At 39.3% G+C, this 123,411-nt stretch overlaps 1 protein-coding gene and 1 long non-coding RNA gene across 5 annotated transcripts; both read left to right on the top strand.

The window, feature by feature from the left end:
- Positions 1 to 3,140: 3,140 nt before the first annotated feature.
- LOC148224285 (uncharacterized) lies at positions 3,141 to 64,856 on the top strand. The gene is made up of 3 exons (XR_015802281.1): positions 3,141 to 3,234; positions 30,533 to 30,580; positions 64,720 to 64,856. It is a non-coding gene; the product is annotated as an uncharacterized LOC148224285 (long non-coding RNA).
- Positions 64,857 to 64,949: 93 nt separating this feature from the next.
- On the top strand, positions 64,950 to 114,557 carry RMDN2 (regulator of microtubule dynamics 2). Of its 4 annotated transcripts, XM_088161373.1 has the most exons (13): positions 64,950 to 64,967; positions 65,551 to 65,626; positions 69,119 to 69,233; positions 69,949 to 70,415; positions 76,691 to 76,886; positions 77,835 to 77,937; positions 80,672 to 80,732; positions 91,670 to 91,745; positions 93,414 to 93,491; positions 101,994 to 102,092; positions 103,833 to 103,886; positions 103,975 to 104,055; positions 113,831 to 114,557. In XM_088161373.1, exons 4-13 carry the CDS (start codon positions 69,961 to 69,963, stop codon positions 113,882 to 113,884), a joined length of 1,257 nt encoding a protein of 418 aa, XP_088017499.1. In that variant the 5' UTR covers positions 64,950 to 64,967; positions 65,551 to 65,626; positions 69,119 to 69,233; positions 69,949 to 69,960; the 3' UTR covers positions 113,885 to 114,557. The 4 variants fall into 4 exon arrangements, with proteins under 4 accessions (XP_088017499.1, XP_014732048.2, XP_014732040.2 ...); XM_014876562.2 differs by lacking the exons at positions 64,950 to 64,967; positions 65,551 to 65,626 and having other exon boundaries at positions 69,099 to 69,233; XM_014876554.2 differs by lacking the exons at positions 64,950 to 64,967; positions 65,551 to 65,626; positions 69,119 to 69,233 and adding an exon at positions 69,408 to 69,477.
- The last annotated feature ends 8,854 nt before the right edge of the window (positions 114,558 to 123,411 follow it).

Here is a 123,411-nt window from a genome sequence, read left to right as displayed (position 1 = left end):
AACATTGTAAAATACTGTAAGCAATGCTTATCTGCATGAGTGTCAACCAGAAATCTTTCTTATTTTGACACAGCATTAGAAGTGTGTCTCTTCTTCAGCATGAGCTTTACTTGAGCTCATGAGAAGTCACACCTTACTGCGCCATCCTGCTTCACACAGGATGTACTGAACTCTGCAGAAGAGCCAGGACTCTGCTCTCACTGCTCCACCCAGACACATCCCTTAGCACCCCCGAGCCGCGAGCTGCTTTCATTGCCTCCTAACCTATCTGCTTCTTAGTGAGAGGAAATAATTTCAAAGCAGTTCTTTACCCAACACGCGAACACAATTCTTCCCACACCCTCGTTTAAGTTCAGACTTCAGGTTATTAGGGAAATTCACCTTGCTATCACACAAACAAACAAACAACACCTTCAGCCAATTGCCTTCCCTGTAAGCACTGCATTCATGGAGATACATGGCTTTTAGGTACAGACCACCCAATTAGTTCAGTTTTACCACTGGGGGAAGGAGAGTTCTCCATGAGATGGCTCAGATCTTGAGAAAATATATTTACTCTGATGTGATCATGACAGGGAAAAAAAAAAGATTATTTTATTTGTTTGTTTCCAAAAGTAAAATTTGCATGCAGGAGGGTGAAAGCCTGTGGTGGTTTACATCATTATGAAAAGCCAAACAGACATCAGGTGACCTGATCCACAGCAATTCTGTTAACTAGTGTTAACTAGGGTGAGGAAGAGGAGGAAGAACTGGTCAGAGAGGATTGCTGAGCCCCTGGGACACACACAGTCTTACTAGCAAGAAGTAGAGCCTGACAGCAAATTCTGCATGGCAGAAAGAAATTTTTTAAAATTCAAGTTCCCTTTTCTTCCCTAAACTATTTCTCAAAGCTTGGGCAAAGGACCAGAATTTCTTCTAGAAGAAACCATCTAGGTCAGAAGACTATAAACCAAAGCAGCCTACCTAATTATGAAAAGCTGAGAGCAAAACATGTTCTGCCATGAACTGTGGCTTTTGTTGGTTACAGTAAAGCTGATACAGGTGGTTTGGAACAGTTTTAGATGCCTCTTTCAAGTCAATATGACATTTAGCCACAGCAGTCAAACAGGGATGGTGCAGACCCACGCTGCCACTGCCTCAGGGAAAGAGTGGCTCTGGGCTGCCTCTTAGGTGATATCCATCTCTTTCCTTTCTAAAACTCACCCAGGCCACCTCCTGGTGATTCAGGCTGGCTTTACCAATCACAAAAGAGAGGCAGAACCAGAGATAGTTTCTGCAGCCTGATTTTTACTTCTGTGGACATACACGGTGCTGCCCAGACAACAGTAACTGTGATTATCTTTAATCTAAGAAGATAGGCCCCATTGTTTCCTTCCCAGATACCGTTGGCTTATGCTGAGGCCAGGAAAAATCATTCCCTTCAGTACTATCCTACCGACCAAAGAACCTGCTCAGTTCCTCTCCTTCACATGCAGTAATGCAAAACAAATGTTCAAAGCAAGGAGTGCCTCTAACATAGGAGTTTTCTCTTGCTTTTCTGAATGTTTCTGCTGAAAGACTATTTTTAACATACCATAGAGTGCAAGTAAATCTTAATGCTAATGCTAAAAAAGGCTGAAGCCTTTCAGTACAAGACACTTTAAAAATAAATCCTTGCAACAGTAATCACCTGCTGATACATGCTTTTATGTTTAGCCAGCTGCCGAGATGCCACATCTGTCACTTCTTGCTTCCAGAAATGTGCTTTCCTTTTCTGTAGGGAAGGAGAAAATTCTGCTTCTAGAATTGCGCTATGATGATGCCTTTTTTGGTATCTCTGTCATTCCTCTAAACATCTGAGCCATGGCACATGGATTATAAGATTTCTGGTAGTGTGTATCTAAAGAATTATTCAGCTTTAGATTTTCATACCTTAAACCTTCTGATCTTTTTCATCTACATTTTCCTGAATCGTGTTACATCCTTACAACCTATGTAACTGGAATTAATGGTCTATGCACGAAGTCCTTGCCTCCCTCCCCCAGATATTTTTCAAAGGAAAGTAAGAGATCATGATCATATTCGTTACCTTAAACATTTCATAATAAGCCTCCTTCCTATTTGTAAAACTAGCAACAATCTACAATGACGCAAGTCTTCTAAACTAATTGCTTCCTTTATTTTGGTCTCTTTTAAATTTCAACTGCAAATAAATCAAGTCCTTCTTATTAGTCTACAGCCCGCATTTCTTCATGAGCAACCCAACCCAAATTCTCAAATTTGACTTCCGGACTTGAACTCTTAGCCCGATAGCCAGGATCACACCGGGCACCCAGCGCCGTGCCTGCCCTCGGTGCAGCCCCAGCCGGGCAGGGAGCAGCGCACTCCAGCGCACGGTTATTCTTAGCCCCGCGCAGGAAGGCGCGGCTAAAGGGGACACACCGCACAAAAAGGAGCGCAGCCTGTTTCGGGGGAGTGTAGGCTGGGTATGTCTTCTACCCCCAAGGCAAGGGCATAAAATCAGATATGCCAAAATACACTGGGATGGAAATTTAAACCGATACAGGGGAGAATTTCAGCTCGGAATTTCAGTGATGTAGAAACACCCCGAGTCGTTCTAAGCGATAGCTCCGGCATGAACCTCCCGAGCAGCCGGACAAGGTCATTAATGGGTACTCTCTCTGGCTACCCCGAAATGCGTACCCTCCCTCCTAGCCCCCCGAGCGGGAGGCTCGGCAGGTCAGGAGAAGCAGTGCCGGACGCGCAGCCCGGTGCTGGCGGCCCTCCCGCTCCGCGCCCCGCTCCCCGACTTACGGCGCTGCCGCTGCTCCCGCGCCGTTCCTCCCTCCCGAGCTACCTCCCTGCCGCCGGTGCGGAGCCAGGAGGGCAGCGGGGCCGCCCCTCCGCGGCTCGGGGCGAGCACGGCACCTGCGAGCGTCTGTCAGTGCGCGGGCGGCGGCGCGCCGTGTGCCGGGGGCGCGGCGCGGGGCCGCGGGCGGCGAGCGGCTGCCGCGGGGAGGCGGTGCTGCCGGCGGCGCTGCGGGCGGGGAGGGCGGGCGGGCTGCAGGGAAATCCTGGCACCGCGGAGCGCCGCCGGGGAGGCGGGCAGGGAGGCCAGGAGCAACCACAATGAAAATAAAGAGTTTCCCCCCCACCTTCCTTTTCGAGATATTTTGCGGGGGTACTGGGAGTCAGTGCGCGTTGCGGTTAATGCCGGGAGGCCCTCCCTGGGTAGTGTCCCTGCGAAGCCCTTAGGTGGGTAACCCCCTTCCCCTTGTCCCCCGAGCACGGTCAGCTCCGAGGTATGCTTCAAAGGCGATGATTTTTCACCCAAAGCTTCTTGCCCCTCACCTCCTGGGCGCCCCGATCCGTCGGGGTGAGGCTCAGGCCGCTCTCCGCCCGCCGCACTCATTCATCCTCCTGTCCTCCATTATTTACGCGTTGTTAAGGAGCGCTCGGGCTTTCAGGACTCGGCGGTCTGCGATTTGCAGGTAACCGGCGAATACTGCGAGAGCCGCCGAGGCGCAGGGGCGTCTCCTCCCGCCCAGCGGCGGGGCCGGAGCGGGGCAGCGGCGCGGAGCTGCTGCGCGGGGCGCGGATCAGGCAGCGTCGGCCAAGAGCCCTTTAATGATAGATTTAAGGGCACCTGCCCGTCTGTTTTATGCAAGTGAAACTGCCTTGCCCAGAACGGGAAAGGGCTCAAAATAGCTGTTGGCAGTCCAGCAGATTACTGACTAGGAAGCCCATAAATACTGTGCTAATGTTGAATGTTTTACAAGTTCTCTGGTAAATCCAGATAGAGACCCCGGCATTGTTCCACCTCTCGCAGTGACATCCTCCCAAAGGTTTCTGTTGGCAGGTACCTGGACTCAACACTCCGTGCCTGACAGTTTTACCGAAGGGTCATTTTTCAAAATGTTACTTTTGGCACTGCCATAAAAGCACTGCATGTGCCCTTATTGAAATATTAAGTGTGGTATATACCTTACCCAGGTTAAGGTATTTTTCTAAATATTTGCATAATTTTCGTTACATATGGCGTTTTAAAAACAGCATAAACAGCGAATGCATTGTATGTAAACGTGTATACTTAGTTTAAAATATGTTTACATACCCACATCTGGGTGAGAGAATTTTCCCCTTTGCTCTCTTTACATTGGAGCACTCTGACCCTAAAGCACTTCACCACAGGGTAATCGTATTTTCTTTAATTGTAAATACAGTATCCAAATTCAGAGAACATATTCCTTTCAAAGTGTTGAGACTGTAATATTCAGCATTCCCGCAGACCGCTGTGCCCTTATGCATACAGGGTGATGTCTCTGGGCAGGAAGCATCATGCCATGCATGGCCCAATCCTGCTATCTGAAATAAGACTTATGGAGAAAATAGTGCCCTTTCACATTTTTCACAGTTCCTCATTGCTGAAATCTTTTCAATTCTGTGAAAATCTTTTTAACCATTTGATTTACATATCACAGTGCTAAAAAAACCCCACAAGCCCTCTCTATGTCATTTAACAGCCAAGGATGAAGTTGCTTGCTTCATGGGAGCAAGGGCTTTGTGCAAACATTCCCGCCCGGAGCGCGGCCTCCCAGGTGGGAGCAGGCAGTGACAGAGCAGGTGGTTGGAGGCAGCAGCCCCGCTGCAGCCCAGGGGATTGGGATGGCTCTGTGCCCCAGCCTCCAACAGCACTGGAGGCATGGCCAGAGACTGCACAGTTCCAGTAATTCTTAAGTGCTATTGCAGAAGCCAAAGTAAATTTGAGAGCAGCCCAGAGGCTGCTCCCAGTTTATACAAAAGGACAGTCAGAGAAAACAGCTATTATAAAGTTTGTGTAAGCAAAAGAAAAAAGAATTCTATAATAATTCCTGGCTTCTTTGGATACATTTCCAACTTAGCAATTATTCAATTATTTATCCTGTGTGAATGCACTCCATGCTACCTTTCATCTACCAACGCTTTGCTTGAGACTACTTTCTCGTTTAGGAACCTAATTTAAAGTTTAAAACTTTTTAAAAGGGGCACTAAGGGATGACATTGCTCATACATCCTTTTAGTTCAGAAAGGACATGTGTGTGGGCATGCATGTGTGTGGCGCCATGTGCTGAAGCTGAAGAAAATCCACACAACTCTGAGGACAAAAGAAACAGACACATGGATTCATTTGCTATAATAACAGGCTGGCAACACTTGACAGTAGTTCACTCAAAAGCTGTTTCCAGTCATGTTACACATCCCTGCCTCTTCTGAATATTTCCTTGGTTCTTCTCTCCAGAGTTGAGTTTCAAACCTGTGGGCCACTGTAGTGTGCCACAGTTGTTTTTACTCAAGTTTCTCTCTTGTGCCCTTTCATGTTGTGACCTCTTGCACCTCTGATCTGTGGCACCTGTTCCAGCTTTTCATTTTTCCTTCCTTCTTTTCCCCTTGTCTTTATCCCATCTGAGATTCATGCATGTTCTCACTGCTTTACTCCAGCCCTAAAAGCTGCTTTGGCATGAAGACACAGCCATACCATTTCTGGTGTTTTGTATCATTGCTCTTACCTTTTCCAGTTCCATGTTCGCCATGCCAAGGTCACCAAAGCCAGGCTGCAGCCTTCTGCACTGTGCCCAAGTGTGCCATCATGGGCCATAACGATACTGGTTTGCTCTCTTCGGTAGGAGAAAAGGACATATTAATAGGAAAGTAATTTGTGTACACATCAATTCCTTTTGTGTTTTGGGGCAGTAACGGTTTAGAGCAAAGTTCTAGTTTCTCTGCAGAAAAACCACCAGTCCCTTCCTAAGCATGTTATGGGAAACCCTGAAGACAGACATGTAGAGGGCAGAGGCAGAACCAGGGTTCCTAAGAGAACTTTAATTATTAATTTCTTCAGCTTCTTAACAGCTAAAGTATCAGAATTATTAAAAACATGCAGATTTTTAATTGATCACTGGGAAGGAGTGATGGGACCCTCTGTTGTTAAGTCTCTTTTGACCACAGATTTATGCCCTCTCTCCTTTTAATTTCAAACCTGTCATTAGGAATTAAAACTGGAGTTTAAAGCATGGTCTTAAAATTCCTAAATGGCAGGCCTACTTGAATACTTCATGTTCCTATGATATCTAGGGAATGTGAGTATCTGTTTAAGTGCTTTGCTGAATCAGGAGAACTTCTATTTGTCATATTTGGCTTATTTATATACGGCAACTTAAGTGTGTAGTGCTTTTGCTCTTCTTTCAGCTAGAGCTGGACCATGAGTTTAGTGAGGATTGTTAAGCAGTCTGCTCTGCTTTGAAATTGTCTGTTTGGAAGGTTTTGTGATCCCTAAAATACACATGATTAACAAGCTCTGGAAGCTAATAAGTTAAATTATTTAATGTAAAAACTTCATACTACCAACACAAACAAGAAAATGTGACTAAAACCTTTTCAAAAACTCAATGTTTCAGGGTTCCTGAGGATAAATAGCATTTAGAAATACTATCTAGGAATGGTCTAAATATTTGGCTCTGTTTTAGTAACTTGTGTGGATTTCCAGTGCACACATATACAAGTATATGACATTTCTAGTAAGTTACTTCAGAGAGTGAAGTCTATACTAGAGAGTATATTCAGAGAGTGTAGTCTATAGTATAGACTACAATAGAATTGTAGGGTCAGAACTGAAGGGGATTTGGTGTTATCTACTCCACATTGTGCCCTAATGGAGGATCAAGCTCTTATTGCCATGCTCTTTTCCAGGGCAGATGCAGTGCATTCAGGGCTCCCTAAAATGGGCTGCTGCATTAGTGTATACAAATCTCACCTTTCACAGTCTCTCCCAGATCCCTGTGGCACTGTGGGCAAATTGGTCAACACATACTCAGGATATTCCTACACATCTTCATTTATCCTCTGTTCCTGAAATCATCCACAACCTCCTGAAGTAGCCCCATAGTGTCATTTTTTCACTATCTGTATTTTTTCCATTTTCCTGTCAGATACACCACTTACATCTTTCTTGGCTGCAAATTAGTCTAATTTCTTCTCTCAATGGCCCCAGAGAACAGTGAGACCATTTTCTTTATAACAATCCTATTAGGAGGCTATTGTTTTCCCCAGCTTTATAGTTTATGCTCACTATTTGCTCTTACCAAGTGAAAACAATGATCAGAGCAATATAATAAAGCTTCTTTTCATGGAGATTATTACACAGCATTGGAAAGCAAGGATATGATCTGACTGAGGGAAAAAGTCTTCTGCAACTTGTTTGCCACAGATTATTTCTGTAACTGTCACTTTGGGAATTTCTATAAATAAAATCACTATCACTCTTCTGAGAAGTGAGCATTTACTACCATGTTTTAAACAATGAAAAAATACAGATCTGTTTTTCATCTAAATTCTTTATATATTTGAAATCACTCAGAGAAGAGAGTCCAAAGAAATGTGGTTTAGTTTGACGAAAAGAAGCCTCCCAGTGGGATATTTAACAGAATACCTAGAAAACAGTGTTGAAAGACTTATAATATTTGGAACCCCTTTTTTCAGCTCTTGTTCCATGACCTCTGATTTCCAGAGGACCATACTTGGCTTTAACTCATTGTCCTCTGTGGTGATAACACTTTGGGCCCAGGGGAGAAAAGAAGGACTAATTGACCCACAGTTTGAGCAAGGGTTTTGCCTGACCTTGTACACATTAGTGATGGATGTTTGACTTTCAACTGTTTTTGATATTCCAACACTGCATAAGATTTGGCTTTCCTAGTCTGCGTTTTCCTACTGCATTATAAAGTGCCAAGTGGAAGGATGGGTGTGTGCAGGTACCAATCTTCTCCCCCTCCCCAGTCTTCCCAGGCTGCCCAGTAATGCCTGGAAGAGTGCATGGAGTGATGTGGCGATTCAGCTAGTGAAAGAAGGTGGTAGTTTACTGATTTCCTCAACGGGCTTCTCCTTTCTCTTTTCATCTGCTTTCTTGGTCCTCTAAGCTCAAAGCACTTTTCCTTGCAGAACACCTCAGGGAGATGAGGACAAAAATTCCACTGTGTTTGGTGGGAGGTCATGCAAACAAGTATCTAAACAAGTATCTAGTGCCAGAGCTGTGCCACTGTCTATGATCAAGAGCAGCTTCAAATACATCACTAATTAATTTTCAATAAAAGGACATTAATGCTTGTTTTAAACTTAGAAGAGGAAAAGTAAGCCACAAGTCATTTGAAAGGATATGGAATAGCTCACATAAATGTAATAAATGGATAGAATAAATAGAATAAATAATGCTTTTAGCAATGAATACTCACAAAGAAGAGTAGAACAACAGCTTGACAAATTAGCTTGCTTAATATGAAAATTTGAGCATCACTATCAGCATTTAGGGACTGATTCTGGAACTGCTGAGTAGTCTTCCATTAACTGCTGTGGGAGTTGAGAGCACCTGGCATCTTGAGAAATTGGGCTCTTTGGCGGTTTTAATTTAGTCTGACAATAACGCTGAATAAAATATTCTTGGGGGTAGCCCACAATTATATAGTATGAGCTCACTTCTTCATTATAAAATGTGAGCTGAAACCATTCATAACTGCCAGCCAATATTACAACAGGCAATTCCAGTTTTTCATTGCATGGGAAAAGCACTAGCAAGCTTTAATGAGTTTCAAAAATAGCTGCCACATCAGAAAATTGTAATGGTGCTTGTTTTTCTAATGTGAATACCTGTTCAGCAGACATCACTTAAACAATGGCATCCGAATAGACCAGGGTATGTAAAATAGCTACTTCTATTTGTCAGCTGCACACCCATTGTTTTCAGTCAGAGCCTGCAGAGCAGCTTCAGCTGTACATTCCTGGGAAGTGAATAATATCAGTTGAGATTACACTACAGTGCTACATCTATTACAAGCACATTATAAAGAATGAATATAACCTAATTAGGAAATGCTGAAGTCGGCTGGGTGTGGATATGGGCTGGGAAAGAGTCATTTTACATGACCTTCACTTACTGAAAATGAGAGTTCACAGAGGATAAAGCAAAGGTAACAGTGTAGATTTCAGTCTCAAATCCAGATATCACGTGTGCATCCCATATTCCTCATACCCTTCCTACTAAGCTAAACAATTGCTCCTCAAGTCTCACTTCCATGAAACTCTTTTGTAAACACTTTGGGAATCCAGCAGGACAACCCAAATTGGGTTATATTCCTTATTTTCATGCAGATTAGTAGTAGAGCTCTACTCTGGTTTATAACGCTGGAAGGAAGAGATTGCAGAGGGAAACCCCAAAGCAGAGCGAGGTAGAGAGTTTAATCTTAACTAGATAAGTGAAGTGGCAAGCTCTTCCAACAGCTTCATGGAACCTTCCTCTTCATATAAATCTGACTCTTCTGACTCCCTTCCTAGTCTGCAGCACAGAGTGGTTTCGTTGCCTCCTGCTCACTGCCTTACACAGCATCACTGATCAGCAGTATGGGATTTCACAGCTATGAAAATCTGTATCAGCTGCCCCCATGTCTGCATGTTGTTAGCCAGGCATGCTGCTGGCTAGCAGCAAGTCACTGAGAGAAAGCCTTCAAACATCTCATGTCTTCCATTTACCTCTTGGTTCCAAAATGAAGGTTGCATTAATGCCAACAGCTGGAACAGATCAGTGCTCCAAGTTGGATTCCTGCCTTACCACTGATTGGAACAGAGGTTGCAGAGAGAAAACTGCAGCATGCCAAGCTGAAAGTAGTTTACTGTGTTTATGGGACAAGGTCTCATCTGTACAGGTACTCACAAAGGCCAGACCAGTTTTCCCACAGCACACCACAGAATGGTGCAATTGAGCACACAGTTAAAACCAGTAAATAAAACCTCAGACATCACGGTCTGCCCATAACCGAGTACAGTACCAGAGTAGATACACTTGAGCAGACCTCTGCTATTCATGTGCTTAGAACTGACTAAAAATCAACAATTACCCATTTTCTTTGCCATATTTATTTTCATATTCTTGAGATCCTGTTCCTACCAGAAAAAAGGGGAAAGATTCATGATTTCTTGTGTTGTTTAAGGACTATGAAGTTGATTGTCAGTTGATTTTACCATAAATTGAGAATAACTATTAATATCAATGACATGATGCTGGTCTGAAATTATATGCAGGCATGACTTAAAGAAATGCACTTAATGTGGTTGCCTTTACTAGGTCTTTACTACAGTGTGCATTTCTGCATCTCTTGATGTTACTGTAGGTGTACAGCTCCTGTCACCTGCCTTGTAGATTGGAACCAAGTCTGCCTCCACTTACTTCTTCTCACAAATGGGATTAGCTATATCAAAATCTTCGTTTAAAATGCAAAATAAAATTATCTATTCCATAGTCCCACATATATTCTTTAATTCACAATTTACACAAGTCACAAACCAAGCCTGAAACTGCCAAGACTTCCAAGATTGTAAGGATCTGACTTTTTTTCTGTTCCCCAGTGTCCCCAAAGTTGTTAAGAGAAGTGAGTTGCTACCTTACTTTTGAAGCACTTGTTTTGAACCTGTTGTTTGTGGTCCCCTGGTGCCCAGTTCTGAGGGTCTTATGATGATAATTAAGAATGCTTATTGTCAGTAGGTATGGATCTGAGCAGAAAAATTTTTAAGAGTCTGCAATTTGAGAAAGATGGAAGTAGCTAATCCAGAACACAGCTTTTTCTTACATACAGTAATGATTTTGTATTTATTTTAGACTGAAGAGTATTAGTAAAAACAAAATACAAGAAACAGCTTTAAAATGGTTAGCACAGCAAAATCTGAAATATCTTTTTTAAAGATATATCCATTTCATAAGATACCTAGTGCATTTGCAGAAAAATGTCTGGAAACCTAATAACAAATATAACTGCTATGTGTGTTTTAATTTACATAATCTTCCCATCAATTGTGGTAATGTTTTTAGCAATGCTTCTGTTATATAATTAGGTGACCTGACGTCTGGCTAAACGAACAACATACCATATGTGATTAAAACACTGATCAAATTGAATCAGATAAAAATATGACAGTGCTGGAAAAATTCATTTGCTAGTGGTAAATAGTGGTAGGTTTTGATCCACAGGCAAAAATACTTTCATCTGAAGAATATAACCGTCATGAACTCCTCCTTTCCTTTCCTTGCCATCCCACACATCCCACACATATAAATATGTTGTCATCCTGGAATATCATTTGGGAAGCAAATGGACTAATCTTTTAAAATGTATAAACAGCCTACAAACTGGTTATTAACTACGTGCCAAGGGTGCCTTGTTAGTGTAATAAGAAAACAATTAATTCAGATAGGAATTTTGTCTGCACTAGCTTAATCCAGAATCAGATGTTTATGTTTCAATGGAATTTTGTCACTTAGGTAATATTTTATATCCCATTCTATTTTAGCTAAATTATTTGGTTCTTAAGAATAACCTCTTAAGAAAACTGATATGACTGGAATACATATTTTAATGACGAAGATGTGTACTAAGCCTTAATCAACAGTCTTTCTGCTGAATGACGTAGTTTGTTTTTCTTAAGTAACCACAACACTTAGAGGTTTTTATTTGGGACCTGGTTTGTTAAATGCTGGCCCCTTTTTTTTTCCATATGGCATTTACTATAGGTGTCTTAAACTTACACTTATGTCTGTCAGAAGTTCTGGACTGGAACGAATAGAGTCAGTTAGAAACATCTGCCAGTTTACTAGAAACACACAGAGTGTTTTTGTTACAAAATTTTCATTACTTGCAGTGGTCAGTGCTCTGAAAACTCCAAAAACAGCTCCTTCTATTCGGTCTAAATTTTCAGATTGCTACACCGAGGTATGTGTTAACCCAAACCAGAGTATAGGTTTGAATTGATACCGTCTGATAAATTTTTTTAAAAGTGCAGAAGTTTGTTACAAGCCCTCCTGTAAATGCAGCCAATATGTAATATAATGAACCTTCCCAGATCTGAGCTAGCACTGCATAGAAAACAGAAAACCACACTACTCTGCAATCATTTGTTTTTTCAGTCTTTCTGAATACTTATAAAATCCATTGCAGGAGTTATTATATTTGACTTCTATATGTCTGTTCAAGTCTATAAATCAGAAAAAAAAATAAATTGCTTACAGTATCTAATTTTCCTCCCGTTTGATCTGATTTTTAAGAAGTGAGAGTGTCTTTATTTCCCATCAGCTTTGAGTTCCTTACAAATATTTCAGGTAGATTCAATAATCTTCAGTTTAATGACTGAGCTATATCAACTTAAAGCTAGGGTATTAGTTCTCAGCTTTGGATTTCCAGCCATGCATGGCTGTCTTGTATTTCTGTCCTTGAAGAGATGACTTTTCTACTCAGTCTATTCATTTTTTATCTGGACTCCTAACTGATGTGCAAATCTCAGTTGTATATTTTATGCAGTTTTGGAAAACAAAACCTTGGCACCATGGAAAAATGTCATGTGATGACTCTCTCATGACATGTCCAACTTTAAAAATGCATCATTGAAGAAAAATGCCAGAGCAGATTACAACAAATTCCTTAGTGAATTCCATCAAGAAAGGAAGTAGTCTTACTCAGTGTTTGCTCACAGCCAACCAGTTCCTGAAATCCTGAACAAAGATTTACTCGGGCTCTGATTTGGTTGGATGTGCACATGGAGATACAGAGATGTTCCTTCCTGCAGAAATGTGGAGCTCTCAGCACTTCAATGTCTGGGAAAAGGGAGAAAGGTATCAGCTGGGAGGAGACATGATGGGATCCTATTTCTGCATTTCAGTGTTTTCATATTTACCTTTGTTTGGTCTTGCTTGCTATTGTCTTGTGTTTATTTTAAAAATGAGTCAGAATTTATGGTGCCTTTCAGGAGGATGTCCTGCAACCTGTGATTCATGACATCCTGCAGAAGTTGCATGCTAATTAATAATGCCCTCTCTGCATGGAACTGCACTTCCAAGCTGTAAAACAGAAGTGCTGACAAATCCTCCTAACTGAATTCTATCAAAGACCTCTGTTGTGATGTGCAGCCTGTCAGAGTATGGGTCTACCCCCCTACAAGGATTCCAGCGTGTTTGAGGGTGGTCTCAGGCCTCACAGAGCCCATCCCTCCACACACACTGACCAACAAGAAATAAGGGGTCATTTGTAAAGTTATCTGGAAAACTGTTGGATATTTAAAATGCAAACTTTGAAATTAAAGTTTTTGTCTGTAAAGTCAGTCACCATGTCTAGCATTCCCTTCTGTGGAACAGTCTCAGGGATTTTTCCTGGGAGAGGCAATCTAACATCCCACTTGAGCTCAAAGGAAAACTGATGATTTCAGGTAGCCCTCTGCCTGGCAATATATCTAATAAGATTTACAAGTTTGGAGCACATTGACTAGCAAGCTATTCATAACTAATTTTAAATTACACTGTTATTTACAATAAATAAACCCCCATGATATCGAGAAATTGACAATATTAACAGGGAAATAATTTTTTAAATACGCAGTCTCTTCAAAGCGAACTAGAAATAAAAATGTAGAAAGGAAAATGCCATTAAAACCAAGCTGCTAAAATGATGCAGCATGCAAGCAGGTGGCTTTATAGTTCATTATTAACTCCTGTACTTCACTGCTGAGATTTGGCAAAATGGGCCCTTACAGAAAATCCTGGCATAAAATTCTCTTACCAAAACATAGTGCCAATGACATTATTATACATGCCTTGCTGTTGTGGGAATTCCTTTTCTGCAAGGTATAAGAGCTTTACTCTCCTCAACAGGAATTACCTGAAAGGAAATTATTGACCAGAGAGATAAATACTGATCCGAACTGAATCACCTTACAGCTAAAGAGTAATTTCTATGGGTGCGGACATGGCAATCAACATGAAAGAAGAATCCAGAAACACTGAACTTCTACATTCCAGCCCTTCTTATGTTGTAGTAATTCCATGTGCTGTAAACAGCTGCGGATTCAGCAGCATAGAACAGGATGTTGTAAACTGAAACACTTCCTAAAAAACACAATGCCTGCACAGGTGCACTGAGCCAGCAGGATGACATAAAGAGTTTTTCTGTGACGCTCATCCTCACAAATATATATGTGTCTCCTGATCCCTGTGGCCACAAGAAACCCTTTGGCCACCTTTTCTCTCAGCATTGAAAATTCCAACATGCGAAGAATGTTTTCAAACAGGATGACAAGGCTACATCCTGCACGGATTTGAAAGGAATTGGTTGCAAAAAGCAGGCAACAGCCCATAATATCCTTCCTGCTCAGTTGGCCCTCCTATCACTGCTGATATCAATATGGGAAGTCCCAAATAAATAGAAGCTTTAAATTTCCCCTGTTGTGCCGCATTCCTATTTGGCATCTAAACCCCTATTATTTGCTATCCAATGGGGAGACAAATGGATCATCGATTAGCTCATGGTGTGTTTGAATTGAGGAATGTGAGTATGTGAAATTGCAGCACCATTAGGTCACCCTGGGCTCTAAGCTGCTACAAACCAACCTCACCCCACTGTTTTTGAAGGATCTTTCCCATTCCCTGTGGAACACAAGTATCCATGGTAAATGGATCTGACACATCTAGGCTGTGTCCAGGTTGAGGGCAGATGCCTGTTTTGGTATCCAGTGAGGATCCTGCTCTCCCCACAGCACTGTCATCCTGCCCTGAGCACATGGCAGCTCTCTGCTCAGTTTCCATGTTGCTTCCTGAAGAAACCAGGGCAGGGAGGAGAGAGCATGTGTCTGAGTTTATCTCCTGTACACAGCTGGGAAGTGACTGGGCTGCCCTGACCCAGGGGATTGGAAGTGCTTCTGGATCCACCAGTTCAGACAGGCCTCAGGCTGGTTCTACGGCAACTATTTGGTTTGACAGTGAGAATCACCCCTCTGTAGGTTCAAAACACGAGTCACACCTCACCCTTGTTTGCATCTCTCTCAAGACATCCAAGCTCTTTCCAGCATCCAAATGGTGCTTCTTGACCCTCAGCAGAAATGACCCTCTAGTACCAGCCTTTCTCTCTCTCTCTGCAGCTGGTGCCTGTAACTGGGGATAGACTGGGGACAGTGGGTGGGTAGGAACAGGGCACTGCCTGATTGCTGCACAAGGACTCCTTACACTGATGGTGTGCACCCCTGGGGTGTTTGGAGCAGAACAGGAGTCCCCCTCACGTGCTGGCATCCCTCTGGCCATGTGCTGAGGGTCTGCCAAGAGTGAAGTGAGGGATCTGCTGCAGAGATTGGAATAGGTTTGGCATTGGCTCTGCTGTGGGCATCTCAGAGGGGAAGCAGGAGCTGGCTTAAATCGGTGCCTGACTGCAGAGATTTATGTGTTTTCTCTTAAATGTCTCTGCAGTTACACAATAATTGTGTAACTTTTATCTGGTCTTATGTTTTCATCTATGTCTTATGTTTTCTCTGTTTTTCCAAGTTTCAAAGAGTGAAAAGAGAATTCCTATGATTTCCTGGGACAAGACTCTGGCAGTAACTGTGTCTTTCACTAATTTGCTTTTTGTGAGCCAAAAAAACAAATGTGACGATTAGTGTTCATTTCCATAACACAGGTCTCATAAAGAAAATGACATAAATAATGCAGCATTTTGTATTGTTTAGTTGATGGAAGGGAAAGGCTGAGGTAACTTACCATTTAATCATCCTTCAAATTTAAAATCTCATGCTTTAGGCCTCTACCCAGAGCTCTTCTTTGTAACTATTAGGTTAAGGAGAAAAGGAGAAGTATGGGGACAGGCCAAATTCTGATATAATTATGAACTTTTAAAGGGATGACTCTGCTTTCATTAAGCATAGTGCAAATTAGAAGGCTCAGGCTTCAGGGGAGCTGAAATGTAAAAACATCAGTGATAATATTGAGATCATAGATATCTGTAAGAAACAGTGTTTGTGTATGTCCTACATCAGTTTACTTTGAAGAAGAAGGTGCAGACCAAAAATCTCAGACTGATGGTGATCACTTAATTCCTGTTTTCTTTTATATATCTTTTTTCTTTCTTATATTCATCTACCTTATATTTGGATAATTGCACAAACTAATGAATGAAAAAGGAAATAAAAGAGTCTGCACTAAGTAGATAACATTGTACTTTAAAAGCAAGTCTTAAGTGTAGCAGACTAAGCTAAGTCTGATTTTCACGGACATGAAAATCAACTTTAAGTGAAGATTAATATACTTTTAAAGTGTTCTCTGTAAAATGTACTGAATCTCCATGTATATCAGAGGAAGTAACTAATTTTTTAGCAATGGCCAAGTGGTTCTGGATAAAAGGCTTAAAACTGGACTTTGAAGCTATTATTTTTTTCATTAATTGGAGGGGTGAACAGGATCAGAACTGATGAGTCATTGCAGGAGCCTGCTGGAATGTTGCTCCAGCTGCATATTGGGATCCACAGGTGCACATTTCTTGGCCCAGATATTCAAAAATGATAGGGAGGCATTCAACATTAAGCAAATTCTTATTAGATGGAGAATGTTTTCTCCAATGGAGAAGGGCATGGTGGCTAAACTACTCATGGCAGCATATAGTGCATATTACAGTATGGAAATACAGTGATTTCTGATCTGCTTTGACTTTGTGCCCTGGTTTCTTTTTTTAGCAGTCCAACACAGTAATACACTAGTGAGAAGGACCTGGTACCAAGAGGTTCCTTGGATATTTTCCTACACTTTTTTTTCCCCCCATTTTTGCCTCAAGCCTAAACAGAAAGGGAAAGCGAACATCCTAGGGCTGGAAACCAGCCAAAAGCTCAGGGACTTCTCACCTACAAGAGTTTGTTCTGGAGCACAGCAGAAAGCATGTGCAAAAGATGTGAGCTATTCTTATTCAGTTTGTAACCTGAAATAGTGGAGTCAGATCTGCTGTGCTCTGTAAAGGATTCTGCCTACAAAATTCAGTTTGCCCTACTGGTACCACCACTACTCCAAAAAGATTGAAAATTATATCTACTTTTAAACGCCATGAATTTTTACTATGATTTGTACTTTTTATCACATGTCTTGTAAGAGTTCGATTTTCATTATGAACAACTACTGAGAGAATTCCTCAGCATGTTTTATGCCATTCTTCCTAAGGTTTCCTTTAATTCCAAACAAGAGGAATTACAGTTGCATGCCTTTAATACAGTTTAATGTCTTTAAGACCTTTCTGCCTTCATCAACAGAAGAAGGTGACTGTAATCATGTAAAAATATGCAATGAATCTGAATTGAGTTTGATCCAACTCTGTCCATTAATATACAATACAGACTTTTGTTTGCATGATTTGTTAACATGATTCCTTATGCAACCTGAAAACAGTCATTTGTGACAAGTAGCCACTAGAAGGACATGCTTCTGCAGGAGGACTTTTGAAAATTTTATTAATTTCCAACAGCAATAGCATGCATTAACAGTTGTGAATGATCCAGCAAAACTGCCATTCCTAGCACATTCCCTTTTTTGTTGTTTGCTTTCTGTTTCCCAACACGTCCCCTCTTTCTTTCTACCTGGAAATCTTGCCTGGGCAAATTTTTATCGCTCTTTATATTTGTCTGGGATTTTCAGCCTTCCTAGAGATTCATAGTGAAAGGTCAGATGGTGTTTTGTATGTGCCCTGAACTGACATGTGAGCTGACACTTTTGGACCTGGCTTCTGTGCAGAGGTCAAAGAGTTCTGTACAGTGTGTGGACACACAGCGTGGATCTACACCTCACTCACACAATGCCTGTGAGTTCGGCAAGCACGGAATATCCCCCGCCTGCAGTAGACAGCCACCTTGGGCCTGTGCAATCAGTTTGACACTTACAGGAAGAATAAACTTTAATTACTGGGCTTTGTGGGGAGGCAGTAGGTCTAGGAAACCCCAAAGATATGTATGTTGGTGCCACACAGAGATAAAACATCTGTGGCAGAGTTCACCTGGTCCTATCCTCAATTGCACATTAAATCAACTTTGATACTGTACTTCCAGCTAATTAGAATTGGCTTTATTGAGTGCTTTCTCAAAGACAATCTCTCACTGGAGATAATCTCATTTCTCACTTGACCCAGCTCTAAGGTTTCTTCAGGACTACCAGAGATTTAGACACTGCTACTTTTTGTGGCATTTTGTGAATCTACATTAGACATTTAATTATATTTAAGATCTCACAGAAATCCCAATGATCTCCTGTGACAAGATCGTTCATTCTATGGCCTGCTGAGCACATGAATATATGACCCTCTGAAATGTAGCTGAAACACTGAGGTATAGTTCCTTTTCCAATTGACTTATTTTAACTGGAATTTAGAATAATCAGCCGTTCTATTTTTTTTTAGATTTATGTAATTATATAAGCACCACTAAGACAACAAATAAAGCCTTAGATGATTGTGAAACAGCAACAAGAATCCAAGAAAAACTCCAAGTTACCAGAAGAATGTTCACTCATGGATGGAAAGATAAATATTTCTAAGACTCACATCATAATTTTAGCAGTATCTGAAAGAATGTTTGCTTTTTTCAGTTTATCTTTTACCTTTGGTAATTAGAAGTTATGATTCTTGCCTGGAGGAACTCCGGTTTCTATTTGGCTTTAATTTCAGTGCATGAATGGAATGCAGCCTTCTATGCAAAATGCACATGCTGCCCCATGGCTTTCTCATGACTGAGGATGTGATTGTCTGGTTCTTGGTGAGGTAGGGCTGGAAAAAGCCCCAAAAAACCCTTTGCATTTTGGATTGTGCAATGTCCTTTGCTTATGGAGGTATGAGATAGATTTTTACATAATAGGGCTGTTGGTATCATTTCCATATATGTGATATATTTACCTTTTAATCATGGTTTGCATTTATGCTCATAACATGGTTTTGCTTCATTAACCCTTTCATTCTGAATTTTCAGTCAAAAAGAGATTCCCTACCCATTCTTTTCCAGAAACACTATTTTAGAGGAACAAAGATAAACATTAAAAAAGGAGAATAATGTTTTACCAAGATCATACATCCTAAGGAATTTAGTCAGTTTGTTTGGCTAAAATGTTATATTTCAAGTAATAACTGCTTTTATAGCACACCAGCTCCCTTCCCAACTAAGCTACTTTGAGATCTGTAAAAGCAGTTAGAAAAACAGATGATACCAATTAAAATTTTATCAGGAGCTGGTTTACTGTGCAGTTTATTTAATGTAATTGCCGAACTCAGGCATCCAAAAATAATAACATAGTTTCTCCCCAAATCATAAGAATCTAAGTAATAAAAACGTTGAGGCTATTTTTATTCCTTGATGTTAGATACACTCTGCGTGACCTTCTACCTAGTCTGTGTCATACCTTGCTCTAAAAACAGCACATGATATTGTATTTCGTTCTTCTTAAAAGTTCCCTGTGTCCCTGGACATTCAGCAGGTCTCTCTGACGTATCATCAGTTCCTGTGCAGTTTTATTCACATCAAAAATAGTTTGAAGTAAGAATCCTTCCATATGTGCATTCAGTTAATCAGCGTGAGTTTTCTCATCAGTCTGTTTGCACAAACACGTATTAGCAACAGCTACTATGAAGCTTTTATGCTAAATGCTATTTAAGCAGAAAATGGTATCATATTTCTTCATTTAGCCTTACTAATCCCAACATTTTGCAAAATCTGAATCAAACCTTGAGGTGAGGCTACATATCATGGTATTTGAAAGAAAACAAATGTACTTTTTATGTGTGTCTTTTTTAATAACTTATCTTTATAACTTATTTAATAGTACCATGTGTTCATTCCTTTTTCAGCACAGAATTTCAGGAACCATTTTTTAATGAAATGTAGTAAATTTCATAGATGTAGAGTGAAAGGCCATGTTGGCAGCTATACTGCCTTTGTAGCATCATTTAAAATGTTCATGCTTTCCGACCCTGCCAGCTATATACAAAGACATCCAAAGTGATGCAGGGGGAAAGACAGAGCAGTCTGGCTAAAAAGTGCTTGAGAAATTGTCACAAAATCAGTGTCTAGATTGCAAAAAAAAAAAAAAAATTGTAATTTTAAGTGTAGATTCTGCATTTTGGTATGTACTTAAAAACATGGTGAGGAAATGTATATAAAGAAAGGTGGACTGAAAAAAAAAGATTAAAAAGCAAACTAACGTGTTAAATTTCCAGAATATATCTCATTCCTAGAATAGCATGCTTAGCATGGAAATAGGCAAAGTCAGCTAAGATTTCTAATACTGTGTTCAAGTGTTTATAGGTTTATAGTGCCTTTATGTTAAAACTGTAACGGGAATATTTTTTTAATTTCTAAAGTTTGGTGCCAAAGTCACTTACATTTTTATTGTTAGACCAAACTATGGCTGCTAAAGGACTCTTTTAATTTTGTCTAATAAAATCAAAATTAAAGTTATATTAAAATATTAAAGTCAAATATAGTGACATTAGCTGTTAGACATTGAAGGCTGAGTCATATCCTACTGGAGAGTTTAATGCTGATACTAATACTTTGCATTTTTTTATTCAAAGAACATTTGATTATCAACTAATTATCTACTGATTATCAATTATTTACTAATTTATCCTCTCTGACATAGAAGTGACTTTCATTTTATGTATGGAATAATTTGGGTGGATCAGATTCAATGATACACTGATTCATTCAATGATACAGTGAAGGTCAGACTTCACATTTCTGAGCACATTGTCTTCCACTGGCAGTTAATAATTTGAAACATTTATGTAACTGAGTAAATATGAACAAAGATTTTAAGTAGTTGACCTGTATTATAAAGGATAATTTTTAATTGATCAAGTACTGATTGAATTTGATCTATCTGACCTGGAAGTCTGCAGCCTGGGTTTTCTTGAGAGTTTACATGGTTGTTTCTGCTAAGAAAAGTGAAGATAAATTGCTTTCAAGTCTGAAGGGCAGCATTTTACATTCATTGTGCAGTTCCAGACAGGTGCAAGTGATTCCACAAGTCATGTGTGTCTCTGTACATGAGCCCTCATCCTCTAATATCGGGCTGTAGTGCCATCATGCACCTCACATGGTAAGGCGGACAGAATACATTGCACTGCTTCAAATGTAAACTCTGGAAAAGAAAGAATACAAAAGCGAGACATATGTCATCTCTACAGCACCAGCTCGCCTCCTTTAGCAATGATGACACCACACACCAGAAATGCAATTGCTCTGCAGGTGGTGAAGGGACACTTTGGGAACCAAAGCCAAGGCAGAGCACTGAAAGCCAAACGCTTAACTCTTCTCTTTGTTCACACAAATCCCAGCTCAGGTCAGTTACATTGAGTAGGCGACACTTCACATGAGCCATCCCAACGTCTGTAAATATTATTTTTCTCCTTTTTGCTGCTTTCAATATGACTTGCATCTATTTAACCATCACTAAATGTTGGAGTTGTTTCTGCAGGATACTTCCAGCTTGCTCATAGTTTCTGTGGAGATAGGAGAGCTTGTATACCACTGTGGGCACAATCTACTGTTGACAAAAGTCTTGTTTCATGTACATGTTTCCTTCCCCTATTGCTGCAGAAACAGCTCTGGTGAGCTGCTGCTCAGTTTGTTCTCCATTCCATACAGCTACATACAGCCCATGGTTGCAGCCAGACTGAGTACAGGGAAATACTGCACTTTAAACCATTAGAATACAACCCCAGGGAAAGCAATTATTTCTGCTGTTTACTTCCCTGATTTTGGACACCTCAGAGATTATGTGTGACCAAAGCATTTCTTTTGAGAAACTCAGCCAGAGGGTGCCTCCAATTTGCAGCCTATGGTAAAAACAAGCAGGGGAGGAAGAGAGAGCAGGTTTGGATGGAAATAGTAGGTAGAGCTGCCCTTCTCTCAGCTCTGGCTGCAGTGTTTTTCATTGCATTTGGCCCTTGCAAAGCAGGAGTGTCTGACCTAATCATTCAGCAGCTTTATTTGACCACACTCTGTCTCTCTCTTTAGGAAACATGATTACTGGGTCCTAAATGCTTCCTAGAGTCTTTCATCTTTCCTCTATCTAATTAATGCTAATTTCCTTGATGGTGCTCCTAAAGTACAGTTGGAGCCTGGATGTAGATTACAGAGCACTTTACAATATCAGCAGTAAATCAGACAGAGATTGTGGAGCACATATAATATGCATTTCCTGAGAGTTGTGAAGGGAGGGACTTTATCTTGCAGTGCATTAGTGCCCCTAAGATTGTGTAACACTGTAAGGCACTCAGTTATCATGACACTTGGTTGCCTGGAAATCCTCTTCCATTACACTGTATGCCTACTTCATTTTTGTAGACAAATCAGTTTGGCACAAGTTAGCCTGAAACTATAAATTTTGTCTTTTAGACAGTTTTCAAGAGTGATTTTCCCAAGGAGCAAAATATGTTGAGAGAAATACAGAGGGCCTTAAATTGTATTGAGGGAGATCACCCTCATATTTTGAATCCAGAAGCGTACCTGAGACATAAGAGAAGAATACACATTATAACTAAGAGATGCACTCAGCTTGCACTGTAGGAGGAATGATACAATTAAATTTATTAAAAGAAAATTACCCTCCATTTTAGGGATACTTGCCTCTAGTAAGAAAGGTATACAGGTAATTTGGTTATTTTTAGTGTAATGTCACACCATTTGACTATATAACTTAAGCCAGATCGTGCAGCCAGCATCAATCCATGTATAGCTGAGAAGTCTTTCATCATGTATGGCTGAGAACTCTTTCATGTGACAATATATGACTGCTTGGACAAGCATATTTCAAGGTGTATCTGTGTATATACATGCAGAAATGCAGATGGAATTTGTAGAACAAGCTCTGAAGCCAAACCTCTCCAGCTCTGTAAATCTCATATCAACTGTGCTCCGTTGTCTGGTCACTCCCAGGGGTGGAAAGCAGAGATAAAGACTCTTTTGGCTTGGTTGTATTTTGTCATCACTTCTTACTGATTAGCCAGGATTCTGATCAATCCAGGGAATTCCCATAGATTTCGTCTGTGCTATTCTGAACAGTAACTCTTTGATGGCAATACAACACCCCCAGTACAGTTTACAACTTGACTCAGATTACTGTTATTTCTCTCAGTTATAACTCTCAGATATGGGATTGGCTCAGTTTTTCTCTGAAATCTTCTCTTAGTATCTTCTCTTACTGCCAAAGGTCAGAATAGCTGTCAGTAGATCTTCCTAGCTAAAACACAGCATCTTCTAAAATTCACTCAAGGAGGAAAAACTCAACCAAATTGACACTTTCTTCCAAACTTCCCCATGTTTTTACCTGAGTTTTTATATAGATTATAAAATGAGAACAGGATTAGAGAAATGTGTATAAATTTAAGGGAAATGCTATACTGAACTTAATCCAGATGTGTTTTCCTGAGCCATCATATATGAAAATACATTCATTTTTTCAATAGCTTAGCTTCAGTGACCCAAACCCATATTATTTTCAGTGTAAATTATAATATCCACATTTTACAAAATCTATGTGTTATTTTATTTAAAATCCTACTCCCTTTTAATGAAATACAGTAGCTGGCTCTTCTACTGAAAAAATCATTAAATATTTCCATACTTGCTTCCAACTTGTCTGGTGTTTTTGCCTGGCAGAATACAGTGCATCTTTGTGTGTTATTAATGGGCTGAGCTTCTGGACAAAACCATGCTTTTTGCCACTGCAGAATTTCCTTACAAACAATGTGCTGTAAACCAGATAGGAACAGAAGCTTTCATATATCCAGAGGACTACTCTTGACAGAGTAAGTTAAGTCACTTTCATTAGACAAAAGGTGAAATACCTATTTCTCCTCTTCAGAGCACAAATTAAGTATTTTACAAAATCCCAGGCATTTTAGCAGTTGGAAAGCTGTGAGAAATGGGGAAGGCTGTTAATCTCAAGGTCTGGTCTTAGGCCTGAATGAGTCCTCCCCTCCTTTTGGCTCCAAGATGAAGGATAATGGTGTGAACACTGCATATGCAGAACTACACAGAAGGGTTGCCAGATGTGGGTGGTGCTGACAAATCACTGTCAAGTGCTAGAGAAACTTTTCCAGGAGTGCTGCAGGCTGTGGGATGGGAAATGTGCCATTCCCAACAGCACTAGAAGCCACGTGCAACACTGCTACATCCTCCAAGCACTCCTGAGATATCCCAAGAGCTAAATACTGAGATACAGCATTTCGGTATTAGGTACCCTTGGTGCCCTGGCACCCAGGAATGCTGTAGCAGAGCAATGCAGAAGAATATCTGAAACTCAGCTTAGGCCTCTCTGTACTTCATGGCATGCTCAGCACAGGTGGTGGAACTGGAGAGCAGCTGGGCCTGGCCCTGTGCCCAATGGGCAGGAGCTGGTGGAGATGGTTCTTCTCATATGGAGGAGTTAAACAAGAGGTTTCCTTGGCTGTGCATCTGTCCCCTTAATCCTCACTCATACAGCTGAACGAGTCTTCCGAAATGAAGGCTATTCAGAAAACTGTTTAGAAACTGTCAGCCCTTTAAGATCTTTATACTACAAATACAATTTCTGGGGAATCTTCCACAGATTGTCACCCCTGGAGCAGAAATAAACATGTGCCTTGGTCTCAGCTGCAGTATGCCATAAACCTGGGTAATGTATTAAAGCTGGGAAAAGGGAGTTGTGCTGTTTAGCCAGCATGTGAGTTGTTGGGGACTTAATGACACACTTTCCCTTGTGCTGTCTGCCTAGTGGGGTGCCAAGGTGTGTGTGTTGGGGCAGCTCTGTCAGACAGGGATAGAGGATCTAAATTTGCCAAATGACACCACGCCCCCTAGGAGACAACAAGAAGGTCTCATGGAGCTGAATATTTTATTGGCAGCATTTCTGGTTTCTTTCATTCTAGAAAGATTTGAATCGGGATAAAAACAGATGCAGGTGAAGCACCCTGAGGCACCCTGAATCTCTTGTTCATGAAGTTTAATACAATAAAAAACAAGGCAAAAGTCACTCATTTAAACTGCCTCAATCACATTCACCAAATTTATGTATTGAACTATCAGCAATCTAAATTATTTCAAGTGTGCTTCTTCCTCATTTTTCCATTCACCCTCATTCAAAACCTACCTTCCTGCCTCAAGACTTCTAGGTTTTGAATAAAGAAAAACAATGTTATCTGTTGTTTGTCAAAGTGAAAATCTCCAACTCAGTAAAGGGTGAAAACTTAAGAGTGTGTCCCTAGCCTTGATTTGGCCACAAAATGAAATTCATACAAAGGTAAGAGTTTCAGCGTTAATTCACTTAAAGGGAAAGGGATGGGGGTGACTAAGATGGACTTGCATTTCCTGACTGCTTGGCATAAGTGAAACTCCCAAAATGATTTTGTGCACACTGGCTGCCCCATGGTTAGAAGTCTCATATCCTGGAATGAGATATAAAGAAATTATAAATGAAGCAGCAGTGGTTGAGTAAAAAAAAAATTCCAGGATATGAAAATGTGTATTTTTTTTAAAGAAAGAAGAACGTGGTGAAGGTCCTAAGATAAGGTCTGCAATGGAAGAAACAGCCTGTATTTGATGACAAATTTTTTCTCTTTTCTTCTTTCTTTTTTTTTTTTCTTTTTTTTTCCCCTGAAAGTTCTTCACTCAACATTTCAAGAAAATAGCATGATTTTTAATCTACTCTAACAAGATGAAAGTCTAGATTGCTTTTTTCTTCAGCTGTGTATACCACCAGCAGCCACTTGCTGGAAGCAACACCCAAAGCTCGGGAACATGCTGCATGTTCTTCAGCACCATCTACTGGTACATGCCCTATCCACCACTTGGGCACTGCATTACCTACTGCCACTGAGAGTGTCTGGAAGAAAGAAAACAACTAAAATCCTCCAAGAGGCTGCCCATACATAGTAAACCTAAAGACTAGCCTGGCTGAACTGGTACTTAAATAGATTTTGATTCTAATAAGAAACAGTACAAATAATCCATTTCGAAGCTGTGTAATTGAACTTATGGTCATCCATGTCCCCTAACTAAAACATAATGAAGGGACAGAGTAAAAAAGGTCAGAGTAAAACAGAACTCATGAGGTAATGGAAACACAAGATGAGGTTATCTGGGCAGGGAAAAAAGCTACAGGAAATGTAAGAAGATATTAACGTAGAAAAGAGTTTTTGGAAGCTGAGACAGGATGTATTTCCTGAGTTCTGTGCCTTAAAATTACATTCCTGAACAGGCTTGGACTGTTATTCTCAATTTTTCAATACTCTTTTTAAAATATAGAACTGATTAAGAGGGAGGTGTGACTGCGTTTTTGAAAAAGACTTTAGATAAATAAGCTTGGACCCCTCTGACTAGAGCAACTCAACATACTCCTTCAGTGAGACAGAGCTGAGGGTGGGTTTATTGAATCTCTATTGTCCTCAGAAACTCTGACATGAAAACAAAAAGGAAAACAAAATTTGGAGCACAACTTGTAGACACTGTAAATTAGTGCAACTCACTGACCTTAAAAGCACTTCCTGATTTGCTACAGTGGAGGAACATTCGACTCGTTTGATGCTTTTTCTGCCAGTGGATTAAACTCAAATTCAAGCACATCCACTGAGTGAGCCCTGAAATATATATTCAATAAGCTGAATAACTTTTGTTGCCAATTTTCAACATTTGTTTCATTGACAAGAAGTAGTGGGCCAAAGGTATTCCAGACAGTCAGGAATGAGGTTTTCCTGATGTTCCAGAATACGAAAAAAGAATAGAGAAAAATTATATAACATGATGTGCTGCTGACATAATTGGATAAATACTTATTGATCTTGTTGAAGTTTGTTTGTTTGTATATCTACAGCACTTATCTTCACAGAAGCAGTACCGAGAGAAAGGTCTAATCTCTTCACTGCAGAACTTGATATCATAGAAATCTATTCCAATAAAAATCCATTGGTAAAAGGCTTCTATACACAACTTCCTACTCACAGACGTTATTTCTTAAAAACTTTCTGAATAACATTATACTTAATTGCAGCATCAGCAAAATGTTGACAAAAGGAATCTTTTGCAGCATAAGCTTACAGTGTCTCTTTTTTGATGGCACCACCTTTTCAAAGGTATTTCAAAATTTTCAGCTTGGTCTTATGAGAAAAAAATTAAGTAAAATATTTAACATCGGTGCTTGCTTATGCTGTTGTGGCAAATTCAAATGCCTCCAATTGCTAAAGACAGGATATCTCAGTATTTGGCTGTAGCTGGGGAATCCAGCCAGCTGTATTTCCTCATCACGTGTCCAGGCTTGCGAGCTTTGTAAATTTCTTTGGAAGGTGTTGGTTCCAAAGGAAATACAAGTACCTGAGACATCTTCCAAAGTTAATAACTGTAGTTCTGATTGGTAGAAATGGCCATATGTATGACCAACAGTTTAATATAGATATCAGTGGATGAACAGACCACAGGTGAAGCAAGACTGGAGGAGAAGGAAAGGAGAGGAAAGAAGGAAAGGAGAAGGATTGAAAGTGAAGGATTGAAATTGAAAGAGCCAGTAACATTCTTTGTAAAGGCAACTCATAATGAATGGGCAAATACAGATTTAGAAAAAGTTAAAATTGTGGGAAAATTTTCCTCAGAAATCCAGTTATTCTGGAATTGACACAGATCAAGCTGTTTACTATTTATGTACTTATTTGAAAAGACTAAAAGAAAACACTGGAGTATGCTTTTGGGGTTCTAAAACATACAACAGGCTCCTCTGCTGCAGTGAAGTTTTACCACGTTTCCAAATTTAGTAATTTTAGCAACTACAAGATCAGAAAGTTGCTACTGTACGTAACTGAAGATTAGAAGTTGGCAACATATGATTCCAGATGGCTTTAAGACAGATTCAGGATGCCCAGATAGAGCTGAAGAGTGTTTGGTGAACATATGGGTGAGTGAATTGCTTGTAGATTTTGTGATACATTGATAGCATCACATTTCTGGCAAAAGACAAACTACTTGATCCCATTTGTAAGAAATGAAGGCATTGATAAGTGTTTGTCTTGGATGACAGAGAGTGAAATGTGTACCAGAATTTCCTAGTAGCATCTATGACTGAGGTAGAACAAATCCTAGAAATTTGTGTGAAAACATAAAAGAAAGAAACCCCACAGCTGGAGTGCTAAAGCTGGAATTTGGCCAGGACTTGCAGATGTAATGATAATCACATCTTCTTTTAAAGGCTGCAACTTAGTGTGTCAGTCAGTGTTACAATTTGGTCTTCAAGTACAGTTCAAAGTGCTTTTTCAAACTACTATGTCTTCTGTCCTCCAGGGACAAGTCAAAACCTGACATTAAAGGAAGGTGCTATTCCTTGGTCTGAGTGTAATCAAAGAGGTTTAAAGATTCTGAGAGTCAATACCTGAGCAGATGGCCTGTGGTAGTAACAGATTTTAGCTCCTATTCCCTTCCCCTTCAGTATTTTACACATCATGCATATTTTTTGCTGGTACTGGCATAGAATGTCCTATATGCAAGTAGCAGAGGCCAGAATAAGATTAAGGAAGAGTAAAACATGCCTCCTACATGCACACGTGAAGGATGGGATTTTTCCATGCGTATCAACAAACTCATCCAAGAATTACAAGGAAAGGAATGTATCTTCCTGTTAATAAAGCCAAAAACTCATGGCAAGGAGTATTTATAAATAAGGCAGAGCTGACACTCCTACTTTTGGTTAGCTTGGGGATATCTGTGCACCCAGAAGCTGTATAGACAGACGGGGAAGGACTCCTAGCCAGTCCTCAGCCTGTGCCGTGGGCTCAGCCAGCCCAGAGTCTCCTCAGCTGCCCTGCAGTAATGCCTGCACAGACGTGCTGGCACTCCTGCCCCAACCCGCAGGCACAAGGAATTAGCTGTGGTTCACAAGCAGGTTGCAGTCTCAGGCCCTGGTCCATAGACTGCTTCAGGCACCCCTTCAGAGGAATTCATGTACTGCCAGTGGTGATGTACCCCAGCTCTAATGAAAGTCACTTCCATTGCTAAAGTGGTCACTGGATAGACAGATGGGGAACCTGAAAGCAGATTCTACTGAGACGTAGGCTCCTACAGCTCAGTAAGCAAATCACATTATTGTAGCTATTCTAGTAGCTGTATTCTGTATTGCTTCCCCTCTGGTTTAAATGTCAAATAGTGGATGACTCTCCAGAGAAAACACAAAGAACCAAGCATCCAGTCTCTTGTTTGCAGACTTCCAGCCAAGTCCAAATTTCTGGGTAATTTAACTACACTGTCTTGCTGCTGGGAGCCTGAACACTCTTTAATGAGGCAGGGTAATTACATCTATGTCCTAGTGACAGCTCCACAGTGTTGTAGATACGCAGGATATAAGAGCACCTGAAACAGTTTTCTAGTAAACAGAATTAATCAGAGAGTGATTGAGAAGATTCTATTTGGAGAGCATGAAAAATACTGCCTTTGGGAAGAAAGCAAAGTTGGAAATTTCTCTTTTGAGTGGTGGGTGGAGCATTAGGGCTGGACTTATAGAAGTATAGAATACTTGTATTCTATAATCTTAATTTGATGGAATTTAATAAACTAGTATTCATTGACTTTTAACTGGAAATTTTGTTGTTCAACACAGCAACATATCCTTCTGTTAGTCTGAAGATCTGCATCTCAACTTTCAACAGTCTCCCATTCACTCTCACTCCAAGGCAAAGGAGCCCACAGGAATAGTGTCTGGGATTCTGCAGGGAGCAGGGAGTCAACAAAAAGTGTACATAATGCCCACTTCAATCAACATTGATACCAAGTGGGATTTATTAAGTAGAAGAATATTCAATAGCATTGCCTATTAACATTTTAATGAACTGATCATTTTACTCCAGAGGACTGTTCACAGTCACAAAGAAAATTAAGTTTCTTGCAGTCACTGCAACTGTGCTGTAATAGATAATTTAGTCAGAATACACAATGATATCTCTCCTGCGTATGGCAGGTACAATAGAAATATAAAATTACTTAATGGAAGTTTTGTCTTACCTGCAATCATTTCACCTTTTTAGGACAGTATTTGTGGGAACAAAGGAGTCATTCAAAAGGCATTATCATTTGTGGAAATGAAGAGTACAGATTATTATAGTTAAATGCTACTTTTAACTCCTAGAATGGATGTGTGAGCCTGTTTCAGTCTCATGATACCTGGGAGTTATGGTGACTTATGTAAATGGTGCCTGTAGGCCCAGATGAATCATTCCAACCTATGCTTAAAACCACCAACTCATCTGAAATTTTGCTTAAGCATTCAAGCACACTATCCACTGTACAGCTAGAGCTCAGTGGCACTAGTGCATCATAACAAGTGGTTGAAGTAATTCCAAAGAATTCTGAATGTAGAGAATGTTTTGATTTGCTTTTATTTCCTAGCTACCTGTAAAAACTGGCTTTTTGCCTTACTTTTGATTATGCTTCACTAGTTATGAATCAAAACTTCAAGTCTCAAAGGGACAGCAGTGCAGCACTAAAATCAAGTTAAATTACTATCCTAGAAAAATTCTCAATAAAATTAGTATGCAGCAACTTTACTGAAAAGTCCAAAAGCACTTATTCAAAAAAGTGCTATCTAAATTATAATAAGTAAAACAAATTAAATTCTTGTTAATTACATGGTTCTACTGAGCATTTTCAAGAATACAATTTTTCTCTTTTTTCTTTTTTTTTTATTTATTTCTAGACAACTGGGAAAATATGCGTAATACTGGAATCTACCCTGCTGGGATGGGTAAGTAAACAAATTTTGGCAGACTAAGTTGTTAATTATTCTGCTTGTTATAGCAAGGTAATTACAATTCTTGCTAAGGGTGAAGAATGAAAGACTTTCATAGATATTCAGTAGAATTTAATAACAAAGTAAGAGCATGTGAGCAAGTTTTAATGAAGTTGGATAGATTCAACATCAAAGAGTGGGCATACTGAGGCCATTTAATTAAAAACTTTCAGAATACGTGGATAAAATATGCTCCTGACTGTCTATTAGCCAAGGTAACATGTATATGGCCAGTCTGCAAAATAATATCGAGAGTCTCCTTGTAACAAAAATGGTAATGGTTGAAAAATTCAGTCAGAAAGACACTATTTTTAAACTGTGAAGAGAAGATAATCAGTCAGCCTTTGACTGCTTCTACGCATATCCTAGTTTTATCTGAAAAAACAACTTCTGAAATGGTCTGTGCATTTCAAAAGTGGTCTGGAGAGCTGAAAGCCAGTTAAAAGGCTGGCAGAGAAAACAAAGAAACCTGAGCAGTTGCAGTTTTGCTAGGAATATCACAGGTGAGGTTGAGTTATATAAGCTGTGAGGGCTGGACATATACTGCAAACCAGAAGGGTACAGGCAGGTTTTCCAGCTGTGATAGGAGCTCTTTACTTTCCTTAAGGCATTGTCATCTGGCACATCATCACTGCAGCAGTTATCCACTGCATCCTAAGCAGATGCCCTGACTCTTTCTCTTTTTTCTTTCAAAGTTTGGGTTTTGGAAAGTGCTTTTGGACGAAGACTCTTATAGGCAAAATTGCAATTCAGTCCTTCAAAGAGCTTTCTGTTGCTTCCTGAGCAGCATGGTGCACCTGGTGACAGCAATTAGGAAGGGGGGTTTGGCACATCTCTGTAAAGGAAGGGATTATGCAGTGGTGCACATAGCAGTAACTGGAGAAAATGGATTTTTATTAAAGAAAAGGGAAAGGCTGGGAGAATGAGATCCTGTGGGAGATGAAGGCTTTCAGCAAAGTCTTTCCCCTATTCAAAGGCTGTGAGTGGTTAGACTCATTGAAGGAGCAGTAGAGAAGAACTATGAGAAGAAAATCAAGTGTACCATAGAAGGTTGTCCTGTGCAACGCAGACACTGATGGTTTCAAATGTGCAAGGTAGAAGATTAGAGTTTAATACCACCTGCTTAACAATGAATGCTGCTCCTCCTGCTGATCAGGCCTGTAACTAAATTAACAAATTTTGTGAGCCCCTGCCTCTCCCTTGCACAGCAGTCATGCAAAGAGCGTGGTGCTTGGCTGACCCTGGGCCAGTGCAGAAGTATCCAGAGGAGTTAAAAGTTGATTTCTATCCTATGGTGGCTTGGAGTCAAACAAGGTCTTGGAAGAGGTATAAACCAGGGAACAGCAAAACAAAAAAATTATCTGTGAAATGTTCATCAACAAACACGTCAAACCAGATTATGATTACCCAGAGAAGGGCTGGTACATCAAACAGGAGCTTGGCTTTCTGATGAGGGCGGCTTCTTGCGTGTGGGGTATTTGGCGGCCGTCTTCGTGGGAGACGACAGAACTTGCCCACAAGAAAATATGGTGAAGGGCTATTTTCAAAAAGCTCAACTGACTCCACAGAAGCCATTTGCGGCTATGATTTCTGTCATATTCCTTCACGGCATTTTTCTGTTTCAACAAAAATGTACGTTGTGTGTCTGCATGTGGTGAACTGCAGATGTGCTGGAGAGGAGGAAAAGTTCATTTCAAACTTGCATGTTGAAACACTTCATGCAGCGTGAACTTATTTTCTCTTCAAACTAAATATATATTTGTGTACATTTAAAAAGTGCTGATTTCAACTATTTTTGTTTCTGATCTGGGAACTTAAAGGGCAGTCATCTGAACAAATTTTTGCTTTTGACTGAGCTATTATTACACCTTAGAGACCTGAATGGTTCCAGTGTGTGAATTTGAAGGTAATTTGACAAGACATGTGGAATCCAAGGTAGTGGAAGTACAGATAGAGGGTCATTTTCTTGCAGAAAAAAAGAGATGATTAAGAGTATAACCTGACCTGAAATGCCGACTCAGCAACAAGGTGCCACAAAAATTTATTTCCAAACATTGTGGCATCTGTTAATGCCAGGAAACCTCACAAAAGTTAAAGAATGTGATTGAGATGTTCAAAGTAAGATCCTGACTTCTACTTCTAGCTCTGGTGATGACAGATCCTGGTACGTCTATGCAGGAAAATTATTGTTGTTATATGGGTAGATCAACCTTGCCAGCAAAATCCAATAGAATGTGTGACAATAATAATCAAGACTCAAAACTCCAACATATTAGCACATGCCAGTAACTACACTAATAACTTTCCAAGAATCCTGACCATGTTAGTTTGCTTTTTAGTGTGTCCCAAAGGTCAGGCCACTGATTCTTCTTGGCTGTCTTCTGTCCTTGCCTGCTGATGCTGATGCAGCTGCAAACACCTTCCCTCATCTTGCTCTGTTGCTGGTATCACAGTGAAAATACTGAGATCTGTAGATTTAGATATCTAAAGAGCTAAATTGATTTGCATTTCATTCTGATGGTATCTGAACTTGCTGCCATACTCTGGAGAATGAATCACGGGTGCTTGCTCTGGCGACGGGCAGCTGTGCACTCCCACATTTTCCCGGTATCTCTGTCTCAGAGCACGCTCTGTCACCTGGGTGGCCAGCAATGTTGGCAAACGAAAGCAGCATTTCAGAGTCAGGACACAGAGATGAGGAGGTGTAATGCAAATGGGTAATTCAGAAGTAAAAACTAGGTAGTTGTTCTAAAGTAATAATTAAGATTTATCATGTGTAAAATTCTCTCACCACATCTAAACCAAGGAGTGTTTTGGAACACCTGTGCTTTGCTTTTGGAAGCTCATTTGAGCTGGAAAATTCTTCCTCCAGAGGTAATTTATTACCCATGTAACGGATGCTATTCTGTTGAATATGTAACGTATTGAGGTTTGGCTACCAGTTTCACTCTTTCAACGCAAAGTGAAAATATGGAGATTGTGGGTTTGGAAGAATTTCTTTTATTGATGTGGAAAACTGAGAATTTAACTTGGAAATTCTCTGATTAACTCCTGATTCTGTTTATGCAGGGAAAAGGCTGTTAATGTTGGAAATTAAGTTCAAATATTAAGTTCAATAGCAAACTTCTTGCTTCCCTTCTTCAGAAGCAGCTCTTGTTTTACCTTTTGATGGGACACCATTCCCTGAACAAAAAGTCAGTCTTTCAATAGGCTGCTATCAAAATTTTATATTTTAAAATTTTACAAAGTTATATACTTTGCAAATGAAAAAAGTGAAGGTCTAAAAGGCAAAAAGGGAACATTTGGTCTGTCTTATTTATGTGGTTTTAAACTGTTGAGAGCAATTAAGAAGCCATCAACTCTGAAAAAAAAGCGCATTGAACTGTGTACCCTGAATCAGATAAAATTACTTGATTTTTCTATGAATGATTTGCAGTATATTTCCGCAGTTTTAGAACACACTTCCCTGGAGTACATGCCTACCAATCTGACTGATGCATAAGATTAGAGAAACTCTAAAACTAGAAATCTAATCGTTTCATCTTTCCTTCCTAAATTTTAATTTGAAAAAATATTATTTTTTCCTTTTGTATTTTAATTTCAGTATGCACAGGATGACAGGTATGACTGCGTTAATTCTGTGAATAGAACCGCAAAGGAATTACCTCACTAGACTATTGACATCTATCTGGTGTCTGATTATTCAAAACCACATACAAGAAACTGTGAAATGACTAATCACAAAACGAAATTAATTCATGTGAAACAGCTGTAGAGCAGTCACTGGGCTTTGAATCTCAAATATTCCAAAGTGATCAGAATTTTACATTCCTTGTTCTAGTTCACCTCAAAATGACAATGGCAAGAATGTTTCTATTATCACTCCACAGTGGTTTGATTTACATTCCATTTAATAATTTAGTTTTGAATGGCTTGTGAATCTTTTTCAAATGACATAAAAGAGTTGCTTTATTTTAGCTTCAAATTAATAGGAGTTTTAAAGCAAAACCAGTTAAAAGTAAATCAATTTGATTCTTCCCTGGTGTGGATAGCTGTAGCCTAGATAAGCTTTTGTCTTGAAGCCAATCCCCTATCAATCCTAAAGGAAGGACTAGATTTATTTTACCTCCTCCTTTGTACATTCATATTTGGATTAATGTCTTTGCAAATGTTCTAGGGAAAATGCCAGATCTGCAAAGACAAAGAGCAGGTATTGCTATTTTTGCTGTGAAGCTTAAGTTTATATAATGCAGAATGACAGTCTGCTTGTGCAAATGCATCAGTACAAGTAAACAAAGTGGAAGGAAATATCTGAGCAGCCTACACCAGCAGATAAACTTAGCCATAAAAGGTCTGGAGAACAATTTGTGGTCTCTAAGGGGGTAAGTGTTGAACTAGAAATTGGTGTGTTCATACAGTTTGTTGCTATTGGGAGAAAAAGAATAATAACGGTACACAGTACTGATCAAATCCATTACTTGAAGGTAGTTATTAATGCAAATACTGAAAAACTATTCGCTCAAGGGCATGTGGTGGCATGGAAGTGGCTTCTCAGAATTATATCGTTCTGTAAACAAAGTTGCATATCTTCAGATTTTGGAAGAAACAGGTTGCACTTCAAGAACTGTTTATCAAACAAATATGAAACCAGAGCTATAGGTTTGTTTTACTTTATTTATTTTGATTTTTTTCCTTCCTGCTGTATTTATAATGTGACTTTCATGTTGTTTAGATGGAGACTTTGTCATTCATATTTGTCATTCAAGGTCCTTTGCCAAGGCTTGTTATCAAATCAGCTGCAAAAGCTGTATTTGCTTCCAGCTAAGGTGGCTGTCCCATTCTTGTCATGGAGGCTTCCTAATCACTGGCTTCCAAAAAGTTCAGTCTACCGATAATAAAAAGAGAGACCATGATATAAACAGCAGGATTCCCCCTTTCATACAAGCCTACATCTGTTTCCTGATTTATACAGGAGCGAGGAGAATTGGGTCTGTCTGGATTTTTCTCCTTCACCCTCCAGTTCTTATTTTAGTTTCTTTCATCAGCTGTGCAATTGAAAACAGTCTTCTTCCAGGCTCTCAGCATGGACAACAGGAGGTGTGAGAGTCATAACACATGATAATGCCAATTAAATCTCTATCCTATATCATTACCGTATCTGTCTTGAAGTTGCTCTTTCCCTCTTGGCTGTTTGTTCAAAACACATTGTCTTGCTGCATAAATCTGCCCCATAAAAGGCCCCAGTCCTTGTCTGAGGACAGTGACTGGAGTCACCATACCATGGGAGACACCTCATGCCTGAGGTGGACAGTCAGTGACCTTGCTTTTTTTTCCACTCAGCATTGCTTTCTGTGTTGCCATTCAACTTTGTTCTCCTGCTCCCCTAATGGGTCTGCACTCCTAAGTCATTTGCACACTCTTTCGAGTGTGGAGGTGGAATTATCTTGACTTTCAGCACTAGCTTTGATGAGTGCACAGCACTCATCCAGACACCAAAATTATCCCAAGGTTTGGACACACCATAAATGCTGTGCACTTGGGGTCAGTTTGGAACCAATACACAAAATGGCTGAATGATTTATCCCAGGTAACCATAAAAACACAGTGGGGGCTTAAGCCCCCAGTTCCCACATCCTAGGTTGCTTCTATAACCTATTTGGTTGTTTCCCCTCTTCTGTGTTCACATTAGCACTGGATAGGAAGCGGTGCTGGGGCTGCTCTGGTGCCTTACTCATGTAATGGGTGTTGTGCCCTGCAACCTCACCATTGCCTCATGTACCCCCATGCAGGGCAGAGCCTTACCTTAAATAAACTCCTTGGCATTTAGCAAGTAAACCTCTCTGATCATCTTACGGTACGCTTGTGCAGCAGCACAGAAGTTGGCACGCATTTTTTCCCTTATGAGCTTACCTCCAGGAAGATGAGAAACCACAAGGAATCTGAGCACTTTGAACACAGGCTTTGTATGGAATTCCTACCATCTCTCCTGATAAACACTTGGAATCAAAGTTATTTTAAGATGTCCCCAACGAATATTTTCATCAGATAGCTAAGATCATGACTGATAGCTTTATTAGTAAGAAATGCTGTTAATTGCTTGTTCAGCAGCAATATAAAATAGGATGGCACATATATTTTGGCCAGATCTTTCCGACAGTTTTTTGCTTCCCTTCAGACCTTCCTCTGGCACACATGAATGAATTAACTGTGCAGCCCTTTGCCATTGCCAAGATCCTTCTTATCCTGCTTTGTAGATGAAAGGATGAGGAATCCATGGATCTGCTTTGCATCTCTCGCTGCAGGCAAATGTCCTCGTTATCACCAAGAAACACACCAAGGCTTGGTTAGGATTTTAGGTGCAGCCTTGTTGTGTTCAGGCTCAGGTCAGAGCTCAGCAGGCTGTTGCCAGCTGGATCTAAACCTCATGAGCACTTAAGACAGACAGGCAGTATTTCAGACCTGAACATACTAAGCTACTGTGACACAGTGTGTCTCTTTTTGATCCATTTTACCAAGCTAGTAAACACAATTGCAAGTCTTAGGTCTTGAGCTGGATCTTGAATTCCACAGCCAAAAACTATACTTGCAGAAGTGCTGAATTAGTCTCCTGGTTCTAGCTGGAAGGTTCAATGTTAGTATTTTCAACGTGTTCTGTAAATCAGGTCATTCAGAGGCATTACACCTTCCAAAATTAGGGCCAGGATATTACTTTGAAGAAGTAATTTTTGATTTACTTTGAATTCAGTGGCACACAGAACATTTAATACAGAGAAGGGGCTAGGCTGGAGACTTCTTAATATATAAAGTACTTAATTTCAACACAGCAAAAACAACATGAGGGCCATTTATACCCCTGCTTCAATGTCAGTTGGCTATTTACTTCCAACAGGAGGGCTTTGGTCTTCAAGTTGTCTCTTTTAAAAATAAGTAAGGATAACAACCTAGTCCACTACCAGCAGTCTATTAACAATGTTCTAGGCTTGAATATAAATTTTCAAATGCAATTCAGGTGTGACTACAATCCATAGAGCACCAACAATTTTCATCTTTTACATTCTATATGAGAGACCATCATGGTGGGCTTACTGGAGTTCACATTTAACATGACTTCCATTGAGAAAAGTGCTTTTAAAAAGTTTTGTAAGCTTGTCCACACTTTCCTATGGATTCCTCTTTAAAATTACTGTTCTTTTGGAACCTCATTACTGAAAACAGCTTTCCTTTTTCCTTTGGTCTTAATATGAAGGATAACTCAAAAGAAGGAAAGATGGTATCTGCTTTTAAATCACATAGCATTTGAAACTGGAGATAGCATATATGGCAGCTCTGGCATTACAAATATGAATGACAAGTATGAGTGTCACCTCTCAAAGAGGTGAGATAAGGTGACACAGCCTTGAAAGTAGCTAAATTCTGAGGCAATAGCTGAAGTCTGTGGGAAGACTCAAATTCTTATTTAACTGGGAATTTATCAGTGAGGAACACTGCCCTGTTTCCTGTACTAAAACTTCCACCTGTCTTACATATCTACAAGATTATCTAAAGAGAAATTTGATAAGAAAAAGTGGCCCGGAGTTTTATTTTGCTTTCTTTTATTTCAAGGTAGCTTCTGAATGGCCTTGCTGAAACTGGAATAAACCTGGCTGACTTTTATGTATGTTTCCAGGTAGTTTAGATCGCTATAATAGTTGAAAATGAAATCTGCAAACTAGTTTGACTGAAAGTGTAGGCTCTTGGCTGTTCTGCTGTAAGGACTGTTTTTTATTATGTAATCTCTGCTAAATGCAGCAGAGATGGCTCTGCAACTACTGAAGTAATGGGTTTCACAAGCCCAAAATTTGTTTACATTGGGAAGAAATGCTTTAGCAGAAGTGATTTTTACCTACTGTTTTAAAAATACTTCTTCTCAGAGCAGCAGAAAAAGGGATGTGTTGCTCAGCAAGCCATAAGCACTATTTAGACCCTAATTTTCTTTACTGTTTCTTACTTTTGGCTCTGCATGCAGCTTCAGTGGGTGCAGGCTCCAGCTTTAATGGCCAAGATGCACTTCCTTAAAGCTGAAGAATCTGGCCCTACTGGCACTCCATTACATTGAGCAGGAAAGAAAATGTCCTAAAAGGTGCCCCAGCATAAGGGAATGGGAGAGTAAGTGTAAATAAAGCAGAGGCTGGGCAGACCAACAAGAAATGTTTAACATTCCATGCTCTCCACAAAGGGCAGGTCAAGGAAAGGGAATGAGTGGTTGGGATGAAGCACATGCCATGGATATTTTTCAAGTACATTTCAGCAGAGTATATCTAGTCACGTAAACATCCACAACAAACAGAACAGCCTTGTTCTTGAACGTGGCAGACCTCCTGAGGTCCCTCTATATACACAAGAGACGGGTCTCACTATGCAGGGAAGCCACAGCTGCTGAATTTGCAGCTGCAGTTTGAATTCACAGGCACAAATTGCACCGAAAGTGCCAGACATTCTCGGGTATGACCAGCTGAATAATTGCTTGCTCATGCCCAAGTCAAACCAATGTATTGTCAAGCTATGTGTGCCCTGAATGTCTAGGCAGGTAAGAGGTGGAAGAAGTGAATTTGTCAAAAGCCGTATCTCAGGGTTTGGGGGAAAGCTAAAAAAAATCCCTTTACAATAAATGAAAGTTCCATATGTAGTGGGCAAGACTTCTTCTTTCTTATTCTCAGGTGCAATCCGTATTAATTGAATGAAAATCAGAGTTATTAACTCCATATAGACTTGAAATAAGAGTTCAACTCACTCAAGGCTTTGAATTTGTTAGGCTGCAATGATTTAAAAGTCATAGGAAATTAAAATTATGTTTATTTTTGGTTTATATTGAAACTTAACCCATACAGTGTTTAATAGCAGTTGGGAATGTAGAATGGGTCGTCAGAGAGCTGCAAAAGCCTCAGGAGGCGTAAAATACATCTATGAACTAAACCCTTGTGTATCAGTGACTACCCCAGTCTGAGAACTGCATGCAGACATATAGAAGCAAGAGCATATCACAGAAATAGCCTCATTCAATAGGGAAAACATAAGCTGCATCTGCAAACAACAGTATGGAAAGGAATACAGTGAAGGTCAGTCACCCACGAGGAAGACATCTTGCCCACTTGCTTATCTGGAGAGTATTTTGTTAACATTGTTTGCCCTGCCAGAGCAGGACCACCAATCACTCTTGAAGATGTTGAAGTCTTCTCCAAGCATCCCACGAGTTCACACCATGCTCCAGCTGCTGCAGAGGTTCAGCAGTGGCCAATAGGTTGTATAGGTTGGCACAACCTTTTATTTATGGGGAATGAGGAAGAGGTAGCTATGTCGGGACTACAAATGTTGGCCATAAGGGATATCAAAAGAACAAAAAGAATGGAAGAGTTTTCTTAATTCCTTTTTGCAAGACTTGAACATGTCCCAAGTTAGCATTAATAGTTCTCTAGAATACCATATATTTTTTAATGCCATGCTAAGAACTACCTCTACCTTAGTGGAGAAGAATGCTGTTCCTCTGTTATCTGGGTCTGTCACACTAACCATTTTTCTTTTTTAAAAAAAATTTATTTTGTACTGGTTAATAGTTAGTATTCGTAGCTATTTTGCCTCATGTGCAGTTTGAAACACCTTACTGGGTAGCTTGCATGGTGATCCAGAGAGGTAAGTTTCCTGGAGCCTAAGAGTTTAGCAGACGTGATTTTTATTTTTTTTAAGAGGGTAGGGTTCAGAAAGCTAGCTGGAGTTCATGAACCTATTCTTCCTGTAACTGAAACCCATGTTTTGCTCAGGGTTGATTCAATTTTTAAAATAAATGTTTTCCTAGTTACAGGGAAAGCCAGTTATATATATAAGGGGTAGAATAACACCCTTCCAAAATTCATGTGTCATGGGAGGGTGGCCTATATGCAGGATATGCATGCACACAAAATCTAGCTTAGAGTAAGAGAGTTTTCTTCTCCCCATCTGTTCTCTCCCACCTACTCCCTTGCCATAATTTCTATCATCTTTCTGCCTTCTCATGGAGCTATATCAACTACTGTATTTTTTAAAACTAAGTTTGTGGACATTATTTTCCATTTCTGTAAATGCAAACTGAGCTTAGATCTCACCAACAAGATTCTTTGTCCATTTTCCATTTAAGTACCATTTACTTTTCCTTAATGGAGTTGGGTGTCTGAACTCGGATTACTGGTGTAAACAGAGTGATAAGAGGTTCTTACTGCTTGGGCATGGCATCTATCAGTCTGACTTACCAACAGCACCTACTGTCCTGAAGCATCTGGAATATCAGATGTTTCTGCAGACACCCACATGTGGAGAACAGGGACATGCAACACAAATGTCTCCAGCTTAACCCTTGCAGGAGTGGAAACATGGAAACCTGCAACAAGTGCTCTCCAGTCTTTATGCCTGAGTCCTTTAGCCCTTTTGCCCAGTGAAGTACCACTGGTGTCCCATCACTCCCAGGAGCAGATCCCTTAGGAAAGCAGGATTTTTCCTTTTTTGGACTGTGGTCATACACTTCGTATGAAATTCCTATTCACACTGGGGAAAATTCCATGTACAGATCAATGGCCACACAATCTTAGGTATGCAGTCATCTGCCAGGAACAGACACTTATTTTCTTTCATAAAACAGTGGAATTACCCTCTGAAAAAGGATGATAAATCATTAAAAGCATGTTAGGACATCAAACAGGAAAATGTAAATAACCATACATTACAGCAGCTGTTCCTGATCAGGTTCCATTCTTTGATCTTTAGAAAGATGGTTATTAATTAGTAGGGTCAACACTAAGCTTTTTCTTGGTAACAGAGATCTTCTGAACCACCCAAATAATAGGTAGTTGCTTGTAGCTTTGCTATGTTAAGCTTCTCTGGGAAGGATTCTTCAGACAAATGGAATAACAAAATTACCTTAATATAAACAGTTTTGAAGTTACATCACATTTGCAGTAGATAGAGCATACATTTTATTGGTAACCAATCCTGAATCCTTTGAAATCTTGTATGAAATGAGTTCCAATCGTACTGAAATTGCAGGTAATTCCTATTGAGATTGCAATTGTTGCTTAACTTGAATATCTATTTGCTGTGCCATCTGCAACATAAAAGTCACCACATTACAGACTCTAAGACTGCTGAAACACTTCTGTTAAGCTGCATTTCCATTTTGCACTACTGCTTGGAAAAATTTTCATTGAATGCATTGGATAAACTGAAGAGTCCTACTAATTCCCACATGATTGGACTCCACGACAGAGTGCAGCATCAGACCCTGAGGCTAGTATGAAATCCAGAACAAACTGGAACAAGCATCTAGAACAATCCAGTCAAATCCTAAAGCCTAGCAGCAAACCACATGGCAAGTGTAAAATCCTGGACGCACAATATATTCAAGTGGGGTCTGACTACTCTCCAGCATGCAGTTTCTGATTCCACTTTGGAATTCAGCAGCAAACTGGAACAAGTTGCACCTGCAATTTAATTGTGGGTCATAAAATTTACAGGCAACATCTTTCTTGTTGACACCATATAATCACACATCTTTTCAATGAAAGTCATAGCAACATGTATGGAGGGAGTCCCCTGAAGGAATGGAAAATGCTCTTGATTTCTCCTATTTTCACACAGCAATAGGGATGAGAAGTTCAGGGTCTGCAATTATGTCTCTCCTGTCACAAGACATGCAGGAGACTAGTCCATGTGACTTTGCACATATGTTTGAGACAAGCCCAGCTGGCCCAAAGTCATAGACTTAAGAATTAATCTTTCACAATTTCCGTGGTCAAATGTTCGGAGAATCGTGGACGTGCCATCTTATCTAGCTGCTAATGTAGTTTGACAGCAAATAGCTCATCCTCTCAAATAGGATATGTAGACAAATACACAAACACTTCCTCCTACATCTGACTGCAAGAGTAGAAAAAATGTAAACTCATCTGCCACTGGTTCATAGTTAAGGTCGTAGTGGTTGCATAGTTGAAAAGTATTGCATTGAATGTCATGAAGGGAAAGATATGGTATTGTTAAGGCGAATCCTTTCTGTTCCTTAGCACACTTTGCAGAATCATAAGGTTATGTCCCATTTTAAGTATGCAGACTGGCCTGCAGATTTCAGCCAGGTCTTCATCAATTTATACATCCAGCTTGTTTTCCAGGACCTGTCAGTTCCAAAGCAGAAATGCTAATGTCTCTGTGGCTGCTTGCAGCACAAAGGATCACGTCAAAGTACAGTGTCTGGCTCCATGCTTCCCGCTCCACTACTGTTTCTTCCCTTTCACAGTCACACTCTATGCACATATTACTTCTGGGCATGACTCACTGCTCACCTCTCTCAGGAAGAACCTCTCATTGAGCTGGGGCTCATTGGATTACAGAAGGCTTGTGACTGTGTCCCCACACTGAAACATTTATATAACATGCTTTATTTGGTAAAGAAATGAGGTGCACAAATGCCTCAGCCACCTGAGCCATACTTGTTCAAAGAACCTAGCTGGAAAACAGCAAACGGTGGTAGGAGTTCTTTAAACTGAATTTTGCAATTCATAACTAGCATGAGCAGACTTGAGTTTTAGGTGATAACTAGATACCATGTCAGAGGTGAATCTTACTTTTGAGTCGCTTGCAGATAACATCAGATTACTGACTTAAAATGGGTTGATATGTATTCATTTCCTAAGATGATCCTTTTCTCCTTATCCTCATTCATGTCTTTTGTGCAGCCCTGTAAACTACAACAAAATATTATCAGCTCAGAGTGCTTGTGGCACCCTGCCTCCAGTGATGCTCAGGTGCATTACAAGGGAATGGAGAGAAAACTTCTAAGAAATAAACCCAAATATTTCTGTGAAATTGTTCCCTCTGTGTCGGGGTGCAGGTGATGGGTTCCTTTCTCCTTTGGTGGACTCAAGCCCTGAGTTTATAGTATGTAACTGTGAGGGGATAAAACATACAAATATTGTGTCTTCCTACACCTTCTCTGTTCTCCCGTCATCCACAGCTTATAGACAGAGCACTGCTTGGCGCCCTTCTGGGGCTCCTAACTCTGTCTCCAAAAGGCTTTATTTCTGCCCAGGGGAAAAGGGGCTAATAGGTTAAAAATGTAGGGATGTATTTGGAAGAGTGAACTCTGTTGCTTTTTCTGCAGTTTTACACATTGCTACCAACTAGTGCATAGCAACAGCTAACAACAGGGACTTCACTGTGTCCCCTTCAGTCCAAGCACTAGGTACTAAAAACAGATGCTAATTGTATGGTTTCAGAAAAAAAGAAAAAGAGTGTGCTGGGGTGACTCAGGACATATTCCCACTGTTGTGCAAGGACAAATACTATTTAGATATATGGAGATTTGTCTGTGGTTAACTGTGGCTTGTTTGGGGGCAGGGGAAGGGTATGCATGTGTATGCAAAAACTCACATGCACCACCCTGAACTATTTTAACTCTTGGAGATGAAACTGGTGATTATCTTCTAAGCTGTTAGCAAATGGCTATTCAGTGCCATGGTGGGACAAACTGAACTCAGTGACAAATAAAGAATGGGATAATAAACAGAATTTTATGTGTTTCCTTTGAAGCATAAAACTTACTACAAATTACATATCATTAAACAAAGGCATAAAAACTTATTGGAAAACAGAGGGTGGCAACACTTCAACAAAAATGTAAATATGACTCTGGTGCATATATATTTACCTGAGGGAAATCAATGCCTGTGAAAACACTCAAGACAAGAATGCTTATGAAAATGAAAACACTCAAGGCAAGAATTTATTACCCTACCATTTCATTTTTTATTGTATTCTCAAATATCCAGCCAAGTGATAGGAATGCATTGCTCTGGATTGCAATCACCCTTCTTTCAGTGCTTGACTGTAAGCTCTGTCGAACTTAGTGCAACATTTTACACCTCAGGTTAGACACTTTAATTTTAATTAGGCACCTAAATTGTCAGCATCATTATCCTAGTGAAGAAGCACATGAGCAGAAAATTTCCTTAGAAAAGTTAACTGAAGTTGCTAATTTAGGTGGCTTGCAAGTACAAAAACTTGACAATATTGTCAAGACCCTTCCAGCACCTTCAGTTACTTTAGTTGGAGGAATTGTTACATGACATTGCATGCTGCAGCTGGTTTTTGTCACTGTAAAACTCCATATGGTGGAGTCAGTTTATTAATTAAGAAATATTTTTGGTACTCTGGTGTGACTTACATCCCAAAAGGACCTGCAGCATGCTTTGGTTCCAAGCAGTTAGCTTTCCCAAGCCCTTTGAAATGTTTCCTTGAATGTTTGAATAACAAAATCTCTTATGGAAGGGTTAGTCTCCTCTTTGGTATGGTCCTTCCTTGTTTCATCTGATCTAAATTGTGGCTTTAGGGCATTTTCTTCACCTTTTGGACAGATATAATTCTTTCTATATGCTCTAAACTGCTAATAGATTTGTTTATATGGACTGTAAGTGGTTAGCAAGAAGGAAAGCTATTTTTACAGCCATTAAAAATGAAAATCGTGCTCCTGACATCACTTTATAAACTAAGCCTTCAGGTTATGAGGTCTCATTTCTTGCAATGCAATGTCAGGTTCATTGCTAGACATCATGCTACTCTCCAGTTCTAACCTTCAGGCTGCAAAATCCTTCATTAAAATCTCCGAAACAGACAGGACTCTGCTGTCAGGCTGAAGCCTGGAGTGAAAGAGGAGCAGCAGGCTATTGTGGAGGGAGCCCTCTAGGACTCTGCAGCAGTGGGAAGCTGCCTGTGGTGTCCAAGGCCATAAGAGCAGTAGCAATCAGCAACTTGCCAGTGGTCACCAAAAGACTCCTAATGACAGAAGGCCACAACTTGCAGGTCTGTGGCTTTGCAGTCCACAGTGTGACTATTTGTGGATGGAAGGAATAACCTTTATGCTGGGCCTGAAGATATTAGTTTATTTTGCTATAATGCACAATCCTGTCAGGGCTATGTATGGAGGTGCAATCTGTGTATTTACATAAATTATTAAGGCAGCTGTGACATAAATATTAGTAAGAAATGTCTCTGGCAGGCCTAAAGATCTCCAGTTTCTCTGCCTGTGTACATTTGGGGGGTGCTGGTGTGACTGGCAAATGAAGAACATGATATTTGAAGAAACCAAGACTTGCTTCCAAACTTTTAACAAATTTATGGCAATTGCAGGTACAGAATCAATAGTGGCATTCCATTGTGCCAAGGGCAAGCTGGGCACTCTGCCTGTGGGGTGTCCTCTGGTATTTGGGGCAACATATGTATTGTCCTACTTTTTTAAAGCTCCAGAGGCTGTAAGGCTGATACCTGTGAATGTGAACTTTTGTTAAAAAAGAAAATAGTAATTTAAAAGTGAGTCTTCAATATCATAACAAGAAGTTTGAAATTGCAAACCTTAAATGACCTCAAACCATGAGGAAGCAAAGGCAATACTTCTGGTTTACTTAGAACTAGAATTTTTAATCCAACTTTTGGTGGATGCTCAGCAATAGTCTCAGTTTCACCAAGTTATTTGGCTTTCCCTGCACATGTTCTGCCACTGGAACACAATGTCCAAACTTGCTTCTCTTACCAGTGCTGCTGGAGTGAGAGGGTTTGCTACTGTGAGCTTATGTTTACACTGGCTGCACCATGGCTCATTTTTGTGGTTCTTTCCCTCCTTCTTGCCAAATACTTAGTTTTCCCCTGTCAGAAATAAGAAGATGGGGTGAGTGAAGGGTTATGGGGTGAGTGAAAAGCAAAGATGGGGTGTGTGATGACAAAGGGAGCAGAATTGGGAAGTGTGGGGAGAAATGCAGAAGAGGAGGAAGCTGAGATATTGGGAATGCATGTAAGACTCAAATGCTAGGTGTCATTGAGCCTCCAGCACTTCCAAGACAGAGTTCTAAACACCATTATTTTTGTCTGGTTACTATAAACCAATAAACAGGAAATGTGTTATAGTAATAAACAAAGGACAGGAAAAAGGAAACATCACTAATCAAACAGGAACACACCCTGGGAACATGAAAAAGGAACAAACAAGAGTTATGTTTTGCCTAATTTTCACTCAGGATTGAGAATGATAACGAGTACGACAAAACACAGGACAAAAAAGAGCCACTTGTGGAAGGACAGAAATGAAAACCGACATTCTCAGAGACATTTTGGGCCTTATTTCCTGCTAGGAAAGAGGATGGGAGCTCTTGGTGCAAACTCTAGCAGCTGTTCTACCTCTTGCAGTGCAAGTTTTAGAAGTGTGTCTGCGTCTGTGTATGAAACTGTAACTACCTCACCTCAGATCTGTCTCTTGTCTTTTGCACAAATTTGCATCAACAGAATTAAGCTATTTAGCATGAAAACATGTTCAGTGTTCAGCAGTCACCAGAGCTAGGCTGTGTTTGTGCTGGATGGAAAGTAAAAATATATTTTTTTCACTGTTTATACACACATTATATATATATATATCTCCACATATATATACGCACAGACATGCATTTCTTTGTGCAGGAGCATCCTATTTCCAGCATTTCTAGGTTTTACTTTACTTTACTAGGGACTGTCCTTTAATGTAGTCTCTGTTCTTTTTTCATATGTTTGTTCTGTGCTTTAGCCACAAAAACCTTTTTAGAAAACAGACTGTTTCTGTGGAGAACTTTAGTCAAAAATAAGTCCAAGTATTCCTCTGGATGTTTTTCCATGAGGTTCATCCTGAAAACAAGAGTACTTTCTTGGAAATATTCTGTAACAAATTTGATTGATATATGATTCACTTAATAATTCCATGGCTTTATCTTCTACCTAAAACACAGAGGTGAATAATGAAGAATCATTTGGATATACTCTCTGCAAATAGGATATTCATAAATAAAATGCTCAAATGAGAAAATGAGCTTCCAGTGGATAAAATCTATCAGCATTTGAAACACAAGACTGTTCTTCATTAATGATCTAGATAACAAGGCACACTGCACCATCAGCAAATTTGTACAATACCAGCAGGAGCAGTTGATGCACCAGGTGGTTTTGGTGTCATTCTGGGAGTCTTTGACATGCTGAAAAAATGAGACAACAAGAAATTTAGGAAATTCAAAAATAGGAAATGGGGATCCATTTAGGCCACAAGCAGGCACTGCTTGAAAAGACAAGAGGCAATGGGCAGACACTAAAATATAAGAAATTCCATTTAAACATAAGAAAAAAATATTGCTGTAGGGGTGATGATACATTGTCACAGGTTTTTCAGATTAGTTGTGGAGTCTCCATCTGTGGTGGTATTCAAAAGCTGACTGAGCAACCTACTTCATCTGACCCTGCTTTGAGCAAGGGGGGGCAGGAGTTTGGCCTTGATGATCGTGAGAGGTCCCTCCCAGTGTTAACTACTTCGTGATGGTGTAAAATTAAATAAACACCACCACTTCCTCCACCCCGCCCCAATTCTGGCAGGCTGAAGAAGATAAATGTTTGTCAATTCACAGTGAAAGACAAGAAGGGGAATATTTTGTAGAGCACCTCTAGCTGCCTCACTTCTGAAGAGACCCAAAAAGCAAGGAGATGCTGCTGAACAGTGCTCTGGTGGGACAGCTGACATAAGAAGGGGCTAAACAATGGAAGGAGCACTCTGAGACTTCCTTCACCAGACGCTGCAGATGGCTGAACCAGGAGGCAGTGGGTGAGGCAAATCATGGGCTCTGGAATGAAAGAAGTGCAGGTGGAGTCTCAGCAGGCTGTTTGGAGAGGGTTTACATGCTGGCACAATAGCTGTGGAGATATAGCTGGATCCTACTTTTTGCCTCAGTCCTCTTACCTCTCCTGAATGAATACAAGGTTGTGTCCAGCCCAAATGGATGCTAAACTGCTTGGGAACAGTCATGGTTCTGGCATGAGTGATTTCTCATTCAGCTCTGGTCATCACTTGCCTCTCTCACTTTTCCTTCCAATTGGCTTCAGCTAGTCATCCAATTCCTACCAACCATGGCATAATTGCTTAGATACTCCTCAAGCAGCTCTTTGGAAAGTACTACCCAGCATAAGGATGGCAGAAGGATAGGCTGAAGCATATCAATTTCCCTGGTCTCTTTTGGTTCCACATGCCAGAAAATAGCATCTTGGAGGTCTGGAGAAAAGAGACTAAACAAGGCTGGCACACACAACATTCATGACCTTCCCATGTGGTAGCTTAAAGAAAGGAGTGAGATAGCACCCCATCAGAGACCAAGGTATTTGTGGCTTTAGCAGCAGGCTGTGCCTATAGCTATATTAATCCATCAGGGAGACACGTGCTTGCTTTGCTCATGGTCAGGATGAAGGAATTGCTTCACTTCTGTGGCAGAAGCCTGACTCTGACAGGCTGTGAGCACATTTTAAAGATCTACATTTCCCCTGCAAATGCCCCAGCATCAGACATGCCTTTAACTGGCATCAGAAGGTAACTTCAGGTGTTCACTGCTGTTAGCTCATTTAAGCTGTCAAATGCAAACCCTATTCATTAGTTTCTCTCACTATTGCAGTCTCTGTTGTCTGGTTTTGCCTTCCCAATACAGGTAAAAGCTTTGGCAGAGCAACATGTGAGGAGAAATAAGAGGTTCAGAATGGACAGCCCTGCCTACAAATAATTTCATTAGACAAAAGGCTCAGTCAGATGGGGCAAATAAAATGTAATTAATCTGATTTCATTTAATTTATGTATTAAAGGGAGTCATCCCTGCTAAAATGGCAGTAACAGGAGAAACCACAAGTTTTGCCTACATGAAACTATGCTGAGGTCATGAAAAACCAAGTGTGGTGAGCAGGACATCTCTGAGTCTGAGCACTCCAAATACTGCACAAAGTTCATCTTCAGAGCACATAAGGATATCAGCATATATCACCAAATATGTCTGTGACTTTAAATGCTGGTAAATTATGATTGTCAGACATATGAGCCAGATCTACAGCTTTAATAAAGTGCCACATTTTTCTTCAGGTCATAGTTTGAACCCATGCCTGATTCAGATAAAACTTCTGACACTCAATTTTTTTGTTGATAACAAATATAAAGAATTTTGGTAATAATGGTTGAGCACTCACACTAGCCAAGTGCACAGCAAGCAAATCCTTTATGCAGTCAATTTCTTCTTAGTATTATTAGTAAAACCATTGAAAGCTTAATTGGTCTTTTAAGTTCTTGGCTAGGCTCCCATTCTGCCATCTGAATGAAAATAAAATTAAAAAACTCTAATGAAAAATTCCTGACAGATATTTTGTGCCACTAAGCTGATACAGGTGCAATACACCATCTCACTAAAGTAAATTACTTTGGCTCTGAAAACTTGAGACATTTATTTTCGAGTCCAAAATTTAAAACCTTTAAAAATCACGTTAGAAGTAGAAACTTGAGAGTTAAGCAAACCAAAGTCTGCGTGAGTTAGTTTTGGCAAAATTAGTAAAGAAAACAGAACAAAATAAAATATGATCAAGGGAAGGGGGAAATCCACAAACATAAAGGCACTTACAGTGTAATTTTTTCAAAGTAGATTTTCACCAAAACTAGTACATAAAGTCAAAAATTCATTAAAACATAAAGCCTGAAAGGATTTAGTGGACGAGGCTCTTGTTTATTACGTGTGACTGTGATGTCAGTCCAGGTGAAGGCTGTAATGAAAACATTTCCAAAATTTTAGTCCAGTTTCTTTGAAGGTCAACCCAACATAACAAACAAATGAAGTCATATAACACCCATGGGCAAGACTAGGGTTTCTTCCATCCAGAAAGCCCTAAGATTGTGTGGACAGTACCTATACTAACCTGCAAGTAGTTTGTGGGACAGTGGCTCAGTAAACTAAGTTAAACTATTATCAATAGTTTTTAAAAGATAAAAGACCAATCTTGCCAGAAACATGCATCTGTGTTCAGTGTGAAAAATATTCTCCAGGTGTGAATGCCCTCAGTATTGGCATAAACAAGTACCCAAGGGCACCTAATTTGCAGTCTAGTCCTGAGTGCTGAGCACGCTCATGTCATACACGATGCAGAACATTAAAAAAGTAAAGCAGACAGCATTTTCTAAGGTAATATACTAGAAACTCGGAATGGAGAAGAGGAAAGAAGGGAACTCAGCTGAGACAGGAAACTCAGCCACATACCAAAAACTTGACAAGATTTTTATGAGATACTTAAGAGAAACTTCTCTCAGGAGACCCCAGAATGGGCCTGAACCAGCCTCCAAAATCCAAATATCTCACAAACTTCTTTGCAGGAGCCTGTTCCTAAAGAAGATAAGTGAGGGGAAAAGAAATTCCTGATTTTGATTTCGAAAAAAAAACTGCAGGGAAATTTTCTATTAACACTTTCCTAACTTCACCTGGATTAAAGGAATTGCTACGGGCCCTTTTTAAGGCTCACTGAGGGAACTGTCACACACATATACCCACAAAAGGCTGCATAATCTTGTTGTGGTGTATGTACCACAGCCTTAGCCACACACCTACATTAAACAAAGCAATCCTTCGCTAAGGAGGTCTTTATTCCAATGTTTCAGGAAGGAAACCAGTCTTTCATGAAAAGCATGCATTTCAGATTTCTAACTCAGGCTGTCAGGGGTGCTCGGTGTGTCCTCAGCTCTCCCGGACCACATTTTCTCTCATGTCCTGCACTAACAGCAGAGGGGATCCACTACTCCCATTTAGTACCTGGATACCTTGTCAGACACTGTGTATGGAGTCCTTGGGTTTCTGGAGGCTGAAACGCTGATTGTGAAGCCAGTGGAACGTGCTGGGAGACAGAGCAAGACTCTGGGGCAGGTGAGACCTAACTCTGTTGGCTGCATGCATTTACCTCTCAATATTCATCAACATGTGCCTTTTCCTCAGCAAAAGTCCTAAAACCAAGTGAGACCCTTTTCATGAGAAGAGGGTAGTGTTGTTGTTTCTTTTAAGTATATTGAATGTCCTTTTTGGGGAAGATGGGGGGCAGATTCTCGTGTTTTCCACAGGTTTCACTTGGTAGATGAATCATGAGGAAACACCTTTGCCAGGAGCACCGTGTGTCAGACCCTGTGACAGCATGAATAGAAAATGCCTAGAGAAGCAGACCTGCAAGCAATGTAGATCTGCGAATAGCTTGTTTAAGAATGGCTTAAACAGGTAACAGCATGGACATATCCACACTTCAGTAATTATGACATGCTGAGAGGCAGTAATTTTGGCAGGCAGACAGCTCCATTGCCTCCCCAGGCAGGCATGTTGGAAAAGCCGCTTGGAGATTTGAGGGCTGAATTCAGGTAGCTGAAGTGGCAGCTGGTTGCCTCAGCCCCTCTGGGGCCTGATTCTCCCATGATTTGCTAAATACAGAGTAGGAAACTGAATTTTTTCTGCATGACTGAAAGAGAAATTGTGCCGTTAGTAAAAAAACCCACACTGCTACAAGTCTTTGTGATTTCGGCAAGGAAGACCTTGCCACAAGCCCAGGCAGCTGTATCCCAGCACAACCTTTAGAGACAGATCTATGGAGCTCTGCCACTGCCCTCCATTGAGTGTGAGCTCCCCCAGTGCTTACACAGTAATGTGGAGTACATTCAAACTTCAGGTAGCCCTCAAATATCCAACTCTAGATGTATTTTCCTGACCCATATTTCTCATCACTCTGGCAGTCTTCGGCTCTGGTTTGTAAAAGCCAGCACCAGAAGAAACCATGCATTATATTTTTTTCTTCTGAATTTGTTGGATGATTTTCCATCTGTCAACACCAGACTCCTCCCTGCAAAGAAGCAAGTTAGAAAAACTTCTGCTAAAAGTTGCTACCTAAATAAGCTACCACTTAATTCTGCTAACTGAGCATTTTCGCACGATGTATGAGGGACCCAAACTTGCCTGGTGGCTGGAACTGACTCAGTCTGGGTTTCCAGGCAAGTGCTGCCTGCCTGGGCTGTGGTCCAGACCTGAGTACTAAGGCAGCCCTAGGCTGAAGTAGGAGACCACACGATGGTGCTTTGGTTTGGGTACACACAGATTCAGCAAGTGCAGGGACACAGATTACAGGTCACTGCAGAATAAATGCAGAATAACACAAATCCTGAGGTCTTCCATAATTCAACATCTTTGTAAATGTAATGACTATTGATAAGTTGTACAGATATCCCTCTGATTTTATTTAGAATTAGAAATTTTCATAGAGTAAAAACTTAGGTTGATTAGGACATTCAAAGACTGAGTAAAAGGACTTGTACTTGAAAGCCAAATGCCATAGGCCATATGCTCACTAATGCCTCAAATAATCTTCTCTGGAGATAAGTAGCAAACATATCTGCAGTTCTAAACATTTCTGCAGCTTCAAACCAAAGGAGAAATTAATGCTATTTTCAATTTTTTTTTTTATGATTTATGAACAAGAAATGATGGCAGAATGGCATTTGAATCATGGCCAGCACAGCATATGAGGGGAAAGACAATATTGCTGGGCACAGCATAGCTCTGCCTCAGAAGTCTTTGCCGAGTCTTGAGAAGGTCCCCAAGCTCTCCTTCCCCTAAAGCATTAATTAGTTTGTTGTTATCGTAAAGTATTTATACTTTTAAGCATCTAATAGCAGTTATGCATTTGCTATTACACCTTTGTTGGAAATTTAATCTCTACTGTTTTTAGACTGAACTATTGCTTTATTAGGCAATTCCAAATAAATTGCCTTAAAAAGAAAAATCTTTTTTTTCAAGATTATTTTTTAAGAGAAAACAAATGCAGTTTTTAAAATGTTCTCTATGTTTCTAACCTCATTTTTATGTTTCCTTCCTTCAAATTAATTGCTCATTCCTGACCAGTTCTGTTTCCCAGTATCCCATCTGAACATCATTACACTCTGGATGTATTCAATCACCTTTTTACCAACTCAGAAAGAGGGGCTAGTTACATACTACTTTCTCTAGCTTACTTTTATTAAAAAAAAAAAAGTTACTATTGGGACCTTTTTTTTTTTTTTTTATTCTGGCTATTGGTGTTATCATCTGATATCCATCAACGAAGCTCTATATTCTGTATATATCCATGTATAATTCAACTGTCTAGAGAATCAATGTGAACTTTTTAAAAATAATTAAAACACTGTACAAGCTCCTTTATAGGTGATAGCAAGTGAAAGCCTTGTGCAATTAAACTATCAGAGCTGATTTGGTTTGGTTCCCAGATGTGCATATTCCACTTCTCCTGTAACTCTCTGAAGACCTCCATTTGGCTCAGTATAGCAAATCTATTAAAAAACTCCCCTGTGACATCCATGTTAGCACAGAACTGCTTGGCTGCTAGAAGGATTCCAGATAATGAATGTTTTCCTGTTGGATGCTGGGCAATGATATCACCTTGTCCCAAATCCTATCCTTCTGGATAAACTGCCCTGCTTTCCCAGACTTACAGCAGTTTAAGCTCCTCCAGCAGCTTGTTAGGTCAGTGGAGAAATTTTTGTCTCTTTCATCTGAAGTCTATCAAGCAAATGTTGGTTATGTAGCATGAGGGGAGGGTTTTATTTGATGAAGTCTGCCTCTCAGGGGAAGTTTATTGGCATATTTGAAGAACTGAGGATGTTTTTGTAGTACAGAAGCCAAGTTGACCACGATAAGACCCTGTGGGGTGGAACACCAGGGTATTTTCTGTGTTTAGTTAAACTCTTGTTTCTGTGAGTTATTTAAAATGCTGATTAGATTTTATTGAAGACTTGTGATTCCATTTTCTCCAGAGGCCTATAAACATAAGGGTCATCTTAGTCTATGGACAACTCATATTCCAGTGCCAAGATCTAAAACAAACAAATAAAAAACTCCAAAATCTAACTAAGACAATAGTTGAGATCCTAAAGACCCATAAATTAATAAACTTTCCAGAATGAAGAGAGGGTGAAGTCTAGGAGAGTAAATGACTTTCCAAAACAATGTGCTAAGCAAGCCAAGCTAAGATCCAAGGCTTGTTGAAGGCACTGAAAGGATTCTAAAGAGTCGGACGTGAATCTAAGGACTCTGCTACATCCAATCTCACCATGAAATACAGGGAACTGTGACTCTAATGTTGTGACATATTATGATCATTCGGACACAGGATATTTGGAAGGACTATCTACTTAATGGAAAAGAGCAACAAAGAACTTCCATTTTATATACATGAGACTATCTTGACATAAATCTGTGGTGTAGCAGAAGTTACCAGTGGCAATCATTGCTTGAACAGTAATAGAAATTCTTGCTTTAGTTTGTCTCATCAACACAAACAGAAAGAGCCCACAAATACATCGGTCAAAACTACTTCCAAATTCCTGTCTCTTCTTGCAGAGCAGATGCTTGTATGGTGTGTGGAATAGGTACAGCGCATGTTGTGCACACAACCGCTGTGCTGATGCTGCTACCCTGTTTAAACGTGCTGTTCACTATGTAGCTACCATACAGCTAAGAAATATTCATGCTAAATATTACTCCTGTTGGAAACAACCTTCCATGTTTGTGACAATCACCAAAATAATTACAAATGTGCAACAATTCCATACACTTTGAATCTGAAATACTCCACGATTTACAAAACTATTATTTCCATCATTTCCAGGAAATCTATCCTGCTTTTTCCATGGGCTGACATGAATGACTTTAATTTCCATCTAACCCACACTGTTTCCTTGTGACAAACACAGAAACCTCTCTACTCTCTGTAGCAAAGATTGTAAACTATGGAAACACAAATTAACTAAGCTCTATAATACTTTGCTAGTTTGTTGAATCTTTTCCTGTGCTAAGCTTCTTTTTTTCTGTAGGACCACAATATCACACCAGTTGTGTATCTACTTTAAACAGCCATATAAAAAGACATCCTCTAGGGAAGAGAGGAGGGGATCCCCTCTGGGGAGAGGAGGGAAGAGTTGATGGGATTTTTACCATATCACCCACAATGATGAAAGAATTGTGTGTGGTTATGTCAGAACAGGATAAATTTGTGAGTTTAGAGTTTTATTATTAATCTAAAATCCTTTCTCTAATTATGAATATTTTAAAAGTCAACCTATTCAAAGTCTTAATTTTGCAATATCTTACTCAAAACAAAATTGGAAACCAAAATATCTAAAGATGCGCTTCTAATTTTCACATATTTGAATCTTAATTCATGAGCGTACATCTACTACTCTAGACTATCAGGGATTTTTTTTGTTTTGGAAAATGGAATTTTCTTAGTATTCTAGGGTATTTTTGCTACATATGCTATGTAAAGGACTGTGAGAAATATAATTTCAAGCAACGGGATTTTTTCTGTTCTAGAGCTGAGGGATCAAGAAGCCAGCCAAGAAACACCACAGAGGAATGTGTTGAGGGAATAGCAGTTCAGGTAGATGGTTTGGCATGTTTCCTTCTCTTGCACTGCTAAATTCCAGAGGCCTACGCTTGCCAGGACTCAGTGCCTTCTGCAAAATCCAATGGGGCTCCCAGATTCACTAGACTCACACACTAGAAACCTGCAAGCAATACTGCAAAAAGTGTAACTATTTGAAAGCCAGATGCAGCCTGCAGCAGTTGAGAGGCTGGTATTGATAGTCTCACAGTATGTCCAGAAAATTCCACCTCATCAGCCTCTTGCCATCAGCATTTTAAGAAATCTTTCCAGAGACTCCTATAAATTATTATTTTTCTGGAACAATATGCTTTTCATGGAGTTGGATAGGTCTTGTCACAAAATATAAAACCCTGAGTTTTCATTTTCTTTGAAGATGCTTCAGAAGTTCTGCAGTAATTTGTTCAGGTCACTTTCTAGGCTTTATCCTATCTAATTTTGTGAAATATTTTCATAAAGGAGATAATTCATTAATGGTGGCAGCCTTTAGCACAGGCCTAAATGAGGAAGGGAAGTCTGGTTTCCCTGTTGCTGGTGATGGCAGTACATAGGAAATCCTTGCCCAATCCTCCCACCCAGTACTTGGCATGGACATGGTCGGAGAGCAAAGGGTCAGAGCCTGGGGAAGCACTATATTGAAGGTGATTACGATTTATTAGGGCTATATACAAACAAATCCTCTGCACTAATTAGGGAGACTGGCAGAGGAGGGGGTAAACTGCAGCTGAAAAGGAAGACAGGAAGGTGAACTGATAAAAAGTCTCCCTGACCAGCAGCTTGCAGGCACTGCTGTCAACACTGCCTGTTTTCTGTCCTATGCTTAAATACCACGTTAAAATCAATGTTGCCCGTTGTGTGCCATGGTCTCAATAGAACCCTCATTTCAGCCGTCATCTCTAGAGACTTTATTTAACAAGAATGAACTTGAGCAATATTAAGACAGAGGAACAATGGGGACATCCCATAGAATTCTCAAGAAGTTCATCCAGAAGAAAATACAGGCTGTGTGGCTTTAAATTACTTGTAGGTTGTCTCTGTAAAGTACTGCTACAGCGAAGAACCAAGGCTTTTCAAAAGAGCAAAAAAGATCCTTTCTCAGACTATTTCCTTTGGCATCTAAATATTCCTTTGTCTTATATTTGGAGTGACAGAACCAGGTTTTCCTACTTTTGCTGAACCTCAAAACTCTCTGTGATGGAAAATTGTCTTATTTAATCTTCACAGTGGCTTACTTGGTCTTTCGCTTTGCTGGTTCACTCCTGATTCTGTAGTCTCCATCTGTAAAGAACACTCAGTGTAGCACTGTCTTAAATTTTGTCTGCTGTTCTTGTTACTAGGAACATGATTTCAGTGATGAATGTTTATAACACAGCTTGAGGAATTTCATCCTCCCCTGGTAAACTGTGTAGGAGATTGCCTTAATGGACAAAGAAAAATGTCTGCTGGACTTTAGCCAGAAGCTTGGACTTGCTTATAAAGAAGAAAATACAAGTATAACCTTTTGTTGCTGTGTACAGAACACATACTTAAAAAAATATTCACCTCTCTTCTCACGAAATAAAATTGAACCAGTGAAAAATTAATGTGGTTTTCACTATTTTATGTCAAATTGCTTAGTTGTGACAAGTTTAATTCTGCTTCTTGATCAGATGTCTTATAAGGCTGTACTGCTCTATTTTCTCCTATAAATACCTCTAACTGGGAAAATAAATTACAGATGGCTGTAAAAAAATGAAGACAACTTAAAGTTATGAGAAGAAAAAAATGGTCATATGTTTCATTCACAGGTGTAAGGAATCTAATTTGAAACAGAAAATCAAAAGTTGAAGCCCAGTTTTAACTTCCCTGAGTAGTTTACTTGAGCAAGACTTGGGATGTGAATTCAGCAAAGTCATGATAGTTTGATTTATGCTTGTTCAGTTTGCTTAATCAGGGCCTGAATAAATACTGGGGTTTGAGCTGTTCTGAAGGCTACGTGAGACTCGGTGTTCCTGTGCTTAAGTTAAATTCCCTGTAGATGAGATTCTAGCCTACACTGAAGAGAAGTAGGATCACCCTGTGTTGACTGGCTACTCTGTTGTGTTGCATTTATGGTAAAGGAAATATACGTGCTATATTTCACTGCTTGCTGAAATAACCTGTAGATGCCTAGCAGTTTTAAAGAAGAGTTGCAAACAGGACATAAGCATCGCTGAGCTAGCAGCCAGAATGCACTAATGCCTTTCTCAGCCTGAGAACAGTAATTTTAAACTATGAATCACTCTCTGTGTTTCTTCCCCTCACTCCCTGGTGGAGGTTAAATGCCTGTTAACTGTATCCCCATGGAAAACGTTATGTGCCAGGAGTGGAAAAGCACAGCAACAGTAGTCCCGTGTAGCTGATGGAATGATTAAAAGTCGATGGGTCCATTCTGCCAGTGCATCTCAGAAAAGGAAGAGAGGATGCCTCTTTTTCCTTACAGCACTTATTCCTGCTGCTTCTTCTGGATTGGAGAAGGATGAATGCTCTTTCGGCTGTTGGCATTGCCTGAGGTGCTCTGGAATAGGAGACCAACTGCTCTTTGCTTCATTGGAGAAAAGAGCCCTGGAGAATCAGAATTTGTCTCCCACATTTCTAGGAAAGACTGCCCATCCAAAGTGGAAATGTGACTTTTAGCATACTCCCACATCTCAGGTTTACAGGTTCCCTCACTTTCCCTATTGAGCTGTCAAGAAGCCCAGAAAGCATGTGAACTGCTGATAGAGAAAGCCAAGTAAGCCTGCAGGGGAAGCAGGCAGCTTGGGATGCTGCCTGGCTTCTCTCACAGCCAATGTGCTACTCAGAAACCTGTCAATTACAGTTTGGGTTATTTTTTTTCCCAGTGGAGAAATTTGCTGTCAGAAATTTCCAGCCAGCTCTGCTCTGTGCTGCTACTGCTGCTCCAAATGGGAAAATGCTGCTCCAAAATGGCCCAGAGAGCCTCACACATGGAAGGTGCAGGGCCTTGGGAGCCCTGGCATGACAGCAGGTTTGCAGTCCTGGCTGCAACAACCCAACCACGAATGCACTTCCGAAATGTCAGATGTTCCCTCCAGAATTACGTATGCGTATTCACTCTAGCGTGACCGCCAAAACAGCGTGTGTGCCTTGCCAGGGACTTCAAAGGCTTTTGTACAACACTGTAGTCCTCTGATAAAAAAGTTCTGCTTCTTATTAGAGTCCTAGTCCTGGTCAATATTCTTTGAATTTAAAAGTGAGTTCTTCTGATTGTTTTTTTCTTTTTTTTTGGCATAAAGTAGGACATGCATTTTTTTAAAAATTAAACTGTTTAATAACTTGCATTTTTTACCTTGCCTGTCTGAAATAGCCAAGTTGGACAATGGTGTCTATCTGAAGCGTACAGAGCTACCAAAACTACCGTGTCCAAAACTATTACCGCTGAAGCTGGGCTCTTCAAGTGAATCAGGACAGTGCTCCCGATGAGTAATATTGTAAAAACGTTACTATGATTGGCTGGCTCAGCTTAAAAAACAAATCAATCATCATGTTATTTTCTTAAATAATAACTCTCCATGTACTACCATTTTCCATACATTAGAAAGTGAAACATGATGAAAATTATGATGAAACATGATGAAAATATCTGTGTAGCACACTAAGTTTTTTATCCTCTCGTGGTATTTAGAAGCAGATATTACAAAGTAAATGAAGTAGTAGTAACTTGACTGGTTAACTAAAGTGCCTATAATGATGCTGTTTTCTAGCTCAGTTTGAACTAATTTTTATTATGCATTACTGTTTAACAGTGATTGTCGTCTTAGAACCATCACAGATAAAGATGACCATTGCTTCAGAGCAATTAAAGTATTAAAAAAAAAAAAAAAGAAAGAAAGATGCAGATAAGAAAAAATGCATTGAGAAACCCATGTTTGTTTATAAATACTGGCCAAGCTTGTTTGCTGCACCAGACTGCTGTTCAGTACAACTCTTGAGGAAAAGGCAGCCAAGATAAGCAGGGAAGTCACCACAGCTTCGTGATATTCTGCTCATCCTCTTGTTTCAGTTCAAAATAGATTGCAGGACATTTTGCCAAAGGTTGTAAATAAAGTCACCCTTTTTACTACCAAAAAGATAATGAGGATCACATGGGCTGGCCTCCCATATAATGCAATCCAATACGTGCCTCAAATAATTTCCATGACAAGGATGTCTTGCAAGTGGCAGAGGTCAGTAGAGCCTAGGTGTATAAAGAGCAAGACTGAAGTCTACAGCCTGAAGCAGTTGAACAACTACTGACACTGAACTTGAAGGGTTGCCTTTTCAAGGGGCCTTTTCCCCCAGAGAAGTTACAGAAAACCTATACTATGTACCCTGGTGACACATGTAAATTCAGGAGGTAGGAATCCAGGTCATGACCACATTTGTTGCAGAGACAAGTTCTTGTGGCGTTTGAAATTTTACAGAGACTTCCTCCACCTTCTTTGCTTTTACCTTTACTTTTCATTTGTCATTATTCTACTTCTGAGCATATGTTCTACTGCATCCATTTCTCTTTTGGTTTTTTTTGTTTTTTTAAGACTCGAAGGACACAACAGTCTGAGCTGAATTTTTCTGGTTAAGATACAGCTTACACAGAGCCAGACCATGATAATGCAGTGTCATTCAGATCTACACTAGAAACTAGAAACAAGAGCACATACTACAAATAATGCAGCTCTCTTAACTAGTACTATCTGATAGTCTGCCTCTGGTTCAGATACAGGATACAAGGTGTTGTCTTTCCTTTCTCAATTTGTATCTCTTGTACTCTTTCTGCTGCAACAACTGCAATTAGAGATGCACTTCCATAAGTTGAGCCAAATCAATCTTCTCCTTCAGCTCCTGGCCACAAGTTCCTCCCTTTTCTTCTCACAGAGGACTTTGCCTTGAGCTGATTCGACCCAGCAACCTGGCAGTACAGTGACAACAAAAGCGCGGTTTTCTCAGCCAAGGCAGCGAGCCGAGCTATCTAATGAACACTGGATTCAGGGCAAGGAAGGATGTAAAAGCTTTGGATAGCAGTAGGAGCCCGTGGCACGCCGCTGCCATCTGATCTCTCCAAATGTACCTGCGAGGCACCCGGACGAGCGAAGAACACCGGGGATGGGCGTGCTTTAGGATGTTTCCTCCAGGCTCGGATCCAGGGGCGCCGCCGGCTCTGGAAGAAACACCGGGAGCGAGGGCGGGAGCGGCGCGAGGGCGCCACCCTGTGGTGCCGCTGGGCGCGGCCGCGCCTGAGGGCGCCGGGGCGAGGCGGAGGACGGGGTCCCAATCCCTCAGGGACAGTGACACCCGTGTGGCTGCTGGGCGTCTCCGAGAGCCTGTGGTGTGTGCGGAGATACTCGGGGACAGACGCACGCACGCCATGTATGGCGCAGTACCCGGTGTGGCTCCTGTCCCCTGCTGTCCCGGGTGGGCCCGTCCCCTCACGGCCCCTCTGAAAGCAGGACAGCGACGCTGCTTCTCACGCTCCGTTGCCAGGCTGTTGTGTCACCCGGCTCCTCTGACAGCTCGAGTCTGCAGGCCGTGCCTGCCCATGGCTGGCACGGACCGATTTGCTTCTGTGCCCGGTGCGTGCTTTGGCACGGGTACCCCTTCTCCCTGCCTGCCCCGCCGCGTGTGACCCCGGCAGCCCCGGGCCGAGCTCCGGTGGCTGCAGCCCCAGGCCGAGCTCCGGTGGCTGCAGCCCCCGGCAGGAGGTGAGGAAACGGCGGGGCGGGGCGGCCGTGAGGCAGGTGGTGAGGCCAGGACGGTGTGCGGCCTCGGGGAAATCCACATGTTCCTCAAACCAGCCCTGCAAAAGCTGTGCTGTTGGGAGGGAACCAGGCTGGCTGTAGGGAGCCACTTGATCCATGCGTTGCCTTGGAGGCAGCCAGTACCTGGCTGTGCGCTGACCTTCCTAACCTGGTGTTGCTCGATGTGCACAGCACTACCTTGCCCTCCAAACTCCCACTTGCAAACCCGCAAAAGCAGTTCCAAACATCACGGCCCAGAGCCGTAATTGCGTCATGGCAATGGCATGATATTGTTTTTAGTGAAAATATCAAAGCATTTTTAAATGTTATTGCTCAACTTTAGTTTGCAGCAAATGAGTAGACGGTACCCGGAGATGAAACAGATTTCCTATTCTGCACATCTACCAATTCCGTTTGCATCCTCATTTAGGATAATGCTGTGCTAAGTTAAAAAATAAGCACATTTTTTAGCATTCTTCCTGTATTTTGGAATCAGGTTCTGATGCAAAATAGTGCAATAGATATCTTATCTACATAATTTGATGCCTCATATGCTGTTGGCTCTTCAGACTAACTCGTGATGAGTATCAGACTTGTTCAGGGTATAGTGCTAAATTTTATGCATATTTCAAACTTCTTGCTCAATAGGACTTGTAGTTTTATGAGATAGACAGATCTGTAGACTCCTTTAAAGGCGTTTTAAATGTAAAAATTTTTTTAAAAAACCAGGAATGTGAAAAATGGATTGTTTCACAATTGGAAGATAAACCATATTTTAGTATATATCAAATACATAATAATACTTTTGGAAATTATATTCTTGCCCTTTGGAAGGGCAGGACTGTATTTGACTCTTCTAGGTGTTTTGGTTGTGTAAGTCCTGCTTTCACAATCCAAGACTATTGAGTAAAAAATTAAATACTTCTTTTATGAAAACAGATGATCTTAAAAAGCTGCTTAGTAACCTGTTAAAGTGGATTATAGCAGTATGCGATAGAAGCCTGTCAAATATTCTATGCACCTGGTGACATACAAATCTGTATTTCCATGTGCTTTTGAAAACTGCAAAACAAACAAACCCAATAAAAACATGTTTCAGTTGTTCGTACAATTTCTTTCTAGCTCTGGAATCTTACTCTGTTGTTCTCAGAAAAAAAGCCCCGGTATTTCAGTTTGACTTTTAAGGCACATGCCAATGAAAATGCTTCTAAAACAACCACTCTGGCCAAAAATCTGCTTGTTTCATAGAAATACTGTAATGTTGCCCGAGATGCTTTTCTATCTTTTCATTAGATATGGATTTTTGAAATGGCATATCGCATATCCCTGCAGTAGCTTTAAATAGTGTCCCTAAGAAGTGGCAATAGAAGAAACAGTTTCACTGCTTTCAGAGACGCAGCACTGCTTATACTCCAGGATGTCCTGGGAGGGGTTTTGTTACTTCTGCTAAATGCAGTCCAAAATTCACACTGAAGAGAGCCCAGATTGCAATCTGGACCCATTAAATAATGGTTCTCCATATAACCTAATGGATTAATCACACTAACACAGTTTTTCTAAATTACAAAGAAACATGCAAACGTTTAGAAGGCCATCATTACAGTTCTTGACAATGACTCAATATCAACTTTTGCAAGTGTTGCAGTTGCTGCTGCCTTTTTTCCCACAAGATAGCAGCACTGTAACTATGAATGAGCAAAGGACTTGGGAGCCCATCTCACCAAAATTCAGAAGGGTCACCTGGTTTATTTACTCTGTAGGAATCTGCAGCTCAGAATCACAGGGAAAGTTTCTTAAACATCAGGATGAGGGTGCAAACACCAATTAAAATAATAAAATCTACATTTACATTTTACTTTAATGGACCAATGTCCTTGTGGAAAAGCACCTCAGGTGTCTTGAAACCATCTGCAAAACTAAAATGCTGTGTACATAAATATATTTGTGTGAGTGTGTATGTGTGGGTGCATTGCATACAGTAATAATCTTGTCTTGTTATTGCATATTAAGTGGTTAGGTGTTTGTTTATGCTTCCCCTTAATTCACCTGGTTTCACCACTTTTCCTCATGCTTTTAGCTGCACTTATTGATTGTCATTGTTCAAAAGTGATCCCATGATGAAGGAGGAACACCTTTGCCAGCACTCAGGAATTGCCGGGGGAGGTGAACTCCCCCCCTGTATTCACTCTGTCCTGAATGATTGTGTAACCCACATCAAACTCTCCTAGTGTAATATGTATGTATACAGGAATGACTTGGATTGGTCAGGTGTGCACCTCGGAGGCCAATTTCCCAATTGTCCCAGCTTGCCAAGCTTTGCTTCACCACATACCAGGCATGGAACACCTGGTTGCACTTTGGGAATATCCATTGCAGAAAGCACAGCCAAGGCACTCAGGCCACAAATGGGCACACAGCCCCTGTGATCAGGCTGGAGTTGGCAAAAGTTAACCCAGGGCACAGCACAGATGTCAGGGCATCGGCACCAGCTGTTTGGTCCAGAGACCCACTCCTGTCAGTCCCCACTGCTTGCTAATATGTACCAAGCCTTAGTGGCCTAGATGGAAACTTGACATCAGAAAGGAAATTTTTATAAGCTCAAAAGTGGTAGCAGAGAAGAGGGACAGAAATTATGGAAGAACAGACCACATCACCTGGATGATGATTTTTTTAATGTGAAATTGCAGACATCCTAGGGCCATTAGGCAATATTTACTGGAGTTTGGGAAGGGGCATGCTGCTATTTGCAGGTGGAAACAGTAAAGCTCTTTAAAATACTTCAGTATGCTCTTGAAATAGCATATTTATAGAGAAGCTGAAAAAAGGGACACTTTTTATTCATAAAAGAAAATACAGTGGGTGATGTGGAATACAGTGTGTACACACCCACATCTTTATAAAGAGTTTGATTCTTTTTGAGTTTTGACTCCCAAGGAACATATACATATACATGTAAAATATACATTTATACAGACATATTGTTTTTCTTTTTATGACTATTCATGTATTTTCCCTCTTTTTACCCAGGGACTCCAAGGACAATTTCTCTTTGTGAAGAAATCAGGCAGTACTGTGGAATTACATCAGATGTAGCCTTGCTTATTTTTTCCTATTACTGTCAACACAACATACGCAAACTCTTTTGGGCTGTCAACTCTCATCTCTTACATCAAGGAAACTGAATCATGTACCTTGGCCTGAAAATTTTAAGAGCTTGTATAAATATATTTTGATATTGTCCTTGAGATTCCTGAAGATACAAAGAAGCAGGAACAGTACGTACTTTTTTTTCTTTTGCTGTTTGAAATGCCATGCCATCAGTGACCATTTGTACTTAGCTGAAATTACAGCACTGGATCCTATCAACACAATAAATAAATAAATAAACAGATGGTTGTGAGTGCAGTTGAACTAATTAAGCCAGGTTTCCTATCAAGTTATAACTTGTAGTTCTGTTTGTTCACATCTGATAAAATGAGAGCTCTGGTTTAGATTTTCCTGTCCTTGAAAAATGCTTTTCTCCTGTGTGGATTCTCAGTTGTGCACCAAGAGATAAGCAATCTTCCCCGTAGCAGTGACTCTAATTCAGGGATTTCTTCTTTAAAAGATCAACTAACTCAAGGAAATTTATTAAGAGTTTCTCTGTTGAATTTGACTGAGATTGGCCAAAGATTCAAAAATACTGGGGAGGAGAGAGAGGTAAAATTACGTTTGCAGACACAGAGACATAAAGGCAGAGGCAGCCTCATCTCCCCAGGGAATTGTGCTAAGCAGTATGTCTTTATTTCAAGAAAACAGAAAAGATCAGTGGGCTATTACCCATCTCATTTTAACTTCAATTGAATAATTTTTCAATAGGGGCACTGGAACAACTGTAAAGGCCAAAAGCAGCAGAGAATACTGACAAGTCTGACAGTGAGTGCTTCCCTTTGAGGTAAGATACAATTGTCTTTATTTTTATAGCAAAAAAATAAGAAGAATTCAACTAAACGTGACAAAACAGTGATTTCTGACTGTTCTGATATCCAGACAGGGCAAGGTGCTTGCAAGTCTGGTCAAAGGTATTTAAGCTTTCACAATGTTTGGTGACATATTAACAATATTTGACTTTACGCCTACAAGACAACTGCTGAAGTATGAACTGCTACTACCTCATTAAAGGTTTCTCTATCTGTTACAAGCAGTAGATTAATCTCTTGGGGGCGGGGGAGGGAGGAGCATTTCAGAAAGAACAGCATATCACAAAAGAAAATGGACAGAAGAATTACAGCTAAAGAAAATTATGAAAATTGTAAAATACAAATGCCTTCCATACAGAAATGAAACCATCAGTAGATTATGCTACACCTTGTCTGGAAACAGCATGCATCAATTACTTAATATGTAATAGCTCTCTGATTCATTGAACACAATCACTCAATCATGTGCTAACTTTTCTAATATGACATAAAAATGCTGTTCAAGTTCAAAATTTCCCAAAAGACCAGTAAACTGCCTGTCCTGGTTTTACAAAAGTAGTGTTGTAAGAAGGCTGGTGCCCTATGCAGGTATGTCAGTGTTGCAGCACTGGTGTGCTAAGCTCATTCCCATGCATCTGCCTGAGGTCAGGGGTGGAGGGAGGCAGGATGTTCACAAACTCTTGCCACTCCAAAGCTGCTGGCCTTCTTGAAACTACCTGGACTGGCCTTTCAATACTTCAAAGAGTCTACAAAAAAGAGGGAAAGTGGCTTTTTACTTGGGCAAACAATGATAGGACAAGTAGGTTTAGATTAAAAGAGATTTAGATTCGATGTTAGGAAGCAATTCTTTACTCAGAGGGTGGTGAGGCACTGGAACAGGGTACCCAGAGAGGCTGAGGATGCCCCATTCCTAGAAGTGTTCAAGGCCAGGTTAGATGCAGCCTGAACAACCTATTCTAGGGAAAGGTGTCCCTGCCCATCCCAGGACAGTTGGAATTTGATGATCCTAAAGATGCCTTCCAACCCAAACCACTCTATAATTCTGCAGTTCTATGATCTTGACATATTTCTTCTGTCACAATTGGCTGAAATTAAGCTCCCTGTTCAGGAGCTACTGGGTGGAGAATATGTCATGGTATGGCTTGTCAGAAGGACAACGTACAGACAACCTGGGGGCATAAACTTTGTGTTCTTAGGAAATAAGGCTGAAAATACACTAAAAATATTTGGGGCTAACCATTTTATAACAGATGGTTGTCTGGACTTCTTTTTTACGACTTCAGATACAAAGTATCTTTTAAACTAGGAAAAATTCATATGCAGAACAGTACTTTTCTAACATTTATTTCAGTTTTTTAGAACGTATGTCATATTTAGGCCAATTGAATTATGTCAGATCTAGGTAAATTTGATGCTTAGTTCCCCAGCTTGGAAAGCTGCTGTGTTCCAGCAAGTTTCTACATATATGCAATATCTTCCATGATTCCATGTTTCTCTGCCTGGTTAAAATGGCGACAGGTAAAAAGCAAACAAGGAGTTTGGGATCAGACAGGTGACCTGATTTTCATAGTTGCTACATATCCAGGCACTGTAGATGGTAGTTTTATTAATTATTTTTGAAAAACAGTTCTCCTTGTCTAACGAAAGCCTGCAGCCTGAGACAGTCACTTCAGAAAATCTTTGAAAATACTCACTTAGCTTTTTGCATCCATAGTATTTTGTTTGAGCTCTGTGCTATGTTTGCCCTCCAATTCATACTTTTTAAAAATTCCTTTTCTGTTTTAATTGGCTTATAGGAAGACTTTGGCAGACTATACTGAAAAAAAAAAAAAAAGAAAACAAAAATTAAAGGTTTTCCAACACATTTATATTACCATTCCTGAACACTTGAAACACTATCAGCATATGAAGATTCATGTTTTCTTGTTCCACTTTAAAACACTGATTGTGTATCTTAAAACCATTACTTAGAGTGAAATTTTTAAAAATAATTTGAGTTTAGTGAAGTTTCCATAAAATTGAAGAGAATTCCACCCTTGGTTTAAAAATTTCAAATTACAAACATATGAAGAGATTATATATTTTGTTATTATTGTATTGTAACTGGGAAACCTGTAAAATACTGAAACTATATTCATTTTTCCATTCTAACAAATTTCTACCTTTGTCTCAGATTGTAGTTTGGTTTCATAAAAGTAGTTTCATCCCCAGGTTCTTAATGAAGAATTAGTTTAGAGCTGTAGTTGTTTTAAACTAAATTCTTTGAAGATAAATAGACAGACTAATTTACAATTGCTAATCTGTGCTAAGATTGAAAATTCTTGAGTTCTTGGTACCTGTTTTAGATACTTTTTTTGTTTTGAACAGCACTCTGTTCACTTTTTAAAGGCAAATAGTATAGTTTTTAAGAATTGTGTTTGTTTCTGATTGGTATGGTTGAGGACAATTTCAGCTGTTGAGGAGCTTCTTCCATTGCACAGACACAGTGGTTTTCCATGACGGTTTCCTTAAGCCCTCACACAGAAAAACATGAGTTCTGTGCTTGTAAATTCTGGCAGGATGCTGTGCACAGGTCCTCCACAGGCCTTCAGGAAGATGAATGGTCAGAGCAGGTTGTCTCTGATGATCCTTCTTCCATTCAAGGCCAGAAACAGAAGCCAGATCCTTTTGTCATAACAGGCAAAGGAGAGTCTTGTGAGAGTCACCAATAAAAGTGATCTCAGATGGGGCACAGGGGCAATACCTCCCACACTGATAAATCCAATTCTGCCCCTCTACTCTGCTCTGGTGACACTGCACCTGCAGTGCTGAATCCATCTCTGGAGTCCCCAACACAGGATATTGATCTGCTGGAATGAGTCCAGATGAGGAACTCCAAGTTAATCAAAGGAATGGAGCGCCTCCCCTTTGAAAAATGCTGAGAGAACTGGGATTGTTCAGCCTGGAAAAGAGAAGGCTTTGTTGTGACCTAACTGTGGCCTTCCAGTACCTGAAGGAAAGGAACTTAGAGGAAAGATGGGGGCAATACCATTTACGAGAGCATGGAGTGACAGGACAAGGGGAAATGGGTTTGGACCGAAAGAGAATAGGTTTAGATTAGACACTAATAAAACATTCTTTACTGTGAGGGTGGTGAGGCACTGGGACAGATTTCCCAGGGAAGCTGTGAATGCCCTGACCCTCGAAGTGTTTATGGCCAAGTTGGATGGGGCTTTGAGCAATCTGTTCTAGTGGAAGGTGTCCCTGCCCACAGCAGGAGGACCGGCACTAGGTGGCCTATAGGGTTCCCTTCCACCCCAAACCATTCTATGATTCGATGGTAAGTTCCTCCAGACTTTGGGCAATCCGTAATGGACTTTGGTGAAATCAGCTTTGGGGCCTTAGACAGCTTAAATTGCAATGAAGCTTTTGTGCCGGGACTGCCCGTCTTCCTGACAACTGGGCGGGGTTTCTCCGTGATCTTGCAGCTTCAGGTCTCCACCAACGCAGTGGAAACAATTTCTCCGTAGCGTAGAAGCAGCAAAAGGGTGAAAAATCGGTGAAATCGAGCGGCCACCAGACTGAGGACAGACACGCGAACAGGTACACTCGCTCTAGAACAGCGTATTTCGAGCCATGTCCGCTGCAGGCGCAGTCCCCGCCGGGATTCCCGGCGCTGCGGGAATCCCTCCTCCAGCGGGCAGCGCGCGTCACCCGGGCGGCCCGGCCGAGGCCCGGCCCCCTCGATCCGGGTATCACCGCCCCCTGTGCCGCGGCGGGAGAGCTGCGGGCTCCTGGGCCGGACGTGCTGCTGCTCCCGGCTCGGCCCGGCTCGGCCCGGCCGTACGTACGTACCGGGGGAGGCGCTGGGCTCGGGGCTGGCGCTGCCGGGGCTGGGCGGCTGCGGGGCGGGCGGGAGATGAGCGCGGGGCTCCGGCAGCCCCTCGGCACCGTGGGGCTTGGGGGGCTGGCGGGACGCCCCTCCGGGCGGCGCTCCGACCTGACAGCTGGGTTTCCGCCTCTCTGCAGTGTCGGAAAATCCGATTATATGAGTTTCTCGCATTAAAACAAACAAATCCCAGGGTGCCGGGAGGGTTAAGAGTGAAGGCTCCGGTCCTGCCCACGTGCCAGCGCCCCTCACACCCCCAAACCCACTTGTCTTGTTTTTGCTGTCTTGTGTTGCAGAACCTACAAAAAGTGTAACTTTGTGTCAGCAGTTCTTCCTGCCTTACGCTTTCGTGATTTCATAGCAGAGCAAGTCGCTTGCGTAGAGCAGGGGAAAACACCTTAAACTGTTATTGTTATCTCACAATTCTAGGAGCGTGCAGAAATGTCTCCCTTCGAAAATAAAGGACTAATACTGGGCATAATGGCAGGAACTGCTGGATTAAGCCTGGTGCTGGTTTGGTACCGCAAGATCCGAAAGCCTGGTGCAGCTGTGCGTATACATGCGTTCCAGGATATAGGTAACACCATTAATTCTGTAGGCTTGCAAAATGAGGCTCCCAATGAGCAAGGAGCAGTAATGGTTTTACATGGAAGGCAACTGCAGATACTAGAAAAATTGAATGGCCTGCTGCTAAGCGTGGACGAACTGAAGAGAGAGGTGGAATTTCTGAAAGAAGCTATTCCAAAACTTGAAGAGCTTGTTCGAAATGAGCTTCAAGGAAAGGGTGATGTTCAGAGAGTTAGCCCATCACACAGAGCAACAAGGCGAAGAAAAGCAGAGACGGCTTCTGGTACAAGAGAAACTACCAGCTCTGAGGAGGCGGAAAGTGAAGGAGGGTGAGTTAATAATAATTTGTATATTCTACTGTACACATGCAGTGCAAGTTGCATCATTATCTATATGAAACTGTAAACAGGAGCCCTTTAAAGATTTAATCTAAATTTTATATTTTTGGGAAAAAAATACAAACGTTCAGATTAGCAGTTTTTAGATCAGAGAAACTCTTGGTGACCGTCTCTGAATCTGCACTATAGCTGAAGTTGGCTTAATGCCAAGCATAATACAGATTTATTTTTTTTTTAAGAGTGTTTGGTAATGCTGATGCAGTATTGCTACATAGCTATGCAATGAGAGGCAAAGTTCAGAATAATGGTGTAATTTTAAAAGTGCTTCTAGTGCAAAGTGTGTCTTTGACAGAGTTTGTTCAAAGTATATGAATGTTCATGTGCTTTTTCTGATAATTGTTTTTAATCAGCCTCACAGATAAGTTATTACAGTGTTCCGCCCACAGGCATTGCATACTATGGCAGCTGTGTCTGAGCAGAACCTCTGTACAAGTGGCAATGTTTAGTATATGTGCTGTTGTATACACTTTCTGGTGGTTCAAAAGGTGACCATGAGGAATTTAAGGTACTGACTCAGTAAGGTAGAAAGTTCCTAGTTTTGACTACATCTTGTAGTCACGTCGTAGTTAATGGGATCTTTTATTCTCATGAGTTGAGGAAAACATTGGAGGATGATGTACCAGGGGTCCAGGAGAGGCACTGTATTTTTGTCTTGACATTAATCTCCTGTAATTACAACTTTGTTTTGGTATAATCAGATTAGATACTTACATGCAATTTACTAATACTATGTTTATAGCAACTGAGTTTTTTGAGCCGCTTCTCAGTGTCTTACACGTCTGTGTAGGCAGCATTATGTCTGTAAATTGCCCATCTTATGTCACATTTTCTCTTTAGAAGTATATTAACTAGCTGTAATATTCTGAAGACAGCTAACGTGCTGCATATTAATGGAATTCTATATTTAAGAGTTTCTCCACATCCATTTTCAGTTCCTGTGAGCAGAATTTCTTTTTGTGTTACATCCCAGCCCACATGGTTCACAAGTCTTATATTTTGATACCATATTTTAAGGCCTATCAGTTCTATTATGAACCAATTCTTTATTTTAAGTATTCAGGATTGGCACAAGTGTTCAACGACATTCCTCCTTCATCTGGTGAGGAAACTTCTTGGTTCTCTTAGTTTCTTAGATTATTTCATGCGTTGGTTGGTTTGCAGAGGCCTTCATGTTATGAATGAAATATTCAGAGATACAGATAAGACAAAGGGACCAGTTTATGAATTACCAGGTCCACAGATGCAATGCAGGGGTTATTCCACACATAGCATTTGAGAAAATCTTGTTTTCTGACCAGGAATGGTGTGTTGCTCTTTGAGAACACACTAAGGAAACTTGTGTGTTTAGGTTCTTCTGTGTGACGAAGAAGCTGATGTAGTGATCCAATACGAGTGATTATAGTGTGCGAGAGCATTGAGTGTGTCCTTAAGAGAGGCCTTCTCTGTCAAGTATTTGTGTACAGTCAGAAGAAAAGAAGATAATTCAAGGTTATAGTTAGCATTAGTCATTTGGCTATGTTCTTTCCCAATGCTGTTTTTCAATCCCTTTTGAAAAAAGGTGTGCTTTTTTCCTGTTAACACCTTGTACTTGATGTCCTTTTTTTCATACCTTCTCTAAATTTGAGATAATTTGATTTCATTTAAGTAAATAGTATTTTTTCTTCCCCTTGCAAATAGGTTGTGTACAGTTGCAATATATATAGCTTCTTCTGAGGTTTTCTGTAACTTAATGGCTGTGGTTCATGGCCAGGAGGGTCAATAGCAACACTTGGGTTTTTTCCAGTTACTGTACATCACCACTTCATATGCTGTAGGCATTACACCGTGTGCACTGTTTTATAGTCTTCTGTGAGTTCCACACACAATGGTGCATTCAGGTGCTTGTTTGTGCACTAGAGAAAAAAAATTGCTCTTTGTTACTGATAAACATTTTTTCACCTTTATGTACTCCCATCTAAAGTACGTGCAATGTATTTCACTGCCTCAGCAGTAATTTAACGATGCAGAAGATAGGATTTTGCTTAAGTACTTCCGGTTTTAATTGACAAATGGGTAGATGCTAGGAATTGACAGATAAGCTAATCTGAAGAGTTTTATGGATCTGTGCTCTATGACTACATTGGTTTCAGGTTTGTAAATTTCTTCCAGAAAAGCTTTTAATACTACCGAGGTTTTTCATTAAATATTGGAAGCTAACACTCTCTGAGAAGGCCCTCACAGTTTTGATCTGCTCTGAGCATATTCTCAATGTCACTGTTGGTACTCAACACCTTGGGAAAAGAAGCTTTCTGTTTTGCCTTTCAAAAATTATGTATTTCTGTAAGTGGAGAAATATCACATGTGTTTTAATAAATGAGCTATATTTTTACATAATGACAGTCTGAATGGAAGGTGCACTGAATGGATGAGACATTAAATGGTAATGAGTCTGTGGTTTCTAGTCTGTGCTTTTTTGTATTCTATTTTTTCTTTTAAGTTTGCTTCAGTTCCGGTAATGTCCTAGTGAAAACTTCAATGTTTAACATTTGAGAATGTGTAACAAGCACTCATTCACTTACAAATAAAATAAATTGTGTCTAGATGATCACCTGGAACGGAGCATGTCACCGAATTCTCCTCTTTGTGATTTTCAAGCTGTTTCCACCCTGATGTGGCAGTGATGAACCCTGGACATCAGTGTCATGTTTGGCACCCATCTTCAGCTGGCCCAGCATTCAAGCTCTTCAAATTGCATTTGGCATCAGAAAGATTCACTGCAGTAAATTCTTTTCTGACAGATGTTCTATTTATAATTTTTCCTTGAAATAGTTGAGTCAACAGGAAAAAAATTTCCCTTGCCTACTTCTGAGTATCACTTACACTTAGCATTTTCTAATTTATTTTGCTGTTCATTTCTTTTAAATGCAACCTTCAGTTGGCTTAAGAATTCAGTTTGCCAAACTTTCCCTTGAAAACCACTTATCATTACTGATGAATATGCTGGATCATACAGTGCAAATTTGATCCAGATCAATCTGTGACATACAATCGCCTTTCTGTGGAATTAGCCAGAGCAGATGAGAGGGTGTTTGTGTCAGCTTGTGGTTTTTTCTAAGTTGGCAGAGAGACAACAGATTATCATTTGATCTGTCTAAAAGCTGAAGCGTTGTGGACAAATGATACCTGGTTAGGCCTAGTGTCTGCCAATTTACAGACACCCCAACACAGTTGGTTTTTGAACCACCCAAATGTGTTTATGCTACAGGAATGTTTTATGTCATGTAGCTTAGGGTTTGTTTTAATCTGGTACTAGGTGCTGGGATTTACTGAACTGCTTAGCCACGGTGGGGTGAGTCTTTAGCACAGTTGCCATTTGTTCTTTGAACTTTGAACAGTCCACTGTGATACAACTGTGTCCTGTTGGCTGATCGTTGCTCCTCACATTGTTATCACTGTTTTTCTCGTTTATTTAAAATCTATTGGTAATAAAGGTGAAAACAAGTTGGCACTGATTCTAGACATTTTTTAAACGTTTTTCCATTTTCTCAAATATTGATCAATGTGTTTATGACTTGTAAATACTCACGTTTCTGTTTATCATCTGGTAAAACCTCTTGCAAGGAAAACACCAGGTAAAATTGCAGATTTCTCTTGTATGGAATATTTGTAAAACAAGCCATAAATGGTTGTTCCTTGTTGTCTTTTTATTTCTTTTTTGGAGTAGTGTTATCAGTCCTTAAAGTCCTGGAGTTTTTAAACTGTGTTGAGAAGAATCTTCACTTCTGTTTGTGTCAATACTGATTTTAGTGCTTTAGAATGCACAGATGTATAAGACTGGTAGCTGCTTTGTTGAAGGCAGATATTGCTCAACAAATAAATTGAAATTTATGATGTTCTATTCAACGTTTCGGAGTATCTGTTGCATATTTAAATGCTTTGAGGGTTCATAAAGCAGGTAAATGGAGGAGGTAGGAGAGAATTTGCCAGGACAGTGGAGATGAGAGAGAATGGGTAAGAAATGACCCTGCCCTCTCTGCTGTTTTGTAATTAGCTCCTAATGGCTTCACATGGTCTGTTAGATAGTGACCTACTTCACACCTTTTCTATGAGTCTCCCAAAAATATATGCCTTACCTGATGTCATGTGAATTTGATGTTTGGCCTCAATTTGATGTTTTGTCATGACATTTGATATAGTGCTGCTAGAAATCTCTGCTGGGCTTGTTTGGACTGACAGCCCAACGGGCTTGCGTGTAAACCCAACCTTGCTTTTGTCATCCAGCCATTATATTTTTTGCTGGGAGAATAGCATTTTCTAATAAACATTTTTGGCTGTTATCTAAGACTGGAACAGTAGTGATCATAGAAATTTTAGCAGATGTTTATGCAGCAAAGATAAAGAATACTGTCAAAAGTATCAACACTGTCTTCCAAACACTGTTTCCTCACTTTCATGTCTACATGATTAGGTAGCATTTGATAGAGTGCCCAAATTTCTGTAACTGATGCTTTTGTCTTTATTGCTTAGTTGTTGCTCTTTTATATTATCTAGTGCCCTTATTTTAGATTGGGAATTGCCCAGATCCTCAGCACATTTATATTTTAACTGGGGGTAATGGAGCCTTTAAACCATGTGAGGAAAGATACTTTCCAGACATACTTCATATCATAGAGTTTTGTATTGGAGCTAAAACATTGTCCTACTCCCCAGGAATTCCCTTGTACATTTGATTAAGTTGGGGCTCTTACAAATACAGCCATGATATATTTCTGTGCCTGCTTCAAAATAACTATGAAAGAACAATATGCTATGTTTTTAAATGTTTTAGAAAAGGAAAATAAGTGTTCAGTGACAGAATATAGTCTCTGCAAGATACAGCAAAGGATATGTCATCAACTTCAGCATCATCAAGATTATATGAAACAGATCTGTAGAAACATTTGAAGTTTTCCATCTCTGTTCTGTTGCGTGATATTTTTCAATTTGAACATGTACACATGGTCTGTGTATGTATTGTTTTATCCAAATGTATTTTTGACTCCTCTTTCCTGTGTCACTGGGTTAATTTTGCAGCAAAACTGTCGTGCCACATCTAGCACTTCTGTAGCTTCATAAGCAGTTGTACTTGTTCATTTACAGGCTGTAAGTGTATCTGCTCTGATACATTGATTTGTTCTGAAATCAACATATTGAAAACAGAATATTTGAAAGCCATGATTATTGACCTTCATTTTGACTGCTAGCATTCTGTCCTGGTTATATTTCTGAAAAAAAGAAGTAAATTTTATATATTCTGACTGTTGTGGCCTACTTTGAATATTCAGTTATTAATGTATATAGTACCATTCCATGCTTTTTGTACTCATAGTAACCATTTAGGCAGCTCATAGGTTTACATTATTACTTCTCCCCAGAAGAGTATTTTCAAAAGTGGAAATGCAGGAGATGGGGCTTCTCTGTCCATTTCCAGTGTATAGGCAAAAGGCTACTTTTTAAAAACAATGCCATCAAGTGCTCCTCTTTGAAATTGAAGTACCCTAATGTATTCTCAGCACTTTGGACAGTAAGGCCACCTGCTTATCTCTGCATGATATTTATACTTTTGCAAATATTTCTTTGCCCTTGACCGCCTTGTGCTGAGTACTTGTGCACTAAGCATCATGAATTAATATAATCTCTTTTCTAGTTTCAGATACTCTGAATTTCAGAATGCTTGGAAAAAATAAGGAATTTATAACAATGGTGTTATTTTTATTGGCTTGTATTTAGATCTTGAGAGTGTTTAAGAAAATATTGTATAAATTATTGTTATAGCACTTATATTTTGGTTAGTAAGCTCATTCCTTTTTCAAAAAATAGGGAAATTGAGGTAAAGAGTTGAAGAGGCCTATTCAGGGTTACAGAGCATGTCTTAAAACTCAATGATTTCAAGTATTCTGCATTTGAAACACAAGGCTACATGTGTTTCTAATATGTATTTGCCTTTTTTAATGGAGTATTGGGCAGCAGGACAGTATAATTACTTACCTGTTTTGTTTGGAATATGACTATGCTGTCCCTTTGAAGATAAAGGTTTTGTAATAATAACAATAAACTTGATATCGTTAATAAAAAATCCTTTAAACTTGGACAACTGAGATAAATTGTGCTCTGAATTTTTTGCTTTTTAATTTAACAACACTTTTTTTTTTTTAAGAAAAAATGATTATTGTTCTCTGTGATTTTAGTTACCTTACCGCTCATACTGATTCTGAAGGAGACTCCGAGGAAGAAAAGAGATGTATGAAATCACCTGATGCCATAGTGAAATCAGAAGAAGATGAAGACTTACTTAATCTTTTACAGCAGGTGGACAATTTGCATAAGGGTTCAGAGGAGGATAAAAAAGAGGGCTTCAGACTGCTACTTGAGAAAGATGAAAAGGTATTGTGGGTAAACTTGTTATAATGTTGCTATTAACTTATACTTTACACTGCTGTTGAGAAATAAATACAAGCTTTAAAATGTGCATAGAAATGGTGATGAAATTTCAAGCATATTTTTAAAATGCAGTCAAAAAGCAGTATATCAAAGTTGTGTCAATATTCACATTGTGTGGGCATAGGAGTTCTGCTATTACAGATCCCATTCTAATTCAATAACTTTGAGGCTTTGTTTGACATAGGAATTCTTGCATAAAACAAAGAAAAATAATGGGCTTTTTCCGATGTAAATGATACTTACTTCTGCTGGTTTTGGAATAGTCTATGTGAGAAAATAATGTAGAATTAAGTAGTAACCAGACCTCCTGTTCTCAAACTAGAAGCATCTAGTGTGCTCATACCTTTCTAATATCCTTCATATGAATTTTTCCTTTGACTTTACTGAGCCCATATGTAACTCCAGATAAAATTTAAAGGTGGTTTGATGTGCCGTGCTCAGTTCAGTGTACCATTTTATTCTGGTTTGGCAAGAATTAGTTCTGATTGTATTTTCATCAAATACTGGAACACCAAGGAAGGTAAATGAGATATTGTGAGTGTGGTGTTTATGGCTTCCCTAAAGAAAATACACATAACTTTGTTCAGGGATTTTTTGTGCTTTACTGGATTACCTTGTAAATGTTTATATTAAAAGCAGTTCAAACTGGTTTATAAAATAAAACCTCTTTTGACAGTCTAGGGTTTTTCCAAAAGCTGTATTCATTTTTGTTCATGGAAAATTGGTCAACTGGTTCTCACATGAACTAAAAGTAGCATGTAGAAGGAAAGAAAATTAACAAAAAAATATGCCATCTTCTGATTACTTGCTTTCAGCATGTTATTAATTTTAAGCATTGTGTTTAAATCACATTCTGATCAGTTTAGTTACGTAGCTGTCTTCTGCTTTCAGTACGAAAACCATGTGGACTTTCTTTGGAGGCTTGCACGTGCTTATGGAGATCTGTTTGAGATGACTACTGATGCTGAGGAGAAGAGGAAATATGTAACTGATGGTAAGAGAAAAAATGTTTATGAAGAATGCTGAATGAATGTAGTGAAACATGCTTTGAACTTTGGTTAAGTTTTCCAAGCTAAGAAATTTGCGATCCAATAAATGGGAGCATTTGTACTGTAATAATAATGTTTTGTGTAGTAAGCCACCACAGTTTACAACTTCAGTTCATTCTTTCCTCAGTGAGAGATCTAAAATCAGTGGCAGAGAAGTATTATGGGTCATAATTGGAGGATGTTGTCTCTGCAGATTGCCTTAAAATCGTTTATTTTGTTGAGAAACAGATGGCTAGAGAATGTGAAAACTGCCAGATGCTGTCAGCACAGTTTCTTAATTACATCTTTTGGAGAGAAAGAGGAATAAATAAATGCTAAGGCTGGGTCGAGGTTTGTTTTTCTGCTTTCCTGTGGTCCGGGAGCACTCCTGCATATCAGCAGCCTTTTTGTGGTGATGGTGGGGATGAAACTTTGTGAATCTGGAGGAACTGTTGACCAGAATCAGAAGTGGTGTGTGACAACTGATGTTGCTTCCAGACATTTCTCCCCATGTGTCTTGTTTGACAATTCAATCTCCACAAGATTTTAATTTTCTTTGTCATAGCACTTTTTTTGGGTTGCTTTTAAAAGCATTGCCCTTTCTTTTACTGTATAGATGGATATTGGCTAGAGAAACAGTTTGTTTCCCTTTTTATTTTGGACCTTTTTTTTATTACATTAAACCCCACATTTCCTCTACACTGTGTCATTCTCCTCCAGTCAAGGCGCTGTTCTTAAAATAATCCTTTTTGCACTTATCTCATTTATCTTCTCTCTTTCTTTTGTCTCTCCATTGGCTTTTCCTTTTTTGCTGCACCAAATGAGGTATTGTAAGTATAACCCAAGTTCGGGTTATTTTGTCTTTTGTGACACCTCTCATTGACTTTTTGTTCTGTTGGCAGTGACAATGTCACTGACAAAGCAGTTTCAGCTGTCCTTTGTCATCCTTAAAGGCAGTGTCATGCCTTCATGCTGTTCTAAAAGCAACCTCAGTTTGTTCAAGATCCTTCCTTTTTCCAATCCTTTTGTCGTCTAAAGGCTCCTGAAGACTTGCACTGTCTTAGCAACTTAACTGATACTGTTTTTGCTTTAGTAGCAACTTGTCTTTGTACATAAATCCTACAGTGCAGTGAGGATTATGGCACAAAGTAAATGAAAACAGTAAATTCTGTTGTTGGATCCTTTGCTTTTACCAGTGACTGGACTTGAAGCTGGCCAGGACTGTGGGGGACAATAAAAAGAGTTTTTTTCAAATGTATTAACGGCAATAGGCAATGTAAAAATAACATCAGCCCCTTACAGGATGAGGGTGGTTGCCTCACAATCGGGGACATAGATGTGGACAAGACAGAGATGTTTAATGTATTCTTTGCCTCTGTCCTCAACATGGATGATGGAGCAAGGGGTTATCAGTGCCCTGAGCTGGAGGACCGTGGCTACAAGAATGATCAATTCCCAGTCAACCTGGAAATCGTTTAGAATTTCCTGCTCCAGCTGGATTCCTAAAAATCTATGGGATTCACCCAACAATCATCAAAGAACTAGTTGTTCTCATCTCAAAACTTCTCCTGATGATTTTTGAGCAGTCTTAGGAACCTGGAGAGGTCTAGGTGTCTGGACACTGGCTGACATTGTCCTGATTTTCAAAAAGGGCAAGAAGGAGGACCCTGGCAACTGGAGGTCTGGAACAGGCTCCCCAGGGAAGTGGTCACAGCACCAGCCTGACAGAGTTCAAGAAGCATCCACACAATGCTGTCAGGCACATGGTGTGACTCTTTGGGGTGGTCCTGTGCAGGCCAGGAGTTGGATTTAATGATCCTTGTAGGTCCTTTCCAACTTAGCATATTCTGTGATTCTGTGGCTGCATGTAACCTCAGCTGATGAACGATAATGGCATAGCAAAAGACAGGGAGAGATAAAGAATGATGGAATGAAAGTGGGTCTTAGGTGTTGAGTAACCAGCCTAGTTTGGCTCATTCTCATGAAGCGGGGGTGGCAGCAGCCTTTTTCATCTCAGTTTTTGGAAGTGCTGCAGAGGGCTTGAGACTGCAGGAGAGCTGGCAGTAGTTTCATGGTTATTTTTCATTCCACTGGGTTGGAGGACTGTGTATGCTATTCTTTTTTTCTATGAAGTTAACTTACAATACAGAAATGTCAGTGCAACTTAATTGGTTGCAGCTGAGACTCTGCAAACAGCAAGCATCTCATCTGAACTTCTTACTGGGAGTGTGGGTTTGATCAAATCGCCTACTGTCATCTTTATTCGGTTAAAAGTGGAACTTAAGGGAAGGCTTTGTACTAGAAAGGAACTTCAACTAGTTTATTCCTGTACTCAAGGCAGGAAACAGCTTTGCTGGTTCTTCTGACAGGTGCTTGTCTGACCTGCTTTTAGGGCTCTTCAGTCTTACAGACATGACAGCCTCATTTGGCAGTCCAGTCCAATCCTATCCTGATTTAACTGCATCTGAATTGGATTTTAAAGGAAAATACTAAAATTGCATATGCAGTTTAATATACTTATATGTAAGTGTATGACTATGTAAACGAAGTAAAGCCAGGATGTTACATTGTTTATCTGAATGTTTCTATGAACAGAGAGCAATTTCTTTGCTGCTACAGTAAATCAGATTGCTTTGTTCTTGGGAGTAACCTAGAACCTGGAAAAGTACGATAAATCCTTTCATATATATCCATTTACAGGAAAGCTTAAAGCTGAAAAGGCTGTTCAGCTGGATGCTGGAAGTGCTGAGAGTCACCAGTGGTAAGTTCAAAAAAGTTTTTACAAACTTGTGTGCATTTATTAAGTTAAAAAAAGAAAAAAACCCAGTGTGACATCAGTTTCATAAATTAGTCATTAATATTTTTTCATAGTTTTATGAAACTCAAGTATCACTAGTTGCTGGTAAAAATGACATTGAAATATTCTGTGAAGCATTTACTATAGCATGTGAAACAACTCAGTAAACATACTTCAGTAAGTATCAAGAAATGTAAGTAAGAGTATTTGCTTAAGCCACTATTTTGTTGTTCAGAGAAACCATAGTTTTCCATTTATCTTCCCTTTCAACAGTTCAAGAAGTAAAAAGTCATTTCATCTTGAATTTTTTCCTTTCCTTTTCTTGTAATAGTCTAAATTGTAATAATTAAAAATAGACATAGAGGACTATGGAAATTTGAATTAACTTCTTAATTTTTGTTTTATTTTTGTTTAGTTTTTCTCCAAGCGCGACACCTAGTTTAGTTTTGTAGGCCTTGCCAGAACTAACAAACTCTGCAAATGTAAATATTTTTTTATCATATCAAGGTAAAAGGTAAAAGATAATTTTATCAAAGGTAAAAGATAATTCTACTGAGTTCTAGCTGATAGTTCCTCACCGTAGTATTTTATTAGTAAATTTTACTGAGCTCCTGATTTCTTTTCTAATATTAGCTTTTCCTTTCCATTTTGGTTTCTACATTCTTCATTAATTTTGTCTTTGTACTTGTGGGATGGGATTTCAGTAAACTTCTGCATATCTGAAACAAATACTTTTACCCCAGGCTCCTTTCACGATCTAAAAAGCAGCCACTTCTGGGGTGCAGTTCACTGGAGTCAATTTTTCCCATTTAGTCTTGCATGAGGGTGAGATGAGTTTCTCCTGGGGCTCAGTTGACAACATCTCCATTGCCAACAAAGGGAGCACATGTCAGCTATCTCAAGTTTAGATACTTGATTAGACACAGACATTGTCATTTAATTAGGTAATTCACTGTCTTGCTTTCTCTCTTTCTCAAAGCAGTTTCTGCTCTTTGCTTGACCACAGTCATGGCCACTTCCTCAGGGTAATGCTGGTGTACCCCTTTCAGCTAGAACTTTGTGTATAAACAAACAAAAAATCACATTCAAGTATGAATCCTGCCCCTCCCTTCCTCCTCAGCCACAAGACTGACAAAATATCCTAGTATAAATACAGCTTCACTAGCAGAAACTATGCTGATAAACCCATATATATTGTTCAGGGAGATGTAGGTGGTCTGCTGGACATCACATGTGAGATGCTGTCCTGGCATGCACATCTAGCAGGGGAAGAGTTATGAGTGTAAGGAGATGTATTCCAGAGGTTAGCTCAGAAAGCTAAATTGAGGGGTTTAAGAGGAAACTCTTAGATTTTTTTTAAGCTACTGCTTTTTGTAACAGGCAATAGATTTCTGTATAGTTTGCAGTTTTCATCCTTCATGTATCTGGCTTGCAAGTGAACATGAGGTTTATATCAGTTATTGTTCAACTGGTGTCTTTCTAGAGGTATAGATGGACATTATAGATTAAAATGGTTCACTATAATTATTTTTCTGAATATACTATCTACTTGTATTTATTTTCTGACATCTTCCTGACTTGCTGCATGATTTTTAAAGTGTGGTGTAAGTGTAATAGTTGTGCCAATCTAGCCGAGGCTCTAAATACTGGGCAGAATGGACTCCCGTGAGGGACATTGGTAATTTTTGTTGAGCATAACAATAGCTGTTCAGTCTGTGGTCCCAGTAGATGTTTTTCTGCTGTGCTGCTACTTAACCAGTTGGACTTGCTTTGTAACTTTTTTAAAACTTGTTTTATTCTATTTTATTCTTTATAAAGTATTTTACACACATTTAATTGATTTTGTGTTTTTCCAACCATTTCTCATGTTTGAAGCCATTTAGGTTTGTAAATGCATCCCCTCACAGATGAACATGTTATTTCAAATTTTTTTTTTTTTCTGGGTTTTTTTAAAATCATGGGCTTAATTGATGAAATTACTGGAAGATAATGGATCCAGTACTAAACTTTGTGTGACACCCATAGTGGTGCTCAGGTTCACATGGAGCCTGGTTCTGCTACCATCTCTATAGGTGATTTAATCTGAACAATATTTCCACTGTTAGATTTCTGAGGAACATCAGGTAGGGCAAAGTCAAAAGACACATAAACAAGGTATATTTATTTGCTGCATTTCTCTTACCCAGGCTTTTTTATCTTGCCAGAATTCTTTTTTTTATACTCTCTTTTCACAAAAAACTAGTGTTAACTGTTTTGTATGCCTATGCACTTCCAGAATAATTTATCCTGGACTGTTTTCAGGTTAGCTGGTTTGCCTTTAACACTTCTCCTTCTCCCTGATAGCAGCTATGTTTGCCTTTTTGCTTGCTGTTGGGGATTTCTGCATTACCCAAAAGACTTCTGTAGTCCACTGTCAGATCTATATTGTTTGAGTCTGGCATAATGCAGTTTTCCAGTTTATTTAAACATTATTTCAAATATTAACCCTCTTGAACAGGAAATAAGACTTCAGAGAATTGTCCCTGTAAAAACAGTACTCTCAAAGTTGTACACAAGTAGTATTTTACCTGAGGTTATAAATAGACAAGACTGTGTATAAACAGATAACGGTGCAATACAATTAAATCATGAATAAATAACATGTGAAAGTAATATGAAATCCATAGATAATAGGAATATTTATATGAGAGAGAACAACTGAAAAGAAAAAATTGGAACCAAATATTTATACAAAAAGATGCTGGGATCATTACTGGGTTGTCAAGATCACAGCTGAAGGGCAGCACCAGCTCCAGATGGACACCTGGAAGTTCTGTCTCTGTCAGATGTGTCTGCAGGTGGGCAAGGGCCTGGTCCTGCACTTACGGAGGATGCAGAGTTGCAAGGCAGCATGTGCCATTTGATGTTTGCATGGCATGACAGATATCACACAGGACCTTTGCAGACTCTGCATTTCCAGGCCATCATCCAGAAGTGGTGAAAAACCCTAGGGCATCTACAGTGGCATTAGACCTGTGTCCAGGCAGGGATCCTGTGAATTAACAGAGTCTCTGCTGGCTGTAATTGGAGATTAGATACACAAATAAGAAGCTCAGCATGAGTGCAAGCTCAGTGTGAAAGCAATGCTGTCTCAGACCAAAATCCTTCCTTTTCATCTCACTGCCAACATAAATTTTTTAAAGCTGTACAAGGTAAATAATCTTAGACTATGTAAGATGAGCCCATCTGTTTGTTGCACGTAGGGCTATGTTAGTCTGTATCAGGTATTGATGACCAAGCTGGTTTTCTGACCTTGACTGAAGAAAGTTTTTGTTGATTTCTTACAAGTTTCTGAGGGGTTTTGATATTTCCAATCAGCACAAATGAGGTTTTCACTCATGTTTGGTATAGCTGCTATCTGTGTTGACCACTCATGCATTATTTCTAGTGTTCTTTAAACTGTTTAATATATTATGGCTTACTAAATGAGTGAGGATTAAATGATAGCCTATTCTTTTCCTGGTCTTTTACCTTGCTCTCTACTTACAGTTAACCCTAGCTTAAACGTGTACTCTTCTTTTGGGTTTTAAGTTAATTGAGAATTCCTCACTGGAGCTGAATTGATCTTTAAAAATTATTCCCAGCTATGACTAAGGGGTCATTGACAGTTGTGCTGTTGAATATTGTCTCTTACTGAATCTTCTATGGAACTTTTTCTAACATGACATTTCTTAATGATTTCATAAAAAATGGAAAAGTTTTTTAATTAAAAACGTGCCTGTTATGCAGTGGTTAGGTCTGTGGACCTGTTGGGAAGTTTATTTTGGAAGCCTATCCCTGCTGCTTGAAAGCTTCATTTACCAAATGAACAAGTTCTTGTGACACCTTGACTCATATAGTTGTCCTAGTGTAGTCAGAGTTATATAAGCATAAAATATCCCTTTCCCAGAGCAGGCATTTTTCTATTTTGTGAAACTGCTGTAAGGTGTCTGCGAGGTGTCACATTTTTTGTGTTCACCAATGGAATTTAGTGGAATGGTTCCATGAGCAAACTTGCTAATATAGGCTTAGAGTTCAGCTGTCTTGCCTTCCTTTTGATATTTACTTCAGTTAAGAACAAAAAAATGTCATTTATCTTCTTAGTGTATCACGTATATTTTTCCATAAAATTGTATGATAATGTACATCAACCTCCAACTGTTCAACTTACTGATTAGAATACTAACAAGTAACCAGTGTTCAGCTTCAAATTAAATTTGAGGAAACATATGCAGAACAAAGAAAGCAAAATATATTGAAGTAGTCAGCTGGTTTTGGTACTGATTTGCAGCTGCAAATAATTTTCATATCTGAATCCAGGTTTTTGAGAACACGTGATCATGCTTAATCTCATAGTTGCCAATGAGATCAAAAACCTTCAGACTTTTTGAATGTTGACCTCTAAATAACTGAAGTAAATGGCAACGCTGGAAAGGAAAAGCATAGCAGTATTATTTGTATGAACACCCTAACGAAAGAGTAAATATTCCAAGTGATTTGTGGGTTTGTTCAGCCAGTGTCAGTTTTTCAAGTTGTGGAGGAACTCACATGCAAAAGTTACCATCAGCCATTGCAGGTCCTTTTGGTTTTTTCCAAGCCTCAAACAAATTCATTTTGTGGGTCAGTGATTCCCAAAGGACATCTGTGAATTCTCACAGCTCATCTTAGATCATGGAGTATCTTTATCACCCAGATTGTAATTAGAAGTGCTATATGAACAGTTTGGTGGTACAGTTGCTTTGTGGTTATGCTGCTTTACAACTTTACAGTTACAGAAAACAAAATGTAGATGCATATGAACAGTGCTTTTATTTAAAACTAAACAATCACTTTTATATTCTTTTTCAAAACCAGTGAATTTTTATATTTGTGGGAGGTTTGTTGCTGGTTTTCTTTAAGAGTTTGGGGAAGAAGTCTGGAAGATTTCTCTGCTGTTGTGCAGATCCCAATACTTGCTTTTTTATTGATGAGAACTTGTTACAGGCTTTGCAAAGAACAAAAAGGTTACTGTTATGGCAGTTTTTTGAGGACATTTACTTAAAGAGATCATTCTTTGCATTGAATTTTGGTTTATTTGCCATAAACAAACTAGGTGCTGCTCTTGAGTTTGTGTTACTCTCTAGAACTCTCCTGTTGATGGGAGTCATACAGCCCATCTCATTTAGGCACAAGTGAAGTTAGCAAGTGAAAACCCAGTAGCTTGAAGTGAAGACTCCTCCTGAATATGCCTCCCTCCAAGAGTTTTCTCTGTCATGTGTGTGAGTGTTAATCAGAAATACTTTCAAGGGCCCTGGGTTTTCCATGGAAGTGAATTCCAGAGCTGAGGGACAGTCCCTCACTGGTAGGCAGCACTACAGATGAGGTACAGGTTGGTTCCATAGAGGACACAAATATCCATTGTCATTTGGGTATTTTGTTGATTTTACACAAACTTCCCACAAAAAAGTGGATATTCCATCTCGGTAATAGAATTCTAATCGATAATTTGTCAGATTTATAGGGTGTAATGGCATAAAAATAATTCTCCAGTGAAACAAAATTCTTCAAGATTTTGAAATATGTTATAGAATATGGTCATACTGCCAAGAACCTTTAAACTTAAATCCTCAACTGTTTCTAACTAAATGCTTGTTACCTGCTGCTCTTAATTATCCCTTATTTAAACTTAGATGAGGCAGATAACTTGCAAGCAACAAGCGTCTGTTTCTATCATGCAGTCGGATTTTTCAGGAATTGATACTTCGTGCAGAAATACAAAGTTTCCAGCTAGTAGTTCTTTGCCCTGTATTTGATTAATGGAAGGACCTAAGAAATTTTACAGCAGTCTTTGTTCTTAACTATGTGTAATATTAGTCAGTAATCTTTGAATTACATAATTTTAAAAAATAATTTCAAATTCAGAAGCCATTTCTCAAAAGCTGTAAGTTGTCCTGGAATAAGTGGATCACTGAAATACTGCAGCATACTCATGCAAGTGCAAAGGAGGAAGGTTTGACATGTGAAAAGATCTGTTTACTGCAAGCTTTTTGCTAGAATGGTCACAGAGGAAATAATTCTGACAACCTAATAATCCCTATTACATTTCTGTGGAGGAGAATTGTTGTGTTATTGTCTCTGAAAGCTATTGTTTCACTCTGTTTCTACACTTGTGAAGACTATCCTGCAAATTTCTTCAAGATTTTATTTCCATCTGTAACAACTGTCTGTTATAAAAGTGAAATTTCTGAAAACACAGAATTGAACACAGTTGTGGATTTCACAGCCTAAGGAATGCAGAACATGTCATACACCTGTTCTGCTAGTGGACTTCTGTGAATACACATTAACAGCAGCATTTTCCCTTGATTTGGTATACTGCATGTGTTACATAAATAATGCCAGAATTCTTAATGTACTTACTTTTGGTTTAAAAAACTTCAAAGTAGGGGTTTGTTTCTCATGGTTTTGCAAGTGTTACCTACGCAAGTGTGTGCTACAGCTGATGTTTCCCTGGAGCTCAGCTTCAGTGTTCTGGTGAATTTTTAATATGAAAAGTGTGTTTCTGCCAATTTCTACAGTATAGACTCCATTTATATTCCAAGAAGAAGGAAAGGGAAATGAAATCTCCATTAACAAAAACATCTTGCAAACAAAAAATCACCTAAACATTTCACTTTGCACCTTGGCACATCTTACTTGGTATGTTGGCAATCTTAGACATTCCCAGCCACTGCTTCCATATCCCCATAAGGATGATCATATCAAACCAATACCTTAACCTTTCCATGGAAGCTTCGTGTCGGATGCGTTTGTGTAGATTAAATATCTTGGTAGCAAAGTGATACAATATAAAGTATGTAAAACTGGGATCTCAGGAAGGCCAATGCAACAGGGATCACAATCAGTCATTTAAGTTGCAAAATCTCCCTACATAGAAATTTCTATCTTATTGAAATCATGTAAAAAAGAAATCCTGTGGGTCTCACTGCATTGCAGAGACTGTTGGAATATGTAAGTGGGTGAAACTGGTGAGTGAGGGAGTCGGGGGCTAAAAAATAAGATGGCATGCACAGAACTGAGCCATGCAGAGATGGGGAGGTGCAAGAACGCGTTTAGAACTGGAATGGAAATCAACTTTGTTTTCACTGAGCCTCTTGTGTGCTGCCCACGCATTAGCCTTTGCTCACACTACTTTACACATTAAATATTTCTCAGATAAGGAGGAGGGAGTGAAAAACAGTTATGAAACATATGAATTAAACTTTGGTGGTGGTAGATATCACAATCTCTCCTCTCATTTGCAAAGTCTTGTCAGATACAATTAAGAAAAATTGATGTTTTTCTTTCCTATTGATACTGGGATGCTAAAATGGAGGTCTAGATTTCTAAATGTAAGCCCTGTACCCACACATTTCCAAAGTCTATGTGCCATAAAAGGTTTTTTAGATTTGAGATATATGAAAGGGTATATAGAAGAGGAAGGAACAAGTCTGGGAAGGTGCATGTTATTTCTGATTTTGACCATGTGAAATTTATCAGAGAAAAGATAAATAATGCTGTATTTAAATGCCCTAGTGTGACTTAATCTTCATTTGAGATTTCAAAATCTATTCTGTAAATCTGTCTCGTACAGAAGAAACTGTAGATGGTAGAGTCTTAAGTGTTAGCATCATTTTTGATATTAAAATTCAAATTGGCTTGATAAAATTATTGGATCAACCTGCTTCTCTTTTTTTTGGCAATAGATAAGATATGCCCCTTACAGTTTTTCCTGGCTTGAATACACATAGAAATTCTGCAGCACCCGAAGGGAAAATGTTAATTCACTTTGATCAGGACCTTCTGCATAAGGGCTACATAGGTACTTGGCATCCATCTCTGTCAGCTGGAGTTTCTTGCAAGTCTGAGTTTCAGGACATCATTTGTGACAGAGGAACATGGTGCTGACCTATTACATTGAGTTTGTTTGATTAAGTTTATGCTTAACAAAGGTTCGTTAATTGTGGTGATTAATCGTATGCTTCTACACTGTGTTCAGTGAATTTTTCTTCTATCTGGGAATAGCATTTTTTTACACTAACCGAAGTACTGTGTCAGTCTTAATGAGGTAATTATTGTTGTTTATCTAGATAAACGTGTCTGAGGTTGGTGTTTTTACATTACCCAGGAGTAACATCAGCTCAGCAAATAGGTCATTCCTGGCAGCTCTTTGCTGATACAATTTCCTCTTTCTTTTTCTCTGTGAAAGCTCTGTAAGCAGTACTCTGATATTCAAAGGGTGTGAGGGAGGTAATGGCTGTGCAGAGAACCAGTATCGCTTGCACTTCTAACAAACATGTGCTTTTAAACCATTTCATTAGATATTTGCATGTTGCTGTGTGATCATGTTTTTAGTATTCCCTCTGTCGCCACGAGATGGGGCAGGTGACCAGGGAGCGCTAGGGCCGAGGAAGGAATGACATGAAGTAGATGGAAACATTCCTAGTTATTCCCTGTCCCGTTTTCTTTGGTCATTTTCCTCGTCATGAGGGTGGTGAGGCACTGGAACAGATTGCCCAGAGAATGGGCATCCCTGGAGTTGTTCAAAGCCAGGCTGGATGGGGCTTTGAGCAACCGGGTCTAGTGGAAGGTGTCCCTCTCCATGGCAGGGGAGTTGAAGCTCGATCTTTAAGGTCCCTTCTAACGCAGACTATTCAGTGGTTAAAACTACCCTTTGCACCATTGAAAATAAAAGTTTGCCTTGTGTTTTAAACTCTCTGAAAATTATTTAAAATGTCTAAAAATTCTTTTAAAGGAAGAAAGGACACCTTTTTTGTTTTGTTTGGGGTATTTTTTAGAAATGAAAATCCAAAATGCCATAGAATTTCAAAAATGAAATAATTTTTATCAATTGGCTATCTAGCCCATTTCAAAAGTATAAAATTAAAAAAAAAAACAAATTAAATTAAAAAACAAAAAAACCCTACTAAAGATTTGAAAGACATTTTTTTTTCCCTTGGAAAAATAATGGGTATTTAAAATTCGTAGGTTAGCTTACTTTTAATTCGGTGAAAATTTCATTGGGATTTCCCTCACAAGAGATTTTAGCTGTAAGTAGAAGTTTTTCTTTGAACTAGTTTAAACTAAGGCCCTCTTTCTTGTCACGCACAGACAGGGAAATACTGCAAGATGCTGGATTAGCTTGTTCGCTTTTCATTGTTTTCTTTTGTAGCAGCAATCCGTTTAGCTATGGTATGCTGAGTTTATCTGATTAGCACTTAATGAGTGAAGGGAATAGGGGCAATGTTGCCTGAGTTACTTAACCCTAATAAAGTTTTCACTACCTCCCCCCTCTCTCTAAATACCTGAACTTTCCTGACCCCCACCCCTTGCCTTTTCTCTCAGCTGCAGCTCATTCCCATAGGAAATGCACTCGCTCTGCAGCTCTGTCAGCAGTAGTGCTGCCATTAGCTGGATTTTGTCCAGTGCACATTGGTCACAACAAACACCCTGCTCAACAGTGTTTGACAGTCTGTCTGGAGCTCTCACAAACTCAACTGCTGTTCTGCTGACTCCCTGCCTTACCTGGGAACGCTTACTGACCAAAACATGCAACAACCTGTAGCATGAGTATTTCTAACTGAAAACCATTAGATATAAGTGTAAGGAAAAAAATAATTTGTTGGGTTGTTTTAGCAATGACATTTTCATGAAGATTCACTGGAGCTTGAATAATTACATTATATAAAGAAATTAAGAAAGCTGATGTTTAATAGTACTTAAAAACTCTGTGTTCCATATAGACTGTGGTTGTGTTACCATAATTAACTCAATGAGCTTGCATAACTCATGTTTTCCTCAGGACTTCAACTTGGTTTCTCTCCTTTAGGATTATTTTTTATTTTCATTTGGTGTGGTGTTGTATTGTAAAATATTTTATAAAAAAGCAAAATTCTGAAAAATAATAGAAAAATAATCTACATGAGGTTTTGCTGCTTAACTATTTAATTGCTGGTTCTGTTAATTTTATACAGAGGTGCAAAGTTGCCTTAATACCAATGAAAATAGGTCCAAGGAAACTACAATTTATATCTCTGCAAGAAATTCCTTATGCATAGAGGTTCTATAACTTGAAGAAATAAGAAAGCAATAGAAATTTAGGTGAAGTGTCAATAAGATACTAGTGTTGCTTAGGAGATGTGAATCTTTATAGGTTTACCTCTGAAAGTATTTTCACTTGTACCTGCTTAACAATACAGATATTTTATAGAAATTATCTCACATTTCTTTTACCAATTTATGATAATCAAAGTAATAATAATAATCATAGCAATAGACATCTAGTAATAGCAGTAGTGATCGTGTTAGAGCAGAATGTGTGTGTATGTTTTCAAATTTTAAAGATGCTAGAAAAATTTCAGAAGTGCAGGAATGCACTGAGGTATTTGAGAAGGGTAGAAGGCAACTGTGAATGTTTCTGAGGTCCGTACAGCTTCCTACTGGGCACACCCCAGGCATTTGCCTTCATGGGTGAGGTGCTGCAGCTGGTTGTGCTCATGTTCCCAGTGAAATGCAGAGCACAATGTGTCAAGGTAAACTGCTGTCAATGGTAGAGCCATTCTAGTGTCACACTCTCAACTAAATTGCTGAAACTTTGGAGGAGAAATCTGTTTTTTCACTTAATTGACAACCCAAATAGAGTCATTTAAACTTCTCCTTGTTTCCATTGTTTTGTTTTGGTTTGTGTTTTTGTCTGTTCCTGAATATGTATAGCTCATGCCAAACTTCCATCCAGCCATCCAGATGGCTGGAAAAAAACCAAATGTTAATGTATACATCAGGTATTAAAATATTTTGTAATTTGATTCAAAGGTTTATTTAAATCACAAAAAGTATGTGTGTGTGTTTTTCTTTTCCCCTCTCAGGTTTGCAATTATGTGTGGCTATATGTCTCAGTTTGAAAGTGTACAAAACAAAATCAGGAATGGTTATCTCTTTAAGGTATGTTTTTGTAGGATTTGGGGTTGTTTTTTTAAAGCTATTCCTTTAAGTTATATCCTTATATGGTGTCAAAGGCAGGTATTTCCAACACAGTAATTCAGCCTCACAGGTCTATTTTGGTGCTGAAGTTAAATCAAAAAGATCATTATTATGTACGCAGATAAATTATATGCTTGCAAAATATAAGAATTGAGGTAGGATTCTGGGAACAGCATTAAGATTTCTGATTTCCTTTGTAGTCAAAGGGGGGAGGAAAGGCAATAACGATTCTGTTTAGAAAATCAAAACTTATGATAGAGTAAGTGATGAACTAACACAGTTCTGCAGTCATCCTTCATGTTGCCCTTAAGTAATGTTTGTTTTAACACTGTCCTTGCAAAGGTAATTGTGTTTTTTAGAGTTAGCTGTTTGTGTTACATGTGCTACTCTCCCCCTCCTTGTCCTCAGCATTGCTTAGACACTTTCCATCCATCCCTTGCCCTCCAAGCTAGTGCCCCCCATTTTTGGGTGACAGTGAAAGGCAACAGACATGTTCCAGTCCCTGGGGAATGCCTGGGATGGGCTCCTCTCACAACTTATCTGTGTTAGGACTTGGAGTGTGGCGGAGCTTTCCTGTGAGAGAGCATTAATTACATCTGAGCCGTGCCAAGTGAGCTAAGCCCTGAGCACTGGGACAAGCTGGGAACGAAAGGAAAAGGACAAATAACACAAGTGCTGCAGCTGTTCAAGGATGGACCTTTAAAAGAGTCGCGGTGTGAGCAGTAGCCGTTTCAGGGAGGTTTTCCTCCTCACAAATAAATCCTGAAATCTGTGGATTTGGGAAAATAATAGTATGAAAACATAGCTCCTATCTGAATAGTTAATGAATATGGTGATATAATGGTCTCTTTTATATGTGTAAGTCAAATACTTTTGTGACTGGCTTAATTAAAAAGACAGATATGTAGGGGAGGGGAAGAAATGTTCAAATGACATTTATTTTGAGAGGCAAATGGTAGGGCTGAAATATTTATTTTTTTCTTCCAACTCAGGTTGAGCAATAAGAGCTTTTTTTGGTAAATTAAAGAGAAAAATAAAGGTACTCGTGACCTGAAATGAAAATGGTTTTGGAAGAAGGACTTCATTAGATATTTTATAGCTTTTGTAGTTTCACTATAAACAGAACCATTTTATTTTCTGAATTTCACATTATAATAACAGTTGGTTGTGTCAAGTACCATTTCATTGGGGCAGTCACATTCCAAGGTGGAAGGAACCTATGCTTCAGTAACAGGTGCTGGCATGTAAGATCTATTCAAGAGAAGTTGCTTCCTCACTGATTTGATCTGTGACAGTTTCCTAATACTAACTGTAAATGAAATGGATTTGATTGAAGTTGTTGCCTTTTTAAGACAAAAGTTCTTGAATTATTTGACTGAACTTCAGAGCTATTTAGTCATGTTCTAAATACAGCATGCCTTCTTGCATTGTGTGCAACGTTGCTAAATAATTTTGTGGTTTCCCTCCATGAGGAAGGGATTTGCTAGTTAAAATACTTTTAGATTGTTAGAAGACAATTGCAGCAAAAGAGAATTTCTGAATTTGTTTCTTACTTGCATCAAACTACTTACAATATAAACACATTTGCCAAACAAACATCTAAAGTGATACTAATTTTCTTTCCAATAGGAGCACCTAGACAAGGCAATTGAACTTAAGCCTCAAGATCCCCTTTTATATTACCTAAATGGAAGATGGTGCTATTCAGTAAGTTGTGTTTTATTTATCTAACATATGAATTGAATATACTAAACAATGATAATAAATAGTGGGACTTAAGACAAAGTAGGTGTTTATTTAAGTAGATATATGAGCTAAGTGAAGCAGACATTTACGCTTCTTGAGTTCACTACCAGATGCATAATGCTCACAGCTGACCATTCCTGCAATGTAATTAGATAAGCTGTGCTTGTATGACCCTTGTTGTTGTCTTCAAGTTTTTTATATGAATGAATGAATGAATGAATGAATGAATGAATGAATGAATGAATGAATGAATGAAAAGTAACTGATATTTGGAAGGGAGGAAGGATGAGCACTTGAGTTCACTTCTTTATTCTGCCACAAACTTTCTGTGTGAACCTGGGCTGGTTACATAGCCATGTGGTAACTTTATTTCCCATCCATAACTTAAGTTAAAAGCACTTACATAATGCAGGATTATATCTGTGGCAGCAAGGCTACCATACTGGCTTGGTAAATTCCAAGGGAATGTCCCAAAATATTCATGTATAAAAATCTGTAATTCACCAATGAGTTTTGCAAGAGATGCAATTTGTGTTGTACCAGTACAACAGATGCTTTTAAAGATTGTTTTATTATATATTTTTATTTATATTTTATAAAGATTATATTAGGTTATAGTACATTCTGTAGTGATAAATACTCATATATGAAGAATAAAACAGTTGTATTACAAGATGAACTGTTGATAATATTTTTAGAAAAAGTATGCTCGTGCTTTAATAAGAGAGTTGTCTTTTTTGGTAATCCACATCTTTGAGGGCTCAGCTGGCTGTCTGTACTGGTTCATCTCTAGTGCTTTGAGGAAACTTCTGTTGGAAGAAAACATTCTTGCTTTGTCTATGCTGTAAAAGATCACTGTGAGTCTTCTCAGAGCAATGACTGCTAATGCACAGTGAATTCCAGCCAAACTTTTTTCTTTCGGATACTTCCAATGCAAGTCACTACAAAGTGCCTGCAAACTGGAAAGAAGGATTTGCTGTGATGCATTGCAGGCTTTGTCTTTATCTGCAACAAGACTTACTGCAAAGTAATCTTTCAGCAGTTTTTGAGATCATGCATTTAACTTTCAAAGAGCTTTTAGCAACCGTGGTTTTTCTCTGATTTGAATAAGGAATGACACCAGCTTTTTCAACGAACTTGGCTTTTTGCTTTTTGTCACAGTTTACTCTTGAATATCAGCATTAACTATGCAAAAATAAGTTGCTGAAGATGGTCCTATAGTATGCCTGCTGTCCTGCCTCTGAGAAGCATCTCTCTCACCAATGATTCCTTATGCACTCTTATACTGTACTGTAACCAACAGCTAACTGCAGCTTCCATTTATGCCAAATACTCCCAGATGTTTTTCATGGCTTATTTCTTATGTGAGCTGCTGCTTTTTGGAAACACACAATCTCAGTATACCTCACTTTGTTCTTATTGCACTTTTTTTTTTTTACTCTTGTTTCATTTTCGTGATAATCACCACTTCCTGACTGAGTAATACATGTGGTTTGTTTTACTGTATCGGTACAAATTCATATCCCACACTCACACTTGCAACATCTATGCAAGGCTTCCTTACTAAACATTGAAACCACAGATTAGCATTTGCTTTAGGTCATGACCTGACCTGCATTTATTTAAGTGAAACAATCTACCTAAACAGATGTAGCCACTGAAATATGTAAGGATTTATTTCAGATTTCTGGTTTGGGTTTTTGGTTTGGTTTTTTTTTTTTTTTTTTTTTTTTTTGTTTTTGTTTTTGTTTTTGTTTTTTTTAATTCTTGCCTTCTGTGACTGCCATGACAAAATAGTAACCTGAAACACATAAATATATTTTTGTACTCTAAATAAATGCAAGTATAGGACTGAATAACATCTTGTTCAACTTCTAGGGCTGTTAGCTCTTAAAAACTTACTGTCTTTGCACACTTCCAGTAGCAGGATGAGGTCATTTGGAAACATTAGTTTTGAGGCATTACTAGTTTTTAACCCTAGCCCAGTGAGATTGGTAATATCCTGACTAGTATTAGCAGAGTGAGTTGCTTTCTGTGCTGATCCACTAACACAGGTTTTGGCCATACATGTGCTGTAGGTAGTCACAGGAGCTTGTGGAAGATATGCCAAATTCCTTGCTCCTGTTCTGCAGACTGTGAAGTTTCATGCTGTGGTAATTATCCCAAAAGAAGACTGTTAGCTGTGACATTAGTTCCAAATACTTTGTCAGGGTAGAAATTATGATGGAGTGTTGAAAAATTCCTTTGTCACTCATCTGTACCAGTACCTGCAGATGGAGTAATAATGCTCCTGTTAGATACTCTGTTTTTAATGTTCAGTCTCACTGTTGTTGAGGCTGGGGAGGCTGTGTTGTCCAGTGTGAGAAAATTAAAGAAGAAAAAGGGATGATTCAGGCAAGAAGGTTAGTTTTTACATTTAGCCTAGCTGACTTTGGGGATCTAGGATTGACCACAATATCTGTTCTTTCATAGGTATTGCTTAAAAGCTATTTTTGTTCAATTTTGGTCACATGTTCTTTTACTGAAGCACTATACTTAAAAAAGATAACAAGTCTTTGATATTTTATAGGCTTTGATAACAGTTTTGAGAAACCTGATGTACTGAAGTCTTCCTAGTATAGTCAGATATTTCCCATTCACTCCTGATTTAATGTCAGGGGATCTTATTACTATTGTCTAGAATAGGGTTTTATGGATGGCAAACTGAAAAAATAGGAATTTCATAATATAATGTAAATGGGGATGCTTCAAGTGCAACTTGGTTATGATTAATTTTTACAAATGAAAATCCATTGAAAAGACTTTGGGGTAAAAATTAAAGAGTCAGAATCAACGAAGTTGGAAGAGACCTTCAAGACCATCAAGTCTAACGGTCGAGCCTGTCACCCCTAAACCAGTGGAGGCAAATGCAGAAGATTTATTGAAGACTGAAGTCTATATGCAGAGACTATATGCTGTACTAGTAAAAGCTATTTAATTTATAGAGTTGTGACAGAATTTGGCCTGACTGCCATTTCTCACCTTCATCAGTGTAGCACAGTCCTTTGCAAGGAAGTGGTACAGCACTGCCAAGTTTCTTACTCAGCAGTTATTTTTGCTGGGCCAGAAATGAAGCTGCTGCAAAGTGTCATAGCACCTTCCAGCAGAAAGGATGAGCTGGGTTTTCACTGTCTCACAGCAGCTGGGGTTTGAGCCAGTGACAGTTGTGCTCCACCTTGCCTAAAAATCAGTTTTTGCTGTTTCTTATTTCTCTTACCATTATAAAGTCAACGGAGATGTACAAAAGAGGAGGATAATATAATCATATCTGCTCTGTTGTAAAATTTCTTCTGGTATCACAATCAGGTAGGCAAGATTTTCACCAATTATTTCATAGATGTCATGATGGGCCTGTGAGACCTGCTGTGTATACAAGAAGTGAATGGATCTATGGTGCATGGTATATAAGAATTATTTTCTTAAAGTTTTGGGCACAATTGTTTGATAATTCTTTATACTTGTATGTTGGGGAGGGTTAAGTGTTTTAATGTTTCAAATAGCTTGTAGAACTATCTAGTTAAGACTTATGTCTACTCGCCATTACAGGACAGGCACAGAACAGCTAGCATGTACTTGTAAAACTGGATCAGAGTTCTTGGTAAATGCTAGTAGTATGTTAAAAATTAGATCTCCTGGGATTTTCTTTCTGCAGGTTACATGCCACATTTTGGATTTGTCTCTGGTGTATCTCAGTATCTGTTTGGGTTGCATCAGGGGACAAATTGATCCAGTTCCTTAGAGTGCTTGCTAAGTGGGCTTCCCTGCCTGGAAAATGAAAAGCCCAATTCAAGCTGAATAAATACTTAAATGCCTGTGCAGATTGTCTGGGTTCCTCAGCTGCCAAGAAAGAGAATATTTTTGTTGGAAGCCAGTATTTCAAAATTGGTGTCCAGTTACTTAATCTCTTCCAGAAGTCAAAACATTGCAAAATGATTTAATACAATTTTACATTAATACATTGTAATGAAAAAGAAAAAGAAACTCTCTGGGGATATTTAATTAGGTGCCACTAGTATTTTACTGAAGCTGTATTGATTGTGTGATTTACCTTTATGGAAGACAGTTGTGTGATATGTCTCTTCAGTGAGCTATTAGCAAAGAAGCATTGGAAGAAGATGTCCTTTAGGGCTGAAAGTCAACCCTGGATGGTTTTTCAATTCAGGCAGGTTAGTTTCCTTCGTACCAACATCCTGGAATTTGAAAGGAGCTGTCAGTGGACAGGGTTTGTTTGCTTCTCATAAAAAACAAACAGAAGACAAAAATCCAGCCTGTGTTTCAGTATATACATATATATATATATATATATATATGTATATATGATTTTTGCTGATCCTAGGCTAAGGAAGAGTAAGAGATATTTTGAAATTCATTTTCCCAGTATTTAGGGGAGAAACACATTTTTTGCCTCTGCCCTCCGAGATACAAGAGGCCTGATGGAAGAGTGCCGAGTATGAACTTAAAGTTCAGCTGCAGTTTAACTCTGGGAATGCCTTTCGTCCATCTCTGGATATAATAGAGATTTTGGTAGAATAAATGGATGACAGCTTGTTGACAGATCTGTAGAAGAGGTTGGTTGAGACAAGCATCTCTATTTGCTTTGGGATACTGTAGAGTGGTCTCCTCTCCTTGGCAAAGGCCAGGCTGTCAGGATGACCCACTGCCCTTCAGCTCCAAGGGAGATCAGGAGTTGGCTCATGACTCCTCAGGCCTTTGTTTGTTGCTCTTGAGTGGGTGGGACTAGCTCTCCTTGTGTATGGCAGCTGGGGAGTGATGTTCCTTGAGTGACCCAGTACATTAAAACATGATATTCTGTGGAAACGCAGTGTTCCTTGCAGTGCTTCTCTGAATTTTCAGGCTTCTGGCAGGATTGACATGAGAGTTTAGGAGATCTAAAAAACCAAAACTCACTTAACATTTGGAAATCATCGGTAGGGCAAAACCAATCTTCATTCCTTAATTTTGTTGTTGTTATTGTAGCTATTACTTGCAAAAGTAGCTGTTTGCTTTGTTACCTTCTGCGCTCTGTCACTCTTGGAATACTCACTAAGTGAAATCATGGTTCTGCTGTTGTTGGTGGCAGTTATACTCTATACTTGATTTTGATGCACTTTGCACTATCAGAGTAACCTTGACTGTAGCAGTCAATTCTGCACTACACTAGAGCATGTTATGCCAGGCGTTTGTTTCCCTGTGCTTGCTCATAGACAGAGTGATTAATAACTTGGTATAGTAGACACAATGTTTCCATTCCATTGAACATGGTGTAAGAGTTACTCAAAGTTATTTCAAATTAAAGACTTTGCTTATATGCGTTTAGGGGAAAGGTCTAATTTCCTGTTCATCATTATTGCTCTGGGACGCAATTTTGTGTATTGCATTTAACAGGTCATTTCCATTTGTCCCACTTCAGTCGTAGAGGGGTGCAGACAGACTCAGGCACAGTTAAGCTGTTGTGATGGGATTCACCTCAGCTGCCTTTAGCTATCCCGAGGGTCTGTGCTCCTTTTGTAGTTGAAGGAAAGAAAGTAAAGAAAGATAGGAGTGTTCATCCCAGGCTAATGTAGGTGAAGAGGAATTGCCTAATGCTTCTCTGTACTGACGATGAAGGGAACCTGACAACTTGTGTGAACTAGGTACTTCATATATGGAGGGCTAGGGTTACTGTGGCAAATTCATCAAGCCAGTGGCATGTAAGTCTGGTTGCTGAAACGTCACAGAATTCTCAGATTGCCTCTGGAATAGTCACAAAGTATAACACTGGATAAGAGTGCACATTAAAAAAACCTCACTATTGCCATGGAATCATTAAGGTTAACACAGCACTAACCCATATCCCCAGGTGCCACACCCACATGTTTTTGAGCACTTCTAGGGAGGTGATTATGTCACTTCCTTGGGCAGCCTTATTCCAATGTTCAACCGCCCTTTCAGTAAAGGAAATTTTCCTAAGATCCAATCCAAACCTCCCCTTGGTGCTATTTCGTCTGGTCCATCACTGGTTACCTGGGAGAAGAGGCTGACCCCCACCTCACTACAACCTCCTTTCAGTGTGGGTGGTTTTGTGTGAAATGTCCATGTGCTTACATGCATTTCACACAAAATGTGCTTACATGCATTTCACTTTTAAACATTGTTTTAGCTTGATGGGATTTGTGTCATAAAAATGGCCGACTGCATATGTTTTTATAAAAGTTTGAGTAGTGCAAAGCAGCACCCAAGCCAGACAAAATAAAGACTAAAACCTCAGTAAATCAGTTCTGATTAAATCTCTTAAGAAAATAAAGTAACTGCCAGGAAATATTTGTGTTTTCAATGGTTAATTATAACTCCTCATGGAAAAACTGCAATTTTGTTTCCTCACTCTTGCATAACAGCAGACAAGACTGTGGTAATTGTATCTGTACAGTGTGTATCTCCGGGGTGTTGTGTGCTCTTCCAGTGTAATACATTCCCTTTATTTTTATCCTCTCTCTTCCTCCCTCCTGATGTGACCTAGAAATACAGAAACCCCCTTCCTCTTCCAAAAGAAGAGAGAGCAAGGCAACAGTAGATTGACATGAAGAAAACAGCACTTTGGCAAAAATTCTTTTAATAACTCTTGCAGAATATGTCTCAGAAACTATACAACAGTGAGAGAAATGAAATGGGAAGGAAATTATATCCATACCTACAATTAGAAGTTTTAAGCAGCGTGCTGCAGTTCATAGCACAGTGGGAACGCACTGCAGGGGCAGCAACATCTTGTTGCTTCAGCGAGTAAGAACTTCATGATTGCTGGAGAGGTTTTGTAAAAAACATCTTATGTTCTTAGAGGAAGCTTCAAGAGCAAGATATGTGAAAAAGAATGATAAAAATAAGCTTTATTTTTGTAATGTTGTTTCTCTCTGGGTTATAATTTTTAGTGCTTTTGTGTGAGACACTTATTGACAACATGTAACAAATAAGGCATTGGGACCCTCCTGAGCAGCTAGCAAGACTTGACCAGGATGCCTTCTGTCTCCAAGCAATGCTGCTCTTATGTAGCTAGAGACATTGGGGCCAGATAAGAAAACATGATCCTGTGCATTTTCCTGTTGCATGCTGGCCTGTACTTTTCATACTTGCAATGGTATTTTTAGGGCAGTTTGCAACAAGTAGTAGATATAACTTGATGTCTATTCAAAGGAGAAGTATTCTGGGTGGTAGCTGTGGATAGTTATGAGAGAGTGGGTTCTTATATTTTACAGTTATTAACTGACATCTACTGGATAATTGCTGGATATAGGTGGAGCTGGTAGGGGGAATAAACAACAGTCCTGTAGTTATTGACAAGCCAGGGAATGAGGCAGGAATAATCTAAAACCAGGCAAAACCATTTTAAGTTTTGTAGCAGTAGGAGAGACTTGACTTCAAGGCTGAACTCTTGAATTGAAGCTCCTTCTGAAAAACAGATGTCACTATATGATTCATATTTCATCTCCAAGGCTCTGATGAGAGACTCTTGTTCTTTGCCTGTGTGTGCCTCTTGTCTGTGTTGCCTCTGCACAGATCAGGCCAGAAAATACAGAACCTTGTATTTTACCATTCTTTGACTCATCTGCTCTGTGACAGGAGCCTCAGTGCTGTGGTTCAAATAGTGATGTGAAGGAAAAACGTCCTGACTTTTCTTTACAGATGTGGTAGAAGTGTCCAAAGAAACACTCCTCCACTTAAACAGGCTGTTCTTTCACATTGCATTTGTTAGCAACTCCATCCTTTGCTAGAGATATGAGGGTTGGGTGATGGAGCCAAATACCTTATGGCAGTAGCCAGTTTCTGTCAGGTGTCAGTGTTTGTAAGGGAAGAAATCATGTGCATTTTGTGGCAATATGACAGTTCCCTTAAGTCCTTTTATAGCAACTCATCTTCCTGGAATGAGGTCATTGGCAAGTGTTATTTGTCAGACTGGAAGAGCCTAAAAATGAAGCCTATTTCTTAACAGTGGTTGTCACCATCTTCTGTGTAATAAATGAACTTGTTATACAAGCTCCAAAAACACTCACATTTTTACTGCAGCAACAGCTTTTCATAATGAAGGAAAGTAGTCAGTGCACAGATTATCATGCAAAGCTGTCTGTCTCATGAAAACCTCAACAAGTTTCAAACTCTATTTCTAGCCTTAGATATTTTTAAAAGGCAAAGTGCTACGAAACCTAAAATGTACTTTAAGCTTTGAACACGGGAGTAATCATACATTGAGAATGCTGGTGTTTGGTCATATCCAAGTCTAAAATCTAAAAGACTGCTTTGAGCTGGCCAAATTTAAACTATAAAGCATTCCTTTACAGGTACTTTTCCAAAATACGTTATGTAGGTAGTACAGTACAAAAGACAGTATTTACTGCAAAACTGAGAAGCAACTGTAAAGAAATTGGGTTTTTTAATTTTTTTTTTTTTTAATTCTAGGTAGCTCAGTTGTCTTGGATTGAAAAGAAAGTAGCTGCTGCTCTCTTTGGGACTCCACCAACTTCAACAGTAGAAGAAGCATTGCAGAATTTCCTTAAGGTAAGGCCTAGCCAAGGGTTTTCCTGTGTTGCTCTTTACCAGCTGTTGTATGTGAATATTGTTAAGATGTCTGTTCAACAGACTATGTTCAGTAGCTATAAATTCAGGGCTCTTCTAAACACCACGGAGCTTTCTAATAACGTATTTTTTTCTTTTCAGTTTTAAAGTTAGTTTGAACATGAATGGTTAGCACCTTTGTTTTTTTTAGTTTCAGGAAATTCTCCAATTAATTGCCATCGTTAATAGTTATTGAATTGAATGTGATATGGATATAGATTAGTTACATATGCTGCTGAAACAAATGAACCGTAGTGATAGTGATAATTGCTGATTTGCCTGTTTCTGCAAGAGGGTTGACATAGGCAAGGAAGACTTTGACATTGTGATGCTTCTCTTTTTTCTGATCTGAAACTTTTTTCCATTGAATTTCAGTAGAAGCCTTTCTTATTTGTGGAGATGAAATGGCTTTTACAGTGGAGAAGAAAGCTCTGTTCATATAGGTCCATGTTCCTGGGCATTCTATTTGAACACTGTTACAAGAAAACACCACTTGAATAGAATAAATCTATCTTTTAGTGCTTTCCATTTGAATCATTTCTGCTTCTGGAGCTCAAAAGTGTACAAGTTTTTCACATGACTGGATTCAGAGCATAAACTTCTATCATTACAATTACTTTCAGAAAGTTTTTCAAAGAAATTGGACAGGCATATTTTCCTAACTATCAAAAGTGCTTCTTTTGTGTGTTCTTAGTCTATTTAAAGATTGAATGATTTCCTGAATTTTGGACAGTACAATACATTACCATCTTCTCAGTTTAGGAGATTTTATCTTGAAGGCCAAATTCCAAAAATGGTAGAAATAATTTGAAACATTCACTTTAGCTTCAGGGCATTTTGTGGTTGGCTGCAGAGTGACTGTGGTTTTAAGTCATCTTCAGCAACTAAAATCAAATTACTGTCTAAAAGACAACTGTTTGGGTTTCTTTTTCAGTTGTTTGATTCTACACAATTGTGGTGAAAGCAGCATTGTTTTGGTCGAAGGATTACAGCTACTGTAAATTTCACTGATGTAATTTTTCCCTCCCAAAAGCTGTTTTTTGATTAAAAGATGCTTCTTCATTAGTAGATAATTAGTAAGCGTTTTATTCGTCTTGAAGGCTTCTATATCCTTGATTTTTTTTTTTTTTTTAAAGACAGTATTGAACTTTTTTAATTACCTGAACTTTTCAGAAAACGAATATTTGAAAAGAAAGGTGAATCCAGAGCTAGAACATAAGAGTCTGTGGAAGAGAAATAATTGTAAAAATTGATAAACAGTTCTTTACTCATTACACTAAGTGTGAATGGTTGATTGCTTTCTTATTTCTTCGATGAAGAAATAAATATTAATAATCTAGAGACAGTGGTATCTTTAAACCTACCCTATAAGTGAATGAATCCAATAGATCTTGTACAGATCTTTATAGAGCACTTAAGGAGAGAGGAGAGCAAGCAGTACAGAACATTTTCGTGTGTTCACTGTCAGCATCTCATGCCTGGTTTAGAGTTTGAGTTTTATATTTTCTTGTTTTCTTGCTTTTTTTTTGAAGTGCTACTAAACAGATTGCATTACACAGAGTAGGGATGATTCCAGCTTATATTTGAGGAAATGTAGTGTGTTACTAAAGCTGTTATGCAGACCACATAAATCTCATCGCGCAAGCTTTATGTCTATTTTCTTTCCTGTTTTTTATTATTTAGGCAGAAGAAATGCATCCAGGATATTCCAAATGCAATTATGTGTATTTGGCAAAGGTAACCAAGTTCTTTTAAAAATAATGATTTGTAGACTCTGGTGTTCTTACAGTGGTCTGATTGGAAACAAAATGTTTTTTCTTCTCAGTGCTATAAAGATCTTGGCCAGAAAAACAATGCACTGAAGTACTGTGATTCTGCACTGTCAATTCTCTCAGTTACTAATGAGGTGGGTATTGAGAGTGATAACTTGTTCCCTTGTGACTGCTCTCTTGTCTTTGGCATCCATTACTGCACTGCCGGTAACAACATAATGTTTCAGTTTTTCTTCTGAACACAGAACATTCCATTTTCCTCCACTCTAGGTTAGCTCATTACAGTTGTCTGTATCAACAGCTTGAAAAAAATCTTTGTTTGGGCAACCGTCAGAGGTTTGTCTGTATCAGAAATTGAATTGTACTCTTTGTAATTCAACCCACTTCATTAGATCATCTTGAGTATAAGCAGTTGAGTGTGTCACTCTAGCTGTGCTGAAATTTTGCCCCAGACCTACATTTTTCTCAGTTGAAAGCACTCTGGATTTTTGTCCAGAGTCTCTGTCTCTGCTCCTGAAAGCTTCTGGTTTGTGGTTCTTGTCATGGGCAGTATGTTAACTACACCAGAGGCAGATGGGGTGTTCAAGATTGGCTTTGTCTTCAACCATAGCGCAGTTAAGGAGGCACAGTTCTTCAAGTCACATCTGCTGGCATATAATTTGTTCTAAGAGATAGCTAGATTCCTCTTGAGGCCCATTAGAGTATTTTAGGCCCATTAGAGTATTTTTGGTATGTGGACACAAAATTTCTACAAATATTTGAGAGATTTAAATTTGTTTAATTTCTCAAATATAAACCAAGTCATGGCAAGAAGGTTCGCTATGTCTGATCTCATGTAGAAGCAAGTTCCATGACTGACCTATGACTGGAAACATCTTACCATCCTAGAGCATGACAAGTTCAAACCTGAGCTTTTTCAGCCTAAGGGACCCCCTCTGAGCACAGCAGATGTGGTATGGAGAGAGAGAGAGGTGATTCCTGAGAGGAATTGGCCCCATCCCATTAAATTCTTTGAAGTTAAGGAAAAAGACCATTAAATAACTCTGTAACTTGATTGACAATAAATGCTGTGTGTGGAGCACTAACGTGTTTACGTCAAGTGTTCCTGCTGGGAAGAAAGACCCCTGCATGCCTCACCAGCCGCTGCTCCTGGGTGGCCTAATTTTGGCCCCAGTTGTAGTATGTACCAATCATAAATTAAGTAATCATTGCTTAAGTTCAGTGTTTCTTTAAATATGTATTGATACTGATATGACATGAACAATTATTTAATTCTCTTTATTCTTTGCTTACTATTAAAATATACCTTCAGCTGGCCTATTACAGAACATGGGAAAGGCTGCTATAAGTTATCTGTTTAATATCCCATCACATTTCTGAAGTATCAGCAGACCTGAGAAGGAGCCCTGAGGTGAGAGCAGTCTGAGGGATAGGTGTATATATTCTGGCAAGCAGTGTCATGATGAGAATAAGAATTACACTGATTTGTGAACAGAAGAGTGAGCGTCAAATGGACCCCAAAAATCTTTTGTCCATCTGAAGAGGACAAGATTATTTGACCTCTCCTGTTTTGACTAATTCTATAGATATCACAGATTTGTCTCCTTTATTTGTGATGTGTTTTGAGTTAAATTTAGAAAAAATGAGTCCAGAAGAATATGACATTAGGGCAGTAGTATGTAATTCAATTTTAAGAAAAACAACCAAGCACTCAGCACAGGGTAAAAAAAAACGAGTTCATGCTGAAAGAAATTACTGTGAAATGGAGATCTGGAACATGAACTCTGCTGTTGCTGACTGTTACCTCAAATCTCATCTGAATTCAAATATTACATGTTGTTTTGGTTATTGTGTTACAGAAAGACTGTTACTGATTTTTGGGAAAATGTGTTGGGAGTGAAGTGGTTCAGGGCTTGGAGCTGTATGTAGGAATAACATTTAGTGAGATTAGTTAAAGAGGGAGAAGAGACTGTAATAAGACTGAAGAGGCATTGGGGAGAGAGTAATAAACAGATGCTAATAAAGTGCCGGAATTGACTGCAGCCCTGTAGAAGATGGGGTTTGTGGTCTGAAAAAAAACCATAGGTCAACAGCAGTCTGAGGATTTCTTTCCGTTTGCCACAGCTCAGGATCTCAAGATTGTCAGCAGTGTGGTATTTTGTCACAGTCATGTGAAACCCGTCATTCCCAAGTGTAATCATAGTTTCTCGTATGAGTTTTCTCTTTCTTCAAGCAGGGGAATTCCTTTATTGTTTTTAAATGTTGGCTTCTATGAGAAACATGTATTTGTATAAAGGCATAAAATCAGGAGCAGACTGAGAGAAAATGTTGCTGGAAAGGTGCCACATTGAGGTAACGTATAGTATTTCATGTTACAAATCATCCTGCAGAAAAATAATTATAGACAATGGTTTACTTTTTATTGCTTCCGAGCATCCACAGTTTCCAGTGACTTCTGGGAACCAGAGGTGCTTGACATCAGTAAAGTAGCCTATAGCTCATTCTAATCCTCAGGTCAAATTCTCAGCTGCTGCAACTCAAGACACTTCTTTGACGCTTTTTCTAGGATTCATTTCGTGTAACATTTCGAGTTAAGTGATATTATTTTTGTCTTGAATGTTATGTCATATCCAAATATCCCTTCTGTGCATCTGTTTTACCATTTACAGAATTAGTTTTAATTCAAGGGTAGAGGGGCTTCCAAATATACCTAATTGTTGTTAAAGGAAAAAAAATCAGATGGGCCTGTTTCAAATCTATTCTGAATCTTAAAAAGGATACATAGAAATTATAAAAAAAGAAACAAGTTCTGATTGAGTAAGTCCTGTAAATTAAGAGTTACAGGAGGATTTTTAAAAATAGGACAGTTTTTAAAAATAGTTTGGCACATCTGTCTATGCATTTTTTTTATTTTAAAAGGAAATATGTGAGATTTGGTTCAAATTACATCTGGAAAAACAAAGCTGATATTACAGTGCAACTTTAAAGACCTTTCTCTATCCTCTCTAAACAAAAAACCTCCAATGAATCATACAGTCCTTCCTTGGCCGTAAATAGTGTCGAGTGGTACTTCACTGCTGGAGGTGCATGGGACATTAAATTGTCCAGTTTTTCTCTGGTTGCTACCCAGGTGGATAACCTCAGGGTCCTGGGAAACATTTGCCCCCTCAGTAAAAGAGATCCCCATGTTCAGGGCTGCTGTGAGTTATTGTAAGTGCTTAACAGCTGCTCTGTTCATCTAGTGGATGTTGCATTACCCTTACTGAGACTCATTACTTTGTAGTGTGCTCAAAGCCTTGCTGAGTGTGACTACATGAAGGGCTGTTGAAACCAGATGTGGTAGACTATTGTGGTGGAACAAAATTACTTTTTAAAATTTGAAGGCCAAAGTATAATTATATAATAATATAATCTATAATTATATATAATAATAATATAATTATGAATATTATAATTTTGAAATAATGAGTGTCTTGCATACAGAAAGACAGAGCAGGTATGTGTGTATTTGTGTATGTGTGTGTGTGGTTAAACATGTGGTCCTTTGCTTGTAAGGGGAAGAAGACCCTGATTTCTTGTTTACAGTGAAGATTGTCGGAAATTTTCAAGGCTGGAATTCATCAAATTTCAAGTCTCAATGTAGGATTATAAAGTATTAATAGTCAGAGAATTATTGCTTCTTGTATCTGGAAACGAGCATGAGCGTGACAATGAGCTCTGTGCTTATAGGACCAGTAAGCTTACCACAAAGGAGTTAACTGCCTAGTAGAGAAAGAGATTAAAATTTTAAGGTTCTAGTCTCTATTACATTTTTTTAAAAAATTAATCTGAAAAGCAGCAGTTGTATTACAAAAAAGTGTAGTCTTGGAAGAGATGAAGACAGGAAAGCTGGAAAAATGCAAAGGAACTCTATTTGCACTGAGTTGCTGAAAGTCTTACTTAAAATGTAGATAAAAACTTTCCTAAAAAAGAGTTTTTTCTAAGAAAGTGTTTTACAAAATTATTGGTGATTTTGTGGACTCCATCCTTCCCGGTAATTAGAAATTGTGGCAGTTCAGTGTTGAAATTAACAAGCAAGAGAGATTTAGATATCACAGAAATTCATGATTATGGCATTCACTTCTTACAGGTGAAGAATTGCAGGAAGCAGAGACTTAAAGACTCTGCCTTCAGCCTCAGTGACATCTGAAACTCATGTGAAGGAAGAGAGAAATGTAATAATAGACAGAAACAACGGTTGAATGTTTACACAAGAATGCAGCTGCAGCTGCTGGGGAGAAATCATGCTCATACAATTTTCTTACACTTGTTTTTTTACAACACCGTAATTGATCTCCCTGGCCATTAATTTCATTTTTAATATTGTCTATAAGGAAAAAAGTGGGAGTTACAGAGGGATGGAAGAGAGGTCAGAGTATAAACTTCAGCACCCATCAGCTGTTCTGTTTCAACAGACCATTTGTGTATCTGGATTTTCAAGATTTTCTGAGAAATACCTGCTCCAGCCACCATGGATTGGTTATATGAGCAGACGTTGTGATATTTCCAACAGATCTTAATAGAAGCTGCTATTGTGATCCTTCTCAGTAAGATTTTGAGGAGAAAAAACTAATTTATTCTTGCTTTTAAAGTGAAGGTTGCAAATTATGACCTTTTTTTTGAAAAAAACTACCAGTTGAAACTGAGTAATTTAGGCTAACCTTATAAGTGGTTTTGTTTTCTCATCAACCAGAATATTTTCTTTTCACATCTTCAGCTCAATACAAAATGTCTTTCCAGAGAGTATTTGTTGCTTTAGATTTTTTGCACATTTGTCCTCCAAATGGCCAGCAAAAGTCAATGGTGTTTCAATAGAAAAATAATGGAAGTGTTCAGGTTTGTGTTTATTTTGAATTCTAAGCTATTGTTTTCCTGCTAGTACTGTTTGTGGAGTTGAACAAGAATTTCCTAATAGCTACCACCTAAAGCTAAAATATTTTTTGAGTGTGCTTAAAAATTCTATTCCTTAAGTAGTGGTTTTGTATACAATGAATGTGACTGCTTCAAGCTCAAGGAATACAGTTTTTAAGAACTCATTATAAAGAGATCAAATTTCAAACTAAATGGGACATTTGTTAAAGAGTTGCTAAAATAATTTGAGACTGCCCATATTTTACATTCTTTTATACTTCAAAGAATAGTCTATTTTTCTCTTAGTGATCAGATCAGTTTTCTATCTGCATGTTTTTTAAGTTCTTGGAAAAAGGTTTGTTTGCTTTGTGTACTTATTTCTTCTCTCCCTCTGAAAATGATTCCGAAAAGTGATGAAGGTATTTTTTGTGGTGTCACAGTTTCATACATAAGGATGAAATTTCTCCTGGTAAATACCAAGCTTATTATATTTATGATTAAACTGACTATCACACAGTATTCGTTTCAACATCCTACCAAAGCTAACACAGTTTTAGCATAGTTCTTCGTCCAGCAAGACAGCTCTGAAGTATGCTCCCAGAAGTATGGAGTGTGTCTCCTCCACTGGTATTCTGATTATGCAGGGGCAGAGTGGAAGAAGTATTCACAAAGGTGGTGGTACACTCCAGGATTACAAAATAGATTGGCAAAAACCCATTTTGAATGTTTGTAGAGAAGCTGGGCCAAGTCAAACTTCTGGGATTTTGAAATATATTGTCTTTGAGGCAATATACAGAGTGAAGGAAAGCCTTGACAGGCACCTTTCTGAGGGGGCTGTATCTGGGTGTGATTTTGGTCAGACTGTTTCAGCAATGACTGCAGAAAGAAAAACTGTAGGTCCCATCGTGGGAGAGGCAGCAGCTGGACAGAAAGAGGAGAATGTCTTGAACACCAAAGGCTCCACATTGTATACCATAGTAAAAGAAAACCAGATCATAAGTGAAATTCGGTCTTTCAAGTCAGAAGAGAACTAGCCAGTTAAAATTTTACATGACTACTAACTATTCTGAATTGTATTCTGCTGTTCCATAATTTTTCAACAGTAGTCCTTGAACAAGCTGAACTGTTTATTAATATTCTTCTGGGTGCAAAAGGGTATTTTTTTGTAATTAATCTGTAATTATTGATAGCTGCATATTTTAAAGCTGTGCTTGCCTTGATCCCCTTCCTGGGGAAGTTATGGTTAATCCCCAGAGAAGATAGTGATAATATGAAAGAATATAGAATGCCCTAGCTTGTGACGTACAGCAGTCATGTAGAAGGTGGCGTGTGGATGATTGCATTGGTGTATTGCAATATCAAAGGAGAAAACTAATGGTATTTATGCAATTGTCAGTGCACAGCACAGTCATACCCTCTCTGAGAGTCTGTCTGGAAACCAAGAATGGATAGGATAGCATTTAGCTTTGTATGATTTATACTGTCCACAAGAGCTATTGCTCTCTAACAGCCCTTGTGCATGTTTGAGAGTCTCTTCTGCTACAGTCCAGGATTTCTCCTGGAGCTGTGAGGGAATGATACAGCTGTACCCAAAAGCAGGAGTGTCTCTCAGCACCTCATTGCTGTTACTGCATATCAGAGTACAGCTTTGGACCACCCTTGCAGCCCAGCTCATTTAATATACCATGCTGCCCCGCTGACTTCAGTGAAACCCTACAGGATGCATGTCAGCTTGGGATTTGGCAGTGGTTGCACACAATTATGTTTTCTTTGGCTGGTGTGACCATTTTTGTCGTGGTCATAGGGGTGTATCGTTCTCTGTTGACATTTGGGACTTTGTCGACAAGTGCACACATGTGCACTGCCTTGGTTGAGTGTGTTAGCACATAAGGAAATGATTAGCAGAGGATGGTAAAATCATTATCTTTCTGTCTTGGTTTTAATTACCATTTAATTTTTATATGCACATTTGTATGTGTAATTCTCCATGTATATGTATCAGTAAATCTTTTTCAGCAAAGATGAACTGTCAAAATGTGGACTACTTCGAGTTAAGCCAACATTCCCTTTTTCCCACCAGCTCTCTCTTCCGTCTTGCTCTTGTTTTCAACTCCCTCTCTCCCCTTGTTCAGTCCCTGGCCTCCCAGGCCTTTTTTTCCTGTGCATATCCCCTATGAATGATGAAACATAAAGTAAAGCAACAAAATAGGAATAAGGCAAAATACAGTCCCTGACCCTGTAATTTGAATACCTTTTGTGTAGCAGTTTGCAGAACATTTTGAACTCATATTCAACTCTGAAAATGATATAAGGAGTGTTTAATAAATGTAAGCCTTGACAGTAGAAAGACAAGGTTGAAAATGGCTGTGTATTCAGTCAGTGCTGAACTAAGCCTCAGGGTGAACAAATGGGACTGACGCAAGTATACTGCATTCCTCCTGCAACTTGCACTTCTTCTGCTTGCCACACTCTAAAGAGAGAGCCTGCTGTCTGGAAGAAAAATAAAAAAGAAAAAAGCTGACCATATTGTTCATTTTCAGAAAGCCACAGACCCAGAAATCCACAAAGAAGAGAATTGGCCCAAGACAGGATTTATGGGTTTTTCTTTCCATTAGCAGTCAAGCTTTGGGCAATACTGAAGTTTTGTTCCTTAAAACCAGAAACTAGGACACTGAACAGAGTTGTGACTTCTCTCTCCTTTTAGCATGACACATCTCTTGGTCTGGAAGGACTCTCTCCAAAGGTGACATAATAGTTCCCTTCACTGACCATTCTCAGCTTTGTTTTTAATGCCATTACTGATTTTTTTCAATGCTTTTGCAATACGAGTTCTTATTGACTGGAAGCTGCTGGCTCAATTAATGCAACCCGTTAAGCACTTTGCAACAATAATTCCTGCTTTAACTGATGGAGTCCGGTTTAGAACTGGCAAACCAGAGGTAGAACGCTTTGCACGTTTGCAGTTTCTTCTCCAGACAGTTCTTAGAACAATCATGGGTTTGTTCCGTTCTTTTTCTTAAGCCCAGAGGAAGATTCAGGGAAGATTGCCCAATGTTTTCTGGACCTTTGCAACTTGTAAAGCTCATTGCCCAGTATAATCCTTTACTTCTAAAGAGACAATTATCCAAGTTGTTTGGAGATATATTTTTAAAATGCTGTATCCTGAAAAATGAGTAGAGAATCCCATCAACTCATGAAATGCTGAGTACTATTCAGATATGACAAAACCTGCACCTTTATAATTTTCATCTTAGAAAAGTGTCATGAGAGTACAACCAGATACAATTAAACTTTTCCATTTCTTATTAGCATAGGACAATATCTGGCTTTTTACTTTTTTTATTTAATGGTGTTTAGAATCATTTTCACAAGTTGACCACAGTCAGTACAGAAAAGAGTGTATTTTCCCTGAATTAAGGGGAAAATTTGAGTTTTTCAGTTTTTGTTGAAAGCAGCAGTGTGGTGCCCCAGACAGCCTGTATTGACGTGGAGTTTAAGGGGTGCTCAATGCCGTATGACATTTCCTTCTGTTGGAGTATTTTGGCAAAAGCTTACTGGCTTTGCAGTGTGTGCCTTTTAAGGCCTCTGATAAATGATTAGGCAGATAGTTTAGCCTATTGTTGCCAGTAGGAGTAAGGCAGTAACTCTAAGAGAAGTGTCCAGCTAATGTATTAATGCCTTAATCCAGACCAATAATATGATGTAGTTTGACATGTCTGGCATATGGTTTCTATCATCTCAATATTCTTCTCTGTTTCTCCATGACATTATAGACAACTAACCAAAATAAAGAGAAGCAGGAATTTCTTCACCCATAACATATATTCTAAAATGTTCTGTATTTTGTTCCAGCTCTTTGATTGATTGGGTAATGAAGTGATCCTGAAATTTAGTGATTACTGACTGTCTACAGTATTTTCTTTCAGAATATCCTGTGGCATTGTCATTACTGGTCCCTGTCATTAGAAATACTTACACAAAATCTGTAACGTGCAGGCATTTTTCACTTGCACTGTTAAATATCCAAGGGTGCGTGTGTTGGGTGTTTGGACCCTTACGAGCCAGCAGGCATGAGGTGCTGGCATTTTAGAAATGTGGTTTTAAACCAGGGAACGTTTTGCAAGCTAAAAGCTTTGAAGCAGCAGCTGAGGGAAGCAGGTTATATCCAGGGGACATTTAAAAATAAGTAGAATGGAAATTCCGTACCATGGTTACTTGCTTATAGACATGTGCCCCTTCCCAAGCAGATTATACATGGAATAGCCAAAGCATATGTCACTAGGTACCTGTGAGACAGTCTTAGGCCTGGCTTAAGTTTAAAGCCCTATGTAAACTGTGCACTTAAAACATTGGCCTAAAAGGAGCCTTTTCTGCTGCCTTAGGAGTACAATGTAGTGTTGGCTCTGAGCACAGCAGGTCACTTGCCTCTTGCTCCCACATTGGCCCCGCTGCCGTGAGCCCAGTAGCATTGGCAGAGCCCAGTCTGGAAGATACTGAGGTTGCAGTCAGCCCATGGTGGCTATCACAGGGTATGGCTGTATGCACTGAAACCACAATCTAACCTATGTCATTAATTACATTTCCCAATGTTTTCTTCTTAGTTGCATACTAAATCATTAGCAAACATCACAGAACATCTATGGAGAAAATGCATGTGGTCAGGATGCAAGGTTACGTCAGGTATAAGGCAAGGCAATACTTTTTGCAAAGTACACCAATAAAAGTTATATCCCAAGCTGAAGGGCTTACTGGTCTGCTGAGGAGCCTATTTGTGGGCTAACATTTTAAGTGCTTCAACAGAGCTGTAAAGGGAAGGCCACCATCTGGCTCTTGTTTTCACTTCAAACTTTATTTTTGTATTCACTGATAAATTAACTTACTATGCAGTCTTTACATTTTGTGGCTGTTGCAGTTGTATGTTATGTCTGTCGTTAGTAAAGAAACGTGGATAGGCACGTATTAGGCAAATGAAGGGATTTAGCCTCTCTAAGTTGATGCATGTTTGTCTGTTTCTTTCAGGATAAAGAGGCCCAGAAAGACTTAGAGGCTTTACTTCTTACACTGAAGCTCTGATACTACGTACTTTTAACTCTTCATGCTGTAATAAAATTGCAAAACTAAAATGAGAATCTACAGTGACTGGAAACTGCGGGTGAATTTCAGCTAAGTCAATGGAAAAACAGTCATTGATTTTGGTTGGCTTGGATCATGGCCTTTAAGTGTCTGGTGATTATGATATTAAAATAATACATTAATTTTTGATTATTTATAATCTTGTACTGAAGTTTAATTTTAGATTTCTGACACTGTGAGTCTGATTCTCTGAACATGAAGTCCACTGCTGGCAATGGACATACTGAGGGTTAGAATGCAAAAGGAATAAATCTCACTCTTTGAAAGATTAATCAACTAATACATGATGCCAGCATAGAACTGTGTGTAGCATAAACAAACAAGAAAGTGTTTCTATAGTAAATTATATTTATATCAACTAATTTACACAGATGTGTACAGAAGAAAAACATGAATATTTATGTTTACACATTTCTCTACTCGTAAAAAAATTACAGTCTTGTTGGAGTTAAACAAAGCTGTTGCCGCAACAAAGCTCTTTTTACTTTAAACCTATTGTTGGTTTTACAAAGAAATGTGAAAATTTTATAAATTAAATATTATAATTTATTTGTAACATCAAGTACAATATTAAAGATCAGACCAAATAAATAAAGTGGTTTAGATTAATCTATTACAGCTGTGATGTTTAATGGATTTGTATCAGGACCTCCATCAAGTTTGTGAAGTCTGGCTCTCTGTCTTTGAAGAGTTGCCTAATGTGGTTTCATCAGAGAGTCTTTGAAGAAACTTGTCCAGCAGGTGTCCATCACTAACCTTTTATATCATTTATATAACATAACCTCTACATAAAAATAGACTACTTAAGACCTACTACTTCTGTCTGAGTGTCTTGGACGGCAGTGTTTTCAATAAAAAGTAGTAGATAGGGAAAGAATTTCCATTCACCAGTGGAGTTATCCAGAATACACCCGAGTCTGTAGAAGAATAGAGGGCAGTTGGGATTGGCTTTTAATTCAGGATCTTAATCCAGATGCAGGGAATGTATTGGGAAGAAGTAGTAGTAGTAGTTGTAGTGGTAGTAGTAGTTCCTGTTGAAGGACGTAGAATTGAGTAAGGACAACTGTATGTTCCCTTGGTCTATTTGACGTGTAAGATAATGTGGACCACTTTATGGCAAAGACAGGGAGATATTCACATATTGAAATATGCATTTTAGGTTTTTCTAATGTTCATCCTGTGGAAAAATAGTTTCTATATGTCTTTCTCAATTCAAGAGGTTTGGCTTTTTTTAATACATGATTTCAGAGAAAAGGGAAAATACCATGAAAGATTAATTCTAACAGTTCCCTCTGTGCCAGAGTGTTGTGATTCACACAAAATAATTGATTTGTGAATGGGGAAAACTAGAAATTATTTTGGTAAGGGGCTGTTGGTAAAGTCTGCTTTAGACATTTTCATAGTCAATGCAGGTAGCATAGTTTAAAAGAATCTACAAGAGTGATTTGTACTTAGGGTTGTTAACAATTCAGTCACCTAGGAAGATGTAATAAGGATGCTTTTACTGAAATCAATTTTATGCTAATTGATATCCTTTATAAAATAAATTGGATTATGCAACAGATACTTCATTTACAAGTAATTATTGGTGATAAAAGCTGAAAGTGTATTGGAAGAATAGATTAGAACAAGAAGTTACTTACATTAATTACTGAAATTACATGACGTAAGTAGGATTTGCTTCATTAAGGGCAAATATTAAGTCTTGAATTGAAGTAATTAAGAGAAAGATTGGAGTAGACCAGGCTAGTTGTAATTCTATGGAAAAGGACGTGCAGATTCCAGTGAGTGGCAAGTTAATCATGGGTCAATAATGTTATGTTTTTGTGAAAAAGCAAATTTCATACTAGACTGAATAAGTAAACATTCCCCATTAAATTCACATGAAATAACCTTTTACTCTAATTAGGCCTAATAAGTTCTAATGAGATCTGAGCTAGGATACTGTATCTAGTTTCAGGCACCACACTTGAGGGAGGTTGGGGGCTAACTGGAAGGAGTCCAGTGGAAAGAGAGACAAAAAAGATGAGAGTGCTAGACAACATTATTTTGCGTGTAAAACATGAAAGAATTTGGTGTGTTTAGTCTGCAGGAGCAAGGACTAAAGGAGTATTCACATTTGTAAAAAGCTTTTGCTAAGAAGACAGTAAAAAAAGAACACCAAACCTTATTCTCCAAACTCCCTATTCATAGGGCAAGAGGTAATTGCCTACTTTCAGATTAGGCATTAGGAGAAAATAATCCTGATGGTAACTTTGCAAAGCCCTGTAATACATTTCCTGAGAACACTGCAAAATCATTTACTTAAGTTTTAGTATGAAGTTAAATCAGATTCATACATTGGCAGTGTTTAAGGCACAGTTCATCCTCTGGCAAAGGTTGGACTAGATGACTTCTGAAGATCTCTCCTGGCCTTGCTGTCCCTGGGAAGTGCACAACTCCAGCTCCCTGCGAGCCATAGGCACTCCTGCAGGGGTTCCAGAGTCGATGAGCTGTGTCTGCACACACTGGCTCAGTATTTGGGTCCAGACTACCAAATAAGTTTGCACTCTGAAGTATTTATCAGCATGTTTCAAGACTTGAATTTAAGGATGTGCATCATGACTGCCATTGACTATTTATTCTAACTGTGGTTTTAATCTACGTGGTTACATTTTGAAAGAAATTTATGCTTTTATAAATGAAATTACTGATCTTTCTTTTTAGCCTTTTGAATTGAGTCCATTATATTATTTCATTTTTTTCTCATTACTAGCGTATGTGTAGAATTACAAATTAACATCTATGAGAGAAAAGGCTGGACTAAATTGTCCTTAGTAGTTTGCAGAAATATTATTCACACAGGTAAAAAACAGCTAAGATATTTTATGCTTTTAAAAGTTTTTACTAATCAGTATACATGAGCGTTCTCAAAATTTTTGTTTCTGATTTGCTAAGCTGAGAACTTTTTAAATTGAAGCACGCTCCCTAGATTGTTTCCTAATTGCTCCTTGGAATAAAGCTTTTGCATTTAGTTGTGGGCCCAGGCTATCTGTTCTCTGTGTCATAGCAGCTGGAGAAAAAGCAAGCATAGCTCCAGAGGGCCATATGTTTTCTTTTTTGTTTAAAATATCCACAAGCAGACAGTCACTTCCGTAGTTTTGTCTCTGTGGAGGAGCTAGATTCTGTGATTCTGTATTAACCCCCTGCGGGTTTGAAGCCATATGGAGCAGATGGGCCTGCAGGCTTCCTGAAGCCACAGTATTTCCTTCAGTTCTTCTACTGTGGCATCTCTTCTTTGGTCTCTGCTCCAGTACGTACACTGTAAGTCCACTGTGGTAATTTGTCTCTTTACATACTTGAAAAAAGGTGAGCTCAGGGGGCCTTGACCTAGTACCAGGATTTATTATAGTTAAAACTACTAGTTCTGCCGTCTGGGATGATTGAGGTAGGTTTTATTTCTTGTGGGGAAGCTAAGGCTTCTGTCACCGAATCCTTATCCCTTTGCAGTTGTCCCTCTGCAACACACAAAGCACATGATACATTTTTTGTGACAATGGCACAGACACATTGTGGAAATGGTAACAGAGATAGGCTCTCATACTACTTTGTTCAGAGCACTGTCTTTCCTTCTGTGGAGTCAAGGTGAGATATGCATTTCTCTGTAGTAATATCAATACACAGACTTCTGCAATCAGAGAGCTGTCCACCAGTGGTGAGTAGCTGATGATCTAGAAAAGAAAGTGACAAGTCCTATGTCAGTTAAATTAAAAAAAAAAAACAAACAAAAGACCCCCAAAAGGAAAAAACAACACTGAAACCAAAGCAGCAATAAAAGAAATGTGATGAAGAAGTGGCTACCAGAGATCCAGCCATGTCGAACCCAAATATAACAATTTATCTGGATCTGCTTATCTTCGGCCATTACTACCTGATCACATTCTACTTGAAGTACTTAGAACTGTAGGGAAGTATTATCAATTCCAGCAAGATTGGTGGGTTTTCTGGAATTTTCCTGGACATTCTGGAGGCTAGTCTTATGGTGTTTTTTTCAGTGAACACAGTAGTGCATTACACCTACTCCAAATCAGAAAGTCTTGTGGTAATGTGACAAAATTGTATCGCAGCATTCATGCAGTGCAAACTCAAGAAGGAGTGACTCTGAAGGGCCAACATTATTATTTGCTCTTTTTTTCTTCTGCACTTAAGGTTATATTCTTATTTTCCAGCACTTTTCCTTCTTACATGCTTCCAAGTTCCCTGGAGAAGAAACAAATCAAACTATCTTGACAATACAAAAAGAAGTAAGCTTTTCTGGCCCTGTCTATGTTTGTGTAACCCATGCATGTGTGATGCTGGGAAATGAAGCACTGGAACTAAGAATGTGAAACATTAATAATTTTTTTTTTTTTTTAGGAAATATTTTACTCATTTAAATAAACAATCAGTTACTCTAGAAATATCTGTGGGATCCAGTGCAAACTTGAATATGAACAATCTGATCTCTGTGCTTGGTATTGCTGCTGACCCCTGATGTGACTATGGGGTTAAGCTACTTAGCTACATACCCAAGTTACACACACGCAAACATCGTCTGTCCACTCTTCTTATGTTTTGTTTATTAAGATTAATTATGAGCTGGTTTGAATTGCCTTTGTGTATAAACTAAAAATAGAGCCACACAATATTTACAGGGAATATTGTAACCTAAACTTAGGTTAAGGATATGGGCATGAATATGGATGTGCTTTTTCCAAATTGAGTTCAGGTTTCTGATTCATGGATAAAGGTAACCAAGATGGCTGTTGAAATTTCAGTCTCCAGAGAGAAATGTTCTTGTTTGTTGTTCAGAAAAATGTGGCAAATCAGCAAAGTGGATTCAGCAATTTACTTGTGTTTTCCTAATCTTGGAAGAGAATAATTTATGAAGAAATGAAAACTCATTTTTAAAGCTCCTGACTGTGGCTCTGGGTTAAGGATTACTGTTTTGCAGAATGTTAGGCCAGCTTACCTAGTGCCCTGTAAAATCATATATAAAATCTTAAAACAGTAATAAAATACATGCTTTTCAAGTTAGAGCAGCAGAATACATCTAATGCAACACTTTTAAGAGCAGCAAGGGGTTCATGCAAAAGCTCTGCTAGAGTATGTGTGGATTTTGATATGACCAGTGTATGAGTATTGGCAGTTTCAAGCACAAGTGTTCCTGATGCCTTCACCGTGAATCCCTGAACAAGACTTATCAGTGCACACTGGCAAAAAGACCATAATTGAGTGCATGATCCCAGTCATTTGACATCTTCTTTGTTTTAGAGGTGTTTTTCTTACTGAAGAGTAGTTTCAAGTAACTTGTACTGTGACATTTTGGTGCCATTAAGAGCATGGCAACACAGCCTTTGGACATCAATGAGTCCTAGGCTTTGCACCAGGATGAGATTTTTAAAAGTGCCTGTGTGACCTTGTGTAATGTTTGCTTCTCTACATCCTAGTACTCAATCCAGCTTGTTCAGAAGTGCACTGCTTTCATGCCCTTTTACAGCCAGTCCTACACGTCTGAACAGGTTGATTCAGGAAATGAGAAAGCAGGTATTTTCAGCTGTCATGGGAGAAATTCAGAACAATGGTTCAAGGGGGGAAAAAAACCCAAACTACTGGACCTGGACCTGTATAATTGTTTGAGCAATACTTATAATTAGTTGTCCACCATACATGATTTCTCTAAAGGTCATTAGTTTATTTTCTCTAGAGGGGGAGTTTTGTGATTACTCTAGCCTATTGCACACCACTGAATTTTTCCTCCTTCCCACAACTTATTTCCCCATCTGAAAAAATGGGGCTGACAAGGCTTCTTTCACCCATGAGGATGGTTTGAAATAATACATGTAAGAAAAACACATGGAGAACTCACAGAGCAATAAGTGGTAAAATAGCCTTCACTTTTTAGACCTCTTTTACTCTTTTGATCAGCCCCCAAAATGCTGTGAGGGAAGGCAAAGCCTTGGGAAGCATTCATGCTGGTTCCAGGCTGGTTTGGAGCGTGTGGAAAGCTGGTGCAGCTCAGTCTGCAGGCACACAGCTGTACCTCTGGCACTGAAGTGTGTGAGCACGTGCCCCAGCTGGTGAGCAGCACCAGCCCGGCAGGAGAGGCAACACACCTGGCTGGGCAACGAGGACAGCGACCCTGATGAGGTCCAGGTGGGCCTGGCAGTGGGGAATTCCCACATCTGATGCCTGTGGCCAGTGGCTAAGTGTCTTTGGGGTGTGCACTGGTGGCTTGGGAGCTGTGCTGCTGCAGGAGGTGCAGGATGGTGGCTGGGCCTGTGGGGGCTGCTGGGCTGGAGGCAAAGGAGGGGTGAGTATGTGCTCTGTGGGGTACCCAGCTTCACCCTGCTGGGTCTGTGTCGGGAGGAGTGTGGGTTCCTACTGTAATGGTGGCTACTGTAATGGTGGGTGTTTCACAAGCCTGTGTCTCTGCTTGTGGCACGGGCCAGCATTATGTTAAAAGAGGAAATATGGAAGCTGTTCCTTGGCAGGCTAACCAAAGGTTGAGAGGATTTGGTAACTCCTGTGGGAAGGCATGTTAAGTCTTGAGCCTGTAACTACCCACTTGCAAGACTTTTTTCTGTGTGGGGCTTTGGCTCCCCTCAGGCCTGCCATGACACCTGAGGGGACGCTCCAGGGCTCTGTCACTGCCTTGTGCTGTGGGACACTGCTGCATGTGGCAAGAGACAGTGAAGCAAAAATGATCATTTTTCACTTTCCTTGCTTCAAAAGACGTGTTTTTTCATGTTCACCAGATTAAATTTATATGGAAAAATACAAGGCAGAAAAGACAGCTCAAATGCATGGCCTATGAGCTGCCGTTTTCCTGTGGTAAGAGCTCGTAGCTGTTAAACGTGTGACACCAGCGTGAAAACATTGCTGTAGCTCGGGTGTGTGGGGTAGGATGTATTTTAACTGCTCGTAGTTGATTCCGTTTCTTCCATAAGTGGTTGCAGGACTCAGTTAAAATCCCCCCCGACGGCCCTGCAGGCAGCCCGTGGTGGGTGTGAGGCAGCCGGCAGCTGCTGCCAGCGAGCAGGGCTCCATCTGCAGCGCTCCGCGAGGAGAGGCCACCTAAATGAAGCAGCTTTTCTTATGTCAAACCGTGAGCAGAATAACAGAAGCAAATGTTTGGTGTGCCCACAGTCGTACTGATTGAGGGCAAACAGGCTGACTGGCTTCACCTGCATTGTAATCTCCTGATTTGTGCTCGGTTTACTCTGGCAAGATTGCTATGGATCCTGTCTGGTTTTGAATGCAGGATTGTAATTGCAAGAGCAGAAATTGTATGGAGACCACAGCTTTTGTTTTTGGGTGTATATACATACAAAAACATTTGTGTGGATAGATATATCTGTAAGTTTTATAGCGGAGCTAAGATAGATATAACTTGCTGTGTTTTGTAGTTTCAACAAGCAACTTGATTACTTTGTGAACTTCTTGAAATGTCTATCCATGTGTGAAGTGAAAACTTGAGAAAGACTCTGCCTGCACATCCTTTTATATCGTAACTTCTAAATGCAAAGTTAAAACATGAAAGGGAATTGCCACAGCACATAATTGGACCTCCCTCTGAGAGGAAAAACAGGAAAAATATCTGTTGAACACAGGATGCCTTGTGTGCTGGAGAGGAAATGTTAGATGATAACCCTGCAGGCTCATCTTTATATGGAGCTGTCAGTTCCTAATGGAGATCTCTTATGTGTTCAGTTTGGGGCAGGCAGATGGTAAAGAAAAAGGTAAAATATGCTGTAAATTAATGTATTAGCTTCCTTTGCCTTGCCTTGTCCAACTGTGAGCTTGTGAACTCCATGAAGGGGTTACTGAGTCATTAGGAATCAACACATAGTCCATCAACCCTTTCTGTATCATCTGGATGATGGTTCCAAAAACATCATATCTGCTTCCAGTCAGTCTGTGGCTGAAGGGGAGGAGGTGGAGGAGGGGAGAGCTTTATGTGTTGAAGTGGGATTTTGTCTTTTGAGGGTGTTTTTTGTAAGTAGGGATTATGGTTTGCAGAGAAATGCTCAAGGAGGATTGTTTAATAGCCGTTTGTGGTATGTTTCACTTTCTTTGGTTTCCTGAACTCAGTACTTGTTCACCAAAAAGTGAAGTAAATCCTGTGAGAGTGGGGAGGAGAGGGAAATCTCAGGCAAGGCTGAAGCTGTCTTAGCTCTTAAGTATGTGGAGACTGAAGTGCATCCCTGAGTGGCTCCTGCTGAGATGCTAATAACTGGTCTGCTCACCTCTATTATTCTGAATCTCTTCCAATTTTTTTGCCAAGACGAGTGGTATTTTCAGTCATATTCCAAGTAAGGAGAAGTCGAAATGTAACCTTAAACCAGTGAGCTTTAGAGGCAGCTTTGCAGGGGCTGTCAAGTGCTTTTTCTGCCAAGTGTATGGGCAGAACTTTTAGCAGGAACCTCAGGCCTGTCAGTAGGTTTGACCTGAGACAGCTGGGGCCAGAAGGGAAAGTGTCCATGAAAATTAAGTCTGCAGCAGAGCTGTGCACGTCTCCAGGACTTCAGTTTCCATGGGTTTTGAAAAATTCTGTTTTATGATGTTGATTTTCTGTGACTCTTCCTCTCTGGAGCTGGCTTTGATTTTTATTCTGATTTTTCAGATGCTTGGCAGTCAGAGGAATTTGGAATCTTAGTTCAGCATTTTATTTCTGCACTGGTATCTTCATTACAATGTACAGCCTCCAATATATTTAATTCTTAGTACATGCGGTATGTACAACTGAGGGGGGGTAATGCTGTGTTAACTGAGTTGCTCAATCATACTTTTAATTACTTACCTATTTTATCAAATAGGGTCCCTTCTCATCTCTAGGATCAGCTTTTGCAACTTAGTGGAGCATCTCTTTTTTCAGAATCTTATAAAAGCTACAAAAATATATTTTTGCACTAGAGATGTGAGAAATTGTAGTCAGTTGCTTAATATAATTAAAACACAGGTGATGTGGAAACTTGGGTACAAAGCAACCCAATTGCTCAAGTCCACATTTTCTTTTTTTCCAATGACATAATAGATTTTCCAGATGTTATTGACAGATTTTGGAAGAATAGATCTCATATTCAGACAGGTTGGGGAGTTCTTAATATTTCAGGCATTGGGGCAGCCTTGGAGAGATTCATGGTCTTTCAGCACAGAGGGAATTTGCTGTTAGATTTTTCACGTCACAAAAGCTGCAGTTTCTAAACTGCTGTAAACTTAAGGGATGGGAGGAGCCAACAGTGTAGGAAAGAAAGCAGTTTTCAGCACAATGTTATCATAGTGATAATACAGTAAGAACTTAAGAAAAATCATATTAATACCAGAATGCATGTGGTAACTCTGAGTTATATTTTACTTATTAATCAATGCCTTTTTCCCTCGTGAAAGTAGCTTTAATATTTCTTTGAAACTGATTTGCAAGGAGGCATGTCCATTAATTAATTTTT

Source organism: Sturnus vulgaris, chromosome 3, assembly GCF_052056855.1.
Source record: "Sturnus vulgaris isolate bStuVul1 chromosome 3, bStuVul1.hap1, whole genome shotgun sequence".
NCBI lineage: Eukaryota > Metazoa > Chordata > Aves > Passeriformes > Sturnidae > Sturnus > Sturnus vulgaris.
Note: the sequence above shows the minus strand (reverse complement) of the source record. Positions and strands in the feature narration are given on the sequence as shown.

What these genes read in the sequence shown, in the direction of transcription:
- RMDN2 (XM_088161373.1), top strand. Translation starts at nt 69,961, where the DNA reads ATGTCTCCCTTCGAAAATAAAGGACTAATACTGGGCATAATGGCAGGA. An exon ending in GAGGCGGAAAGTGAAGGAGG is followed by an intron (nt 70,416 to 76,690) that starts GTGAGTTAATAA and finishes CTGTGATTTTAG; the next exon opens with TTACCTTACCGCTCATACTG. An exon ending in TTCTCTCAGTTACTAATGAG is followed by an intron (nt 104,056 to 113,830) that starts GTGGGTATTGAG and finishes TGTTTCTTTCAG; the next exon opens with GATAAAGAGGCCCAGAAAGA.